The sequence below is a fragment of the Gordionus sp. m RMFG-2023 genome, chromosome 2, assembly GCF_954871325.1.
Source record: "Gordionus sp. m RMFG-2023 chromosome 2, tfGorSpeb1-WG-v2, whole genome shotgun sequence".
In the NCBI taxonomy this organism is placed as follows: Eukaryota; Metazoa; Nematomorpha; class Gordioida; order Chordodea; family Parachordodidae; genus Gordionus; species Gordionus sp. m RMFG-2023.
The window spans coordinates 24,504,296-24,648,474 of NC_088776.1; the positions used below are offsets into that span (position 1 = coordinate 24,504,296).

The 144,179-nt window shown below is 26.7% G+C and overlaps 6 protein-coding genes across 8 annotated transcripts; 3 read left to right on the forward strand and 3 right to left on the reverse strand.

Moving 5' to 3' along the window:
* The first annotated feature begins 14,742 nt into the window (after nucleotides 1–14,742).
* LOC135925396 (tyrosine-protein phosphatase corkscrew-like) lies at nucleotides 14,743–34,358 on the forward strand. Of its 3 annotated transcripts, none has more exons than XM_065460689.1 (13): nucleotides 14,743–14,842; nucleotides 14,887–15,009; nucleotides 15,050–15,259; nucleotides 23,581–23,755; nucleotides 27,196–27,312; nucleotides 27,735–27,914; nucleotides 28,787–28,883; nucleotides 28,969–29,084; nucleotides 29,245–29,421; nucleotides 31,333–31,524; nucleotides 31,702–31,949; nucleotides 33,182–33,249; nucleotides 33,749–34,358. In XM_065460689.1, exons 1-13 carry the CDS (start codon nucleotides 14,829–14,831, stop codon nucleotides 33,886–33,888), a joined length of 1,857 nt encoding a protein of 618 aa, XP_065316761.1. In that variant the 5' UTR covers nucleotides 14,743–14,828; the 3' UTR covers nucleotides 33,889–34,358. The 3 variants fall into 3 exon arrangements, with proteins under 3 accessions (XP_065316761.1, XP_065316762.1, XP_065316763.1); XM_065460690.1 differs by having other exon boundaries at nucleotides 14,798–14,825; nucleotides 14,869–15,009; nucleotides 33,749–34,355; XM_065460691.1 differs by having other exon boundaries at nucleotides 14,828–14,846; nucleotides 14,916–15,009; nucleotides 33,749–34,355.
* Nucleotides 34,359–37,903: 3,545 nt separating this feature from the next.
* LOC135924205 (putative uncharacterized protein DDB_G0288959) lies at nucleotides 37,904–39,155 on the reverse strand. The gene is made up of 2 exons (XM_065459253.1): nucleotides 39,127–39,155; nucleotides 37,904–38,516 (listed from the first exon to the last, which is right to left on the reverse strand). The coding sequence occupies exons 1-2, from the start codon at nucleotides 39,153–39,155 to the stop codon at nucleotides 37,904–37,906; spliced, it is 642 nt and encodes a 213-aa protein (XP_065315325.1).
* A 10,686-nt stretch (nucleotides 39,156–49,841) lies between these two features.
* LOC135925538 (serine/threonine-protein kinase BRSK2-like) lies at nucleotides 49,842–80,075 on the forward strand. Its single transcript, XM_065460927.1, has 19 exons — nucleotides 49,842–50,104; nucleotides 65,786–65,880; nucleotides 66,133–66,218; nucleotides 69,107–69,247; nucleotides 71,687–71,803; nucleotides 71,908–71,941; nucleotides 72,190–72,258; nucleotides 72,567–72,713; nucleotides 72,793–72,827; nucleotides 75,465–75,623; nucleotides 75,716–75,831; nucleotides 75,894–75,948; nucleotides 75,996–76,085; nucleotides 76,140–76,652; nucleotides 76,761–77,035; nucleotides 78,229–78,313; nucleotides 79,097–79,217; nucleotides 79,292–79,685; nucleotides 79,902–80,075. Exons 1-19 carry the CDS (start codon nucleotides 49,990–49,992, stop codon nucleotides 79,988–79,990), a joined length of 2,736 nt encoding a protein of 911 aa, XP_065316999.1. The 5' UTR covers nucleotides 49,842–49,989; the 3' UTR covers nucleotides 79,991–80,075.
* An 8,078-nt stretch (nucleotides 80,076–88,153) lies between these two features.
* LOC135924206 (uncharacterized) lies at nucleotides 88,154–90,444 on the reverse strand. Its single transcript, XM_065459254.1, has 4 exons — nucleotides 90,042–90,444; nucleotides 89,946–89,977; nucleotides 89,181–89,877; nucleotides 88,154–88,944 (listed from the first exon to the last, which is right to left on the reverse strand). Exons 1-4 carry the CDS (start codon nucleotides 90,442–90,444, stop codon nucleotides 88,154–88,156), a joined length of 1,923 nt encoding a protein of 640 aa, XP_065315326.1.
* An 18,113-nt stretch (nucleotides 90,445–108,557) lies between these two features.
* On the forward strand, nucleotides 108,558–110,737 carry LOC135924207 (bone morphogenetic protein receptor type-1A-like). Its single transcript, XM_065459255.1, has 4 exons — nucleotides 108,558–108,681; nucleotides 109,170–109,937; nucleotides 110,005–110,129; nucleotides 110,615–110,737. Exons 1-4 carry the CDS (start codon nucleotides 108,558–108,560, stop codon nucleotides 110,735–110,737), a joined length of 1,140 nt encoding a protein of 379 aa, XP_065315327.1.
* Nucleotides 110,738–116,473: 5,736 nt separating this feature from the next.
* Nucleotides 116,474–119,864, reverse strand: LOC135925470 (frizzled-5-like). Its single transcript, XM_065460803.1, has one exon. It carries the CDS (start codon nucleotides 119,459–119,461, stop codon nucleotides 116,837–116,839), a length of 2,625 nt encoding a protein of 874 aa, XP_065316875.1. The 5' UTR covers nucleotides 119,462–119,864; the 3' UTR covers nucleotides 116,474–116,836.
* Between the last annotated feature and the right edge of the window lie 24,315 nt (nucleotides 119,865–144,179).

Below are 144,179 nucleotides of genomic sequence, written 5' to 3' on the forward strand. Positions count from 1 at the left end.
TTTTATTCAGTTTGACATTATATAATTAAATGATTAAGCAAAATTTTATTAGCCTTTATAAATAAAACACATAGTTTTTATTGAAATAAAATTATGAATATTCACATATTTAACAAATAATATCTTTATATTAGGATAATCTTTAAATATAGTGAAATCATGACACTCACTTTTAAAATATTTCAAAATTTGATGGGTGTTAAAATTTTTATCTTTATCTTGAAAGTGATAAAAATATAATATTTCAATCTTTTTTCCGCGAATAGTAAGATTTGAAAACTTATTAAATTAATCGACTATTCGTGTGTCAATTCTTTTTTATCTTTAAATTTACAGAATTTGAAGATCTAATCAAATTCCAAAAATTTGTTTATTGTTTATTATTTATCCGTATCACTAATATTAACGATCTATTTATAATATAACATATAAATATTATTATTTTCGTCCAATGTGTAAAATAAACCTTTTCTTGTATTGAAAAGAAAAAAAATAGGAGAGATAGATATTTAAAAGTGAATGTGATTAAATTTTAATATAATAAATTAAATTGTATCAAAATGCATCTATAAATATTAGAGTTACAGCTAACATTTACTCAAAGCACAATTTCTATAAATTTCTGTCCAAAAATCCACCGGGAAAGTGGTCAAAAATTATGACTCCCATTACCACTCACAGGAGTCTATTGGACCATATGCTAAAATATATATTATTTAAATATTTTAGCAATTTATGTTGATCAGAATAACATTTTTTTTTAATTTTTTTATAACACCAATATTTTTCTCTAACATTTTGCATTCTGCTTTGTAATTGAATATATAATTTTTTTAGTATAATGTTTTTAAATTAAAATACGCTATAGGTCAATAGAAATTATTCTCTTTTTCTAAATTTATTTTATCTACAAAAATTATGCAATAAATATTTATTTGATAATTTTTTACTTAAACCTCAGCAATATCAATGAAATTATTCAGGAAGATAGCAGTTCTGAATTTTGCCTTGATTAAAAATATAAAAATGAGCCAGATTAGGTTTTCTGACGATTTCTAGACATATCTGAGATAATAACCAAGAATACAGATAAAATCAAATTTCTTATATCCGAAGATGGAAATGAAAAAATATTATTCAAACCCATTTTCAGTAGTGTTAAAATGAAATTTAAAAAATATAATTAGTAAATATTCAAGTCTAAGTATGTCCTGCTCACATTTCTGTTATTTCATCGATTGCCATTACTAGAATATATATGCAGATGGTGGAATAAAGGAGAGAAAAAAATTCTTCTAAAGGTGTGTAATAAATATTAATGAATTAAAAAATGTCATTTGGACAACCAATAGGTAGTATAAATGTCTCTAGAATCTAAAATATATCTATTAAGTTTGCTGTACAATATCCCCTTCAATAAAAAACAAATATTTAAGCGGATGAATTAATGAAACATTCAAATATATTTTGCCCTATAATTAGAGATTAACAAAGCCATACCCAGTCGGTTAAGAATTTTTTAAGTTTCCCGGTTCAGCTCGTTAATTATTTTGCCCGGCATGTTAAAACTTTACAAAAAGTCAGGCAGACGCCCATTAAAATTTACGAAAATTACTCCACGGTCCTTTAAATATTTTTTTTGCTAATGGCATCATATTTTTAATATTTATATCTAATTCCAATGCCATTTATGGCTCTTATCTATCCTCTATGACCATTGGCGTACGCAGCGGGGGGGGGGGAGGACAGGGGGACAAATCCCCCCCCCCCAAAGCCAAAAAATGCAGATGCCGGATTATATTTTTCAAAAATATTATTGTTAATATTAATTTATATTTGTTAATATTTATTCCTATCTCATATATACATTATATATATATATATATATATTTAATATTAATTTATATTTGTTAATATTTATTCCTATCTCATATATACATTATATATATATATATATATATATATTTAATTACATTTATTTATCACATTCATCTACTAAGTTATTTTATCAATCAATTTCGATTTCAAGTTTTCCTTGGCGTAATTTACCTAATATTTTCAAATTTTAGTGGCGTAATATTTATCTAAATTTCTAGTAAAATAATCATTATCTCTGAAACTCCTTGTCCAAAGGGAGAAAGAAATTGCAAGCTTGTCCAACGAGATCGAGTCTCCGCCACAGTAACAGCTATTTTGGAGTTAGAAGAGCCGATTATTAATGCTATTACTGAAATATCACAATGGCTTGAAAGAAATATTTCCTCAGAAGTAAGAAAATTATTGGATTCAATTTTTCTCATTAGAATGTATTATTTAATTATACAACTATTTTATGTAATACTTTTCAAAAACATAACATTGACTTGATTAAGAAGATGAGAATAGCGGAGAGCATTTTATTAGAACTCAAGGAAATAGAGCTAGTGTTGTTGAAGAATTTCATATTTTATATGTTATTGTTGAGTCAAAAACAGAGCTATACGTGTTAAATATTTGTCCCCCTCGACAGCAAGCAAGCTCATCATCAAAACATTAATATAGGATCAGTAGAAGAGTATTATAAAACAAATGTCTACTCTCCCAACCTTTTCCATATGGTGATAGAAAAAAAATATAAATATTTGTTATATTTTTATCATGAAGATGTTAAAATATCTTATGATGCCTTATTAGCTGAATAACTATGATTAAAAGATTAACTATGGTTGATACAGTCCCAAAAAAATTCTATGGATGCTTTTTATTTCAAACACATTTTAGATTATACTCCCAATTATTAAAATGGTTATATATATATTATCAGCTCTTTAGTAAACTAATGAGAGAACATTCATTAAGAAGAATAACAGAGCCTTGCAGAGGTACCATTTGCAGGACCAGGCCCAGATTTTTTTTTAAAATTTTTTCCGGCCCGGGTTTTTTTTAAAAAAATTTTCAGGCCCGGCTCGGCTGGCCCAGCCCGAATCTTTTAAAATAAATTATATTTATTTTTGATATTTATAGCTAATAATGGCGATTTCAAATATTTGGTTTTAAAATATACAACTCGGCCCGGATATTTTTTCTTAAAAAATTTTCAGGCCCAGTCCGGGTGTTTTTTTAAAAAAAATTACGGGCCCAGCCCGGGTATATTTAAAAAAATTAAAATACGGTCCTGCTCGGGGGCCGGGCCTGCAAGTCTGTGAAAAACATACCTATGAAATACAACATCTGAAAGTAGATTGAATGATTTGGATTTTTTGAATATTCATAGACATTTAACGCCAAGCAAGGATTGATAATTGAAAAATTAGCTCAAAACATACAAAATACAATTATTCCTAAGAAACTTTTTGTGTATTAATTTATATTTACAACATTTAAATTTTTTATACTTTATATATTTTAAAAGCTCAAAAATTCAAATTTCAATTTTGGGTCATTTAAGTGATTCATATCGTGGGTTATATTCACTTTATATTTTATAATTCACATTTAAATGCCGGTTTATATATAGAATTTTTTTAATTCACATTAGTTTAAAATTGTGTATTAGAAAAGTTATTAATCCTAATAAATTTATGCTTAGTATTTTTAATTAAAAATATTATTTCTTAAAATTTATTATCCCCCCCCCCCAGACCAAATTCCTGCGTACGCGCCTGTCTATGACTATCTATTTCTTTCTACAACAATAGTTTTATAAATCAATAGTTAATGGTATTTGTATTGTGTATTTGTAATTGGATAATATCATGAATAATTTGTTATATGCTTTGTGAATTTATTATATCATTTATAGATTTAGTATTTTAGTTAGACCACTCTTAAATACAAAAAAATAAGCATATTTTAATTTATTTTCAGATAGAATTAAAAAATTCAAAAAAATATATCAAAACTTTAATGCCCGGGCTGGCCTTTTAAAGTTTTACGAAAAATCAGAGATTAGAGTTGCCCTGCCTGATTTTTTATGTACAAATTGCCCAGTACGAAAATTTTTTATGTTGAAATTGCCCGACCTTTTATAACCTTTTTACCAGACCTCTATTAAGAATAATGTTAATGTAAAATATGGTATAAAGTCTATTATTATATATAAAGGGTCCATTAGACCTGTATGGTATGTGATATTATATTTTTTGTTTGGCAAGCTAAGAGTTAAAATTGATAATTTAATAACTCTAAGGATTGGACAAATCATTTAAATGTATAAATATATAAAATGTAATAAATAGTATGTTTAAAAATTATCACACTATGCAGCTACCCTATTGAAAATTGGTAAGCCCAGCAGCCAGTTCAATTTAATCAGTAGTTATTTTGGCAAAATTTTTTATGGCCACGTCGTGAGCCGATGGAGCACAGATCTAAGTAAAAAATTTTATCTGTATACAATTTCAACTAATTAAATATTATTAATTTGGGCTACAGCGAATCATTTTTACATATGAACTATTTCGATATGGATCATATCTGACCAGATACCCATGTATACTTATTTTTTTAGCTAAATTTAAATCTTATCTTATTCATTTAGCATGGATTTGGTCAATGAATAATAAAAATCATTCTGATACTTATATTAATTCTATATCAGAATCCCCCAAATAGTATGATTTAGATAATACAGGCTAGATTTAATAATATTTAAACCCGATGCAATTTTTATTAAGATTTATAATATATACAATTTAAGTGTAAAATCAAATAAAGGATCATTTAACATTTCTCATAATTTTAGTTTCCCTTTTGAAAATCATTAAAAATAACAACCAAATTTATATAAATTATATTTTTAACAAAAATCAGTACAATCCGGGCTTTAAATAAAATGGAAATTTAAGAAGTCGAGCTTAAAAATATGGCCTCTGTTGTAGAGATCAGCATAACACGTGGCGAAGATATATTCTAATTTGGTTGTCTGGGCTGTCCCAAAAATATATGCCCGGTCCAGTCTGAAATTATTTTTTATGAAAGAATATCATAAATTTGTATTATATAAGGTTTTAAAATATTTCAAAAACTCATTGGGCAAATTGCAGGTAGAAAATATTTTGCAAAGATTTCCCGATCCGACCAAAATTTTTCTATAAGTCTCTCTCCTTATACAAAAAATTAAATGTGTAAAAAACTTTAAAACTGAAATTGTGTAAATTACTGTTTAAAAAAAAATTCAAGTATGAATTTGTTTTATGAATATAACCGACCCAATGTTTTTAAAAAAAAATCAGTATCGGTTTCAATCTTGTATCGATATTAATATCATAGCTTGAGGTGAAAACCTTTTATACGAAGGTTATTATAATTAAACATCATCATCAGGCCATAAATAATTTTTTTTACCTGACAAAAAATTACTAGAAATTGTGCCACTTGTTCTCGAACGACGGATGTGCTACACATAACATAGTAGTGATTACATTTAATTTTTTATCATTCTTACATTCTTTTCATATTCATACTATATATATTATAAAGTGTTTTATTTTCCCTTTTTAAACATTTAGAACATACATGATGGCGAGTGTAGGAACCATTTCTCATATATCTTTCAGGTAGTAGGCTCTTACAGGGGCCGGGGTGGGGGGGGGGGTAAAGAATAAAAAAATATTTTGGGATAGGAGATAAATCTAGATATGCTTCCAATTTTTGTTCTCTCATAAAGATGATGATTTATTAATATACCCTTTGATTGGGTAAGGGCACTAATGTTAATTTAATATTCATTATCACCTATCTTTTATTCATTTATTTCGCGATTAAATTAATTTAATAAAAATGCGATGTTTTTCATAAGAATAATTGTTAAATTTGATCAGTAAAATCTTGCTAGATTTTTTTAAATTAGGTTTGCTTATAAATGATGTCCTAAATCCTACATTATACATTTATTTGATTTGATATATTTAATATGAATTTCATTTTACAAATCATTTTTTTATTTGTATGTGATTTCATAATTATTTTGATTTCTTTTTTCCTATCATTTTTATATTTTCAAAGATAATTTTGAACTTAATATCTCTTAGAAAATTGTTCATATTTAATTAATTTACTATTATGAGCATCCAGAATACTTGAAAGAAAGTTCCAAAACATCCAAGCAAAGATATTATACATAGCACTAGTCCTACACCTATGAGTCCGCTATACATTTTAACGAATATATGCAAATTTTGAGTGTTTTTTAGACTATCCTCGGCATCTTTAATTAGTAGACCAATAGCGATAAAGCATATGCCAGCTGCCTAAATTAAATATACATGATATATTAATTAACTAATTTAACAAATCTTTACCAATAAAAAACAATTGCAGGTAAATAAGAACCCTTTGAAGAATTGTGGGTTACAAGTCATTTATTTATTTCTCTTCATCTGTTTTCGTATCCTAGCCTATTTATTAAGGCAAAATCAGTAAAGTTGTATCATAAAAATTAAGTTTTATTTTAAATTTTAAAAAAATATTACACACAAAATTTACATTTTAGAAAGGTGGGGGAAAAAATCCTCTAATTTTGATAATTTTAGTTATAAGTTAAGAGTATAAAATCATTCATAACTCTTATAGAAATTCAATTATACATAGAAAACAAAAAAAAACGTATTTTTAAATATTGGTTCTTTAAGGCAAACAGTTATACTATTAATGGTTTATTTTTTTTTGTCAACAAAAAATTTCAAAAAAACTATATATTTTTTATTTACATTATTATAGAACGTAGTTTTTCTTTGGTAAACATTTAACATGCATATAAAATTTAAAAAAATGGACATAACAATCAATGTGATAATCTTTTATTGCGCATATTTTTATGGATAAGATATTGAGATAGCCGTTTCTATAAATCGGCTCAAATCAAGCCGTTTAATATTCGCACTGAAAGCTTTATATTGGGACTTAGAGAAATTAGGGTAAATGTAGATAATAAATTTTATAAATTAAATGTTATTGTTGAGTAAAAAGCAGAGCTCAATGAATTTATTGTTGCTCTCCTCAACTCTCATCATGGTAAGCACATCATTTCAATATTAATGCAGTGTCATTCGAAAATTACTATAAAATAAATCACTTAATCGCCCTCGTAGATACTTTTGCAAATATTTTTGATTCATCTCACAACTTCTAGAATTGTACAAAAAAAAATTTAAGTCCCCCCCCCCTAACAATTTCCTGCATTCGCCCCTGTGTATCTTTGGGGACCGGGTACATTGAGTACAGGAGAATATTAGGTTACTTCAATTATAATTTGAGATTATTTTATAAGACTAGAAATTGTAACCTAACATAGATAATTACGTCATACATGATAGGCTAAAAAGGATTTGAAGGATATTTAGTATTTAGTTTTTATAGAAGAAAATGTGCTTTAACTTACCAAAAGTAAAAAAAATAATTGCAAACTTTATCGTTTATATTTATAAATAAAACTTTTAAAATATTAAATAAATATGTGTTAGGAAATTCAAAACCCTTATTTTTTAATCTGACTTCAGAATCAATAACAGGAATAAATATGATTCTGAGTGATATTTGTAAAGTTAGTCAGAGATCATGGTTGGTTATAGGTGGGACACGCCATCTTAGATCATTTTTTACCATTTACTAGCTATGCAAAATTACAATAAAAAGGATAGGAATATTTTCTAAACAGAAGATTATGGGAAATCATTAAATTTATATCCGAAAATCTCAGTCATAAATTTATCATTACATACAGGTAAAATTATTTATATAATTATATATATTTTTTTAGACACTCCAAAGTCGATTGTTATGTATTATAATATTATCAATAAAATCAAATGTGTCATAGTCTCTAGTCTTGCAGGAATATCAATTTTTAATTTATTTATTTAGCCCAGTCTTGTTAAGGAGCGGCGCTCCGGAGTGCCGCTACATTTTTTCAAAAAAAGCGGAGCGGGAGCCGGAGTAGCTCTTTAAATTTAATATATAAATTATATTATTTTTTAAATATTAATAATATTTGTTAATTAAAATTTAATGAAAATAAAATTTTATTTTATTTAAATTTATTCATTATTAAATGTTGAGCCGAGTTTTATATTGATTTTTCATCTAATCATTTGAAACATTAAACATCAGTTTTTCCTTTTTATATTGAAAATTTTTTGAAAAATCTTGTAAGTCATATTAATATTCATTTTATAGATATATAAATTGGGAATGGATAAAAGATCCAAAAAATATGGAACTAAAAGCCAGATTAATTAATTTTTTAAGGAAACAAATACCCGACGGAAAAATAGCTACAACTAGTTCACGGGAACCTTGTAATGTGGATGATTTCTTTGGATTCCATGAAATCGATTACCATGAAAATAATATATTGGATAGATATTTTTTAAATAATGATAGAAAATTACTATTTTTGAACATTTCCATAAATTAAAAAATATTTATATTAAATACAATACCCCGCTTCCCTCTAGTGCTCCTGTGGAGCGCCTATTTAGTATCGCAAAACAGGTCTTAGGGGAGAAGCGTGGGTGTTTGTTAGATTCTAATTTAGAAAATTTATTACTTTTAAAAGCTAATAAAAGATTATAAATATTTTGATATATCATATAATATAAATAAAATGTTTTGATAAAAAAATATGATTTTGTTTCGTGTACCTTCTAAAAAAATGAAAATCAAAGGAGCGGTTATGGAGCGGCACTCCATTAGTTGGAGCGGGAGCGCTCCTTTTAATATGTAGTAGCGGGAGCGGGAGTTCGCTTCTTTTGAGAAGGTAGGAGCGGGAGCGGGAGTCGCTACTTTTAAAAAGGAGCGTTAACAAGACTGATTTAGCCCTTTACAGGGTTTCCCATTCAAAAAAGGAAAAGTCCCAATCAAAAAAGGAAAAGTTTCAATCATATAGGGAAAGGTCCGATCAAAAAAGGAAGAGGGTCAATCATAAAAGGAAAAGGTCCAAGCAAAAAAGGAAAAGTGTCAATTAAAAAAGGAAAATTCTCAAAAAGAAAGGAAAAAGTCCGATCAAAAAAGGAAAAGTGTAAAACAAAAAAGGAAAATTATCATTAAAAAAAGGAAAATCGTAATTTTTTTAAATTTTTTGTCAATTTTTCTTAAATTTTTATTTATTTTTGTTATTCCTTCTTAATTTATTTCTAAATTTTTGTAATTTCTTTACTATTTTTTCTTACTGTATCTTTTCTCAATTTATTCCTAGCTTTTTGCGATTTTCTTTACTTTTAATTTTTCTAAAAATAAATTGAGAGAAGATATAGTAAGAAAAATAAAAGTAAAGAAAATCGCAAAAACTTATAAAATCTCAAAAATTTAGAAATAAATTAAGAAGGAATAACAAAAATAAATAAAAATTAAAGAAAAATTGACAAAAAATTACGATTTTCCTTTTTTAAATGGGAATTTTCCTTTCCTTTGGGAATTTTCCTTTTTCAATTGACACTTTTCCTTTTTTGATAAGACCTTTTCCTTTTTTGTTTGACACTTTTCCTTTTTTGATTGAACCTTTCCTTTTTTGTTTGACACTTTTCTTTTTTTGATCGGACTTTTTCCTTTCTTTTTGGGAATTTTCCTTTCTTGATTGACACTTTTTCTTTTTTTGTGATTGAACCTTTTCCTTTTATGAATGACTCTTTTCCTTTTATAATTGAAACTTTTCCTTTTTTGATAATGACTTTTCCTTTTTTGAATGGGAAACCCTGTATTTTATGAGTGGACCAAAATAATATTTTCCAAATTCTAAGAAATATCGTTTATAAAAAATATATACTAATTGTTTCAAATAACATATAGTTTTAAGATACAGAAGATGTTTTACTTATTCAGATTAGTCTAATATTTTTAAAAATATTCAGGTTTGAACGAAATGTCTCAGCTATCCCTCGTCTTTTACGAGTTTCATTTAGGCTTTAAAAGTTTCCTCCATTTTGAAAAAATTAAGTGTTATAATAAGAATAGAGTTATAAAATTTGTTCAAAATATAGTAATAAAAACTAGATTATAAATTGCCAAAAAATTATATTAGATCAAAAGATATTTACAAGAAAATGATTTAAACCTAGTTAAGGAAATTATAAAATTTTGATTCATTCAAATTAAGATTGGTAAAGGTTATATTACGGTTCAATAAATTAAAGTTAAATTTTATAACTTAAAATTAATTTTTACAAAAAATGCCCAAATTGTTTTGGCTTTTTAGAAATTGTTTATTTTTGGGTGCCCCCTTATAGAGAAATATAGTGTCTTTGCCACAAATTTTAGGACTACAACACTGGCCAAGATATTACAAAAGGTGAATTTCCATCTGATTACCGTTTATTTTACAATGTATGGTCATTAAATCACCGTTATGTTTTGGAATTTCTATCGTTTCTCGCTATTTGCCCATTAAGCTAACATCTCTCTCTTTTTCAAATCGTATTTGTGATCTTGCATGCTTTCTCAATGATTTTAGAAACGGGAGAGATTTTAATACATTATATAAATTAATTAAATGCTTTAATTTCTAATTATTTATACTTTCACAAAATTTAGAAATTATTTATGGTTAAAAATTTAGTGTTTATAATTATTATTTCATTATTTCAATTAACTTGAGACACGGTATGCATTTATATAATTTTAATTTTAATGAAACTTTTTTTTCGTAAGTAACCAAATTATCTGTTAGATTTCTAATTACCCTGATTTAACCTTTGTAGTTCTAATGCCATTGTTTAAAACACTAGAAACAAACTGGTTAATTATGAAACAAAATATAATTATAAATACTAAAAATAAAAACACAAGAATTAACCGGGAAAGATCAAAATAAATGAACTTATGATCATTGTCTTATAAATGACCAGAATCAAACAGTTTAATTATGAATATAAAAAATAATTAAAAATGTTGAAAACAAATTGATTATTAAAAATATTATGTTAAATTTTAAACAAAATTCCGCTTAGCAAATATAATTAATCTGCTAATTGGCCCTTTTTAACAAATATTAGTTATCCAATTATAAAATTTTTTTTTAACAACTGACTAGTTAGCATAGGTCATAAATTTTTCTAACAACTGTCTCACCGAAATCGTAATTTTTTAAATCCAGTTTGAAAATTGATAAATTTTAAAACCGGCTTGATAAAGCCGTTGCAAGCAAGCCCCAGCTCAGCCCTGGCTACGTTTAACATTAAATTATTTTAAAAAATTTAATTTGTTTTAAAAAACTTCACCTCTCTTTATTCTACTCCTACACCAATAAAACTTTGAGTGGTAACGGTAGTAACTTTTGTTAATATTATTTTTGTATTACTCTATTTTAGGTTGTCAAAAACCTTGAATTATCGAGTTTTTAAAAAATATCTAAATCAAATTTTTAGCCAAATCGAGATACTTTTTATGTAGAATGGCCCTTCAATCCTATTTTTACTTTTATATAAAATACATATTTTAAATAGAATATTTTTTAAAGAAAGTTTTAAAGAATTAGATTATTTAAAATAAAAAATATATATCTCCATCATATTTGTCATATACCAGAATTAATATTAATTCTTCGCTCATACTTTTGATTTTTAATCAAGATAAAATTTTACTTGTAGCTGATATACACATGCTTTTTAAATATTGAATAGATAAAATAAATTATTCTTGGGTGAATACCTAATGAAATTAAAAATGCAGATCTAAAAGAAATTACAACTATTGAAAGAACAGAGGAAGAAAATCCGAGAAATATTATTGCAGCAATGATTGATCCATAGATTCAAGCTTAACTGGCCCTATATTAAAAGTCAAGATTATTACTCATTTGAAAAACTAACTTGATATACCATATCAAAACTCAAACCCCAATGATATATAGATGATTTGGGGGAAATATTTATGGCAAAAGGCTAATTCACTTAATATCCTTTTTAAATAAAATGATAAATTAGTTAATATTTTTCATAATTCTGTAAATTATAAAGCACTTTTATAAAATATAATACATGCATTATATTCAACCGGTTCTGCTTAGTCCTTTTTTAGCCCTAAACACATTCCTAATTAATGATGTTGGTGTTTAAATGACATTAATTTAGATTTTATTATAATTAAAGACTAATTTAGATTATATTTTATTATTTAAAATAGAATTATTGTATATAATTAAAATTGTGGTTGTTAAACCCATGTTGATAATAATCCAATTCTAACTCCAGGAATCGGCAAACTCATTGAAATTATTTAATTTGATGAAATATATTTAAAAAGTTAAACAAGTATGTAGGATTAAAGATTAAAGATATATTGATTTGAGTTTATTAAAGTTTGAAAGCTATTGGCTATAAGATATATTAAAAATGAATTTTTAATAAAATTTAATTTTATAAATCTGACAGGTCTTGTGATTAAAAGGAATTTCCTTGAGTTGTACTATAATCATACTATATAATTTGACTTAATTTCATATTGCTTTATGTGGTGTTTATCAAATAGTATTTATTTTTGTATATTATATGTATCAAATGAGAAAAAATATATATCCTTATATCAGGCGCGTACGCAGAAATTTGGTCTAGGGGGGGGGGGGAGGGGAATAATAAAATTTTTTAAGAAATATTATTGTTTTTTAAAAATATCAAGCATAAATTTATTAGGACTAATAACTATTTCTAATACACAATTTTAAATTTATGTGAATTATAAAAAAATTATATGTAAAGAATCACTTAAATGACCCAAAATAGAAATTTTATTTTTTTGGGCCTTTACACAAAAAATTTCTTAGGAATAATTGCATTTTGTATGTTATATATTTACAATGTAAAATCCAATCTTCGTTGTGATTGAGCTAATTTTTCTATTATCTCATCCTTGCTTGTCGTCAAATGCTTATGAATATTCAAAAGATCCAAACCTTTCCATCTACTTTCAGATGTTGTACTTCTTGGTATGTTTTTCAGAGACCTGTAAACCCAGCCCCCGGGCTAGACAGTATTTTAATTTTTTAAATATACCCTGGCCGGACCCGAAATTTTTTTTAAAAAAACACCCAACCCGGGCCTGAATTATTTTAAAAAAACACCCAATTCGGGCTGTATTTTTTAAAACAGCCTATATTTGAAATCGTTATTATTAGCTATAAAAATAAAAAATAAATAAAATTTATTTTTAAAAAATCCGAGCCGGGCCTGAAAATTTTATTTAAAAAAAGCTGGGCTGGGCCTGAAAATTTTTTAAAAAAAGCCGGGCCGGGCCTGAAAATTTTAAAAAAAAACCCAGGCCAGTCCGTAAAAAATCTTTAAAAAAATTCCGGGCAGTACCCTGCAAATGGTACTTCTGCAGGCCTCCTTAAAAAAGAGAATGTTCTCTCATTAGTTTACTAATGGGAAGAGTTTTTAAACCCTTTTAATACATTGGGAATTTAATCTAAAATGTGTTTGAAATAATCAGAACATCCATAGCATTTTGGGACTATATCAACCATAGTTAATCTTATGAACATAGTTATTAACATCTTCATAATAAAAATCTAACTAATATTTTTTTTCTATCACCATCTGAAAAAGGTTGGGAAGTCTTTTGTGGAAGTAATATTTGCAGATTAGTAAGCTCTGCATGATGAATTAAAAATTCATTTATTTGGGTTATAAATGTAAGATATACTCTTCTACTGATCCTATATTTATGTTTTAACGATGAGCTTGCCTTGCAATAAGTCGAGGAAGACAAATATTAAACACGTATAGCTCTGCTTTTGACTCAACAATAAAATATGAAATTCTTCATCAACTTAACCCTAATTTCCTTGAGTTCTGTTAAAATGCTCTTCGCTATATTCATCTTCTTAATCAAGTCAATGTCATGTTTTTGAAAAGTAACACTTAAAATAGTTTTATAATTTTCTAATGAGAAATAAAATTTGGAATAAGCATTGAATAATTTTCTTGCTTCTGAGGAAATATTTCTTTCAGGTCATTGTGATATTTCAGTAATAGAATTAATAATCGGCTCTTCTAACTCCATAAAAGCTGTTACTGCTTGATGGAGGATGCCCTATCTCGTTGGACAAGGTTGCAATTTCTTTCTCCCTGTTGGACAATTTCAGATAATTATTATTTGACTAGAAATTTAGATAAATAATACGTCACTAAAATTTGAAAATAATAGGTAAATTACACCAAGGAGAACTTGAAATCGAAATTAATTGATAAAATAACTTAGTAGATGAATGTGATAAATAAATGTAATTAAATATATGTATGAGATAGGAATAAATATTAACAAATATAAATTAATATAAACAATAATATTTTTGAAAAATATATCCAGCATCTGCATTTTTTGGCATTGGGGGGGGGGGGGGTTCCCCCTGCCCCCACCCCCGCTGCATACGCCAAAGTCGTATATTCTTTTACAAAATCGTTTGTCTATTACAATAAATTGTAGCTTAAAGCCACAAGATACAATTTATAATAAAAGTTAATACACTACACTTTATTTAGTTTGCATTCGACTTTAAGATTTTATACAGCATATTGAAAAAATGTTTCACTGTAAACATGTGTGTTATGCCAATTTTAAAGTGAGATCTTAGTTAAAATACTATTACGCAAAAAACCTCGTGTTTTTATTAATAGATGTCAAAACTTTTTTGCTCTCCTAAAAAATCTCCGGTTTAGCATAATATCTAAAATATTTGATTAGTCGTTTTTGATCGAGCCTTTTAACAAAATTATTATCATGTTTTTTAGACATTTAAGAATATGATCATATGGTTAAAGCTGACAACTTTATAAAAAGTGTCCATCGCTTTCGATTCTGAGTTTGAAAGTTTCAAATATCTAGTATCTAATTAATGATTGTTATAATGTATCTGAGTAATGAAACTTAATAAGTAGGTATATATTTATATTTTATTAGATTAAAAATATATGTCAGCTTTTTTCACCCCAATTTAACTGGTATAGAAGCTGTAAAACTATTGCTGGAAAAAGGTTCTTCTGGCGATTTTCTTATAAGACCAAGTGAAAAGGCACCTGACAGTTTTACATTGTCTGTTAGGTATTATAATATTTTTTTCAAGTATTATATTGAATTAAAGGCAAGGAATGCAAGTTGTACATATTAATATTATAAATAATGGAGAATATTATAGTATTGGTTCAGATACTAAAGAAGGCTTTGCCACATTAACCGAACTTCTTCAGTTTTTTAGCAAGTCAGATCCTTGTACTCCTAAAATCAAAGAAAGACATGGCAATATTATTTATCTAGACAGAGTGTTTCCTTGCAACGATTTATGCTATCAAAGGTAAATGCTTATTTATTGTATTTGATATAATTTTATTGAACTTTTTTAAAGATATCTTTGATATTTACTTCATCTACCTTAGATATTTTACATTTGTTATAAACTCCATATTTATTAAAAAAATTGTTTAGTCAAACGATTAATAATTTGATCAATTATAAGGTGAAACACCTTAACCCTATAGAAGTTAATTTGGTCTTGTAGGCATTCATCTTTCCATTCATTGCTATGCAACCTCCTTGTTCATTATTCTATTTTTTGGCACTCAGATTTTATTTTTAATCAAAAATGTTTTCATTTAAATTTGTAGACACTTTTATATTTTTATTATGAATAAATATAGAGGTTAAAAGATATAGATGACTTGGTATCTTAATCTTTTCCCACACTAATAAAATTTCTCTCTTTTTAAAAATAATTTATATAAAAAAAGGTATGAATTCATTAAGAAATGGATTTTTTGGAAAAGCCAGATATTAAAATACAAATTAATATCTCTAGATTTAAAATGTCATAAAATACATTAATAAAAATATAAACTTATATTTTTTTCTGATTGACCTCTTTTTTGTTGCGTTCTTCTGTTAGTTTTTTTTTCTTGTAGCTGACTCATATATTAATATATTCTTCCAGCCTCATAAGCAAAATACCCACCTAAACTTATGGCCAGTCAGTCATTAATTGTTAAGATGCATGATATTTGGAAAAGGATTGATATTGATTCTCAACATTTTATGAATTGGCTAATTTTCCATAAACCTGGATTATAATTCATATCATAGCCCTCTAATATAGGTATACAATAAAGTGTCAGTTGAAATATTAAGGTGTGGGGAGTGTAGCCATATTGTCATGCCAGTATTTATTTTATGATAAAACCATCTTAGTCTTATGTAGGGGTGTACCGATACCACTTTTTAGAGGCCGATCATATCTAATTTTGTATTCTGTGAATATACCAATGGTTTTAATTTTTAATATACTTTTTATTAGTATAACATCTATATGTCATTTAAATATATTATAATGATCAGTTATATTTTATTTCAATTCAAATGCAATTCTAAAAGTATATAAAATATTTTTATTGTTAAATCACTTTTATATAACATTAATCTATATACATAATAAGTAATAAACAAATATATGAAATTTGTAATAAATATTTAAAATAATATTTCATAATATATAAAGATTTCTTTTAGGAATACAAAAATTTCCAATTTATCAGAGTTCAGACTGTGGCAATAGTAACTGTCAAAATCACCAGCTTCATTAAAAAAAACAGATTCTGAAAAGATTATCACACGCCTGTGGTGATAGTAACTGTCAATATCACCAGCTTCATTAAAAAAACAGATTCTGAAGAGATTATCACACAAAACAGAATGCGTAAAAAAAAATAATATTGCAGAATGTTTATTAATTAATTATTATTAAAAAAATATACATAAATATTGATTTCGATTTTATTTATAAAAATAAATGATTTTAGATATAACTTTTGTGGTGTGTGTTCATTAGTTTTGCCAAGTTTATTACTGTCACAATTTTAGATGTTAATGTAATTATAGTAATGTATCATTGTCTTAAATTTAATTGTTAATTTATTTATTTTTAAAATTTGTTTATTATAACGATTTGATTATTAATTTATTTATTTTTTTAACTAAAATGTTTTAACCAGGAATCGGTAGTTCCTAAATAGAGAAAAATGGAAATTGGTTACTTCCTTTATTTTGGGGTTCACTTTATTTTTTTAATGAAATTGTTTTTTTTTACTTGATTTTCCTCTTGAAAAATATCCCAACACAAAACTAAACTTTTACAAACACAAAAAGAAACTAACTTTTATTTTTTTGAATTCTTCAATTTATAATAATCAAAAAAAAATATTAATAATAATTTTTAAAAATTTTATTACGCATAAAAAAAATTATAATAAAACAAATTTTTTTAAAAAAATAAATAAATCAATAATCAAATCATTATAATAAACAAATTTTAAAAATAAATAAATTAATAATCAAATCATTATAATAAACAAATTTTAAAAATAAATAAATTAACAATTAAATCTACGACAAAATGATACATTACTATAACTAATTACATTAAGATCTAAAATTGCTACAATAATAAACTTGGCAAAAAAATGACCACATACCACACCTCCCTCAAAAAAACTAGACTCCTCTCTCTCCTCATCCGACGACATGTATTTTAGAAGGTGGTCTAGTTCAAGAAATGTTCAAAGGCAAGAGAGGCAGACTTAAGTAGGCCTATTCAATAATAATTCGATTCGAATCTAATCGAATAATTACGAATACGAATAATAAATTATTTGTTTTATCTGAATACGAATAATCATTTATTCGATTCGAATAAAACGAATTATTCGTAATATATAATAAATTGTTTAATAAATCTAACATTTGTCATTTCTATTTGTTGACCTGCCAATCGGACAGGTGATGTGTTTGTGTTTATAAAAATTCTAGCACAAATTTAAAAATTTCTGAAGTGAAAATTTAAATTTTTATTTGCCACATTTTTTGAATCTCACGAAAAGTTTATTTTTTGAATCTCATAATAAATTATATTAAAAATTACACAAACCAGAGGTACATAAAAATATATTACATTTCTACAATAATTATTGTTAGCTAGCCTAATTATGTTAGAGGAGAATGCTTCTGATGAAATTATGCTTGATGTTGAAGATGAGAAAATTTCCTCACAAAAGAGAGCAATCATATGGGATCAATATCAAATCCTTAAAGATAGTGAAAAGGCTGCTTGCAATCATTGCAAGAGTATTATAAAATGTAAAGGCAAAACAACATCTCCTTTTATTAATCATTATAATAGGTTTCATTCAGACCTTAGTAAAAAAAATAATAAAATTGACATTTTTTTAAAGTCTACACCAAATTTTTCAAAAAAAATTAATTTTAAGGATAATTTATTAAAATTATTTATAAATCATAATATTCCTTTTAAAATTATTAATTCTAATGATTTTAAAAATTTTATAAGTGATCTTGATTGTTCTGTAAAATCAATATGCTCCAATACTCTTAAATTGCACATGTATAATACATTTGCAGAAAAAGAACAATTGGTAAAGGAAATAATATCTAAAAATAAAAGTCAGATTAATTTTTCATCTGACATTTGGACTAGCCCAACACAGGTTCCTTTTTTAGGGCTAACAGCCCATTTTATTGATGATAATTTTAAAATAAATAACATAATTTTGGATGTCAGTCCAATAAATGAAACACATTCAGGTGAAAATATATTTAAAGCCTTTGTCAAAATAATTAAAAATTATAATTTAGAGAATAAAAATTTTTATATAACTTTAGATAATGCAACTAATAATAAAATATTTATTGATACATTTTCTTTAAAATATCCCTTAATAAAAATAGGGCACATCCGATGCTTTGCCCATGTAATTAATTTAATATCCAAAGAAATTTTAAAAATTTTAGACCCTTCAATTCTAAAACTAAGAAACATTATTAGAATGATTCGTAATTCCCCTCAAAAATTAAATTTATTAAAAAATATATGTAGTTCCCTACATCCTCCCCTAAATTTTTAAAACCAAAATTGGATTGTGAAATAAGGTAGAATAGCACCTATCAATTGAAAGGGGCTTATTGTTAAAGCCTGCTATAACAAAATTAGTTAATGAAGTAATAACTAACATTAAAATTCTTCAAGAAAAACAAATATCAGAGGTAAACTAAAATTTATAATTAGGTAATAATATTACTTTGATAACATATAGGAAGAATGGGAGGATCTTATAAAAATTAAAGCTATACTATTGCCTTTAGATGAAACTAAAAATATGGTATGTGGGGAGAATTATCCTACTTATAATTTGGTTATACCTTATTATATTTTAATTCTTGAACATCTAAAAAATGAAAAACCTGATTTCCATAAATCCTTTAACAATAGTTTCAAAGTAGCATGTGATAAATTGTTGGGCTATTATAATTTAAATGCCGATGATGCAATAATAACCACAATATTAGATCCCATACTTAAAGTAGAATATTTTAAATCAATATCTGTTGATTATGATATTGATATATCCAAGTTAATGGACAAATTTAAAGAGATTTACAATAGATATACAGGTATTTAATTTACCCCGATTTAAATATGATTTTATTTTATAAGCTCATAATTATAACTGTCAAACAAATAAGGATAAAATTCAACAAAACAGGCTAGACATTGTTTTTAAACAAAATAATATTTAACTGTGTGAAATAGATTTTTATCTGAGTGAACCAAGAGCAAAGAGTGATACTGACCCATTAATGTGGTGGAAGGTAAATGCATATCGGATCCCCATACTCTCGAAAATGGCAAGGGATTATCTATATATACAACGAACATCAACTGCTTGTGAAAGGCTTTTCTCAGTTGGAACTAATTTATTGTCAAAAAACCGCATGTCATATAAGGAAGAAAATATAAGAAAAACTCTTTGCCTTAAAAATTGGCTTAAATTATAAATTAAATTAATAATATATATTTTAATTTTGTTTATAACTTGATTATATATTATTTATTATCAGATTATTGATTACATATTATTATAATTTTTTCTGTTTAAAATCAAATTTGTAATAAAAAAATTTGTCAATATATTTGAGTATGATTTATTTTATTAAAAAAATTAATTCGAATTATTCGAATAATTCGAATCGAATACAAATAGTAGATTTTATTATTCGTACGAATTCAAATAGTAAATTATTCGATTCGTTTAAACTAATCGAATATGAATAATGCACTATTCGATTCAAATTCGTTTTTGAATAGGCCTAGACTGAAGTAATAGTATCGGAACCAACGGGAGTATATGAAACTTGGCCGAGGGAAGAGCCAGATGGAACTAAGGAAGGGTGGACCGAGTCATGGTCAGGGGAACAATAAGGATCGGATATGTGTGTAACCAGTAATGTAATCATCCCGGAGTCTTGGGAAGCAGAGGAAGGCCACGGTCAGGGCGATATAACGGGTGACGAGCAACGGGATCCCGATGAAACAGATGCTTGGGAAGAGTTAAGGAGACTAAGAGGAAACGAGGCAGGGCCAGATGGATGGACAGGAGGAGAAGAAGAAAACGGAGTCTCAAGTGTAGATTGGGAATTAGACCACCTTCTAGAATACATGTTGTCGGATGAGGAGAGAGAGGAGTCTAGTTTTTTTTGAGGGGAAGGTGTAGTATGTGGTCATTAGTTTTGCCAAGTTTAATACTGTCGCATTTTTGATGTTAATGTAATTAGTTATAGTAATGTATCATTGTCGTAGATTTAATTGTTAATTTATTTATTTTTAAAATTTGTTTATTATAACGATTTGATTATTAATATTTTAAAAAAATATTTGTTTTATTATAATTTTTTTTTATGGGTAATAAAATTTTATTTATTTTTTTTTGATTATTATAAATATTTAAGAATTCAAAAAAATAAAAGTTAGTTTCTTTTTGTGTTTGTGAAAAAGTTTTGTTTTGTGTTGAGATATTTTTCAAGAGAAAAAAAGAGGAAAATCAAGTTAAAAAAACATATGTATTTCGTTAGAAAAATAAAGTGAACCCCAAAATAAAGGAAGTAACCGATTTTCATTTTTCCTATTTAGTAACTACCGATTCCTGGTTAAAACATTAAAACTTTTTTTAAAAATTTTATAATTTTATTTTTGTTAAAGACGTCATTTTATATCGGATCGGATCGGAAAATTTTATAATAGTTGCCGATAACCGATATTTTAAAATAGGTGAAATATCCGCCCGATATGATCCGATATACATTACTAGTCTTGGGGAAGGAGTCTTAGTTAAGTTCTACAGGGCCATCTGGGGGGGGGGGGAGGATCATCAATAAAATTCAGAAAAATCAAGATTTTTTAAAGATCAAGATTCTTTTTATGATTTTATTATGAGATTTTTATGCATAAAAGTCATAAAAGATTTACTTATAAAATATTTTTTAAGATTTAAATGATCAAAAATTTTGTTTAGCTCCAAATAATTTAGAGAGGTTTTATTTTGTAGAACATCTCAGACTCTAATTTTTTCTGAACCCAAACCAAACATTAGATATTCTGAAAAAACAAAATATAACCACAGTAAAATCAAAAATGCCTAATCTGTATTTTCCATAGGTCTGATTTTTATGAAGGTTAGATAGATTGGGACTTGGGAATGAAGCCCTTGCAAAATTTCGACCCCCCCCCCCTTCATGGATAAATTTAATTGTAGTTTGATTTTTAATCACAGATAATAACTTGAAATTTTACCGGCTTAATCAATGTATCATATTAAGGCAAACTCATTCTTAATATACTTGCAGCTATTCTTAGGCAAGAATTTAGATTTGTTGAAAACACAATAAAAAATGTCCCTAATTTATTATAATCTCTATTTCATACATTGATTTTAATTTAAATTATCTATTTACTGTCCCTTTTTATAACCATGCTGACTTTAGGCAGTGTCTAACTAAAGTAAACTCTGGGTACAGCCCTATATTTAGATGAAATAGGTTCTACCAATAATCTTTCGAAAATTATAATCATTGATGTAACTATGGGTAGAGGAACTTTTCCTTCTATCACTTTTTATAAGTATCGTTTTAGCTAGAATACCATTTTGGCACTAATTATCCCAAAATTATATTTCTGAATTTGTCCAAAAACTATTTCAAAGCTGCCAATAATGTGGTCGGCACTGCATTTACCTAATATTCGTTATGTGGATCGATATCGCTATTTTTTGCCATTACATTAAATTCAGTCTTCTCTTCTAACTGACTAGACTAAAATTAAAATATAATTTTGATTGTTATATATATGTTTTATATATAGATTAATTGAATATCACTTACACTTGAATTCAGGTAAAGTTGGATTTAGCTCCCAATTATCTAATTTCTTAAATCTCAACTAAATTAATTTGATTTTACTCCACATTTATATTATTTTTTTTAAAAAAGATTATTATATTTGGGATAAGATCATAAACGGAAATCCTTAAATAAATGGGTGGCGTTGTATGAAAATTAATATGATCCTACTTTAAAAACCTGAGGAAATCATTTTCAAATATTTTATATTTGGGGAAAATCAAAAAGAGTTAGGGATGATGTTTAAACAGAATTTATAAATAAAATGAGCGTAAAAGAGTTTTGGTAATCATTAACACATAAAATTCCAACATTTGCATTTTTTTTTCACATCGCGACTTATCTTTCCAAACAGACCCTTTTAATACGACACCGAAACAAATTCTTATAAATTATTTTTGCAGGATACAAATCCAGGAATGTCTGAATAGGCAGGCAGGGTATCCTTGCCTTAAGATATTTTTTAGAATATTTATATATTTTTTATCCTGCATCGTCCTGTGTGATATTAATAATTTATTTATATTTCTTAAAAAATATCGTTAAGTCTTCGACAAGCTTGCAGAATAGAAATTACTATCAAAAATTATGAAGAGAATTGTCCACCTGTGTCATATATTTTTTTATTGTTTCAATTACTTTCTATAGAAAAAATTATGCAATCTTTGCGCATAAATAAAATTCATTTAATTAATATCGGAAAATGATATTTTTTCACACAAAATTTTTTAAAGAAAAATTTGAAAATAATCAATGCTGATACAAGTACGATGATGTGGTTAAAATATTATAAATCATAATGGATATCCTAAAGATACGAATATGCTTTTTACTTGTGCATTTCTTTCAGGGCTTGTCCTTCGGAAAATTTATATCCTTGTTAAACGATCCTTTATGAATCAAATCTTGATCCCGATATTTAAAAAAACTGAATAGCAAATTTGGATGATTAGAACTTTTAAAAATTTAATATATAAAAACACAGATATTTTCAATGAGACAGTTTATTTCGCCGAATCGCCGTAAATTTGATTTTTTTAAAAATTAGATTTCAAGTGCAATAAATTAAATTTTAAAGAAATACCGGAAATTATAATTTGAAAATTCCGGTTGCTATCTTCATTTTTTTAAAGAACGACCATTTAGGCAGTTTGCCAAAATCATCAGAAGAAATTGGGTTGCTTGAAATTGAGGGGTTTATACTAACAATTATAATAATTGATCGCTTTTATAAGGTCTTGTTTTAAACTCCAAGATATTCTATATCAAAGATAGTAAAAAGAATATTATATAATTGGAATTTTATTTGTTATTTCAAAACTAAATAATCTTGTTTCACCCAAAACTTCAAGTATAAAAAATTATAATTATTTCACACAGATATTTTCATGGTGATATCAGTGGTTCTGAAGCTGAAAAATTGTTGACTGATTTCGGTAAGCCCGGGAGCTATTTGGTACGTCATAGTCAGACTACCCCGGGCAAGTTAGTCTTGAGTGTTTTGCGCTCAGATATTGCCCAAGGTGCCGTAACTCACGTATATATACGCTTACAGGTTAACATTATTCAATATCTTGATTTTATATCTACAAAAATTCGAGTATACCTAACTTAGAACAAATCCTATTTTTATGACAAATAAATTTTTCGATTTAAATCCGATATAAGTGTGAAAATTTTATATTTATATTGAAATTTTTTTTTATAAAGTCAATATTTAATCAAACGCCCTCCGAATTTTTAAGAATTTTATTTAACTAAGATAGAAAATAAACTATATCGCTCATTTTTCAACTCCTCTTACTCCTGGAGATATTTTTTATTGATGCACATAATTTTAAACATCTCTGGAATTTTGTAATGAAAGTTTACTAGAATCCGGCGTTGAAAACTGGAAATAACTAGAAAAGGGTAGATTTTTTTTTTCAAATTTATTATTTAACCAGATTGCATTATTACAAAATCATTGACTAATTAGGGTACTGGCCTAAGGTGATGCTTTGACTAAAATTCATTAAATATTATCAAAATGTCATTTATATTTTAAGCGTGTAATTATACCAGGGCTTCCAATCGAATCCGATTGCGGGCTATTTTTATTAACCTTAACAATTGTTTAATTTATTGTCTTGGAAAACGTTTAGAAATTTACTAAGAAAAGACCAAGTTTTTTGAAACCATTTTTATATTGACATCATTTAACAGTAGAAAATCAAAATGTCACAGTTTTATAATTGTTTCACAGTTTAAATAAATTTGTTCAATTTTTAATTCATGTTTTTCAGAGTTTCAAATTAAATTATTTTTCAGTTTTTCTTTACCGAAATGTAGTTGGTTTCGCATCTAATAAAATTAGTATTTCTCCTCATATTAAACACTATCTCTTATCTTTATGGCATATCCCTAAGCTAACCACTAACACGGTCAGACCCTTAGTCTGAACCACGTAGTTCGGCAACATTAATAGAAACTTACTGGCTGCTTCTATCTGCTCCACAGCCCTAAGTATCCATTAGATTTTAACGAACAAGTGAGTTTGATGTTAGTAAAACAGCGGATTTAATAATAAAAAACGGTGAAAATAATAATAAAACTGAGGATTTATTTAGAAAATTGAAAATAATGTTAAAACTGATCGTATTTATTAGACTTTACATATAATTTGTTCCCTTTTTATATCAGAAACCAATATTTTATAAAAAATTTCAAGCCCCAATTTCGGATTCGAAATTTATTTTGGCTATACCCTTATTTTTATTTTATGAATTGATGGAATATAATATATCTTTATTAAACGCTTCATTTTATAATTTTTCAACTGATTAATTGATATAATTGTAAAAATAAATTTTAAAATCTCGATTTGATCGGTTTTTTAAAACCATTTAACTCAATATTTTATCCAGAAAAATATTACTCAAGCCTGAATATTTTGCTCATAGATGGCACAAAGGTTTGGACATTTATAAGCAAAATCACGAGCTTAGGTAATATTCTGGCTAAAATATTGAGTTAGTGTTTAAAATTGGGCTCAAATCGAGCCATTTTACAGCACTAATCCGTCCAGCCTGGATTCTTAAAGTTTTTAAGCTCGCTCGGATTTTTATCTTTTTAAAATTTTTAACCCCGGTCCGTGTTTTTATCTTATTTTTATTCGTTACAGGTTGTGCCTTCAGGTCTCTAATGTATAACACATATCTTTCTAACCTTTTAATCCCATAGCTTTTACTTTTGCAGAAGGTTAATTTCAGAAAAAAAGAGACCTGATTTCTTCTCCCGAAACTGCCACATAAAAAATTAATATATTTTTAAAATATTCCCTCTTTTCTCCTATTTTTTTAAACATTTTTAATTATTTATTTAAATTGGTTATTTTTGTTTAGTAAAATTATTTCCAGGACGTTTATCTTAAGTTTAATGAATTTTAGACATGAATTTTTAAAGGATTATAGCTCCTTAAACAGTCCTTCACCCAGTCTAAGATATCATACAAGTATAATACAGTTGAACGCCTACATATATAAAAATTTTAAGGATAAAAGATACCTTTTTTTACTATGACAATTTTTGGCTTTTGGTTATAAACTGAAATTTCCTCTAGCTGGGCTATACTTAAACGAATTATTCATTATTCGATTCGTAATTTACGAATAAGAAAAATATATTATCTGTCGATATTTTTTATCTATTCGAAATAATTCATAAATAATCAAAATTATTCTTGCGAAACTTAATATTTTTTTTACTTTTCCCACATCTAGAAATCACATTTTGAAATTTTAATAATCCATTTTTTCATTTTTAATAATATTTTTAAAGAATTTAATTTTCGAAACGAATCGACTAATATTCAACGAATCAAATCTAAAACTGTTATTCGAATCGTATGAATATAAATAATACAACTATACCACTTGATAATACGAATAATGCAGATATTCATTCGTATTTATGTAGGTATACACTGGACCCATATCTGGTCGAGTAATTATTTGGAAAGTAAAATTTTATTTATTATTTAGTTATAACAATAGGAGGGACAGGAGTCCATAAAAAATTGAAGTGCTATAAAAAATAGAGAAGCAAATTTTCCAAAATATTTAAACGTAGTTTTATTCTTTACATAATATCTACGATAGAAATTAATACAGAAAAAAATCTTTTCTTTTTTTAAAAAATATAAATAAAAAATGAAAATTTAAGAATTATGAAAAACATTTGGGTTACATTTTAGCCCATCGCGGTGCATTTTATAGCGTTTCTTTGTTAAAATTATGTATACAAAAATGTTCAGCCTAAGTAAATTAATGAAGATACATTATCAATTATGTTAAATGTAACCAGGTTCTTCCATATTATATTTAACACCTGGAAGAATTTGTCACTTAAAACTGCCATATAATTTACAAACAAGTTAACCGTCTTCCTATTGTCATACGTGACCCTGGACAAACTCATGGCCTCTGGTGTTCTCATAAATATAGTTTTTTATTGAGAATAAATCCCTGTTTAAAAATGGCTAATACTTACCCCTCCAAAACCTACCCCGAGTCTTCACTTTTATTAAAATTTAATTCTTGTACATCATAAAATTTTGATTACTATTTCATTTAGAATTGATATTTAGTTTATAGTAACTTTTATAAAAATTTTTATTAGAATAGATATAAAAAATTAAAAAGTTACATTTTATGTGTTTAAATTTAAATATGCATTTAAAACTTAACATGAGCATATTCTGCGAAATATTTTTATAACAATTAAGCATCTTGTTAAAATACATTTATGGGTTAAATCTCTAATATCAAGGTAATTTGTTTTAAAATTATTTGATAAGGAAATACCTGCCACAGAATAACACCATCCCCGGTCTCCCCTTCGATCATTATACTATAATATTTGTGAGGAGGGCTGAATCTTTAGCTGATTTATTATGGATTAGTATCAACATAATATTAAAAATAATAAATTTTTAATTAAATTATATATTTAAAGAACGGACAATATGACATAGGAGGAGGTCCAAAATTTACCGATTTGAATGAACTCATTTCCAATTACAAAAATTGTTCGATGGTGGAATCGAACGGCTCTGTTTTGAAATTGACAAACGTATAAAATTATATAATACAAATACAATCAGGGGTTCAAACCCGAATTCGGTTTTAACTTTATTTAGTTTCAATTTTAATAGACACAAACTTTATCGAAACCGATTTCTTATTGAGGTTCAACCCCACTTCGGTTTTAAAATAAACCGGATTAGTTGGGCCATTAATAAATCTGACCTTGTTTGGTCTGTGTTCTCAAAATGTCCGACTAAACCATTTTAAATGTCTCAACCCGAATATGGGTTCGAATTCTTGACTACATTATTCGATTTTTTAAAATATTTATCATTATACAAAGGCATCGAACATTCTTTTAGCGGTCCGGTAAATTAGCATTGAATACAGGACTCTACTTATTGATGCTAAACTACTATAAATTATTATTGTTTATAAAATTGATTTAAATTATTTCTTTTCCTATAGCCAATTAACGTAACGAGCATGAAAGCATTGGCCTTCCCTAAATACGTACGGACTATGCTTAATTTAGGCGATTCCCTTTCAACCGATTCAATCCATCCCTTCATCCATAATCAAACAACATCACCGGAACCTGACGTTAGATGTTGTCAACTTAAAAATGGATTCAGCGATGAATATGAAGTTTTATTAACAGCATTTTGTTGTACCTAACGTATTATTATCTTGTTTTCCTCAATACTTTATTCTAATAATACACTTTGCCGATTTTTGCTTCCATTTTTAACTAGAAAGTGATATCCATAGTTAATAAGTTTTTTTAAAATAATATTTCTAACTTTGTATGGCGTTTTATATCACACACACTAGATAATAGCAAATTCGATGATTCGAATTGATTATATCAAAATATAATTTTTTGATTTATTTTTTCGAAATTATTTTACTGAACATTTTTGATATTTAATTATGCAACTTTTACTTTATAGTTTTACCTTGAAAGATATTTTACTTTTATATAATTTTAAAGGAGTTATTTTTATGTGAAAGTGTTTTGTATTTATCAGAGACCTACGGGCAGGGCCGTATTTAAATTTTTTTAAATACCAGGGTCGGGCCTAAGATTTTAAAACCGAATATTTTAAATCGTCATTATTAGTTAGGTATAAAAATTAGGAATAAATGTTTATTTTAAAAAATCCGGGCCGGACCTGAAAATATAAAATCCGGGCTGGGTCAAAAAAATTATGGGCCAGGCCTTTCAAATGTTACCTCTCTGCAGGTCTCGTGTATTTATTAAAAACTTAATTTTACCTAAATATAAATTAACAAAATGAAATTTTATCCCAAATTAACAAGAAAAAAATTCATATCTAAAATATACAATTTTATGAAATTTTATTTAAAATTAACTAGAAAAGAACATTCATATAAAAAATATAAATTCACAAAAATTTTGGGTTAGCTTTCCATATTTTTTGTAAAATTTCAAATGTAAAAAGCATTATCTAAATAGTATTTCGGTATAATATTATTATTTAAAATATTACAAAAAGTGCTTGCGTAAATTAACCTCCAAAGATTCTAGTTCCAGAAACGAAGGCGAAAAAAGTATTAATAGCCACAAAAACAGATACCGAAACATTTTACCATGTAAGCATAGGGTTACATTATCAATATACTATTTCAGAAGATCAAAATCTATTACAATTTTTGTTTAAATAAACTTTTTGTAAAGTTGATCATACAAGAGTTATCCTTCGGCCATTCAATAATCATTGCCCTAATAAACCTTATACCATGGGCGATATTGAGAATACTAATGGCGATTATATCAATGCTAATTATATAGCTGTAAGGTATATTTATTCATATCATGTTTTTATTCGTTATTATCAAAAGGTGATGATCTAAATCACGAGAACCATAAATATTTCCAAAAATGATTACATTTTTTTAATAAATAATAAGTGGCAATATGAATATGCATTTTATTTTATTCATATTTTGTTAGCCGGATAAATATCAAATTCCAGATAATTTATGTGCTGCCAATGCTAGTCCTGGACCTGACTGGTATATCGCCACTCAAGGACCCCTAAAAAATACCGTAAGCCACTTTTGGAAGATGGTGTGGCAAGAAAATACGCGAATCATAGTCATGGTTACTAAGGAAATTGAAGGCTCAACGGTTATAATAAAATATTATATCGAGATTTTGGAGTTTTCTAATATTGTTTCCAAGAGTGTTTATGTTTTGTGCTTTAAAAAGCGGGTTTTTTAAATATTTATATTAATAAATTTAGGCTGTTAAAATATTAATTTTTATACCTTAGAAAAGATAAATATTACGTTTTAGGGGAAAAAATGCAAAATTTCTTTTTACAGGAATATAATATATATAAATATGTTTTAACGCCAAATCAATTCCATAATTACTAGGATAATAAGAATAGCCTTATATTCTTTCTTTGATACATGAGATATATCAAAAAAATACTTTTAAAAAGCAGATAGATACAGAGATAGATTGTTCAATATGCTTTTTAATTAATTGATGCTATAAAAAGGATGTCATAAATAGTTGTCAAAAAAAATGGGATAAAAAATGTATAGAGATAATTAAGAGTCCATATAAAATATAAATATACATACATAATTTACAGGATATTACTGAATAAAACATATAAGTTTTAAATGTAAACAAAATATAAAAATATCAACAATAGCAAAATATTTATTATAATAAATAATGTATAATAATATAAGGGGGAAAAGGGAGTTTTGCCATGTATGTTAAAGGAACTAAGAGAGATAAAGAAGTATTTCAAAGAAACACTTGTAAGGATTTCAATGTGAGTTTTTTGTTTGGGAAAAGGGACTCGTTTTTAACCCCCGTCCTTATTGAAATTTTCTTACACAATTGATCTAAAAATTTAAGGGAATTGGGGACCGGGATTCCCCAAAACACTAAACATTAGAGGCAGAAAAATAAAAGAATTTAAGAGGGACCTATAATTATTGCACATTTTAATTTCTTGGAATTCCAAGATATTAGAGTTTCTATTGGTGGGAAATAAGGTAACACATGACACATCCCACACAAGTCTTTTGCTGCATAGGACATGCCATCGGAACGCTCCATCCTCATTAAAAAGGCCTAAAGGCTCCAAACTATTGGGGAAACCGGCGGAAATCAAAGATTTGCAGATCAACCTATATAGATTTTTAAGCAGCAAAAAGCGGTCGCTGACTTTAAGGCAAAAGAAACAATGACTAGAAAAACTTGCTTATTGCAGGCATCGCAAGTCTCAACAGACTGGATAAGACAACTTAGCCCATGACCAATGTCAATTTGAAATTTATCGTTTGTGAGTAACATTTCCATTTTCTTACTCGGGAGCTATTTATTCATGGCCGTTGGAATTTTTTTTCATTTCTGAGTAGTTGAAGGTTAGTTAGATCGAGGCACGCAAAGTTTATAAATACACATTGAAACTAGGAAGCTTTTAAATGGCTGGAAACGGAATGATCGGACCCTTGGAGAACTAGAGTAAGCCAAGATTAGTTGGTCGAAGCTAGTAGTATCGTTCAACTCAATAATCGAGAAAATAGAATCATTAAAAGATATCCATGAAGAAAGAAAACGAGTAATTGCATTAAATTAGGGGGTGGAAATCCAAGTTCTCCTTGGTAAGCCGGTAAAGAGGCAAATGACCAATTAAATCGGAAAACTTTAGGACTAACCGGGATTCGATAAAATGTTTAAATTTTAATTCGAAGGGGGTATCTTTTTTTTGGTATATTTAATTTTTTAAGTAACGAGTAACCCGTTACTTTGAATAGCTAGTAACGAGCGTTCTTATTTTTATAAGGTAACGAGTAACCGTAACGCGTTTCTTTTTTCAATTAAGGTTTATAGCACTATAAATTATATGTACCTCACAACCTATACTGAGTTAAAAACTTAAAAAAATTGTTAGTTATTTATGGCATGTTATATACTACCAATACACAAAATTTTAAAGTATTTTAAGGGGACCCGGTTGAATCTTTGATATGAAATTAACCTACCGATAATTTATCTTCATTATTTTATTAGGTTAAATGCGCAAAATATTGGCCCAACCCTGGAACAGTTGACACTCAAGGAGAATTACTCATACAAAATATTACAGAATATTCTATAGATTCTTTAGTGATACTCAAACATGATATAATGAATTCTGATTCCAATATAGATATTAGTGACGATGATATAGTTCGCGAATTGTATATTTACCCCCTAAATAAAGTTATTATTTTAAATAATTCAATTTTAAAATTTAATTTAGATAAATAAGTTATAAGATAAGTTGTGCGAAAAAGTTTAACACTACAATTTAGAAATAAAATAAAGTAATTAAAAGTAAGCTACTACATTAGATGTTTAATTAATACACAAATTTCCTATAAAATATTATCTATTAAGCCAGAGGAGGGGCGAAAAATATATCATTTTCATTGTCGTTCCTGGCCCGATCACAAAATCCCAAAGAACCCTTCTAAAGTTTTGGCTTTTTTGAAAGCGGTCAACGCAAAAAAAATTGAAATCCTCGTTGGTATAAACTACAAAAATAAAAAAGTTGATAACGATTTAAATATAATTCACATTAGTAATAATGGTCTAAATGAATATCGTTCCAATTTCGAGTTGGGCCCTATGGTAGTTCATTGCAGGTATAGTTTGAAAACTAATATTATACTTTGTTTTAATTAATATTTAATTTTATATTACTTTTAAACACCAATGGATTGATTATAATGATGATGAGATGCCATTTTGAGAATGTATTGGGTTGCGAATATAATCTGAAATATTTTTTCGCAATAAAATCTTAGTCAGTAGGAATTATAAATCTTTCGTGCCGGGCTCGAGCCTTCAGGCTGGGTCGGGTCGGGCCTTGGAAATTTTTTTAAATATATTTAGATTTATCAATTTTATATTGAATTTTTTATGTAAAATAAAATATTTGATTTTATTTATAAAACTAGACGCCATAACATATGTCTTTTATTTTGAGTAATTATAAAAATTAATTTCTAAAATTAAATACAATCGGGCCCGGAAAAAAATTTTTAAGAAAATTTCTGGTTCAAGCTTGAAAAATTAGGCCCGATGCAGATCACTAATAGTAAAGCTTAAATAACCACTCAATCCACCGAATTTTTAAAAAATGAAGTCAAATTAAATTTTATTAAACCAGAACTCTCTTCTTTGGCAATTAGTGTTTTAATTTGCATTTTTTATAGGTTATATTTATTAATTTTACCTAATATAGATGTTGTTACTATTAGCTCTTTATTTTTGATTTTTCAAAATACTCAGAACTTTGAAGTTTATTCTTCTTTAAATGGCATTATAGTAACTTTCTCAATCATTTATTTAATTAATTCGATCATTCTTATTTTTTAAACCTTGTTAATACTGACTAGCTTTATATTCCATCCTGTGAATTTAATATTTTATTTATAAATTTAGTATTTTAGTTATCATAAAATACAATGAAATACGCATATTGTAATATATTTCCAAATATTATTGAACAAAATACTAACTTGAAAATCAAATATAGATATAAAAATTTTAATATCCAGACTGGCATATTTAAATTTTATGAAAAATCTGAGATTTGTGAAGCCTTACCTGATATTTTATATATAAATTGTTCGGCCCGATAATTTTTTTGCACCAATCGATCTGTCCGTTAAATTTTTTGCCCGACCCAGCCCATTATAATTTTTATAAAAAAATTCCGGCCTATGGAATGGGCTTTCGTACGGGTCGGGCTTGCAGATCTCTAATAGGGATTCTTAAATTCAAAATGACACTTTACAAAATATGAAACATTTTAGATAATATCTTTTATTAAATAAAAAAAAATTTATATGTTATTAATTTATTTTTTAAGCGCCGGGATAGGAAGAGCTGGTTCTTATATTGCCTTAGATATGATATTTCACAACCTTCAAAAACACGGTTATTTATTGAACCCAAATTAATTCAGTCCTAAAATAAAATAAATTTACAACGTTATTTCAGGTGCTAGAGATTTTTTTATAAGAAAAAAAGTTTCATAATTGTAATACGTGTCTTAGAAACTATCGAGATTCGGAATATTTTAATTTTAACATTTACTGAGAGTGATTTAAATTTGAATTCTCCCTAAATGCATTCCAGAATGTAAGTATCTACACGAAATTTAACAATAATTTTGTCTTGAACTTTTGAATTACTCTTAATTTATATTAATTTTTATATGCTAGATTTCATATGAATTCAAAGATGCGATAAATTTTATGGCATAAATTGTCTGAAATTTATAGGGTAGGCACTCTACATATTTTGGAATACATTTATAATAAGACTAGATTTAAATTTAAAAATCGCCCTCAGAAATCCCCAGGGATTTCATATCCAATAAAACATGACATACATAGTAATGAAGTTTATTTTTATACGAAAATTAATAATTTAGGCCTTGATACTGATATAGATATCCAAAACACAGTGTATTGGATGAGACTACAGCGGTCTGGAATGGTTCAAACTTTGCAACAATATACTTTTATTTATACTGCTTTGAAGAGTTACATCGAAGAAACATACTTGAAATAATCTATAATCTTATTCAATATTGTTATAATTTATAAACAGAAAATTATTTGTAAAAATATAATTGTTTGGTAGGTTATTATTTAGAAATTTAATATTGCTTAATGTATTGACTTGTTTATAAATATTCGCGTCTCACAAATCTAGGGAAAGTGGCGTTTCAATGTTTTATTTCCAAGAGACATAACAAAAGCATTTTTATGTTTCTGTTTCTTTCTCGTTCCTGCTAAAAATTATGTTCCATTCTCGTTCAACATTCCAAAACGCGTTCTTTGAATTTTTTTATTTTATTTATGTTTATTTTTAATTCATTAATCCTTATATTTATTACCTCTGATTACTCCTCTCAACACTAATCTGCTAACAAATTTATCTATTTGAATTTAAAATTTTTATTATATAATATTAATTTTATAAATAGTTAAATCAGATTTTGAAATGCTTTTCAAAATAAAAAATCCTTAAAGATTTTTGATCTCTGAAGATGTTTTTAAGAATATGCAGGTTTTTTCATCAAATTTTATCTAAAATTCCAAATTAAATAAATTAAGATTTTTATGCATCAAAAATCTTTCATGTTAAAATCACAAATTCTTTAAAATAAATTTTGTTATCTTCAAGGATTTTCTTTGGGCAAAAAAAAATTTAGAAATTTTTTTTTCAAACTGGTTACAATTATTTTGAATTTGATTTAAAAAATGTTTTTATAAACATAAATCATGAAGTAATTATTTTGTTATGTGAAGCAAATTGAAATTAAAGAAAGAAAAATGAATATTTATAAATTAGCCATTTTATAGTCAAAACATTTGGCATCTTTATTTTAAATTCTTTTTTATATATAGTATTTTATAATTATGTAATTTAACTTCTAATATTATGCAATTAGATTTATCTCAATAATATAATATTAAATGTAGGAAAGTTATAATATTGTATGACGAATATAATATTCAAATAACGTTGAATATAACCTTTTAAAATATAGCATCTTATTTCCCACCAAGTTCATTTATAAATCTTTTTGTTGGCCTTCGTTCCCTCGTTGGATATCGGGGTTGAATTCCTTCTTGACTTGGTTTTATTTTATCTTCTAACTTTACTTTATATTGTCATCTATTTTTATTGATTCGGTTTCAACTGGTTCTTTCCTTGTTCGTAGTTGGTCGGCGTGTTTTCCTACGATTTTTTCTTTTTCTTCCCTTTTCCAGGGTTGTGATGGCAGTTCCCCTGGTATAAGGCAACACCTAGTATATCTCTGCATTGTTTTTGATATCTTCCACAGCTGTTAACTAGTTTTCGACATCTTTATCTAATTGTTCCCACTAGTGTTGTTAAACAGCTCGTTTTGAGCCGATTATTAAAAACGGCTAACTCAATATTTCATTCAGAAAAATATTGCGCAAGCCTGAAGATTTTGCTCAGAGAAGGAACAAAGGTTTAGACATATACTCTCGAGGCCTAGGCAATATTTTCCTGGCTAAAATATTACTAGTTCCCACCATATATAATGTCTCGTAATGTATTCCATTAATGTAATACCTGGATGCCCCGTATGCAATATATGTAAAACTCTTTTTGGAGTACGGAATGATTAATTTACCATTCCAAAATAAAATACCGTTATCATTTTCTATTTCATCTATTCCTCTTCTAAAAGCTTGTAATTCTGGTGCTTGATTTTGTATATTTGTACCATTTATTAATATTTTTACTATTAAAATTGGGTCCTTCGAGGTTTCATCAAGTTCTTTTCTTGATAGAGTTAATGTGTCATAAGAAAGATTTCTTATATACACACTTTTATTTTCGCTCGTTATTCTATCATATTTCTCTATTGGATTTCGCGATAAAGCATCTGCAATTATATTATTAGCGCCATTCTTTTACATTATATCATATGAAGATGATTTATAAGCCCAACGTAAAAATCTTTGGTTTGTTAATGAGCTTAAATCTCTGTGATTACCATATATCTTTATTAAAGGTTTGTGGTCCTTTCATATTTTAAACTTTCATCCATATAAATAGGAAATTTTTCTACGCCGTTTATTATTGCTTTAGCTTCTTTGTCTATTGTGGAATAACTTTTCCGCGTCTTGTAAAGATCTCGAGGTGTAAGCTATTGGAAATTCGTTTTCATTATCATATTTTTGCAGTACAGCTCCAAATTCTTAGTAAGAGGCATCTGTTTTTAATATTAACTCTACAGTTTATAAAATTGTATAGTATTTTATTCTGTTACTATTCCTTTTGCTCTTTCATATAATGTATCATCTTTTTTTGTCCAATACCATTTGACATTTTTACTAGTTTTATTATGTAATTCGGCTATAATTCCATGTAAGTTTGATATAAACCATGTATGATAGTTTAATATACCTAAATGATTTTATGTCATGCCTATCTTTTGGAGTTGGATATTTTTGTATTGCTATTATTTTCATTTTATCTGGGTGTATTTTATTCTGATATATTATGTATCCTAAATATGAAACTTTTTTCTCATAAAATTTATTTTGCTTGTTTTGACTTTTAATCCCTTATTTTGTAATTTTTTGAGGACTTGTTTTATATTCTCTATATGTTCTGTATCATTTTTCCCTGTGATTATAACATCATCTAAATAAACTGCTGTATCTTTATAGTTAGCAGTATATCGTTGAAATATTACTGGTGCTATAGCTACACCAAAAGGTAAACGTCATTTGGTGTTACCATGTAAATAATTCTTGCGATTCTTCGTCAATACTCATTTGTAGACATGCGTCTTTGAGATCTAATGTATATTTATTCCATTAGCGATCTTTGCAATTAATTCTTCAAACCTTGGTAGAATGTAATAGTCTTTTAGTAGAAATTTATTTAATGTTACTTTGAAATCTCCACATAATCGTAGTTCCTCTGAAGTTTTACATACCACTAACATAGGAGTACTCCAGGTTTTGTTGAAGGATCTATTTTCTTTATGTTATTTTCTTCCAAACATTTCAGTTTATTTTGAATACTGGTTCGACATTTTTTATTAATCCTAATTTATAATCAAACACCGTAGCAAATTCTTTATATAGTTTGTCAATATTCATGTTACCATTATTATTATATTTATTGTTGATCATATTGATTTTTACATTTGTTGGTAACGATAGATCAGATTCTATAGTCCATGGAAATACAAATAGTGCTGCATCATTTGATTTTGTAACTAATGACGGAAACCATTTTGTTTTATCATCTAGAACTTTTACATAAGCTTCTCCCATAATTTTTATTGTATTATTTCCATATGTTGGAGCTCTAACTATTCTAAGTTTTGGCCTCCCTATTTTAATCCATATTGTTGCATTAATGATGGTTACCACTAAACATTTCTCTAGTTTTACAATATTTGTTGCACGTTTTTCCGTATGCTGGACAATTTCGAATAGCATGAAAACGATTACAAAAATAGCACGGTTTTCTTGTATTATTATTATTTGTGTGGTAGTTATTATAACCTTATACCGGTTCTCTTTTTACGTATGTTTTATTAAGTAATAGGAAAAAAAAACAAACCCCTGGAAAAAAAACCCCCGGAAAAAAAACCCCGAAGAAAAAAAAGAAATCGTTTTTCTAATCTGGTTGGGAATAAACACTCATCAATCTGGGTATTGATTAAAAAATATGAAATGCGAGGTGGCTGCCGATGAAACCAAACTTGAACGATGGCGTGTAGGTAGTTGGGACTGAAAACAAGATCGCAGTGCTTAAACAAGAAAAAATGCTGATATTCAAATTGGTACTGGGAAAAAAATATCCCAGTAAAATAACCCATGTATTACTTATTTTCGTAAAAATTTTTGCTATAGTAATAAATACAATATCCATCCTTAATTACTATATTAAGTAGACTAAATTTGACAAAATTTGCAATAAGATCTGTTTATTTTATTGATAAATCATTAATTTTTTTCTAAAATACTAATTTGTCTACACCTTATATAAATCCAAATAAAAATATACCGATATTATTAGACCTTTAGTAAATTCGAAAAAAAATTTCGAGGTTTTTTTCAAGAGGGTTTTTTTTTTCCTGGTGGTTTTTTTCCAGTGGGTTTTTTTTCCTGGGGGTTTTTTCCAGGGGTTTTTTTCCAGGGGTTTTTTCCGAAGGTTTTTTTCCGGGATTCGTTTTATTATCATTATCATTATACTCTCGATTATTATTATCATTTTGATTTAATCGTTTATTATTGTCATTATGTTTAGTCGTCCCTTTGATTTTATAAACAATTTCCATAGTATTATTTATTTCTAAATCTGCCCATTCCATCGCTAAAGCCATTTCTATAACTTTGTTTAAGCTTAACGATTGGTCTTCGTCTCTAGTATTTAGGTATCTTAGTAGTTTTTTATCTAGTTGTGACATCTTTAGTCCGGCGATTAATTGATCGTGAATTCTTAGTTCTACATTATCTTCAAATTCGCATCTTCGGGTTAGCTCCTTTATAGTTTTTAAATAACTCAGTACGGATTCTGTAGGTCCGCTACTTAATCTAATGAAATTAATTCTAGATGCCAGAACAGTTCTTTCGTCTTTATAAAGTTGTTTTGCAATTTTGTATAGATCTGCCCATACTACATCATCAATATTTCTTGGAAATAGTAATTTTTATATCAGTTATAATATTTATTCCTCCATGCTATGAATAATTTTTTCAAAGTGGCGTCAGTTTGAGGAATATTTTTAACATTCAGCATATATTTGATGTACATAGTCGTCAAGAATACATTCATCTTTTTTGAATTCCTTTAATGTAATTTTATCCATAATTTCTAAACAAATCTATTATTTATTTTTTTTAAACAAAAAAAGTATGCAATTCAATTTAATATTTAACTAGACCAAAGACCGCATCTTTTTTTTACCTCGTCGCCAATATTTTATAGTCAAAACAATTGGTATCTTTATTTATAAATTTTTTTCTATATATAGTATTTTATAATTATGTAGTTATTTAATTTCTAATACTATGCAATTAGATTGAGCACAATAATATAATATTAAATGTAGGAAAGTTATAATATTGTATGACAAATATAATATTCAAATAGCGTTAAATATAACATTTTAAAATATATAAGATATTAAAATATAATAAGCCATATCATATTTATATTCTTATCAGATATGCTGTCCCCAAACCAATTAGGGCTTGATATTAAAAGAGGGTGAGAAACATCTAGCCACGCGGCAAGAATTACTTTGGATAATCTTGCTTCAGAACACGCATTTATTAGACTTGATCAAAAATTCCTTCAATATTTCAAATCTTAATTTTTAAATCCAATCTTTTTAAAAGTTTAACCAGATTATTTTAGCCAGTACTCCTATCGTAATACGATATGGTAAAAAAAACTGTTCAAGGAATACAGCAAGGTGGTACACTCAGTTTGCTTTTATTCTGCCTACCCATATACAGCATAATCAAAATATAAATTCTAATTTTAATCTCAACCTCTATGTGTGGGTATTAGACATGCCATATTATCACAGGTTCTATCAGTGAAATAATTGAAGCTGTGAATATTTTAAATTTTTAACAACTAAATTTATTCTTGAATTATATAAAATATACTCAACTACTAATTTTTTGCACCAATTATTGATCTTTTTACCCCTGTGATTAAAGATGAAATCTTCGTTCTCAAGTCACCAATAGGAGGATCTACATGAATTCAAACATTCTTACAAAAATATGAATAATATATATAGTCAAGAGTAAAATATTCTCAAGCATTTACCTACTAATGCAAAATCGTCACCTGAGCCTATTTTTTAAAATGACTATTTCAATATTTTCTCTGAAAAATATTGCCGAAGCCTCAAGATTTGGCTAATAGATGTCCAAACTTTAGTACCATATATGAGCGAAATCTTCAGACTTGCGTAATATTTTCCTGGATAAAATATTGAGTTAGTCATTTCAAAAATCGGCTCAAATGGAATGATTTTGCATCATTACATTTACCCCCATCAGACGTTTTATTTAATTTTAATATTCTAAAAATTCAGTTTTGCTCAGATCATCAGGCGCTTATTTATTTTCTTCTATACTTCAAATATATTAAAGAATATAGTCAACCTAAAATTTGACCTACATAGTTCTGGCGGACTTGCTTACGATCATCATTACCCTTGTCAATAGTTTCTTTTATTTCCTCTATTAAAAAACAAAAATCTCATTCTTAAATTAAATCTTTTGAGGGTTGCTTTGTTAAACTAATCTGCTACCATCTTTTGGCTCAATTGGTCAACTCTAATTTACAAAAGGATTGGGATTCTGTTGTCATGTCGCTCTCCATCAATTATCTACTTTTGAGCAATGATACAGAGAAATATTAAGCTTCGTTCATTGATAATGAATATATCAGGCCACGAATGGTTAGAAAACTTATCCAATTATATTAAATAAATATCTTGACAAATAAGGTATTTCGATATGCTTCTATCGGCATAGGCTTTAACATATCTCTACCTTATAAATGTATAAAATGTTGGGTTATGGTCGATTTTAAAGCGAGACATCCATTCCATTGTCTCGTTAACAGATATAAATATGTAAGGTACGATAGAATGAATGAAATATCTACTATTCAAAGATGATGTCACTTCACATCTCGAACCACGAGATATACTTCCATCATTATTTGGCCGTCACCAGAGGAAGCTTACTATTTTTAACTTCTTTTTTTTTAAATATTTTTAATATGGATTTTAAATTTTATTTCTATATATGTTATTTTATGCATATTTTACATGCTATTTGTAATTACATTATATAATATAATTATTAAATTAATAAAACACTAATATATTAAGTAATAAAAATTAAATTGTGATTTTTATATTATTTTTTGTAACGTTACCGGAATAAGGGCTCCCGTTCCTTTTGGATTTCATAATTTTGCACCCGTTCTATGGCCCTAATTCTTTTTATTTCATTCTTCTTAATTTCTAATAATGTTACTTTTTCAGTATCAAATTTCACTCGATTATCATCAACCCAGACAAACATTTAAATAAGTTGGATAATCTGTAAATCCTAACGGGCCAGGCTTTGCACGATGATCACAATATAAAGAAAGAGGATGGCTCCAATCTCATTTTTGGTTTGAATATCAACTGTAAAACAAAATATCAATATTATAAAATTGAAAATTTATATTCTTTTGCAAATAATAAATACTTTTTTTTAAATTTTTGTGCGAATTTAGTATTTGTATTATATATTTGTTCAACAAATACTTTTTTTGAAGTGTATTTGTATTTATATTCGAATACACATTTCTTGATATTTGCCCAGTTCTGATTATAGATTGTTGTTCCATGACTATTACCATTCACATCATTTTCCTTTTTATAATATTTATTTTAAAAAATTATTTTCAAAGAAGGGTGAAATGCACAACTTGAGGAAATTGAATACTATACCAAGCGCGTAACCAATGGGGGGGGGGGGAATCCTCCCGCCTCCCCCATCACAAATTCATTTTAAGCTAATGCATGTTTGCCTATTACAAAATGTACGAATGAAAGGATTTTTTCCAACTTGTGAAGATTGAAAACTATTTACGAAGTACTGAATCTCGGCTAAATGGGTTAGCTCTGTTAAATATCCACAGAGATTTGGTTCCAACGACAAACAAAATTCTTGATGAATTGGCAACATTCCCACGAAAATTATAAATCACATTATAATTATAGAAAATATTTTGTATAATATTGTATTTGATAAGAAGTTAGAAAAAACTTGTTAATTTAATTATTTTCTAGTCAATATTTTATACACACTACTATCAGTATTTTCAATAAAAAAATTATATTCTACTTATATTGTATGAAAATTTAAGCTGAGGCTAGTTTTAAAAGCAAATTTTATAAAAAAAATGACATTACACTTTATTTCAACTTTACATTTAAAAAAACTTTATTAAATATAATATACCTAACTTGAAATAATAAAAAATAGGCTTGTAATATCCATAAGCAAGAATTAGTAAATAATAGTTAAAAATAGAAATATAATTATTATTAAATTATGAATAATTTAATAGAATAGCTATAAGACCCAGCCGAAGGCCGGGGGAAAGCTGTAAAAGGGGTTTAAGGGCGAAGCCACCCCCAAAAAATTCCCCACCCCCTATAAGTAAATTCTGGATACGCCACTGTACTATACCAAGCTAATTTGCACTCATTTTCGGGATGTCAGCATAATAAGCTATCCAAGCAAGAGTTATAAATAAGGTAAGAAAAATAAAGCTAACTTAATGATTTGAAACACGATATCCATGCAATATTTAGTGCTTAATTATTCTATAAATTGTGAACCATTCACATGATATCTCTCCTCTTGTGGCTACTTATCCATAATCCCGTTTTTTTTATAAATATTTTTTTTAAATTAAATTATGCATTTTCCTTTTTGCCTTATAACATTTCCATTTCTTAACACGAAATTTTTTTTAAAATTTGAGAATTAAGACTCTAAATTGATTTAAATATGTATTTTATATATCTTTTGGAAAATTTCCTGGTTCTTTTCCAAAAATCCGATTTTTTATCCAAAATTTATAAAAAAGAAAAAACCTCTATTTTACCATGTTCCTTAAAGTCTTCTGAAATAAAATTCATTTGAAGTTCATAAACACGCAATAATGATTTACATAATATCACTTTGGGGTTCAGCTTTTATGGGCAAAACGATGAAAATGTTCAGTTTAATTAAAACTGCTAAAAGATAATTTTTAAATATTAATGTCTAAAACATAAAAAGATATTTCTGAGCAAAGGGTAACATTAATCAATACTTTGTGTTATATGGAATAAAAATTATAGTCGCAAAGGTGGTTGAAATGTATGATGTGCCTAAAATGGGCACTCTCAAAATGTGTTATTTTGTTTTGATAAATTCTTTAGATTCTATTATTGTATTTATTACTTTATAATTTTTTGATAATTTCGTTACATTTTAATATTTTATTTATTACTTTATAATTAAAAGTAAGAAATAAATGTCTAATTTGCTATATTTTGTTCAATAAAACAATGAAATTCTATTCTAATTAATTTTAACCACTTTACCCTGGTACTTAGCCATTTTACCCTGGGTACGGGATAAAATAACATGTCTCACATAATTAATTATAGCTTCTAAAATATTATAGGTAGAGAGTTACACTTTTATTTTATAGGTTAGGAATTAAGCTAGATATAAATTTATAATTTGTTCTGCTTAGCCTGCTTTTTAAATTTTTATGGTAAAAATGCAAAATACCGATCGTTTTCCCCAGTCTTCTCTACATTTTAATTAATATTAAAATTTAAGCATTGTGATCGAAAAAGTTTGATTATTTCCTCTAACATAATGAATAAGCCTTTTTAAAAAAACTTTCTATATTCACTGACGTTGTTAGGAATTAAGAAGATCTCAACCCCTTGGATGGTGGGCTATTTACTCCAAAATTTATGATTCTTTTTTATCTTTTCATAATATATTATAAATTTTTAAAAGAGTCTCCTCTTTCCACAAGATGATCAACACCACTTATATTATAATGCATATACATTCATTACTGTTTTTCTTGGTTATATCATTCCATGTCTGCCAAGATTTTTTATTTTTATGGGAGAATCTATTTTTTTTTTATTTTTAACGAATAGATTATAAATTTTATGACCTTGAGAAACATCTTGATTGACCAAAACAATTCCAAGTAATGATGTTAACAAACAAAGATTAATATAAATAACCCTGGTCTATTTTAAAAAATATTTTAAAACATGATAAAGATTTATGGGAGAGTGTTTAAATAGTTTTGTTTTTCAAAACGTACAATAAAATCGATATTATTTAGGTCCTCAGAAGAAGAAAAAAATCGAAAAAAATCTTGCTATGTTTTGGATATTTATGGTAACTAAATGATTAATATTTTAATGTCATATACAACAAAACAAAACATAAATAGTATTGATTTTTTTGGTTACATATAAATTTGCTTTTGAATTTTTTTTCCTACATATATATAAAGTGATAAGAGACATTTTTCTAGTAATTATTTAATTCCATAATATCTTTAATTCAATTTAATTAAACACTATCTATTGGAATTTTCTATTCATTGAAGATTTCCATAAAAAAATGATAACCAACATTAATCATTAGCAATTTTTTTTATAAGGAAAAATGATAGCATGGCAATACTAGCTCTAGTCATTCATGCGTGCAAAAAAAAACAATGTTTTTTATACCGGGGTCTCAAAAAAGGTTGAAAAATGTTTTAGAAGCGCTAATTATATTTGAGCATTCTGAGTAGAAACTTAAAAGTGAATTGTTTTTAAACCTAACCCGATCCTAAGAAGAAAAATTTCTCGACCCAAAACAATAAATTTAAAATAAACAATTTCCCACCCAACCCCGAGCATAAAACTAATTCCGTTTCCAATGAGTCTGGTTTATACTAAAAGAATGTTTAACATACATATAATTAAGATCCTAATTTAAAAAGAAAAAAAATGTTTGAGTCTGGTGATAAAGCTGTTGCTAATATTAATTAAATTAGTGTCTAATTTAGGTTTTTTAATATTTAAATAAAGGAATACTAGGTTAGCTCCTTATACATAATATCCCATATTGTGATAATTTATAAAATTCTTAAATAAGACATTATAAACAGATATCACTTTTCCCCCAATAATAATTAATCCAAATAAATGTATTTAAAAAATAAATTTTATTTTGATTATTAATTTATATCAGAGACATGCAGGCCTGGCCCTATGCCAGACCCGGATACATCAGCCGGGCCGTATTTTAATTTTTTTAAATATACCCGGGCAGGGCTTGAAAATTTTTTTAAAAAGATTTAAAACCAAATATTTTAAATCATCATTATTAACTATAAAAATTAAATATAAACATAATTTAAAATAATCAGGCCAGGCCCTGCAAAGGCCTGTAAATGGTACCTTTTCAGGTCTCTGATTTATATCTTTATTAGAGTTTGAATTTGAAATATTGATTTTAGGAAAAAATATCCAATAAAATTAAGAAAAGGCGGGTAATATTTTAAAAGGTTTAAAAATGGTGCAGGGAAACTACGAAATTAAGTATATATATTCTATATTGTTTAATATAAATTTGAAAATAATTATATTTAACAATTTTTATATAATTTTTTTAAAATGATTAATTTTAATAAAAAAAACAAATTATCGAACAATCAAATTATTCAAATTATTTGTTTTTTTTTTAAATAATGCGAATTATTCATTATATTCTAATTAAATAAATATTTATTCGTATTCAAACAGATAATTTAATATTGGTATATTCGTATCGACAAATTATTCGATTCGTTTTTGAATAGGCCTAAATTAAACCATTACTTATTGATATTAATAAATTTTTAATGCTCCAAAAAAAAATTATCCCCTCCCCCTCCTTCCATGGAAAGTTTCTGGAAACGCGAGTATGGAATAATTATATAATAAGCGTGAGTTTGCTTTATATATGGGATTTGGTATTAAAATTTAAAATATGGGTCTCTTTATACGCATTCTAAGTTTGAACGCGGAAAGGTTCAAACCGGTTTTAAGGGTTCAAACTGAACCGTATTGTTATTATTATTTACAAATCAAACCTGAATCCTAACCTGATATCTTTATATGAACCTGAAGGGTAGCGGTGAGAATTAATTCGGAACCATGGATATCAGTTATTAAATTTAAAATTGTAAAAAAAATATTTCCACACCCGAACCTACCGATGGACATAATTTCTCTACCCGAATCATCCAAAAACTAGATTTAATCACACCCGACCTAACCTGCCGATTCGGTTTAAACCTTGAAAAACTGGTTCTAACTATAGTTGGATAATGGATAAATATTGGCTAATTCGGCTCAATCTTCAGGTGCTTGCCAGAGAAAATTCGTTAATATCAAAGCTTTTTATTTATATTAATCTATGCCAAATTTGAGCTGCTATCATTTTTAAAAAGAACCAGAGGCCAAAGTGATAATTATCGGTAACTTGGTTTAGTAGATTTGGAAAATTGGCTTAAACGACTAAAAATATAATAATTGCTCAATTCTTTCATCTACAAACTTATTACTAAATCCCATACATAATGCAACTAAGCCAACGTGTCGTGGGGATAGGTCTTGGCTTTGCAGATCTACCTAAGTCTGTTTCTGTCTCTCCCTAATAGCGACTTAAAATTTTATAATACATTACATTATTGGAGACCGTCAGAGATATCCATTACAATTTTTTCTTATAATCCTATTCTTGTTTCAAAATAATAATAGGTCAGGTTTTTTTCCGGCCTGAAGATCTCACATATATATTATTCGCCGAGATCTACTATTATTATATATCCAGTAGTTCATAAAAAACTCTTCGTTTTGAAATCTTTACAATTCTTAAGTGCATTATTCGTTTATTTTTGAAATTCATATTTTGGGGTTAGATAGGCTTATTATGTTAGATTATAGGAGGACGTAAGCTTTTTTCCAAATATTTCCTAAGTATTAAATTATAACATAAAATATTTAGGTTATTAAACAAATCGGATTATTAAACGCCTTTGAAAATTATAGATACATCAAAAGAAGATCTTATATTGATAAAATTATGCTATGAGGATAGAAATTGAAATTACAAAGTTTGATTCCTGAATTATTTATAGTGTAAGATTCGTGCAGTTCATCGAACTTTAAAGCGACTTTGATATATGCGATTTATATTCCTAAAACAAGACCCCGAGTCTACATTCACTGTATTAAGCAATTGTAGAGCAAATCGAAGAGGACTTTAGTTCTTAAGAATAGACATATAAACTTATTATTAGTGTAAATTTTTAATAAGGCGAACATTTGTAGTCCAACATACTCTAGCCCATTTTTGGAAAAAAATATTATGGGTCTTGCTTAAGTTATTGTCAAGGACAATTAAATTCTTAAAAAATTTGAGGATGTAATGTTAAATTTTTTAAAAATATTAAATTTAAACAGTTATGCCTTTTAAAGTTGTAAAGATTTTAAAATGAAATGTTTTTTTTGAGCCACCCAAATTTTATTTAAATAACAATTTGTATTATCTATTATTAATTTCTTTCCCACGAATTACGTCTTTAAGTTCAGTTACAAAATTAAAGTAGATTCCTATTGCTAGTATTACATATATAGTACTTAAAATATATTAAATATAATACAATACATAATAATATGTTGTACTATTAAATATAAATTAATATTTAATGCTTAGGTTATGACCTTAACATATTATGCTTACACTTAAGATTATGGATTTTACATTCTTTAATTAGATTTATAAACAATTTAGAAGCATAAAATATATTGTCAACACTTTTAATTTTTTTAATCCTTAGAATCTTATAAAATTATTTGACACATTATATTAAATATTATAATCAGGGAAGTGAACCCGAACCCGGACCCTGAACCCTCCTGAACTCTCGCATTCTGGCTGTACCCGAACTTAAACCCGGACTCTTTTTAAAAGTGGAGGGTCTAAGGATTCTAGGTGTCATAAAAAATAATTTAAAAATAGAAATATTTTTTTAATTTTAACTTTTTTTCGGAATCATTTATTTTATCTTCGCGTTTTTCTTTCAATTTTTTTTCTGGACTTCCTTTATTTATAGATTGATATCATAAAATATTTTTTAGTGTAGGTAATAATATTTTATATGTAAATTTATTAATAGATTTCCCCACAGATATATATTACATTAGATGTGCAGACCACACTCTATAATTGGCATTGCCTAAAAAATAATCACTTTAAAACTATCATTGATAAAGCAAGGGATGTTGATAAATATTTAAGAACTCCCACAATTGTAAGAATATTAAAATCAATGAAAAGGTCAATGGCATTATAAGATTGCACAACACGTTGGTCCTCAATTTGTATGAAGCTAGAACAATTATTAAGTTCGAAAGATTTCTGTAATTATTTTATTATATGAGATTGTGAAATCATTTTTTCGGAAGAGGATTGGTGCCAAAAGGACCTTACTATTGTATTAGTTCCTTTAAAAATAACAACATTAAGATTTAATCAGAACAATTATATTTAACTGATTTTTATGACATATGGATTAGATGCCGATTGATTTAGAGAGATTTACTCATCCTTTTCAGAAATATTATAAAATATGTAAAATCGAGAGCAACAATATTTACAAAATAGTGTCGTATAAGCTTCTATATATTTAGACCCTCGATATCAAGTTTTATTGAGTATTGAGCAAAAACAAATGGCTAAAGACCATCTCAAGGATTTATGGCATATGAAAAACTCCATTATTTACAATATATTGGAGGCTACGACAATAATACCTACTGGTTGATAATAATGATAGTAACATTGGTGATCTAGAAATTTTACTCTAGATAGAGAAAAAAAATCAAATTATCATCAGATAGAACGGAGAATCAAAAAAATGCCAATTACATCTTTAATAGAAAAGTTTTTAGAAGTTAAGAGAATAATTAAGGATACAAATATTTTAAAATTCTGGGAAGAAAATTCTTCAATATATCCAGAATTATATATTTTGTCTAGAATCGTCATGGTGAACCGGTGACACACGTACAATAATTTATGTATTATAAAGATAACTATCTATTTTAAGTAAGCGTAGAACATGGATTTTCATCTTTGAAATATATATTGTCTAATTTACGTAGAAGTCTCAAGGATGATATTTTATAAGATATTATAATTGTGCGATTGAATAAAACATTTAAAATATAAATTATTTCATTTTTAAATTTTTTATTTGTAAATTATGAATGTGTATATATTAAAGTATACTAATAAATGAATAAAAAAAAGTCTTATTTTGAGTCATTTTTTTTATTCTCTGAACCCGGACCCTTTATAAATTTTATTACTGTACCCGAACTCGGACCTGGACCCTTTTTTTGTAGAAGGATTTACATCCCTCATTATAATTTATAATTTATTAATAGAGAATACGGTGTTTGTTATGCTAATATTAACGAAGACTGTAATTGCGAAAGGTAACTTTCCAAAGTTAAACTCAAAGCTAACATACATGATCCTCTTAAATGAGATTAAATCATTTAGATATAAGCATTTAATATATATACACCCAAACTATAATTTTGCCACAACTTCTAAACATGAAGGAAATAAATGTAAAATATATTTTAATAATCATGTAATCTATTTATATTCACTATACAATCATTTTGTATATATTTTCAATAATTTTTTAATTTATGCTATAAAGTTCTATTTGTACGTAAGTAAGTGTCTTTTATTTGAATATATGTATACTAGATATAGAAAGGTTTAATTATGTTAGGGGCCCAAAAATCTACTGGGAATTACTCTCAGGTTACGATTCTGGTGCTTGTCCTTTACATCTCCCAAAGAGCACCAAATTTTATAATAAAAAATATATAGAAGGGAGGGTTTTAGAGTGCTCAAAATTATTGCTCGAATAGAAAATAATTATGATTTATGTTAAAATATATTGTTGTCGCTAATAAATTTGAAAATTAAAAATCATGCATTATAAATTTATAAAATCCAAGAAAATGGATATGTTTTCAAAAAAATAGGAATACGAATTAATAAAAAATATACCTTATATGGGGTTTATCTTAAATTTACCATGTATAATTATAAAAATTTCTAAAATATTATAATATTGATTTACTGTATAATAAATATCGATAAATTTATTTATACTTTATCTACACGAATATATTGTAGTATTATAGATTAAAAAATAATTCGAGTTAATGATGTATAAGAATATTATATTATAAGCTATAAAAAATGATAAAAATTATTGATTTTCGGCATTATATAAATAAATCAGTTTTTTAAACATTATATATATATATTATTTCCACATATTTCATATTTTTGAAATGTAAGGTATATCTAAAAATGATGAACAGACCATTCGCCAATATAGTTTAAAACAAGATACATAAAATACTAGCCAATTAGGTCCTCATATTGAAGTTATATTCATAAGGATATTCTTGAGGAGTGGATGTCTGCACCACAAGAAAAGAAATTTAGAAACTATTCTTCTCTGCAACAAAATATACTAGTGCAACATGTGGGGCCATTTAAATTGGAAAAAACTCTCGGGAAAGGCCAAACAGGTATATAAGTGTTAAATAATAATATTATGTGATATTTATTTGTAGTTACGTAACGTCTAAGTTTTTTTAATAATTCGTACTTCATGATCAAATGAGACTATATTATTTCATGCTTGCCACAAACTTGATATATCATCATTTCTTTATGTTACGTTAAAAATTAAGTTAGAAAAAATAACTTCGATTGTTATATAAGGAAAGAATTTTATAAAATCAATGACTATATAATATAAATAATTATAAAAATCTCCATGATCAGGTCCCTAAAAACTGGCCACGGTCTTCCATAAAATAAAAATAATAAAGCATGTTGTTAAAACCTGAGACCGAGAAGAAGTGAATTTTTGCGTTCCTATTCTGATTTTTTATTTAAGCATTATTATTAATAATTTATTACATCGATAAGATTTAGATATCTTAATAAATAATCTTAAGCTTTCCTGCAATATTGGTTTCAACATGGCGACATTTGAATGAGTGCGGAGGAGTTATTTTTATTTTTATATTTTGGCACGTTTATCAAAAACACGTTTTATGCTGCATTTTTTTTATAATTTAAATTTATTAAATAAATATATATTTTTTAAACTATATACTCTTAAATATTATATTTATCATTCTGATATTTATTTTTATTTTTACATAATTTTATTTTCCATATTAATATGGTATATTGTATTACCACTGCCACTTTTCAATATCTAAAATTCTTATTTTTTATCATTTTTAAATTAGCTTATTTATTTTTCAGCCAAAATTTTAGATTTTTTGAAAATATTAATGAATATGTCGATATGCCATATTAAGGATCTTCGCTTGAATCCTTATCAAGTTAAGTTGAATTAAAAATTAATACATTACATCCAACCGATATCTATAACAATTATATAATCGAATTATTTATCGATATTCTTTAATTCAATGCTAATTGGAATAAATAAGCCCATAAATCCTAGCGAATCAGGAGGTATTTAACTCTCCATGTGTATGTGAAAAATGGCCAATTACAAAGATTATTTAAACTCTAAGCTTGCTTTCCATATTAATTATGACCTAGAGATGCTTCCTGAGTAATATACATGCATAGGATAATATATTCTGGTATTGGAAAGTTAAATCCCAGAAGAACAAGGTGGTAGTGTAAATCATATAACGTACCACTTATTTAGATAAAAATAGAAACTGCTTATAAAGTTTCCATAATGTGTCAATATTGAAACCACCAGAGAGAGTTTTAAATTTATTATCTTTATCTTATATTTACTATAGATGAATCAATAAAAAATTTAATAAATACTAGTGTTATTAAACAGCTCGATTTGAGTGGTTTAAAAACTGTTAACTCAATATTTTATCCAAAAAAATATTATACAAGCTTGAAGATTATTGTCATGGATGGTACAAAGATTAAGACAATTATCAGCAAAATCTCGAGGCTTAGGCATTTTTCTGGCCAAAATATTGAATTAGCCATTTTAAAAAATAGACTCGAATCGAATCGTTTTGCCGTGTTGCTTCATGTTAATTTTATGAGGGAACTAATTGGGTTAAAAAAAAATTATTTTCAAAGATAAAATTACTATTATAGAGAAAAAGGTGGTTAAATAAAATTGTTTAAAAGATAAAATATTCATAAAACAAAATTAAATATATTATTATTAATCATTTTATTTGAAAATTTGCGTGGCATATCATATTCTATTCATGGTCTAAATTTTTTCTTAACTACTTTAATTTTTTAATACTTGTTTGCTAGTATTGTTTGTTATTTTATGTGATAAAAAAATTAATTCTTTGGCCTCTAATGCTTGGATTCGTGTTTTATGGGCCTAAGTTGTTTTTTTTAAAGAAAAGTGTTCGGGAAAAATTGTCCACTGGTGGATATAGGAATTAGGGTATAAACAAAGTTATCTAATGTTTTATATTGATTTATCTTTTTTGCTTCGACTTACGTGTTTTAATATTGATATTTATGGGAAGTATAATAAGAACACAGGTATAATCCCAGATGAAAGATTTTGACTATGAGATAGTTGTGAGGCCATCACATCTAAGCATTGTTTGATAAAAGTTTACGAGATTGAAATTGAGGATTCGAATCTTTTTAGGAATAAACCGAGAAATTAATTTATTTATGAATGACGGTGTTGACGACCTTGCCCTTTAATGCAATTTGATCCATATCTGCCCTTAATATTAACTGATATGAAATTCAGACAACTATACGGTTGGATTATGTCACAGCCTAGTCTATCACCTAGGGTAACTCTTAGCTGTCATTAGTTAAGAGGTTCCATAAGTTTTTACCAGGCAGGTTTGAAATATTTAAATATATGCTTTAGGGATTTAATTATGTTTTTAATTGCGCCCCCCCCCGTTTAAGCATTTTATATTTTATTTAACGTTTTTTTATATATGAATAGTTTATATTTGTTATTAATACTACTTGAAAATAAATTCCAATATACATTTTTACGTGATTAATGATTATTAATATTAATTAATAAGAAAATATAAATATTAGAATTTTTTTCTCTCTTAATTTAAATTATTAATTGGTTTGTCTCACGAATAAATTCGTCTAGCGACACTTTATCACGACGACACTTTGTCAATCAGATCTGATAACGTGTCACTTTTATAATGCGATTTTAGAGATGGATGTTAGTCTTAGTAATCCGAAATATTTTTTAAATTTGATTTTAAAAAAGGAGCGTTTATAAAAGTATTTTGGTGTTTGCATGGTGAATAGAATAAATTTAATATAATAATATAGTAATATAACATCATTTTACTGAAAAATTATTATAAAAGAACTATTATGGTTCTTCAATTTAAATATTTTACAATATTCGATTTTAATAAGATAAAATTTCGTTGCAAGCTAACGTCAATATTATTAAATATAGCATTCATCAGTGGCGTATCCAGGATTTTCTTAAGGAGGGGGGGGGGGAATTTTGGGGGCTTCGCTCCCAAACCCTTTTACCTGGCCTTCGGCCAGCTTTCCCCCAGCCTTCGGCCGGGTCTTATGTTTTAGCATAATTTAATAATAATTATATTTATATTTTTAACTATTATTTACTAATTCTTGCTTATGAATATTACAAGCCTATTTTTTATTATTTCAAGTTAGGTATATTATATTTAATAAAGTTTTTTTAAATGTAAAGTTGAAATAAAGTGTTATGTCATTTTTTTATAAAATTTGCTTTAAAAACTAGCCTCAGCTTAAATTCTCATACAATATAAATAGAATATAATTTTTTTATTGAAAATACTTATAGTAGTGTGTATAAAATATTGACTAGAAAATAATTAAATTAACAAGTTTTTTTTAATTTCTTATCAAATACAATATTATACAAAATATTTTCTATAATTATAATGTGATTTTATATTTTCGTGGGAATGTTGCCAATTCATCAAGAATTTCGTTTGTCGTTGGAACCAAATCTCTGTGGATATTTAACAGAGCTAACCCATTTAGCCGAGATTCAGTACTTCGTAAATATGTTTTCAACTTTCTCAAGTTGGAAAAAGTCCTTTCATTCGTACATGTTATAATATGCAAACATGCAAGAATATAAAACAACTTCAAAATATTAGGAAATTGAGCCAAGGTTTCTTTACACCAATTGAGAGCATCAATATTTATACCACAATTCGAATTCACTGATTAAATTTATTTCAGTATCAATCTCATAGGAATAAAATTTTGCTAAATATTTAATTTTACCAATAGTGGCATTAGAAAACGAAGAAGGATCTTTGGGTAATAAAACTTGAAGATTGCTAAAGACTTGTTTTTTTATCTAAAACCGTACTTTTATTTGCGATAAAAAAGTATCTAAGAATGGGATGAAAATGGATATTTTATAATATTCTTCAGTTGAGCCAATATTTATTTTATATCTCAATAATGGCCTAGGTGCTAGACGAAGTTTAATTAGTGTTATATCATAAAATTTAGCCTTCGATCCAAAGTCTAGATAAATATTATGAAAATAATTATCTGCATTCATTTTTATTGTATCTACCTGTTCATATATATTTTCCGCCAAATCAATAACCTGAACCAAATCTAAATTTGGTTTTTGTAAATTTCTACAAAGTAGTGAGCTAAAAATAATTTATTGATGCAACTAGCAGCAATGATAAACTCTGATTGATCAATTGAATTCAATAATGATATCGCTTCTGACGACACTTTACTTTTTTTCATGCTCAGCCTTATTTAACTTTTGTATTTCTATTTCTTCTGTTCTACAAATGGAAGTAAAAATGAAAAATATTTAAAAAGTTATAGATATTTATTAATAATTAAAATTAATAACAATACTTATTAATTCTAACTCTCTAATAATTTTGAATTTAATAGAATAAATATATATAATAATAAAATAAATTATCATTTGGTTTCAATTTCTTTGACTAAATATTTTTCCATTTTATTAATATTTTTGAATAATATGTTGGAAAATTGATATTCAAATATTTGTAAAATTTTGATTGGGAGGGGGGGGGTACAATTTTTATTAGCTTAAAATGATAATTATGAAAACTGTCAAATTTGCGATGGGAGGGAGATTTCCCCCTTTCCCCCCCATTGGTTACGCGCCTGGCCTTCATTGTTTAAAACACTTAAATATTGATCGTTGTAATTAAAAAAGAGAAGAATATAATATTATGCAAAACCATTATATACAATTTATGGTCATTTACTTAATGAAAATCGAAAATTTTTCAAAATAGAAATTTATAAAATAATTTTTATTTATATATAAGTCGTTCATTTTATACCATATTATTTTAGTTATTTTTCCATAGCTTATTAATATTTTTGTTGTATATGTCGTAATATATCTTTTTAAAGCGTTCATGAGGGAATTATAAACAATTAATTATATAATATCTTACAATGAATTGTGCTAATCAAAAGATAAAATTTTTTTATTTATGATGTAAATGTAACAAAACAAATTATCTTTGATAAAAAAAATTTATTCTCTTTAGCAAATTTTTATAGGGAAGAGGAAGGTACATAAAAGCTTTATATCTATTATATCCCTGATTATTTCTGTTAAATTTCTACTTTTGATATGTGATATCAGATAAGTTACCCCTGTTACTCAGATGACCACCTTTATTTTTATTTTAGTAGATTTTTTTAAAACTTTTATATTGTTTAAATTTCGAATATATATTCGGATTTCAGAACAAATCATTTTTAAATAAACCATTTCTAGTTAAATTTTATGCCCTAAACCTATATTAAAAAGCCAGAATTGAGTATTATTAAAATTAATTTCCCGGGAATCTTTTTCATTTTTTAAAATACTTTTACAAACCTTTTTTTTACTGAGATTGTAAAGTTACAATTTAAAATGCTATAAGGATCAGTCAAATAATTTTAACATATTTTGAATACGAATTTTATATACCAGAAATAACAACACATCTTAATGACAGCCATCATTCAATCAAAGGATAATATTGAGGGTCATATGAGTCGTGGGGATGGTTGCAAAGTCAAAATTTTTAAATGGCGGGAGAAATTTAATTTTTAAAATTGGGAGAGGTATTTCAAAATTTGTCCCGCAGAGTGCCTGTCTTGACCGAGTATGGCTTATTTAACCCCCCCCCCTTTTCTCTCATAATTATTACTTTATCGTATAAACCAGTATCATTATATTAAATTTTTCAAAATTGGCAATATCTCATTTTTTGTTTTAATTTATACCTCTTCGTAGTCTAGATAAGCTTTATTTATTATATAAAAGCAAATTCTTTGATCTATTAGCGAGACCAAATTTCATCTTATAAATATATAAAAATATATTAATTTCAAAAATAATAGATCTTTATTTTTCAATGTAAAAAATAGATTTCAAATAATAAATAGTTTGTATTTATAATGATATTTCTTTTATTATAACTTGTGTCCTTGAATGTAGTGACTTTATTACTGACCCTTGGGTAGGTCTCCTACTTCCTCTTCCTTTCCTTCTTTATTTGTCTTTCAAGAATTACAATCATGGTTGGTTATTTCTGAGTGTTCAAGATTTGTTGGTATCCTTGATAAAAAAAAAAACTCCGGCATAATTATACAGAGGATGGGCCTCTGTGTAATTGACATGCGCTCACTTTTGGGCAGAACCTCGATCAGCGCGATAAAATAAATTATATTTCATTGAGATTTAAATTTTGAAATTAAAAATTTACCGTAGTTATTGAGAAATTTATAAAATTTTTGAGAAGACATGTTATGATTTAACCATTAGTTCAGATAATGTTGTCAGAGCAAGCCTATTTTTCTCCTTCCTAAAAGCAGTCCTCATCATGCTAAAAATTTGCTCTAGTGAGTTATTCGAATGAAGGTAAATACATAATCGCATATTTTTTTAAGCTCAGGCATTTATTGTTATTGCAAAAAAATTCAACCCATTTCTTATCTGCTTTAGAGAAATTTATTTTTAAGTATTTCGATGAATCATAATAGAAAGTATTACAATCTCTCCAAACATTTTAACATATTTATTAAATTAAAAAACCTAAAATTGGATTAGTAAAATCATATTTTGATTGTTAATTTGTAAAATTGTTAGACATCTTCTTTGTTTAAAAATCCATCAATTAAGGTTAAATTTACATATTAGAAATAGCGTTTTTAGTAATATAGTGATAAAATTTATTTAAGCTATATAAGGTTAAACAGGATTGTGCCCTTATTTGGTCACATGTAGTTAATTCCCTACATATCAAAAAATTATTTTTAGAAAATATTTTTTTAGAAAAAGATAAAATTTTGAAATTCTATTATTCTATAGTGTTAGTGATAACTCCCTAATAGGGACACCATTCCAGATTAACCACTCGGCTAAAATTTTTAATTTAATCACTATGACTTCATTAAAACATTTCATAGCAATTATTTCAACATCAAAAGATAATTTATCATTAAACATATAATATTTCTAAAGATTATTATAATTTAAAAAAAAATAAAATAGTAAAAAATTGAATGAGGTAGAAATGTTAAAATTGCGAGAGATTTAAATGTTACGGTAAGGAGGTCTACACGTATTGAGGAAAACATTGCGGGAAACTCCCGCTAATTGGGGGAGACCTGGCAACCTTGGGAAACCCCCTCAGAAATTTGCTGGTTTTTTTATTTTATACTGATAAAAATTTCTTCCAAACAAATATGTCAATATAAACAATAAATTAAAAGAAAAATAAGAAAATTTAGTATTTTTTATAAATAATTAAACAATCAAAATTTTTGGAAAATATTTTAATGTTAAAAAGAGTGAAAAATCAAAATTATTGTTTTTTTAATATAACCCGCCCAATGTCCTCCAAATTTATAAGGGGAAAATCTACTTAATAATGTAAAATCTTGGCTAAGCCTATGTTGAGGATGATTAATTAATATCTGATCTATTGTTTATATATCACTCAAAAAATAGCCATGTATTTGTTATGAAATATTCAGTTATTTATCATTACCATTTTAAGATTAGTTTTTTTGGTATTTTAGGCTATTTTTCCCATTATTTTATTTATTTTTTATAAACTTAAAATTTTGAATTATTTTTAATCCGTGACATTGATTATGATATTAATAAGGATTAAAAGATTTTTATTTCATACATAATGACATTTTCCCATTAATATATAAGTAGCAAATATATAAAAATAATTTTTTTTTATAATAATGGGTTGTGCTTAATTTTATTATGCTATAGAGTCTAATAAATGATCCAAAGTCGGGGCTTTAATTTGAGGTTCTTATCCTTGGGGAATGAAGCCCCCATCCCCGCCACACCCTAGTGATGTGATAATATAAGCGCAACATTATTTTGATATATACACATAGCGAAGTAACAGCGACGTTTCGCCCGAATTATATTAATGATAACAATTATGTTTTGAGCCCTCAATAGCTTTTACAAAGATATGCAATTTGTGTGCAAATGTATTTTAGAAAACACATAAAGAAATTATATTAATGAGATTTGAGTAGTCTTGCCGTAAAGTTCTTGGATATAATTTTATATGCTGGACATCTTAATATCCTAGATATATTTAGGCTTAAGTGTCTTTAGACAATTATACAGACTACGACAATAAAAAGTACGAGTGTTTAAGCTGTTTTCTAGCAACCTTTAGAGATCTGATACCCTATCCATAACGCTCAAAAAAAATAAAAACCTGATACTTAATAATACTCTATAAGAATCAGAAACATGGGTAATAAATCCACTTATCTTAATAATTGACGCTTCTCATACACATTGGAGATAGATTTACGAGTACAAATGAATAAACAAAATTTTAAATTAACACATATTTACCCAAATTTCGATGAATATCTTTTTAGAAAGACGGATCCCCAGATTTCTTGGTCACATTAGAAAGAAGGAACTAGGCATCTGCAAGAAACAATTTATCCGATCCAACACGACCCGTAAGAAAAAAAAAATTTTTTGACCGAAATCGAAATTGGATAAAATTTTAAACCCAACCCCAACATAACATTGATTAATTCAATTAAACTATGATTTAAAATTCAAAAATATAAAATAAATATTTTCAAACCAAACCTAACCTGCCCCCCTTCCCAATTTAATTTCCTGATCCGAACTAATCGAACCCGATATACAGTCATATCTGACCCATGGGTAAGATCTGTGGGTTGAACTTTCAAATTATATTGGGTTGTGCAGACCTCCAGAAGAAGAACTTTTAAAAAAAAATGCTATAGAAGATATTATGCTCTGTATTATTTTCTGATATTATATATAAAAAGGGAATAAAATTAAAATATTATAATTGAAAATTATCTATATAATTACAAAAAATTTTAAATATACTAAATAAAATTATTAAATTAATATATATTTTCTAACTATTTTAATTTAATTTTAACACTAATTGCTTTTCAAAATTTTGAGTAGGTAAACCGTTTAGCACTTAACTTCATTTTGTATATTCCTCAGCCTATATGATTATGAAAATTATATGTAAAATAATATTTTAATGCTTTTAGAGAATGATCAATTATTCCCAATGACATTGAGCTAAATTGGCTGCCAATTTATTTAATATTCCTAACGGATATTTAAAAAAAATAATACAAATCTATCTGTCAATGATTTAAAAATTGATTTTATTTTTTTAATAAGTTTTTGCATAAAAATATTGATATACTCAAATATTAATGAAATTAGGTAGTGACTAGTTAGAGCGATTAAATTTTACATAAATGGTTCCAGTTAGAACCCAGTTTAACTCGTAACTGATTTAAAACGAGATAAATTATATTTGTTATTTAAAAAAATTGGTAGTAAATTTATTAAATCTTAGATTCTACCTAGTGGCAGTGGCCCCTACATGGGGGAGGGGGGAGGGGGGGGGGAGTCCGAAACAACTGCTTCTAAAAATTTGTGGGGTTCTTTTATTTTTTACTACACCCATTCATAGCCAAGTGATTTCTGGTTTATGATATAGGACTCGAACTCGTAATTCCGTTAATACATATTTAATTAAATACTTATTGGGGAATTTTATTCTTACATTTTAAAAAATTTTGGTCGATGTTTAGCAAATTAGGTTGTTATCCGAGATTTCTTATCAAAAAATTATTTTTTCAATTTCAAAATAGGCCAAAATATATTAACCAAAAGAAATACAAATGCTTAATTAATAATTGCACATGGCATGAGATGATAAATGGACAGACCACATTAGAAAAAGACATGGTGAGCTTAATTTTAACGATATCAAGAAAAGCAAATAGTAGCTTTTAAGAATATTTCTCAAAATTGGACAATAAGCAAAGTAATTTTTCCAGAGTTGTTAATGCTCCTTTTTTAAAAGTACTGCTCCCGCTCCCGCATTCTCAAAAGGAGCTAGCTCCTACTCCCACTACTAAATTTTAAAAGGAACTAGCTCCCCCTCCAAGTGGAGTGCCATTCCATAGCCCCTCCTTTGATTTTCATTTTTTTTAGAAAGTACACGAAACAAAATCATATATATTTTTTATCAAAAAAGTTTATTTATAATAAATGATATATATCAAAATATTTATAATCTTTTATTAGCTTTTAAAAGTAATAAATTTTCTAAATTTGAATCTAACAAACATCCACGCCTCTCTCCTAGAACCTGTTTAGAAATATTAAACAGGAGCACTAGAGGGAAGTGGGGGGGGGGGGGGATTTTGTATTTTATAAAAATATTTTTTAATTCAGGAAATTTATTAAAAATAGTAATTTTGTTATCATTATTTAAAAAATATTTGTCCAATAATTATTTCCTGATAATCAATTTCATGGAATCCAAAAAAATCTTCCGAATCATTGCAGGGTTCTCGTGAACTAGTAGATATTTTTGCATCAGAAATTTGTTTTCTTAAAAAAATTAATTAATTTGTATTTTAGTTCCATATTTTGTGCATTTTTTATCCATTCCTAATTTAATTTGATCGCAAGATATATAATAGCCGCAATGATATTTTCATTATTATAAACAATTAAAAATCTGCAATGACTATAAGGTAAGATAAACGAATAATTTTCCCAGTTTGAATCATAAGTCTCAGAAAAGATAAATATAAACTATTAAATATAATAAAAAATTCAGAGTTGTTAAGGAGCGGCGCTACACTTTTTCAGAAACACCTGGAGAGCCCCCTTTTGAAAATCAGGAGCGGGAGCTAGCTCCTTTTAGGGTTGGAGAGGAGGAGCGCCGCTCCACCACTCTTTTAAATTTATAAATTAAATTATTTTTTAAATATTAATAATCTATTTATTAGTTAATAAAAATTCAAAAAATGAAATTTTATTTTATTTAAATTTATCCAATATTAAATGTTGAGCCGAGTCTTATATTAGTTTTTCATATAATGAGTTAAAATATTAAAAATCAAGTTTTTCTTTCTTTATATTAAAAATTTCTTGGAAAATCTTGTAAGTCATATTAATATTCATTTTATAGATATATCATAAAAAATAGTTTTCGATATTAAGAATCCAGACATCATAGAAGAAGAAATCGAAATAAAAAATAAATTATCTATTTAAATAACTTTATTGCAGATTTTTAATTGTTTATAATAATGAAAATATCATTGCGGCTATTATATATCTTGCGATCAAATTAAATTAGAGTTATTTAAATAGATAATTTATTTTTTATTTCGATTTCTTCTTCTATGATGTCTGGATTCTTAATATCGAAAACTATTTTTTATGATATATCTATAAAATGAATATTAATATGACTTACAAGATTTTCCAAGAAATTTTTAATATAAAGAAAGAAAAACTTGATTTTTAATATTTTAACTCATTATATGAAAAACTAATATAAGACTCGGCTCAACATTTAATATTGGATAAATTTAAATAAAATAAAATTTCATTTTTTGAATTTTTATTAACTAATAAATAGATTATTAATATTTAAAAAATAATTTAATTTATAAATTTAAAACCTAAAAGGAGCTAGCTCCCGCTCCTGATTTTCAAAAGGGGGCTCTCCAGGTGTTTCTGAAAAAGTGTAGCGCCGCTCCTTAACAACTCTGAATTTTTTATTATATTTAATAGTTTATATTTATCTTTTCTGAGACTTATGATTCAAACTGGGAAAATTATTCGTTTATCTTACCTTATAGTCTACTTTTAAATTTTTCTGTTTTCCCTAATTTAACAATTTTATACATATTAACCATTCCTACTACCTCATGTACTGCCGAAAGGGCCATGAGTAAAATTAAATTAATTAAAACAAGACTTCATAGTATTATGTTAACTATTTTATCAATGGAAATTTTTTTTATTTTAACAATTAAATATTGATGAAATTATTAATTCTTTCGCTTTCTCTTCCCCTAATTTGTCTAAATTATTAATTTAAAAATAATATTTTTATTATATATTAAAGATTGATGCAATAAAAATTATTTTTGAAATTTATGGGTGTCAAAAATTAATTAATAATATTTTCGGAGGAAGGGGGGGGGGGTGTATTTTGCTTCCATCATTCAGAAAGTGTAGACACTTACTGGTAAAGAAATTCATCCGGGGGATAGGGGGTATTTATTATTAAAATTACTGTTAGGGTGATATTTAAATTAATAAATGCTCGTAGATTCTGAATAGATTGTTTCTAATTGGTATAACTTCGCTTGATATTTGAATTTGAACTGCTCTACTCAATATTTACTAAAAATTGACATCAGTTTAAAAAGGAATAGTTATTATCTATGTTTAAACAAATTTTTAAATAAAAATATTAAGTTTTGACAGAGCATATTAATTAATTTTTATCTAGATAAATTATAACATTTTACATTTGGTATAACTTAATCATTATTATAAGATAGGACAGGATATATAAAATGCCTAGAAGTTATAATAAACTAATAAAAAAATATTAAGCATTTCTCTCAATAATAATATTTTTACTTATTTTATATATTTTTTTGTGAATATTATTCATTGAAATATACTAATAAAATTCTGTTAAACTGTTTTATCGTTAAATAATTTTATTAATTTGTAGTGCTGTAAAGTAACAGCAATGAAAGTAACTCATTACTAACCCAGTTACCCTTTTAAAGAAGACTTGCCAAAAGGTAACGAGTCTTTTTTTGTGTTAAGAATTACATAAAACTTACGCTTTATTTAAAAATTTTTCTAAAAAAAGATGGTAAAAAAATTTTTATTTTATTTTATTATATATTATATTTTTTTTTATAAATGGACCAAGTTTTAGATTCAGATCAACCATCAAAGTTGTTCATTTTTATTTTATTTATTTTTATTTTTATTGGTGAATTTTATTCGATTTCAAATATTTGGTTTTAAAATATATAGCCCGGCCATGATATTTTTTTTAAAAAAATTTTCAGGCCCAGCATAGGTGTTTTTTTTTAAAAAAATTTTGGGCCCAGCTCAGGTATATTTAAAATACGGTGGCCTGCAAGTCTCTGAAAAACATACCTATGAAGTAAAACTTCTGAAAGTAGATTGAATGGTTTGGATCTTGAATATTCATAGGCATTTAACGCCAAGCAAGGATGAGATAATTGAAAAATTAGCTCATAACATACAAAGTACAATTATTCCTAAGAAACATTTTGTGTATTAATTTATATTTCCAACATTTAAATTTTTTATACTTTATATATTTTAAAAGCTCAAAAAATTTAAATTTCCATTTTGGGTCATTTAAGTGATTCATATCGTTGGGTATTATTAGATCTAATGGGGAGGGAGTTGAATTTCACTTTCTCCTTTCAATGCCGGTTTATATATATAATTTTTTTAATTCACATTAGTTTAAAATTGTGTATTAGAAAAGTTATTAATCCTAATAAATTTATGCTTAGTATTTTTAATTAACAATAATATTTCTTAAAAAAATTTATTATCCCCTCCCCCTTCCAGACCAAATTCCTGCGTACGCGCCTGCTATCGCATTATATATATTAGAGGTCTAGATAGGGTCTAGTTTAAAATTTTTTAAGAGAGGGCAAGAGGACGGGCGGGTTAAATAAATATTTTAAACTAGGGGCGGGCGGGCGGGTAAAGAAAATTAAACAATGAGAGGGTTGGTTAAAAAAATTTAAAATCATTTGTGTAAATATTAATAAAAAATTGTTCCTATGTACTTTTTTGGATATTAAAAATTAAAATCCTTTTGGTATCATAAAAAAATTTTCTTAAAATAAATATACATTTTTGTATATTTAAAACTCTTTTGGTAGAAACGGCAAGAAAGAGATTTGCCAAAGCTATCAAGGTTAGCAAGAAAAATATTGACAATTCCTCCAATTAGTGCTTCTTCTGAACGAAGATTTAGTATTGCTGGAAGGTTTTTAGAACAAAGAAGAACGTGTTTGAATCAAGAAAATGTCGATTCATTATTATTTTTGCATCATTAATTAAATATAATATCAATTTTTTATTTATATTACTTTCATAAATATTTTATTTGATCAAATAAATTATCCATAATTTAAATTATTTTATACTTAATATTGTAATTTCCTAAAAAAAAATTGCAGAGGTGTAATTCTGAAATATTTTTTATTAGATGCTTAAAAAATTGAAAGAATGGGGCGGGTAAGTAATTTTAGACTAATGGGCGGGCCAGTGTGTATATTTTTTTTGAAGACTATGGGCGGGCTGGGCGGGCGGGATTAAATTTTGTTAAAACATTGGGTGGGGGGGGGGGGGTTATGGTTCAAAAACCCGCCCAATGTAGACCTCTAAAATATATATCAAAAAAACTTGAATGTAAATCAAATTGATTTAAAACTTTTGTAGCTTAATAATTTTTTTAGATGGGACCGGACCGACCGGACTGAACCGATGGTCCAACGGTTCGGTCTTACTTAACTTAAAGGTCCATCGATCTGGTCGCATTAATGAAAAAAGGGACCGGACCGGACGGGATGGATTGTTGCAAACACTATTTACAGCAATATTAATTTGTAATTAATGTAAATTTTTTCTTAGAATGCATAACATTTCAAACTTACTTGGTTTATCATTATTCTTTGCTTTATTTGCATTTAGATGTGATGTAAAAATGGATATAATCTAGTTATTTTGCCCCCCCCCAGTAATAGAATTTATTTTATTGCTAAACACCACTATTTCTTCTGGTCTCGATTGCTAATTACAAAAATAATGATTTAAATCTTCAAGCTCGATTTTCTCATTTTCAATAAAAAAGGTGAGTAGAGCGAGCCTTCCAATTATCAAGCTTCGATATTGTAACAAATTATAAGTGTTTTATATATATCGATTTTATGTTTTAAAATTATCATGTATCCCACTATATATGCAATTAGAAACAAAACATACTCTATCAATGCTTATTTTCAATTATGGTTTAGTCTTATTAATTGACAGAGGCTTATCACATAAATTTGTGGGTGATTCCCTCGATGAGAATAAAAATTCTTAAGAGGCCTGAAAATATCTTGGAAACTTTTTAGAGGCTTGGAAAATATTTAAGGATTAAAAATATATTGGGAAATAATTATAATTTGCAACGAAATTCTGTATTAATATTTAAATGTTGATGACAACCATTTTATTCCATACTTAGTTCAAAGCAGAGACCTGCAAAAATATCATTAGCATGACCCGACCCGGATTTTAAAAAATTTTTTTGCCCTGCCCGGGTTTTATATTTTCAGGTCCAGCCCGGATTAAGAAATTTTTTTGGCCCGGCCAGGATTTTTTAAAAATATATTACATTTATTTTTAAGTTTTATAGCTATTAATGGCAATTTTAAATATTCGGGTTTAAAATATACGACTCGACCCGGGTATTTTCCAAAAAATTTTTTAGGCCTATTTAAAAATTAAAATGCGCAATGTTCAAAGTAAGAACTTATCGTAAGTTTGCAAAAAATAAATCCTTTTATATTTAGCAATTTTTTTTATTAGCATATTTTATACAATTCCAGGATAAAATTTAGACTTATTTTAAGCTAAAAATCAAATAATAACCTTTCTTTATCATATGAATTAAATTACTGATTTTCTTAGAATAAACTTACATTATTTGCACACCTTCAGATATATAGTATACGAACGATGCATTTTATATTCCAGAGTATTTTAATGAATGATAACTATATAATTTTGGCAGGTTTAGTCAAATTGGGCCTTCACTATAAAACTGGAAAAAAGGTTGCGATAAAGATAGTAAATCGGGAAAAACTAAGTCCAAGCGTTTTACAAAAGGTTATATTACAATATAAATTTGTATAAATAATTTCTATTATAGTAATATGAATAATTTATTAAGAAGTTTTACTTAGTGAAACCATATAATATAAAAATCAAGAATAATATTTTCTTTTATCAAAATTTAAAGAGACATCAAATAATGATGGATCTGAAATATCTTGTTAATAATATTATAATACTTATAAGGGTTAGAAAATTTAGATGCATATTCTATATGTAAAATTAGTTTATATTAATAATTTGTAGGTTGAACGTGAAATATCTATAATGAAATTGATCGAGCATCCCAACATTTTGACACTATATGACGTTTTCGAAAATAAAAGATATTTGTATATGAACGATACCTTTATCATATTAAATTTAAAAAATAGGAAATTTAAAATATTTGATTTGAGTGATGGATAATTGGAACGCTGTATAAGGCGCATTTTTTAAATTTTAATGTTTATGTTTATATATGGTATAGCAGCGCTATGCAAACTTTACTAATTATTTAACTAATTTACAAATTAGTTGGCTAAATTAAATTATTAGCTGGCTAGTTTACAAACTATCTATATGCTTAGCTAGAGTTAAATGCTTAATCAGTTTATAAATTAGGTAGCTAATATACAAACTGTCTAGTATGCAAACTAGAGAGTTGATATACAAATTATCTAGCAATATTTTGTTTTATATATCAATTTTCCAGATTTTGAAGTATTTTATGATTTATTTTTGAATTTTAATTCTTCCTTCTAATACATATACTTTTTTATATTTTATTTACCTCATTTTTAGTATTTTAGTTTTTTTATAGAAATTTAATCTATTCAGAAAATAATTTCCCTTGCTAATGTATTTTTTATCAAATTTGTTATTACATTTTTTAAAATTGTTACCTGATTTTTCTTCATTTTCAATTATTTATTATTAATTCTATATAATTTTTTTAAATTTCATTTTTCAATAGTTTTCATAATTTTGCCCACCCATTTTTCGATATTTTATAAATTTTTAATCTGATTATCTTCATTCATTTTATAAGATATTGTATTTCCAATTATTTAGTTGTTTTAATTATTTTCTTTATTTTTTTCCCCCTTTATGTTTATTTTTATGCCCCTTCCCCCATGATTATTTAATTTATATTTATGTAACATTGCTTAAGCAACTAAACTCATTTGAATTTTTTAGCGATATGCTTTTTTTGGTTTAGATTCAAATTCAATAACATTAATTTGTTTATTGTAAACACATTTTTAAAGAGACTATGCGTCCCAATAATAAAATTCAACTTTTCATAATAGTTCCAACACATTTCATAGTAATTTTGAGACCAACCCGTAGATTAAAGCTATCTTAGTTTATACGAATATTTTCACGCTTGTTTTGGCATCTTAACTTCGCACTCTTTTTAACTTCAACTATTTAGATATATTATCAGAGTAACCTATTGAAGCAACTTCGGGATTCTAAAAAATAAAACGAAGTCGCAAAATAGTTAGAAAAGGGGGTATTCATACGTTGATTCAATAGGAGACTTTAATGGCATATCGTTATGCAATATGTATCTATAAGTAGTTCAATTTCAAAAGGAATTCAGAGTAGAGAATCTAAAATAAATCTTTTCCTTTTATTTAGAATGATGATTTTCAATTAATAATTTTTGTTTTATATAGTTTTAATATTTTTGTTTATCCTGAAAAATTTAAACTAAATTCTTAAAAAACATTGAAGATATTTTATTTATTAGCTTATAGAATTGTATTTTTGACCAAGAAATTCACAATACTTTTTAAATTATTTTGCAAAAGAATTCCCCCCCCCTCCTACTCCAAGAAAACTTACGGGTGACACTGCTAAACCCACTGTTAATAGTTAATATTCCTTAATTTACATTTGAATATTTTATTTTTAAGGACTAAAATAAAATAGGAAAAAAATTGAACATGAAAATTCGACTTGGTTAGAGGCATTCAAACATCCTTAATTTTAAAGAGTTTCGCGTGGCAATATCGCGGCCTCCTCTAATTATATATTTAAAATCGTTAATCCCACTTCAAATCTAGCAAAAAATTGCATTTTCAATTCGATTCATTAAATTTTCATTAATATTTTTTATATTGCGTTTCTTAAAATTAAAGTATCGAAAATTATATCTCTCCAGTCTAAATTTGTAAATTACGTACAAATTTAAATGTTTTAGAGAATAAAAGCAAAAAAGATATGCTAGTAGTAGATAATTCATAAAAATATGCTTTTAGATTATTTTTCATTACTTTTTTGCCTTCTCGAAATCGAAATTTAACATTTTCTAAAAAGACAAAATTCTTAAATCAATAAATATTTTTGATTTTTGGAAATAGTGAATATTAATGGAACCTTACGGTGTTAGGCCTGCTACGTTCTATCTCTAATTTGCCATAGGCTTTTAGGCGCTATCTTTTCCAAACACCTCTATCTTATTCTAGACTCAATGAGAAATTATAAGCAATCCTCCCAAATAATTACTATATTTTAAATAAAGAAATTATAAAAAAAAATTTAACAAAAAAGTTTAATGAATATTTTTTTATAAATAAAATCAATTTCTGGTTTTTAATATAATTATTTTCTGGAATGAAAATAAAAACAAATGAACCTAAAAATATTTATTTATCAAAGGAATAATTTAAGGGATATATGAAGGTATATTTTATATATCTATTGATTTTTTAAATATTTGAATTTGTGTTATTGATTTTCATAAGTTCAGGTAGTGTTCTTAAACGGCTCGTTTTGAGCCGATTTTTAAAAACGGCTAACTCAATATTTTAGCCAGATAAATATTGCCTAAGCCTCAAGATTTTGACAATATATGTCTGGATCTTTGTTCCTTCTATGAGCAAAATCTTCAGGCTTGGGTAATATTTGTCTGGATGAAGTATTGAGTTAGCCGTTTTTAAAAATCGGCTCAAAACGAGCCTTTTAACAAAACTAAGTTCAGGTCACTATAGCGTCTACATAGGAGCTACATTTTGGATTTTTAGAATCTAATATAAAAGTAAAATTCAAGAGGGTGGAATTAAATCTTAATTGATAAGACGCAAATTTTACCATAATATTCTATATTAATATTTAAAATTCGATTATATATAAAAGTATGATGGATACTAATATTTGACTTTTAAAAAATAATCACTATTATAAAACTAATATACAATCATCAATAATTAATTAATATTTACGAATTTAGATACTTGGTGTTAGAATACGTTCCAAATGGCGAATTATTCGATTATCTAGTTAAAAAGGGTAGACTAACGCCTAAAGAAGCCAAAAAAATATTTAGAGAGATAATATCAGCATTGAATTATTGTCATAGTCATTCAATTTGGTAAACATTTCTATGCTATTTACAGAGTTGGGCAGTAGCGCGAATACTTGTATCTATGTTCTAAATACAAGTTCCATATACTTTGCATTTTTTGAAATTTTTAATAAGACACCTACACCTGTATCTAAGATAGTTTATTTTACATTTCATTGGTAAAAGATATAGATACTTTATTTTTTTATTAAAAAGATTAGATATTCATTTTTTTAAATCTCCTTTTTTCTTAGGTTCTATTTTCATATATCAGCACAAGCTTATTAAACAAATCGATTAACAAATTATTCCATTAGATTCTTTTGAGTTACCAATCGAATATGAATGGTATATTTTGCTATTCATACGAATGTGATAGTAAATTATTATATTCGTTCAAAAAGAATTGATTATTTGATTTCGTATTCGCCTTTGAATACGTTTTTGTACGTTTTCTAAAAATTCGTCATATCAAATTTACTTTTATCTCCATAAAAAGTAATAATGTATTTTGTAAATGATACCATGAATAGGGTAATATTAATATTGAAATGTATCTTCTGCTAATATTGATAATTTGTGATATTTTATCAATTGTCATTTAAATACCAATCATTCTTATTATATTTCAAATAATCATTCTTCTTTTTATTCAAATAATCATGACCTTATTTTATAACTATGTGAGGGGAAATATGAAGGATGGGGGGGGGGGGGGTGTAAAGATATATTACTTCGATGTCCATCATTTTGGATTGCCCTTTCGGCACAATAGTATAATAGACATATAAATAGTAATTTTGAGTGATTTCAATTTGTTCATTGTTTGAAAAATTTTTTTTTATATAATGATGGTTTTGTGGTTATTAATTATAATTATATAAATGATATCGTAAAATTTTATTTGAATAAATTTTGGGATATTTCTCCAGTAAGATCAAACCACAGCATAGAGGTATCCAGGCTAAGGTGGGAGAGAGCATTAATAGGTGGGGGTTTTCATAAAGTTTATTAGAGATCTTTAGGTCCTCTTATAGTAGTCCTTTGGCTATATTAGATGTTTATAAAAATAATTTAGGCTTTTTACCTTTTTATATCAAAATGCTTATTTCTAAAAATTTTGAATTATAGTTATTTTAAAAAGTTATCAACTTTTACTAATTTTTCTTCAAATTCTTCCTTATAGTGATATTTTGTATACATTTTTAGGAGAGAGGAAATTTGAAAGGGAAGGGGGTGGGAATTTTATTAGCTTAAGATGTTATTTAAGAGAACAGGCAAATCTGCGATGGGGGAGGGGGGAATTCCTTTATCTTGGTTACACGCCTTAACCAGTTCTACGGTCATTTATTTTCTAGCTCATCGAAACAATCAACACACTTATGTTTCAAAATAAATTTTATAAAAAAAATTTTTGGTAATCCTTTTAATTATTTTAATTTAATTTATTTGTGCTAATTTAGTGTCCACTATTTGATGTAATATATTTTTTTGTTTAATTTTTCCCCAGATACTGTGACCAACTTTGAACCCTTAATAAATATAAAATAAAACTTTATAGAATTTGAACATCACATTTATTAAGATTCTTCCTCTGGGATAATGCCGTACTGGGTTAAATTTTTTAATTATTCATTCATTTTTTTAAAAAAAACAATATTATTGTTTATATTAATTAAATTAGCATTGAGACATAAAAGGACATTCATCTATAATAACATCCTCTCAATTTAAAGATTCATTAATAATTCAAAAAAATATAAAAATTATCAATCCTTTTTATATGTAAAAGTTTGTAAGCTTTTATTTTTATATTGAAGTTCATTAAAAGTTTATTATATAATTAGTTTAAAATTATTTTTTATTAAAATCATGCCAATAAACATTAGGAATATTCACCGGGTTGTGTCCGGGATTACCCTGGATATGGGATGATTCCGGACAAAAAACAGTTCACGTTATTTTGGAAAAAATACTTGAGCCAAAAATTATGTGGAAGATTTAACTCATATAATGATTTTTTCGAAAAGTTATATTTTCAAATTTCATGGCACTTTAAATTAAGAATGTCCGAACTTCGGTCTTCTCTGCTAATATCTGTATTCAATATCAAGGAGATAAATCTCTTATATATTTATGTTCTACAGAAAAACACCATAAAATTTATATCTTTTATTATTCCTTTAATAAATAACGATCAGCTAGAAAGAATTATAAAAAACATCTTGTTTCTAAGATATTCTTATTTAGCAAAATATAAGTATATTATATCTTGTATCTGAAATTTAAAAAAATATCTGAATCTATATTTATTTTATAAATAATCTGTATCTGTATATAGAATCATTTTATAAAGGACGTGCCCAACTCTGGTTATTTATTACTAATATATCATTATTAATTAAAAATTATTTGCATTTGCTTAATTATAACTAAAATTATTTTATTTATACACCCTCCCTCAAGCCATAGAGATTTAAAACCAGAGAATCTATTGCTAGATGAAAATAATAGCATTCGAATAGCTGATTTCGGTATGGCATCCCTCCAGATGGATGGACTATTATTGGAGACTAGTTGTGGGTAAATTATATTACTATTATCCCTTTGAAGAAATGGATTTAAAAAATACTCTTCTGATATAATACATGTAAATAAAAATTGTTAATATTATATTTATTATACAGATCTCCACATTACGCATGTCCCGAAGTTATACGAGTATAGTAAAAGTTGATTTTAAAATATAATAGTAAAACCTCTCTAATATAGCAAATCTCAAATAAAAACGAGTATCCTCAGCGAATCTTCTTTTTGATATATTGATTGGCCCATTAGTTTTCATATTAGATAAGGATTTACTGTATAACAATTTTAAAAAAATATTTCATAAAAAATTAAATTAATAATTTACTAATAAGTGATAACATGAAACCAATCAATTCCTTTAATATTTTTATATAAATTAGGGAGAAAAGTATGATGGTCGTAAGGCGGATATATGGAGCTGTGGCGTCATCTTGTATGCTTTATTAGTGGTTAGATTATTTTTATTCAAAAATCTTACTGCGAACAAAAAAGTTGAATTTAAAAAATAAAATAAAGTTTTGTTTATAACTTTCAAAACAACACTAAAAATTTAAAAAACATAAATTTTTCTTTTTTTTTTGGTTATTCAAAACAAACCTAATCAAAATTGTATTTTGTTTTAAATGACCTTATTATTTTTTAAACACATGATAAATAAATTGCAATATTATAAGAGTTATAGTGATCTTGATTTAGAAATATAATTAAATTAAGAATTGAAAGTAAATATTGCATTATCGTCATTGTTTTACTATAGGGAGCTTTACCATTTGACGATGAAAATTTACGACATTTGCTAGAAAAGGTTAAACGTGGCTATTTTCACACCCCTTCATTCGTTAGCCCGGAATGCCAAGAGTTGATTAAGGGAATGATCGAAAAAGATCCAGACAAAAGGATGACCGTATGCATAAACATTATTTAATTTTAAATAAATATAGAATATAATTTATTATTATGATTATTATATTTTCGATAATAAGCTTGCCCAAGTGCTAAATCATTCGTGGGTCGCCAAGTAAATACTTATATGTATATCATAATATTTATTTTTTGGAAGAAATTATTTGTTACTATTATCGTATCATAGGCGTATACAGGGCAGAGATTAGAGGGTCATAATCTCCCTATAGCTAAAAATGTTTATTTAGTTTTTATATTTATATAATACAAATTTTTAAAAAAACCTTACTTTTGTGATTTTTGAAAAAATTATTTAAAACAATTTGAATTATTACTATTGACCACTTTATGGCTATAGCATTCGATCAGCTACTAAATCGCTAATATGTATTTGACGTTTATTATTAAGATTTAGATATTAGATGGAATTATTTTATAAATTCATATTTTCCTCACGATACTATCGAAATCACCTAATCTATCTATAACATTGGGTAGCCGATTATTTATTAATAAAAAATAACATAAATTTGCTACAAAAAATCAAACTAGAAATCAGATTTAACAACACTACAGGCAAGAAATAGTTCCATTTTAATTAAATTTTTAAATACGAATTTTTTTCAAATGGTTGGGTGTTATTAGTCGTCATGATTAATCAATCTACTTTGAAAGAAATAACAAATTGGGATATTTTTTTATCAGGTTATTCTTTGTCCTTTTGACATTGAACCATTTTTTTTATTGATTGACTGATATTTAAAAATAATTAAATCATTAAAATATTCATAATGAAAAATTAAAAAATTTCTTAACTGTGTGAATATTTATCCTGTAGCACTGCCGAGTGTGAAGGGGATTTTCATCTTATGAATTTGATCATGGTAAGTGATCGAGCTATTTAAAGAGTGACTACATTAATATAATGTTCAAAAATATTAATGGATCTTCGATATCGGAGTTTCAGATCCATATATCAAAATAAGAAGAATTAACTATCATGGGCGAATGAAATCTTCAAAAAAAAATAGAACCCAAAGGAAACGAAGAAATAAATTTTTTAATTCATACTTATATATTTTTTAACTTGTACAGATATTGGTAATATTAAATTTGTGAGATTATTTTGAAAATATAATATAAATAAAGAATTTATTCATGTACGCAATAAAAAAAAATCGATTTTACATAAACATATTTTTTAATATATTAAAAAAATATAGCCCCCTTCCCCTCCCCCAGCTAAATTTTTGACAGAGTTGTTAAAGTAGCGCGTAGCTATAGCTAATAGCGGCTACTTTTTTTGTAACTATTTATTTTTTTAGCGCATGACTTAGCTACTTTTGAAAAATATAATGAAGGTAAGTATAAACATGAAAATTTAAATATAATAATTAATTATAATTTATAATTTAATTTTGAAATTGAAATATATTTTCAATTTGTAATTTATATTTTCATTTGGTATTATAAACCTAAATCACGTGTTAATAATTTAAAATGTAATCGCCTATGGATATCCAAATCGTTGGAAGTGATAGACAATGATATTAATGAAATGGAAGATACTAGTGAAGAAAGTGTTCTTAATAGCTATAATGCAAATTTCCTGTTCCCTAGATTTGTAAATTTTTTAAAATAAAAATAAAAACCAAAACTGGCTTCAAATTTATTTGTTTAAAATATAAAAAAAATATTTCCTCAAATCAATCCAGTAGCTTTAACCTCAAGAAACACCTAAAGGTAAATTGTCATTTAACATTCTAATAGTATTTATTTTATAAGACTGTTCATGCCATAGTTTTAAGAAAATGTAGAAACATCTAAATAATTTTGATGAAGGCGATTCTACCTCCAAAGGACTAATTCAATTCAAACCAAATTAATTAATAATACAAATGCCATTATTTCTCAGAAATTGGCTGATTTGTTGATTTTATAGTTATACTTTCTGATCATCGCTCTAGACTTGGAGATGATAATATTGAAATGATTTTATTATTAAAATGCATTACCATAAATATTTATTTTTATTATATAAATTTTTTTATAATCAAAACTAACTATTTTTTAATATTTATAAATGTTGATTTTTATATATTTACTATACAATAAAATTATAAGCAAAAAATAAAACAAATTTGTTTCTAATTTTTTTTTTATAAAAAGTAGCTTAAAAAGTAGCTAAAGCTACTTTTAAAAAATAGTAGCTAATAGCGCACTACTTTTTTTGACAATAGCGATAGCGGTAGTGTGCTACTTTTAAAAGTAGCGTTTAGCAACTCTGATTTTTAAGCAATACACCGTTAATTAGGTTGTTACTTAAAAAAATAATGTTAATTAATGTCAATAATAATAATTACCGAAGTTAAATTTATATAAAATAATAAATATAGAAATAGTATTATTCTCATATATTTCCGTAACAATATAACTTTAAAAATATTTTGAATATTTTATTTATAAACTATTCATGATATTAGGGATAATATGCCTATGTAGCAAAAAATGCTGAAAAAGAAACAAATTATTTATTAAGAATGTTTAATAAATTTAAACTTTCTAATTTTAGTAAAATAAGGGCAACTTCATCTCTAACATTAATTAATTAAAACAATCACCATGTCTTGAGCATAAAGTAATCTTAATATAAATCAGACAGTTGTATTAATTTTATGGTCCGCTGTAGTAGCGGTTTAGATTAAGTGTTATATTATTCTAAAAAAAATTAAATTATTTTAAATTTGAAAAGCAAAAACGAAATTATTATAGAGCCGCCTATATCTCAGATAGTTCAAACGCATATAATTACATCTAAGGACGAAATTGATGTAGATATACTATCTTGTATGCTAGCATTGGCCTGTTTTAAAAGCGAAGATACATTGATAGAGCAACTTCTTAATCCAAAGTCATTATTACATATATACATTTATTTTTTTATTTAAAATAGTTTAAATTTTTATATATCAAAAATATATTTTTTTGAATAATCCTTTATAGACACACAATGGAAAAGGTTATATATTTTTACCTACTAGACCGTAAAACTAGAAATCCAAATTACTCAGATGAAACAGTCCCGAAATTAATAAAGACCAACAAGCTTCTAGAAGAAGGTATATTATCTTAGATTTATTATCATAAAATAAAATAAATTTTTATACGCAACTTATCTCAGATCCCCCAAGAAAAAGATTAGATAAATGCATTATAAATTACAAATCTTTGAGCAGGTATATTATAAAAAATAAAATGATTATCATTTATATGCAAATTATAGGTATAGTTTGGACACTCTAAGCGATGGTTCCCCTTATGTTTCTCAATATTCGCCTAGTGAATATAGATTTTATTTGGGAAAATGGAATGGGTATAATTTAAAAAAATTCAAAATATTTATAATTCAAAATACAATTTGATAAAGTTCTAGAAGTTTTTATAACAATCCCTTGCCATCACCATCTGCTAGTCCTAGATTTAGTTCGGATCGTCGTGGTCAAAAGTTTTTATCCAACAACTCTCTTCAGCAAAACAACTGTGACAATCACCATGAAAATGGTGCCTTTATTGAAGATCATAATCAAAACGATTTACAAGGAAAGCCCTTTGCCTTTAATTTTAACTTTTATGGCACGGGTAAGTATAAGAGAAGGTCCGAAAATTCTAATCAAACAGATAAAACGCACGTAATTAATAACAAAACATCTAAATTAACAGAACGTCATTCCACACAAAACAAACATTCTCTCGATTCAAAAGGCATATATATTCCTCATTATCGATGCTTAAACGCTTTAGTTCAAACTAATTCTAGCGATAATGCAAAACATTTCACCAATGAAAAAATTCAACACGATATATCCATTAAACATGAAACTAAAGTAGAAACCGAATCCCTTTCCCACTTCAACAAATATCCCTCAAATATCAAATCCAGGTATATATATATAACTATATAATAAGAGTGTGTTCAATACAGCACCCAATAATTTAATTTTTTTACTAATAGTATATATTATACATTTTAATTTAAACAAAATTTAAGGTTAAATGTGCTTAAAAATTTGAACCTGATCAATGGGTCACAACCATTAACGGTCGATATAACCAACGTCGAAAAACTTAAAAAACCAAGTTTAAAGCATGCGCAAAAATTAAATCATATAAAGAATTTAAATGATAAACAAAGAGGAGATCGAATGACTATATACAGTAGATTTCATCATTTATCGTGTCACTCGAATGTGTCCAACACTTCTTGCGAAAATAATCATAACAACCTTACCGATAAAACAATGTTACTTACTTCCAACTATTATAGTAATTTATTAATATAATACCAGCTGATTGTAACTAATTGTTTAATCACGCCATTAATCATATATTTTTGATTGGGGGTGGCATCTGGAGCGGTAGCGGAATTATTTTTTTATATTTTGTCTATACTATGATAAAATCATATCAATTTCAGAATATGAACTAAGGACACTGTACTTATATATACTATATGTAATGAGTTAAAACAGTTATATTTGGATAGAGAAATAAATGATTAATTTATGTAAGCATTTTTTACACAAAATTAAGAGCACTACGTCTACACTTTGTAAGTGTAGATTGGGCCTTAATTCAAATATTTTAACCTTAATGTCAAGCAGTTCAAATCTAAAATATGAATTCAGATTAATTCCGATAAAGATAAAAAAATTGATGAGAATCTGAAATGAAGATTCCTATGTAGATGATCTGATAAGTTTTTTTGAAAATAAAGATCATTCTTTAAATATTTTTTAATAAATTCCCCTAATTAAAATTTTTATTTATTAAATATTATACAACCCTCCCAACCTCTGTTCTGGTTGAACGTATGTTAACGTATCGAAGCTATATTGCTTAAGCGCTCTTGTTTATCTGATCAAAATTTTGAAAATCAATTTATATTAAAAATAAATAAAAAATTATTACAAGAACTTATCTTGTAATGCAATATACTATTTTTGTATAAGTTTATTTTTATTATCTATAGGAAAACTATAAATAAAAAGATAATTTATGCATAATATTTAGTTTTTGAATAGCGAGTTACACGTTCTCCATATCAGGATAACGGTAACGCATTCCTTTTTTCAAAAGTGACGAGTGACGTGTAACGCGTTTCTTTTTTGAAGTAGTTTACAGTATAATAATTTATTGGGAGGATTCGGATCCCAACCTCTCCTCTTTAGTAACCCGGTGTTTAATTATCACCAAACAAGGCTCATTGTCTAATAAAGCAATTTTATCAAGGCATGTTTAATAACGAAAATAAATTCTATAAATTTCAAACTTTTGTAGAAAATCTTTTAGATAATATTAATTGATAATTTTATCGGATTTAATTTATTAATGAGTATATATTACATTAAAAAGCCCGATCAAATGGTGCAACGGCTTATGTTATTAACTGATTTAAACTTTAAAATTTTTATAATTTTAAGAATTAAAATTATATTTTTTATATATAATATTTTTAGCTCCCAATACCTCGACTGAAAGTATTTACCAAAGCCTCGAGCATAACAACGATAATAAATTATCTCAATTTCGATATAATAACGAGTGAGTTTAATTTATTTTTTATTATAGCCCTTATAAAAGAACACTTTTGTTTGGCGTTTCTGCCCATTATGTCTAACAGAGACCTTTAGGCCTATTTAATGGAGGCTTTTATCTATATGTTAAATTTTTTAAAAATTTAGCTTTTCACCTTTTTTTAAAAAATGATTTTTTTGAAATTTTTTTAATTATAGTCATTATGGAAATCATTAACTTATTACTAATTTTATTTTAAAATATTGATTGACTCGTATACATTTCTGAATAGAAGTGGGTAGGAGATTTAAGGAGGATAATTTTTAATAGTGAAATTTCTGAAGGGGAAAATCTAACTCCCATTTGGCTTCGGCCATGATACTATATAAACAAAATATCATGTATTATTATTATTATAACACCTATTTCTTCGTCATCAAATTATTTTATTTAAAATTAAAACAAAAATTATGACTTCTTATTTATTAGAATGTTGCTATTAATTTATGAATAGTAATAAATACCCTCGATTCTCTTGATTCCTTTTCTGTCTCATGTCATCTCCAATTAAAATCTTAACATTGCCTTTCCTTGCTTCATTAAATCAACATTTTTTTATCTTTGTTTCTCACTTTCCATCTGCCACCACTATTTTTAACTCTAAATACAGCCATACAGGAGCAGATCCGGCCAAAAATTTGCTTCTCGGATATAAATTTTTAATTGGAAGAATTCTACGAACCAAAAAAGGGCATTAATCCAAATCAATTTTTATATTATTTATAACTTGTATCATAAATTTTATTCAAGGTCAAAAAAATCGTGGTTCAATTCTTTGCTTAACCTCGATAATTCCGAGACTCGTGTTATCACCATTCGCCATACAACAATCAACCTCGTTAAATCTCGCCTTGTTAATATTTTTTTTCACGTAAGATACCAATAAATGAATTCCACTGATTTAATTTATCAAAATATGTATAATATTATTTATGTATTATATAGATACCAGATTTGACTCATACAATAATAGGGGTCAGTTCGTTTAAAATAGATTACAAACGTAACTCCAACTCTGGCATGTTTCAACGAACGATTAAATTTCAAGTCGATATCATCACATCAAAAGAAAACTCTGTTATTTGTATAAACGAAAAGGATAATCTAAGTAGCCACAAAAGTGCTGTAAATAAATGTGAAAAAGATTCCGATAAAATATCCCCAATTAGTGAAAAAATGCTTTACGTCGATTCCTCTCAAATTAGTTTACTCGAAGTTCAAGATACTGCCACATCATTAAATAAACAAAATAATTCCCCTATTTATAGTTCCACATCAGATGGCGGGGCATTCAATTCCAAATTATCCACATTCCATATAACTTTCACCCTACTATCAGGTTCGGCATATAATGCAAATTTATTTTAAATAATTTAATATCTAGTCATATATAATCGTTTTTTCCCCTATTTAGTAAAAATATTTCTTTTGTTTTTATGCTGTAGTATAAATATAATTGTAGAATGCTTTTTACTTAAAATCGATGCGTATAAAATAATGAGGAATTTATTTAAAAAGTAAGAATGATTATATTCAAAAATTAATTAATTATTAGGACCCGTCAAAAGATTCAACAGATTATGTGATTATATCCAAAATTTAATGTCTTCCCCTCAAGGAACGATCGCTTCAAAATATTTTTAACATTTTGATATATATTGAAATAAAAATAGCAATAAAATTTAAGATATAGCTATTATTATATAATTTTTATTTTATAATATCAAACATTAAGTGAACATTTTGTAAATTAAATAATAATAAAAAGGGAAATTTCCCCAATTAGCGCTACATATCAATGACACAATATATTTATTAAACAGATTATTTTTCTCAGTGGCATTTCTTCTTGAGATTGAATATATAAAGATTCTTTTATTTGAAACTACTAGTTCTTCTGATAGGAATTATTTTCATCAACATAAGGGGATCCTTCTTAGAAATTTTCTACACGAAGATTCTCAGTGAGAGCCTGAAGAGTTTCCAAATTACGCCCATCCAGCTAAGAATTTTAATTTTTTATTATTTAGCCCTTTATATTCGAAATTTTAAAATAAATTCTGTCTAACCGTCCTAAAAAGTTTTGACCCCCGTTTTCAAAAATATAATTTAAAACGCTGTCGGATATGGGCCTGCACATCTGTGTTCTCTGATAGACAATTCATTCTGCTAAAAAGTTCTAGTTTGAGCTCAACAAATGATTTGAAGACAAAATTCATATCGTTTAGATAATAAGAAATAAAACTACATTATAAGCAAATTTATCAATCTTATCAAAACCCATTGTAATTATAAAATCGGTTAAAAAGGAAAATGGCCTAAAAGAGAAAAAATTAAAAATTAAAGTCTATTTTTTCTTTCGTAGTGCTAAATTTTATCATTAAAATTTCAGAAAAAATTGTAGTTCATTCAAGCAAAATCTTTAAATTAGTTGTAACAATGTTTTATTAAAATGCAAGACCCATTATTATAATGTATCGATTCATCAATCAAGGTCTCTGGCATCCGAGCCACACGCGTTATTCGAAATACTAAAAAAAATTGTATACAAGTATAACGAAATTATCCAATATTTTCATAAAAAGACATTTAAAAAATCAATAACGTCTACCATTATACACATTACCAAACATCTTTTTTTGTTAGGTAATAAAAAACATAATAACAATTAAATTGATTCTAAATTTAATATATTTTTAGATTTCTTATAAAAATTTATCAACGATTTTTTTGAAAAGTTCATTTCTGTGACAATAGTAGTTAACGATTCTCATATTTATTATTAATTTTTTTTAATTCAAAAATATAAATTCCTGAAACATTTTTTTTGTCCTAACTTAATAAAAAAAATATATGAAATTCTTTTCCGGTGAAAGAGAAAGAGTTAAAAAAAAATTCGAATGATTAAATCATCAAAAAATACAATAAGGCGAAGTTATTAAACATGTTTTTAAAAAATTTTAATACCAATATTTTTTATATGTGTATCTAAATACAAACCTAGCATTAAAAGATTTTTTTATACCCACTTTTGAGGTTATGTGTTAATATCAAACCACAAGACGCAATGCAAGACCTATAGAATGAATGAAGGATTGAAACAAATATGAGCCTGAGATTGAAAAGGAAATTAAATATATTAATTAGTCTTATACGTATAAATGCATATTTGACGTTTTTTAAAACAAGGTGATATAACTTCGATGCTCGCTTAGCTTTGTTCAATCGCTTAAACTAATATAATATTTTAGGTGCTTTTAGAGTCCCTTATTTGCATTATTTTAACAATTATATCGTGATTTTGCATAATAAAATAGAAAGAAAATATATATAAAGGAAAGTTCAAAGACCTGTAGGAACTAGGAAGTTATCATTATGATTTTTGAGCAGTAAGTCATTTTAAAAAGTAGATCTTGAGCGGAAAACGGGATTTTAAATTTTATAGGAATGGGTCTTGATTTTTGTAAAAAAATTTACCACTTTTTTTTTCTTGATTCACCAATTTATTTTTCGTGATTTTTTATAATTTGCGATTGTTATACTTGCAATTTATAATAGAGTTGTTGAAGTAGCGCGCTACTTAGCGCGCTATCTTTTTTGGTAGCTATAGCTAATAGCGGCTACTTTTTTTAAAATGATTTAATTTTTTAGCGCGCTACTTTTTTTAAAAGTAGTTAAAAAATATAATGAATGTAAGTATAAGCACGAAAATTTAAATATAATACCATAATTAATTATAATTTTTATGATTTATTATTTAATTTTGAAATTGAAATATATTTTCAATTTGTAATTTATATTTTCAATTTGTATTATAAACCTAAATCACCTGTTAATAATTTAAAATGGCATCGCATATGGATATCCAAATCGTTGAAAGTGATTCAGAGTCAGATAATGATATTGATGAACTGGAAGATACGAGGGAAAAAATTTTTATTCATAGCAATACTTTCCCATTCCCTAGATTTTAAAAATTTTTCAAGATAAATATTAAAACAAAAACTGGCTTCAAATTTATATGTTTAAAATGTAAAAAAAATATTTCCTCAAATCAATCCAGTAGCTATAACCTCAAGAAACACCTAAAGGTAAATTATCATTTTTACATAAAATAATAATATTTATTTTAAAAGACTTTTCATGCTAATAGTTTTAAGGAAATTGAACAACATTTAAATAACTTTGGCATAGGTGAATCTACATCCAAAAAGACTAATTCCATTTAGAGAAAATTAATTAATAATACAAATGCCAATATTTCTCAGAAATTAACTGATAAAGTTATTGTGGATTTTATAATTGATACAGTTCAGTCAATATCCTTGGTTAATAATCCATCATTTACTATGATGATTAAAACTTTATCACCTGGTACAATATTTTATGTCGCCAGACACTTGTGAATAAAATAGCAAATAAGTTTAAAGTGATGAAAGATGCTTTAATAGTAGAATTATCAGAGATATCTCATATATGTACCACGGCTGATAGTTGGACACAACATAGTATATAGGATTAAATAATCCCTTGTCCTCAAGTGCTAGTGTCGAGAGATTATTTAGTAAGGCAAAACTGATACTTTCTGATCGTCGCTCTAGACTTGGGGATGATAATATTGAAATGATTTTATTATTAAAATTCAACAAATTACCATAAATATTTAAAATTTATTACATAAATTTTTTTATAATCAAAATTAACTATATTTTAGTATTTATAAATGTTGATTTTTATTATGTGCAAAATAAAAAAAAAATTGTTTCTAAATTTTTTTTTATAAAAAGTAGCTAAAGCTACTTTTTAAAAATAGTAGCTAATAGCGAGCTACTTTTTTTGACAAATAGCGATAGCGGTAGCGCGCTACTTTTAAAAGTAGCGATTAAAAACTCTGATAATTTGAATGGTTTTTAGTAAATTTCAAAAAATAAATATTAAATTTAAAATTTCTTTAAATTTTGTTTTTCTTTTGGTAATCACAGTTCATAATTTATAAGTTGAAAATCATAATAAAACAGTTTTTTTTAAATATTTTTTTCAAAATTTAAGTAGTTTCGTTTCTACAGAAAGGCCATCTTTTTTTGTCAATATTATCAGGAATATATCAATTGGTTTAACAATATAAATAATCCACTTAATGTCTTATCAGTTATCAATTATTTAATGAAAATTTATTTTATTAAAAGCATACGATTACACATTTTATAATTTCCGTAACTAAATAATATATTCCAGCAAAATTAAAATTATCAAAGGAATATTTTATTTTATTCCTTTTTTCTAATGATTTGTGTGAAGACATTGCATTTTTAGCAAGCCCCTTTATAAACCTATGATAGTAGTTGACGATACCAAGAAATGTCTTCCCCTTCTTTTTATTATTCTATGGACGCATCTTTATAAAGCTTTTTATGTTATTCTTCAATTCTACTTTATCTCCCTTTATTCTTGACCCATATGATTTATCTCCATTAACCCAAACTAGTTATGCAAGCATGGGGTAAATATCCTGGAATTTGCCCGGGAAAATGATTTATTTACCTGGGAATATTCTTTATTTAGCTTTTATAAAAAAAATTCTTGTTTTTTTTTATCGATTAACATTTTTATCTTCAGCCAATTTTTAAATAACTTTTTTCTAGTGGAATACTATCTGGTTTGTGATCAAACGTTATCTCTCATTCTCATTACATCAAATTACTTACCAACCTAATGTTACTATACACTATTTTCAGTGTTATATAAATTGTAAGTTCGTATTGTAAAATATGATAATATTTTTATCAGTTTTTGCCATTTTCCGATTGTTATATTATAAATATAGATTCAGAGATAAATATAAGAAATTGAAAAAATTGAAATCAACATTTTTTAATGTTCCTTTTTTGTTTATTATGGCTTAAATATGCTAGTTTTATTTCTTATATTTGTGGATATGTTTACCTATAATTAATGAGACTTCTATCGCTATTTCAAATTTGGAATGAGGGAAGAAACTTTTATTCATTATTCTGAGCTATATCTTTGTAGATTCTATATTTCCTAAACCAGATTATAATTATGTTCCTCAAAGTTTATCAGGAATATAGAGATTTATCAGAAATATTCGTCTAAATTTATTTGTAATAGTATTAAATTAATAATTAAATTATAATAGTTCATAAAACTCAAAAACTTTTAACTACCTTTGCCATTCTACCTAGGTTAATCAAACGTTTATACCTAAATTTAGACACAGTAATGATAATTCTAGCTGTCAAAGAAGATTTTTGGAAATATCGTGCTATATAGCAAGGTTTTGCAAATATTTTACCATAAATCTAGTGGAAGATTTGTACAAATCCGACACTCTGTCTATTAGCCGCAAAATCATTTTCAATCTTCTCATCTAGTGCAGCCTCAGAAAGAATATGGTCTGCTTTTGGAAAAACACAATCAAATATAAAAAATCGATTACTTTATGAAAGAGTGCGAAAATTGGTTTCCATCAACATCTACATGACGAAATTCTTCCAGAATCTAATAATTGGAACAACTAAGGAAGAGATACATATATCTTCTAGTGAATGTTGTTCTGATTCTGGCCATGATTTAAACCATTTTATCTTATATTACTACATAAATAATATAGGTTCATTCTATTTTGGCTTATATTGTTTATATTAATTGTAATATATTTGTAGTTTTTAACTTCTTAGGTTACCTTATTTTCCAGCCTATTTTCCCATTTTCCGCTATTTTTTGGGATTCTACAAGACTCGAACTCCCTTGAATCTTAAATCACTACCCCAAACACCTCTTCTTAATAACAGCTTTCAAACTTTTTCCCATATGCGATTTTCAAACTATTCTACCGGTTACCAACATATTCTTCAGGTAGTAGAAGAAAGCCCCTAGGCCTTAACTCTTTATTTATCGTCGCGATATTAATGGGAGCAGACGGATTCGGCAAATTTATGTATTGAATTTTCTTTTAATCTTAGTAAATCAAAATTACTTAAAAACAAACACCCCAGATCCTGCGTAAAAATATCCCCACATCTTTATATTTATTGTCTGGCATGCATATTCATCTCCAAAGAGTTTCTCTTCTGTGGTCCTTACCTTACTAGCTTCCTACTCAAATGCCCTTTTCTCGCAATATATTAGGGCCAACTTGAAACCTCAATCCTTCAGTCTTTTGCCCAGTTCTTCAGCTTACTTTGACTAGCCATTTAGCTTCTCTTCTAGTCTTCTTCCTCCATTTTTACTGTACGTTTGATTTCCCATCTTTTACGGAACCGCCTCTCAAATATCTCTTGAACCGATTCTCCATTGCATTCCTTGGGATTTTTGGAGCACCTTTTCATTTTCCAATCCTATTGGGATATACTATTTCCACCCTTTCTGGACATTCTAGTTGTGGTTAGCCCTTATTTTTATGTACTTATCATCCCTTCTCTACCCTGTTTCCTATGATACCCTAATCTCTTCTCCTGTTATGGTATCTACTTCCCAGTCTCCTGTTTTATTCAAAGTGAGCAGGACTTTATTTAAACTTCCGTCGTATGATTTCTTTGGGAAGGTCTTTCAAATTTCCCACCCTTAAGCCATGGTCTACATCCTTGGTGGCTTCGCTCTAATCTCATAGTATCCCGGTATTCTGTTTTCGCTATCCAAAGTTAGCAAGACGATAGCCAAACCTCGGCCAGGGTAAGATTTGTTCTGAATGTCAAACAAGGATGAGCTCATAACAATTTGGATAAATTTGCAAACTTATTTACACTTTATTTTTCTATTAAATTCTATGCTTCTAAACTAAATAATTCACTAGTGTCGTGTCCTTTTGAAAATTTTAAAATATTTAAAAATTGGGCCTTAAATTTTTAACCAGATATTTTAAATCACCAAAAATTAAAAACAAATATAATATATTTTAAAAAAATTCTGGGCCGGGCCTAAAAATATTTTTTAAAAAATGCGGGTTGGGGCGATAAATCCGGGCCGGACCGAAAATTTTTCTAAAAAAAATCAGGGCCGGGCCGTGCAAATGGTACCTCTACAGGTCTCTGCTTATAGCTAGGGAAAAATAAAATGCCCTAAATACGCCCAAAAATACATATCAAAATTATATTTTGATATATGCAATACACAAAAAACCTATGCTATGTGTATAAATTTTAAAAGTAAAGTAAAAACTATAACCAGAGACTCAAAAAAAATATATTTTCGTCTTCCGGTTTCGATCAAGTGAAATGTCTAGTTCCACTTTCGGAGTCTCAAAAAATTATTTCATTTCTATTCTAAATATATACACATTTAATTTATTGATTTATATTAGATCAATTATCATCACAGCATTTATAGACATTATCTAAAATTGGCATTTATATGTATATGATGATGTTTATATTAGTGATCTGAATAGGGCCTAATTTATCAAGCCCGGCCCGATCCTGAACAAATTTTTTATATTTTTCCCGAAAAACCCGACATTAAAAGTAAAAATTATTTGTTCGCCTGGCCCGAATTTATTTAAATATGGAAAAATTAATTATTATTTTGATGTAAAAAAATATCCTACAAATAAATTATATTCGCGCCTTGTTTCTTATAAGAATTTTAAGGTATATAAATTTATTTGACAAAATGTAATATCATATTTAAATATTTAGATATTTATACACGGCCCGGTCCGAAATTTTTAAAAAAAATATTAGACCCACCCAGTCCGAACTCATATTATTTTTTAAAAGTAGATCCGGCCGAAACCCGTTTGGGCCAACAGATCTCTAATTTATATAAATGTGAGTGTCGAAAAGTACCTAAAATTACTCTTTGATTTAAAGCTTTTAAATTGTTATGTTAAGCAAACTAGAATTCTTAAAAAACGAATATTTATACCAGACATATTAAGGCAATATTTACTAAGCCCTACTTAATGTGGAATAGGTTTCAGAATTAATGTTACAAAAGCTCCCTTCAATTCACGCTAAAAGCGTAGTTTTAGTTTTCATTTTGTTTATAACTCGGTTTCATTTTTGTGGTTCGCAAAACTGATTAGGGAATTTATATCAAATATTAGGGCAAAAAAGATATTTTTTTTAGTTCTTCTATGTTTTCCATTCTGGTATGATGCCAATTTTAGCAATGATTTCTTTTTTTACTAATAACAAATTTTTTTCTCTTTATACTGACTACCAAACTTTAAAATAACATGCAATTAAGCACGAAGTATTGATTAAATTTTAGAATAAATGCTTTCAGTCCCTTTTTAATTTCAAGATTGATAAAATTTGTGTTGCTAAAAATTAGTCTCTTTATGCTAACTACTATGCTAGTTAAGGTCCTCACAAGCACTAAAAAACATGAAATATTGGCTTATATTTTAGAATTAGGCTTCCAATTGCAAAATAAAAAAAATATCTACAGGAAAATAAAAAATACTTCAATCAGATTCTTTTAGAGGTTACCCGACTGACAGTCAAATTTTGGCTACGCCACTCATTCTAAGGGAGAGGCTAATAACTGTTAAGATATTTATAATTATTAAAATAATATCTAATGATAATATATACAAATGGAAATAAATGACCTAATCTTAAGAATAAATATGTCTATTAGCTGAGGTTTTTAAAGAATTATGTAAAATTAACAATTTTTCATTTTATTACAAAGAATATTATTATTTATGTAATACTTTAATAAAAAAAACATTTCTATTTTATATTCCCTAAATAATTTGTCTGATGATTTTAATAAAGCAAATGAAAAAATATTACATCCTAAGCTAAAATATACACTGTATTTTGAGTTAATGACTATCCTTTAAGGAGATTCTGTGGGAGAAAATTCGTCATCAATATATTTTTTTTCTATTTCATATTTAATCGTTTTCTTGTTAATCTGACTCGAATTGAAACTCGGTTCTGCTATTCTTTTATCGTAAACCTTTTCTTCCAAATTAGATTGATCTTTCTTTGAACGTATTTTATTGTCAAAAACGTTATCTATTTTAGCCTCAGAATCGGCCCAATCTGAGGTATCGGAATTTGAAAAGGTTGATTTATCGCTGGCAATTTGTTTGGTATGTTCAGGTAAATCTATTCTGGCCGTCATCATTCTTTTTTCCGATACAACTTCATTAGGTCTAAGCATGCTTTTTGGTAGTATATCTTTGTATTGATTCTCTCGTCCCGGTCTCGAATTTCCATTATTCACTCCAAAATCTGAACGAGGTGGATAGGCTTCTTTTAAGATGTCATAATCATCTACATTTTTGGAGCTATATTGCTGGTTACCTCTCTGCTGTTTTCTATATTCCTTCTCCAACGATAACGTATCGGGGAAATCTTTTTTAAAAGTTTCAATAGCCGCATCCTTTTTATCGTCAAATTTTTTGAACACTTGACCAATTTCCTCTTTCCAACTTTTCACGATAGTTTGCTTCAATTTATTCCAATCAGTCATAGCTTCCCTCTCCAGTTTGTCGGCTTTGTCTCTGCCGTTTTCTTCCAAAACTTCTCTCTTGCTGAGCTCCCAATCGGATATAGCTTTGGTCTTGGCTTCCTCCCATTCCTCTTTTCTCTTTTCTTCCATTGCTTCATATCTTTCTTTTTCTTAAAATAACAATATACTTAGTAAAGACTTGTTGCGATATTCCTTTACACGCCTATCCAGTTGGTGATTTTTTAAAATAGATTTCGGCCTGGGTTTAAATACTTTTGCCCCCCCCCCTTTAGGCCAAATTTCAAAAATTAATTCAAATGGATATTGAACTGGCCTAAAGCAGACAGGCATGCAGGTTTTTATCATTTGATGATAATCAAGTTAAATATGAATAAATTATATAAACCTGCGTTTTCTCTCAGAATTTTTTCTTTTTCCCATTCTTTCAATGCCTTCTCAAGAGATTTTTCGAAATCCATCATAATATTTTTTTTAAATATTTTCCAGTGTTCTTCCATACACCGAGTTCGTTCTTCCCTCATGTAATTCCATATCTTTAAAGCATCAATTTTTTGGCCCTCCCAATCTTTCATAATCTTTATTCTATCTTGTGTCCATCTCACGAAAAGTTCTTCTTGCTTAGCCTTGACCCTTGTTTCATCAAAAGCAATAAAATCAGACTTCATACTTTCCCATTCTCGTTTTAATCGGTCCCTTTCTCCGTCTAAGGAATCATTATGTCTTTTGAGTTCTATCTTCCATAGGCTTTGCAACTTATCCATAAATGTTTTACTTTTAAATTCCTTCCAGTCTCTCAACATATCCCTTCTACTAGACTTCCATTCATTGAGAGCCCTAACTCTCTTTCGTTTCCATTGATGAATTTCTTCTAACATTTTTTGATATTCTTCATCGTCTTCTTGATCCCCGTAAAATCCTAACAATTCTTTTGACTCAATTTTTGGTCCCTCTTCAAAAATTTTAGTTTCTTTTTTAGAAATTTCATTTAAATCTCTATTCGTTGGACGGGAACTTAATTTAGGCTTCTCGCCTTTTGCATGATCCTCTTGCAGAATTCGATCATCATTTCTTATTTTTGATCCCTATAAAATAATAATAAATATTTATTATATTTGATTTTATCACAGCTTAGCAAACGTATTTATTATACCTTGGGTATCATTTCTTCCTGCCGATCCCGAGCTAAAATAATACAAATATATATTAATATTTGTTTGTATACAACATTAAATATTATATTTATTACATTTTATAAATTCTATTTGAGGTGCATCTACTATATCTTTATCTCTATCTTCTGTTTGACGTCTGGCAGAGGGTTGATGTAGATTAGCCAATAAATCCAAACTTTGTTTTTTACTAACGTTTCTTTCTGATCTACTAGGAACCTCTCTTTCTTGTCGATTCGATCTCTGAGAGCTTTGGGAAGATGTGGAAGATTTTTTGGTCACAGAGCTCTTTAAATCTTTGTCACTCGAAGTCGTCGAAAAATGTTTTTCATTGTCGGGAAAATCTAAATTTGAACTACTCATTATCGACGAAGATTTTTTTTTAGACGTTGTCCGAGGAGAGCTATCCTGATTATTAAAATCCGAATCCAAAGCAGCTTGTAGCTTTTTTTCGGATCTCTCGAAATCGATTTGGCTCATTCTGTTTCTAATATATTAAAATATCGTATATATTTATAGCATATTTTCAATATAATTAACCTGCGCCTAGAATTTTATTAGAAAGAATTGTTTAACATTAAGCATTATTACAAATATATAATATATTATATTTATTTGATGATTTCACATGCTCTATTATGATGATTTCACATACTCTATTGTATTTATATGATGATTTCATAATATATTTTATGATGATTTTATAATCTATATAAATGATGATATAATTATATGCACATTTATTTGTTAAATATTTTATATAGGTAATTTGTTCATGGAATCAATTTGATATCAAATTAATCTAGACATATAGGAGAAAAAGGTTGTTTCTTGTTCTTTTACGATAGAATTTTTCCTTATATTAGATTATAAAAATCATATAATCTCGCTTATTTCATATCATAGTATAGACTCAAAAAATTATTCGTTATTAGAAGTACGAATAATAATAAGGAAAATTGATGAATAATAAATAAACAGGATTATTACAATTATCATCTTACAATTCTGATATAAAAATGTTTAAAAGTTTATCACCTATGGATTTTTGAAAGGTTCCAATTAAACTCATCATATCTGCTATTCTCACGTTAAAATTTAATCGAATCAAATTTAAGGACAATAAAAAATTGAAGATAATGAATGAAATCTTAGATATTACTTTATACAGCCAAATCACCAGGGATTTTAAAAACAAATCTAACTATTTATGGATAAATGAAAAACAAAGGATTGAATATTAATCGATATATAAATAGATTTGACCAATTACTTAGACTTTATTAGATGGAAGGAAGTCATTTCTCAGGAAATTTTGACTTAATTTTAACGAGATCACATTCATAAGAATGGTAAGAAGTTTCAAAATTAATTAATTTAATTATTAATGAACAAAATAATTCAAAATATTTTTATTATGTGAAAGAATTTAAATAAAAGTTGCAAAATTCGAACTTCAAGGTGTCTTTTAATTATTTAAATGCGTTACAAAATTAGAATTTTGTAATTATTTTAAGCGCTTTTTTTGCTTTACCTAAAAATATTATTGGGTAATAATCATTACCTTGTCTTCCCTTGGAGTTTACGCATAAATTATATTTGACACAAGCATATGGCTTAACAGTGTCACAACCTGACTGGAAGCCAATTGTGTTTTTCAATTATTAAATAATTTTATTAAAGAAATAATAATGTTGAATATAAATAAAATAAAAAATTTGGAATAATAAAAATATAAAAATTTTAAAAATTTTAGAAAAATTAGGAAAGAAGAAAGGAGTGTAGGGGGGAAGAAAGCAATGTAAGTGGTTAGGATTAAGGAAATTATTCGATCGAAGAGATAGATTTAAGATAGTAATTGCTGGAACAATGTCGTAAAAAAAGGAGATGAGTTTCTTTTTACGCGTCTCATTAATTCTTTGAAAAAAAATTTGCTTTTCCTTATTGTAGAGGTTAGAGTAGAGTAAGCATTAAGAATAAGTAAAATAAATCGATAACTATTTGTATCTTGCGAGATTAGGTAGGTGCATGGACATCTTAAGATTGAATGGAGCAGTTGATTTAATTTAGGGGAACTCCTAACTCAGGAGATAAACCCTTACAAAGAAATTGAGGACATACTGCCTGGAAGTCCTATTGATTTCAAATATGTAAAAAAAAATTTGAGTATAAATGGGATACCCAACGATTTAAGTACACTAGAGATAACATCGTTACATTTGGTGTGCTGTGGAAAACGGTCTTGGAAAAAGTAAAAATATGGTTTTCTTTGTGGTTATTTCTTTCGATTTTTACATAAATGCCTCTTTTTGCCTTATGTATGCTTCCGATTAACCAACAATATCGTTGTTAAAGGTCAATCTATTCGCTCAAACAAAAGCTCATATGAGTGGAAAAAATATAAAATATAAGGAATTTGTTTTTAATTAAAAATATTACTATATAAATCTCGAATTTTTGAAATTTTATATTTTAAGTTTATTATATCAATTCTTTAGTTATTAGAAGCAATTCAGAATTTTTGACACCTTATATCTTATCTGCATTGTTAGCAATTACTTCATCAAAATTTTAAACAATAATTTATTTGCTGCATCAAGGAATTTTCTATAAATAAATAATTTATCTAAACTTAAAGCATAATCATTTGTAAAGAAAATGCATAGTGTGATAACCCTTCTTTGCGGTCTTTGTGTTGTATGTATATTCCGGCGAATATACAAAATAAGCACTTATTCTTGATATTATGAGTAAACTATATGAATGTGTATATACAGCGTATCCAGTAATCGAGATTTTTATAATTATTGATTTTGAAAATGAAAATGAATTTGTAAATAAAATAAATCCTTGAATACATTTATTTGGTTCTTTCTCAATGTTTCTTTTAAACTTTTGATTTACAATTTTATGGATCAGCTAACATATTTAATCTTTTTTAGAAATATAAAATATATAAATTCGGAGAAAAGGAGAGGGGGGGGGGGGTTAAAAAAATTTGAACAATGGATGGGTGGGTTAAAAAAATTTAACTTTTATTTGTTATTTAAAATCATTTAAGTAAATATTTTAAGAAAATATGCTTCATAAAATTTCAACATTTACCAAAATTCCGACAACTGAGATATTGTCGTCGGAAGAAGTTAATAAAGGTTAAAAATATGAAAACATGAAAACATGTTGGATTTGATTTGCATGGAAAGGTGAGAGGATGAGATATTGACAATAATATAACTCAGAAGGTGACATAAAACGATAATCATGACTGATATAACTTATTTCTACCTATTCACTTAAAGATCGAAAAAGTTAAAAGTGACTATTATGACAATTATCTTAGTTACTTTTATATTATGCTTAGCAGGCGCGTACGCAGGAATTTGGTCTGGGGGGGGGGGGGGGGATAATAAAATTTTTTAAGAAATATTATTGTTTTTTAAAAATATCAAGCATAAATTTATTAGGACTAATAACTATTTCTAATACACAATTTTAAATTAATGTGAATTATAAAAAAATTATATGTAAAGAATCACTTAAATGACCCAAAATAGAAATTTGAATTTTTTGAGCCTTTATACAAAAAGTTTCTTAGGAATAATTGCATTTTGTATGTTATATATTTACAATGTAAAATTCAATCTTCGTTGTGATTGAGCTAATTTTTCAATTATCTCATCCTTGCTTGTCGTCGAATGCCTATGAATATTCACATCCAAACCTTTCAATCTACTTTCAGATGTTGTACTTCTTGGTATGTTTTTCAGAGACTTGCAGGCCCGGCCCCCAAGCCGTACAGTATTTTAATTTTTTTACATATACCCGGGCCCGGCCCAAAATTTTTTTAAAAAAACACCCAAGCCGGCTTGAATTATTTTTAAAAAACACCCAATCCGGGCTGTATTTTTTAAAAGAGCTTATATTTGAAATCGTTATTATTAGCTATAAAAATCAAAAATAAGTATAATTTATTTTTAAAAAATCAAGGCCGGGCCTGAAAATTTTATTTTAAAAAAAGCCGAGTCGGGCCTAAAAATTTTTTTAAAAAAAGCCGGGCCGGGCCTGAAAATTTTTAAAAAAAACCCAGGCCGTGCCGTAAAAAATCTTTTAAAAAAATCCGGGCCGTGCCCTGCAAATGGTACTTCTGCAGGCCTCTGTTATTCTTCTTAAAAAAAGAGAATGTTCTCTCCTTAGTTTACTAATGGGAAGAGTTTATAAACCTTTTAAATACATTGGGAATTTAATCTAAAATATGTTTGAAATAATGCAGAGCATCCATAGCTGGGACTATATCAACCATAGTTAATCTTATAAACATAGTTATTCAGCTAGTAAGGCATCATAAGATACTTTAACATCTTCATAATAAAAATCTAACAAATATTTTTTTTTCTATCACCATCTGAAAAAGATTGGGAAGGCTTTTGTGGAAGTAATATTTGCAGATTAGTAAGTGCTGCAGGATGAATTAAAAATTCATTTATTTGGGTTATAAATGTATCTGTATTTAAGATATACTCTTCTACTGATCCTATATTAATGTTTTAACGATGAGCCTGCCTTGTTACAAGTCGAGGGAGACAAATATTAAATAAAATATGAAATTCTTCATCAACATTAGCCCTAATTTCCTTGAGTTCTGATAAAATGCTCTCCGCTATTCTCATCTTCTTAATCAAGTCAATGTCATGTTTTTGAAAAGTAATACTTAAAATAATTGTATAATTAAATAATACATTCTAATGAGAAATAAAATTTGGAATAAGCATTGAATCCAATAATTTTCTCCCTTCTGAGGAAATATTTCTTTCAGGCCATTGTGATATTTCAGTAATAGCAAATAATTGGCTCTTCTAACTCCTTAAAAGCTGTTACTGCTTGATGGCAGAGACTCTATCTCGTTGGACAAGATTGCAATTTCTTTTTCCCTGATGGACAAGAAGTTTCATAAATAATTATTATTTGACTATAAATTTGAAAATGGTAGATAAATGTTACGCCACTAAAATTTGAAAATAATAAGTAAATATTACGCCGGAAAACTTAAAATCGAAATTAATTGATAAAATAACTTAGTAGATAAATGTGATAATAAATGTAATTTAATATTTAATATGAGATAGGAATAAATATTAACAAATATAATTAATATAAACAATAATATTAAATATATCCGGCATCTGCATTTTTTGGCTTTGGGGGGGGGGGGGGATTTGTCCCCCTGCTCCTCCCCGCTGCGTACGCGCCTGATGCTTAGTATTATAAAAATGTGTAAAATATCCATTTATGTACAAAAATTTAATAATTTAAAAATGAAAATAAAGACAATCATTTTTAAGTGGCTTGCATTCTTTAATTTAAAGAAATTTTGATAAAAAAAATATGAACAAGAGCGGAGGGGGTTTAATAATGAGAAAAATGATGAAAAGTAATGAAAAACAAAAAATATATAATTAGTTTCAAACTATATTCCTATGTTAAATGAAATTATAAAATTATTCTTAATATTCAAAAATGTATAAAAATTAATAAACCGAATAATTATTTCCTTTTTTTATAAGGAAATTTTCCTCTAATGATTGAATTGTTTTCGTGTTGAATTTCCTCTTCTTCCTTCTTATTTTATTAAACCTTATCTTTTTTCGATTAAAGCTTTTCTTTTTTTCGATTAAAACTTATTTTTTTGAATAAAACTTTTTTCAATTAAAACATTTTCCTTTATTAATTTTAACTTTAAGTGATCTCTTTTCTTTTTTGTAATCTTCCCCTTCCCTTTTTTTATTATCTTATTCCTAAATTTATCCAAATATTTTTTTCTTCCTCCTATTTACTGCTAAGCTAATATTGTTATTAAAACTAACTTGATATAATTCATATTCAAGGTTATATTATATATATTTTTTTTTAAATATATTAGATATATTAATAATGGGATGAATGCACCAAAAACATGTTTTATGAATCATCATATTCATTTGACCAATGTAGTATACTTGTATGGAATTCATTAAACACGTTTTTGTATAAAATAATTTCAGAACATCATACAAGGGGGGAGGGAGTGGATCTAAGGCCCAGCTCTTCCAAAAACATTTCTGACATCTTCCTCTAACAGAAATTATTTGAATTTTAAAATTTGTATGCAAAAAAAAGTTATTTGTAATTAAAAATTCGCGAATAACAAAAAATTATCATTTATAACAACTTATTCATCTAAATTTTTATAGAAAAATTTATATTAAACTAGTATGATTATCATCCTTAAACAGTTTATACAAGTAATTATGGCCCTAATATGAGTCTTTTTAAATTCCTCCTCCATCTCGCTTAAATTCTTGTTTACCGGGCCTTATTTTATATAATATTTATTTCAGTTTGACCTAAAGAAAATCTAAGTTTAAAGACCTGGCATTATTTTAAGAATGGCGCGCCACAAACGGCTAGTAAAAAAAAAAAATTGGCACGAACTTAATATGCAAATTAAATATATTTTTACTATTATCTTTTGTATTATAATAAATATTTTACAAATTAAATTGTAATTTTTTTACAAAAATTCTAAACGTAAATCTTTCGCGTAATTATACTTAATATCTAAAATAATAAAATCTTAATATATTCTAACTATGGTAAATAATTTGGTAACTAATTTTTGTTAAAATTATATATTTACAAAGATTAATTATGAATTAAGTTATTAAGAAGTAGGTACGAACTTATTGATAAATTGACTTTTAGATTTTTACCCATTTTTTGAATGATATATGGGGGTTGACGCCCTTGTTGGGGTTTGTATTCTTGTGATTTATTTAATATCATATATTCGGACTATTTAATTATAATTTATGTAAGTACACTTGAATTATGGATATTCATCGTTAGTAATTATTGGTATTAAATAAGGAATCAATTTCAATACCTAAATTTATTGATATCAGCCTTCATGTAAAATATTTAATAGATAGGGGAGAATTAGCAAAAGCTATTATCTTATATTATACTTATATTACACTTATATTTAAAGATATATAATTATACATTTTTGGGCCGATCTAAGATTTTATATATAACAATTACGTTTGAAGTAATATTAATTAGGCTAAAAAAAATCAAAATAAATAACTAGATAAATTTATGATTAGTTAAATTTTATTTTATATTTAAAAAACGATGCTAGAGAAAGAAGAAAAAATCTTTTATAATTTTTGTAATTGAAATATTTTGAATAACTTATTCCATATTTCATATTTAGCGATTAAGGTTAGACAATTTTTTATCAAAAATTAGTTGATGAAATATTTTATTGAAAGGTTTTAATGATAAAATGTTTTATTGATATAAACAATTTGAATATTGTTAATTATTATATTAAATTTTTTCATTATAATATAATGTCAAAATAAAAATATTGATTTTTGTTCCTTTAAATTTATAAAAAAGAAATAATTTTCTTGAAAAAGGAATAGGTAACATAAAAACACGAGCTTGGCTTCAAACTTTTATTTGCGCGATATCGAGGAAACTTATTATCCAAAATCTTCCCTTTCCTACTAACTTTTTTTTATTTTTACCCATTTGGGCTTCTTAATTTCCAAAATTTGAACATTAATTTTTTCCTTCCCATAAAATTTTAAATTTATTTGCTCGCTAGATGTTCAAATTTTTTTAACTAGCTTATCTATGCCCCCAATAACTGTTCCGAGATTTACATCAATCTCTTGGGTATCACTAGGAATAACGTCATCAAAAATGGTCATCTCCAAAAGAATCATTTCAAATATAATCGGTAAAAATATCAAGGTTTAATAGGTAGATTCCGTAAGCAGAAAACCTCTTATAATATATTGTATGGTGTTGCCCTAGAAAAATTTTGCTTCACAAATTTCCCATTTTACTCCTTGCCATATAGTCCCAGGGATAGTGAGTTAGCTTAAATTACTCTAGCATTTTTTTTTCTATATAAGCTAGAATATCCTATAAATTTATTAAAATTTGAATTATTAATTTTACCTCAAAACAAAAAAATAATAAATAAAAAAGTTAAGGAAAATGGCTAAAAAATTGTTTTTGATCAATCACAATTCGCCCTAATGATAAAAATTTGTAAACTTATACCTTTTTATCCCACCTGCTATACATCCCCAGCGTCCTCCAATTCCAATTTACATATCTCACTCATAGATTAAAATATGTTTTACCGACATGGTCCCAGATTAAACTATATACCAATACAGGCAAAATCGTCACTAATATAATCAATCTTTATTACAGAACCACCAATATTTAAATTCTCATTCTTGTGAATTAATTTTGAATTAGTACATCATCTTTTTGTCTATGGATCTAATTTCAACTTTTTTAAAACTAAATTTATATTCAAAGTAATCAAAAAATTTAATTCCCTATTTTAAAAAATCTCCCAGTTTTCCATTTTTTTAAAATAAGCTTAGTGTTAAACAAAATTGTCACATGATTCAATTAAACTTTGATTTGAAAATATTTATGACGTGTATAGAAAATTATGTGTCTGAAAACTACTTCTGATTGCAAAATCATTTCAAAAAATAATTAGGGAGATGTAAATGTGGAGTTTCTAAATTTTGTCTTATGACAAATTTACTCTGGGGTGTACATGGTTTTCCTTTAATGAAGATTCTTCCGACTTAGGCTTTCCGTTGAAGACCTCTCTACTCCAATAACACATACTATTTAATCTAAGCAGGTTAGGAGGTAATTTTTTAAGTAAAACTTGCTAGGATTACTTTGGAAATTTAATTTAACTTAGCGACAATATATTAGGCAAAGATATAATATAAAGGGGGATTTTTATTTCTTTTTTTCTACTTTGGATATCCTATTTTGCTAATTTTGATTTCGATTTCATTTTGTATGCGAATTATGATTTTGAATATAATTTTTTGTTTATGTGGTAATTATATCTTAATTTGGCTGAAGGGGGGGGGGGGTAACTGCAAAAGTGCCTGCTAATATAAAATATATTTGTTGAGTGAATCAAACCTGCTATGTTGACGGGCTTTGGAATATTAAAGGGGGTGAAATATATTTTCGGGGTGATCAAGATGTAGGTATTACCTCCTGTTATTCAATCATTTCTTATAATTTTAGTATATAAACTATTAATACTCAAAAGTTTATGATCGAATTTTTAAAATTTATAGGATAAGTAAAAAAAATATTTTTGCTTACTTATTTATTTTTAGTACTGGGATATATTTTCAGGAAAATCAGATCTTCAAATTTAAAAACGCGTTTAGCAAATTATTTCACTAAACTTAAAATCATTTATTTGGCACATTTTTAAATTTGAATATATATGTAAAAGTATTTCACCCTGTGTAAAATATACTCTATAAATTTCAGACATTCCTATAAGATATTACATATATTACCTGATTATGCACATTGACAGTGGTAGCATATATTAGGTGTGTCAAAAATAATAACACGTTTCGTAATCTTTATATTAAAAGGTGGTAATTGATTTTTTTTATGAACTTACGGAGTTTATAAAATGGTGTATGAAACTTAATATTCTTAATTTTCTTAATTTAGTCAAGTTATTTTTTAGAAAACTGTGATCAAATATACTAATATTTGACAATAAATAACTCAAGACTCTAAAAAATATTTAACGAGCTGATTTTTAAAAGAAATATGAGGGTATTGTGTTATTTTTTGTTAAATTTTAGCACTTTTGATCTCAATTTTATAAAAAACAGTTCCATAAAATTTTAATATTAAGTTCCAAACATTCTTTAATAAAATACGAAACTTCATTTTAAAAATCGAGTGGCGCGTTTTAGGGTTATAAAAATGCGAAATTTTTTGAACCACTCGATACTCAAAATCTTTCATCAGACGCCGTGAAAATTTTCCCGAATTTGACATTACTTGATCACAAATTTAGTGTGTATATAATTCCTTTTGAGAAAGGTACACAGGGAGGTCTTTTAAGTTTTCTCAGTATAATTATATGCTGTAATATAGTAAATTTTCTCAAAACTCTTTTTAATTTGGATATAATTCTAGAAATAAAAACCATTTTTACGGGAAAAAACAAACGTTCTTTTTAAAAAAGAAATTTTACTACTAAAATCCTTATTATTTTAGCAACAAAATACAAGAAACTAAATTCTCGAAAGATAGGCATTTTTAAAAATGAATCTTGGAAGGCGTTTTTAAATTAGAATCTTCTCAAATTTTTGGGGTTTAAGATCATTAAAGAAAACAAATCCTTTCATAAACACATTTATTAATTAGTTTTACCTTAAATTGATTATATGCCGATTGGCACAAAAAATTATGCTTTTTAAAAAGATTGCTAAAAGGGAATGACTTAAGCAATTTCAGTTAAAAAAATAGAAAATATTTAGGTTAATTTACAAGAAATCGTGATATAGGTTAGGAAATTGGGCAGTTAAATATTTTTTAAATGAATGTTTGGAATAGATACTGGATCTTTTTATTTTCCTGAATAAACGCTAAATATATTTTTTGCACGTAACATGAAGGCACTTATAAAAAAAATCTTTTTCTTATTGAAAAAGCGTCTATATCATATTTTTATGAATTTTATATAAAACTTGAAATCGTTCAAACCTTTTACTATCTCAAACATCCGGGGGTGTCTGAGTTTTCAAGCCTTTGAAGGATTTTACAACTTTATCCTTCATAATTCTTTAAATATTTATATACGAAATTCTTACAAGTCTCCCCACAACTCTTTGCAATTTATGGGTAAGGTTTGCTTTCATGTAATGCTGTAAACATTTCTAAAAAAATCGAAATCGAACGCGTATACGTTCAAGTTCATGTTCAAAAAAAAGGAACGCGTTCACGTTCATAAAACCGTTCAAAATTTTATGATAAATTTTTTTTAAATTTAATTTAATATAAATAAACTTACATTTTTTAATGCAATATATTTTGGCCATGTTAAAAAATAATATAGATACCATGACAAAATTTTTATCATAATATTATTATCAGTTGTGTCACTAGGAGAAGGGGGGATAGCGAATAAAAAGATATTTTTATTTATAAAAAAATTTTCTTATTAAATTTTGATAACAAGTGCTTTCAAAATATTATCTGATAGACAGGAACACTTAGCAGTTAATACGGCATTAGCCTAAAAACGCGCTCTAGAGGGGTACATAAGAGGATTGCGGTATTATACTTAATAGACAGCTCGTTTAACGTGGAGAATTAATTAAAAACATATTGTTTTGTTATTTGCAAAAAATTGAGATAAGTTATCCTCCTCCAATCCATTCTCTACTCTCGACAAAAAAAAGATATCTCGAAATTAACAGTTCTCTAGGGTTTTCAAAGCATTTTTTTCAATAACGCTATGAGTTTATTTTTAATAGGTTCGTTCTGTGGAAGTTTTATCTATGGCCATTGAAGTTTAAATGCTGGATGTGCAGAAAGAACATATTGATCCTTATATATATGTTCAAATCTTTAAAAAAATAAAATATATGTAATTAATTGAGAGTGATAGGTTTAATACCTTTTATTAATCCCATTCAATACGGCGTCTATCAATGGTTGACCATATTTAAGGCCACTAATTTTTTTAATTTTAAAATAACTATCGTTATTGTTGGGGTCAAATATCCCAAATGCATTATTTCTTCAAATTTAATGATTTAACTTAGTTATATCATAAAATTAAATAATTAATATTAAAATCAAATGTCGTTTTAAATTGGAACCTGAAGATTTTGACAATATAATACTCTTTGACCACATTTTACACTTGGTAAGTATTGGATTAGTTCCTTCAATATAGGATGTCAATGTAAAACATTTATCATATTTGGATATAGTAATGATAATTCATCTGATTTTGGATTTTCAGAATCAGGTGATGAGGATTAAATAATAATATCCATGCTTATGCTAATCTATTAAATTAAAATATAAACAATAATATTCAAGTTAATAAACTATGTGTTAAAAAATTTGAAATGTGAAAAGGAAATACACAGCTGATTAAAAAATATAAATAATACATTTTTTAAAAAAATTCGGAAATAATAAATTTTTCAAATGAATAAAAATAAAAAGTATTTTTAAAATTGAACGAACATTAAATTCGAACGCGTTCATCATAAAAAAGTAACGCGTTCACTTTCAAAGTTCGTCAAAAATAAAAGGAACGCCGTTCATCATTTTTTTCAAAAAAACGAACTTCGTTCACCAACGCGGTTATTTTGAACGAACTTCGTTCACGAACACGTTCATTTTGAACGCATTCGTTTACAACACTACTTTCATGAGATATAGAGTGCTTTTTAAAAGCTGCAATATTTTCTTCGGTTCTAGCTGTCCTGAAAATTCCACCCCTAGACTTTTGAATAGTAACTAAACTAAATTCCAATTTTTATAAAGAAATTTATCAATTAGCGTTGCAGGTATCTATGGTTTTCCTCAAAACAAGTCTTATAATAATTCCGCCCGGTTTACATATATTACTATATACATTTTGAACATTTAATATTAAATAAAATTTATGAATTTTTTTAAAAAGTTTAGAAAATAAAGTATATAATTATCACCTGGGTGGCCTAGTGGGTTATGATGTAGGCTTGGAAACAGAAGGTCCCAGGTTCGATCCTGGTAAGGAAAGTAAAAATTTCCGGGTTTTTCTTCGATGACTGATGTGTAAAGACATATGGTAAGATGAATTTCGGAGCTTAGAGATGACACCCCGGTCACCGACAGGCTTGGACAGCCGGGTGCTAAGGATACTTGTCCAATAAACAAAAATGAAGGACACAAATGAAAATATAAATGTGAAAGCTAGGGCGTTCCCTCCAAGCGACGCGCAGGGTGTAGACCTCCATCCTGCGAAAAGTAAAATAAAGGTCAAAGCAAAGAAAACAAGGTTAGCAAGTTTGAATGGTACACTTAAAGGTAAGACGAGAGAATTGGCATCAATGTTGAACAAGAGAAAAGTTGATATAGCGTGTATACAAGAGACGAAATGGAAAGGTCAGAAGACTTTAATGATTGGAGATGGGTATAAATTGTACTATAATAAAATTGTTAGCAATAGAAACGGTGTCGGCATCATCCTCAGTCAAGATCTAACCACCTCAGTAATAGATGTCAGCAGGATCTCTGATAGACTAATGAAGATAAAAGTCTGCATTTGTCAATCAATACTACACATCCTTTCTGCAAGGAAGAAGAGAAAGATGACTTTAGAGTTATCCTTGATAAAGCTGTAATAGAAATCTCTAAGGATAACCTAGTGATAATAGGTGGAGACTTGAATGCGCATGTGGGAAAAACAAGAGACAGCTACAAAAGGCATCATGGTGGTTTTGGATATTGAGAAAGAAATGATGAAGGAGACTTAAATTTGCGCAAGCCTTCGACCTAGCTTTAACCAACACCTACTATAGGAAAAAAAAGTCATTTAATAACATATGAAAGTGGTACAAGGAAAACACAGATAGATGCATGCTAATCTCTTGAGGAAGATTAAAAGTTGTAATAGACTGCAAAGTCATCCTAGGAAAAGATATCGCCGCGCAATACAAGCTACTAGTCATGGATTTACAGATCTCAAATAAATCCACTCAAAATAAGATAAAACTTGAACCATGCATCAAATGGGGTAAATTAAGAACAATGACAGATGCATTTGCAATCAATGCAAACATTGAAACAATAGATTCCTCACAAGTCTGAAAAAATGTGGACAGACCTTTCATCCAGATCCAAATTGACACTAGGCTTGACAAGGGGAGGCAACAAATCATACAAAGAACTATGGTGGTGGAATGAAGAGGTACAAACCACTATACAGGAGCCAAAAACCCAGATGACAAGACAAATTACAAAAAATCCAAGAAAATAGCTACAAAGGCGGTGGCTAAGACCAAAGCTATGGCATACGATAACATGTATGAAGAACTACATACCAAAGAAGGGAAAATAAAATATACAGATTAGCCAAACAGCGAGAAAAGAATTCTAGATTCTAATAGAAAGCCTTAAAGCACTAGGAGATGATGGAATACATACAATAAAATACTGGGAAATGAGAATGGAGGCAGAGCTATCTAGTTCCAATCTTCAAAAATAAAGGGGATCCACACAATTGTCATAATTACAGGGGCATAAAACTAATGTCACACTGTCTTAAACTCTACGAAAAAATAATAGAAAAAAGGTTAAGAGACATTTTCGAAATAGGAGAGACTCAGTTTGGCTTTATGCCTGGAAGATCAACAATTAGGCAAATGAGCGAAAAATACAGGGAAAAGAACAAAAAGTTTCACATGGTCTTTCTCAATCTAGAAAAGGCCTTCGATAGAATCCCAAGAAAACTTATCTGGTGGGCGCTACGCTACAAAAAAATTCCCGAAAAATATATAAGAGTAATACAGGATATGTATATGGGCCATACAACAATGGTCCGTAGCACAACTGGTACTTCAACAGGCTTCACAATAGCCAAGGGAGTTCATTAAGGGTCGGCTCTCAGCTCACTTCTCTTCATAACAGTAATAGATGTATTAGCACAGTCTATACCACAAACAATCCCGTGGAATATGATATTTGCAGATCATATTTTGATACTTGTCGAACAAGGATGAAATGAAAGAAAGATTAGTGAGCTGGATAAATATCCTAGAAAAGCACGGACTAAAAGTAAATAGAAAAAAGACGGAGTATATGGTGATAGGAGGAGATGAAACAGAGAGCATTGATATAAATGAATGGCAGATATCGGCAATTGAAAGCTGCAAATATTTGGGCCCCACTATACAAACAAACGTAAAATTAGTCAAGGGTGGTTAAAGTGGAGATCTTTATTTGGAGTGCTCTTTGACAAAAGAATCCCACACAAATTGAAAAGAAAAATTCAACTATTCTATATAGTTCGGAAACATGGCAAACCAAAGAATCAGACGAGAGAAGCCTACAAACTATGGAGATGAGAATGGCGAGAATGATTGCTGGGGTAACAAGAAAAGATAAGGTGCGAAGTGCCCATTAAGACTAAGATAATGGTAAACAGACTAGGTGGTATGGGCATACAATGAGAAGGCCTATGAACTACATAGGAAATAAGGTTGAGAGTTTGGAAGTAAGGGGCAAACGTAAAAGAGGAAGGCCAAAACTTCAATGGGGCCATGAAGTTAGAGCCAATATGAAGAAGTATAAATTAGATAAAAGAGATAGTATGAATAACATAAAGTGGAGAGATATATTGAAAGAGCTTACCAGCAGAAAAGGTGAAAGCTAAAGATAAAAGAGAAAAAAAGAAAGAAAAAAAGAAGAAAAAAATAAAAAAATAAAGTACGTAATGTGGGATTCGGAATCCCAAAGTGGGGATTCGAAAATATTTTAAAAAAAAATATTCAAAAAATATTCCCGAATCCCCATGAAAAAAAAATTCCGAATCCTTATGAAAAAAAATAAAATAATATAATTACTTTTTCTTCCCTTTTTTGCTGCTGGCACCATATAATTAAAAGGTCAAAAAAAATTTTAAAAAAAATATTTAAGGGGATTCGGAATCTTTTTTTTAGAAACAATTAAATTATATTTTTTTGCCGCCTGCCTGGCTGGCACCAGAAAATTTATTTTTTAGAGGTATTTAATTTGTATTACTTTTATGCTTTAAATCATTAAATACTCGAAAAAATGGTTTTTAATATAAATTAAATGTTAAAAAATAAATATTATTTTTAAATTAATAATTTTTAGAGGAAGAGAAAGCGAAAAAATTTATAAATCATCATTATTTAATTGTTTAGATAAAATGGTTAAATTATTAAGAAATGAATCTTTCATGGTAATAAGAAGTCTTGGCAGTATATGAGGTAGTAAGAATTTATCATCTCTTATATTATGCCATGTGCAATTATTAAGTAAGCATTTGTATTTTTTTTGGTTAATATTTTTAGGCATATTTTGAAATTGGAAAAATACTTTTATGACAAGAAATCAACCTAATTTGTTAAACATCAACCAAAATTTATTAAAATGTAATAAGACCCCCCATTTATTATTTTATTTAATATGTATATGGAATCACGAGGTCGAGTCCGATATCATAAACCAGAAAGAAATCACTTGGTTATGGATGGGCATAGTAAAACATTAAAAGAATTAAATAAATTTAAAAAATTACCCCCATTCAAATTTTTAGAAGCAGTTGCTTCGGACCCCCACCGTTATTATATTTATTAACAGGGAAGACCAGGGCCAGCCAGCTCAAGGTGCTTGCGGATTTTATTTTAAAAGCTGTAACGATTACAAATCAAAATTTTGATCTAAAATGGAATTCTATAATCCATATTTGGGGACGAAAATAATTTATAACATTTAGCTAATTTAAATTTTTATTTGTTATGATATGTTTTTGACGTGAAAATTACAATATTTTCACTTGCCATTATTAGGTTGTATTAAAAAATTAAAGGTTTAAACATGACAAAATGGACAGTATATAAAAGTTAAAAATCTATTTTAATATTTGGGAAAGTTTCAGATTGATATGCAATGCCTATATATATGTTAAAATCTTATTAGTAATATTTCACTATTGGGGTTAGTAGAATCATGGCTTGTCGGCCCAATCAATCAATTTTTATAATATTATTATAGTATGCAAATATATACCCAGATTCCCAATAGAAAAAATTTTGTATGAAAAGGATATGTCATCTAGAAAGGTTTCATTAATTACAGGAAATAAATATTTATAAATTTAATATATAAAATGATAATTATTATGGAAATTTATTATGTAATTTTTCATAATACATTATTTTAATATAATATCAGACTAAATAAATATCTTGCAAACTAAAATCTTCATTAATACATATTATATTATATATATTATAATATATATTTGTGATAATTAAGTATATATTGAGATATATATAATTGACATTTTGATTAAATTATAATTATATTGAAAATTTGATATGAACATTTTATTTACCATATATAAATATTAGCCTGATAATGAGATATATTATTTAAAATGAATTATATCTATCTAGCAAACAAATATTTCTTTTCGTTTATATCTAATGTAATCGACAATATTATATGATACAAATTATTACATTTTATTAGATATGAACATTTTAGTAGGATATTTTGGACTGATAAAAAGATTGTATGATATTATATATTTAAATAAAGAATTAGATAAATTTTGAGTGAATTTATTATTTATTATTACAAATTTTTTAAGACATTATAAAAAAATATATAATAGCTGGCACTATGCCCATGATAAGTCAAGAAAAGTATTTGATGATAAGGAGGAAAATAATATATAATAGCTGGCACTATGCCCATGATAAGTCAAGAAAAGTATTTGATGATAAGGAGGAAAATAAAATGGTCATGTATTGAGATTTTTTATGGTTTATCTGTTAAACAGGTGTCGCTGGGGTGGCCCAGTGGTGTATGATATATGCTTGGAAACCGAAGGTTACAGGTTCAATTTTCGGGTTTTTCTTCGATGACGGATGTGTATAGACATATGATATGAACAATTTCTGAGTGAGAAATACCCCGGTCACCTAAGGCTTGGACAGCCGGGTGCTAGGAAACTTGTCCAATAAACCAAATAAGACTGCCAGCTGATCTCGTGGGTCATTAAAGGATGATAACGATTTCTTGGCCAGCGCTAGGATAATGATGATCTCGGGGCAGTTCAAGCTCAATGTCTCCCAAGCTACAATGGACTTGATAACAATACTCCGGTGGGAGATCCATCGGGATTGATACTCCGGTGGGAGATCCATTGGGATTGATACTCCGGTGGGATATCTGTCGATTTGATACTTCGGTGTGAGGAATACTCCGGTGGGATATCTGTCGATATTGATACTTCAGTGTGAGTTCAAGATACTTTGCCTTAATAGCGATACTCCGGTGGGAGATCCAAATGAAAGAGATCAGAAAAATAGATAGCATGAGTAAAGGTGGAGAGATATATTGAAGGAGCATATCACCAGAAAAGGTGAAAGCTAAAAATAAAAAAAATTTGTTAAAAAGGTATTAAAAGATTGCTATTTTATTTGATAGAATATTATTTTGTCTCATATGAAGCCTAATAAACCACTTGATTCTGCTAGCCTCATATATGCTCCGACTAATCAGTTAGGGGCTACTAGGTTCAAAATGACTTTTACTAAAACATTTTTGGAAAAGAATTTATTAAATATTTAGAAAATACAATAGTGTATAATTATAGGCAAGTGTTTAAGGTATAATTGGTGTTTTGCAAATTATTATACGATCATTATTTTTGGAAATATAATTATTTTGAGAAAAATTGCGCCGACTAGCCCTGGTCTCACTTGTTATGATAAACATTAAATTAACTTATATATATTTTGTCTAATTTTTTCACAAGAACTCCTCTAGAATTAAATGCTTTTGTGAACCGTGTAAAATGCAATATTGTGTGACAGATAATTTAGTTAGTTCATTTTATAAAGAATGATATAAATTTTAACTAGTGTTTTACAAGCTTATTTGGCTCCCGAGTTCAAAGAGGATGTCTTAAATCTGGTATGGTCGAAGGTTGTTCATATTCCTTCAAAGAGGTAAAGACTGTATGCTGTGACTCTAACTTTTGCAATCAAATTGATTCCATTTTAACTGATATAACATCTATAGACAATTTTACGATTATTAGTAATTTTAATTATTTCCTTCCCGCATATTCTTTCAATATTAAATTTAATTTATTCACAATTATAGCCGATCCTTCAATGGCAACATTTGAAAATCATTCCACCATAAATGACAAATTTTCAAAAACATTTTCAATATATCCCCACATTATTTATATATTAATTTTGGTCATCCCTTTGATTATTTTTTTGACCTATTGGGCTATATACAAATGCATAGAAAAAGTTAATAGCTTAGTTAATATGAATCAACTTCCCAAATGTAAACTGTTTCGGCAGTCTAAAAAAACAAAATTAGACATTGAGAGCCATGAACATGAGGTGTAAAATTTTATAAAAGACTATATTTGAAACTAATTTTAATAGGAAAATTTTCCCTCTAACTATTCATACTACTATCAACAAAAGACATTGGTAAACGAGTTAACGTTTGAAAGTTTGATTGGTATAATTTATCATGTTTAAATCAATAATTTTTAATTAAAACAGAAAAAAATCCACAAACAGAGCTTTGGAAAGGAAAATATCAAAATGACAACGTCGCCATAAAATGCTATATGCCAGGCGCCTCATCCTCCTGGGAGAGAGAACTTAAAATATATAAGTCAGCTTCGTCAAGAAATAACAATATATTGAGATATATAGGCGCGGATATTAGTCGATACTACTATTGTATAGTATTCGATTACTATGATAATCAATCTTTATATGATTTTTTAAGATGTCCAAAAAATAGTATGTTCGGTTTGAGCTTAAATCAAATTTACATGATAGCTTATACTGCAAGTAAGGGCTTGTCCTACCTACACTCTAATATCTTTGGTGCTGATCCAAAACCAACAATATGCCATAGAGATATTAAAAGCAAAAATATTTTAATAAAAAGTATTTGCGGTAACCTTAATGCAACTATAAATTTAACACCAATACCTCGTAATAAGTACCAGAGTGACCATTGTATTAACTATACTAAGGATTCAAATTTAAATAAATCCAATAATAATGATAAGACATATTGTTCTATTAACTGTTGTATTTCCGATTTAGGCTTAGCTATCACAGATGATGAAGATTATTCCAGCATTAAATTAAAAGTTGGAACTCACAGATATATGTCACCTGAAATTTTAAGTGAAACTCTGGATAGATTAAACTTTGAATCCTTCAAAATGTCCGATGTCTATTCTTTTGCTTTAGTTTTATGGGAAATAATATCTTGTTATAATCCTTTTTACCCTAATCCACCATTTAAATTAAGTAATTTCTAAAGCAATAATAAATAACTATTTTTTGTATTTACAACTAAAATTATTTATTTTTTAAGATTGCTTTCATGAGTTGCCGTATCATGAATTCGTTTCCCAAAACCCTTCGTTGGACGATATGAAAACAATAGTGGTTGATAAAAATCTTAGACCATCATTACAATTTAATTGGTATAAGAGTGAAGTAAAAAATTAATACTCTGATTTATATAAAGAGCAAAAAATTTAAAGATGATTGCCTCCATTCTATTACACTTATATAACTTAAAATTGATTTTTAAACCAATTATTTAATTCTTAAATAGACAACTTTAAAGTGATCATTTTTGAAGATTTTGCTTAGGGTTACCTTCATGTAATAATATATCACTAATTAGCATCTAATATTGCTTAAACCCTTTCTTCATATGAACTTAATGATCATTTTCATTGATTTAAACTCGCGGTTAACAGTAATTTTATTTTATATTTAATTTTACGATTTCCTATTATTTATTATTAAATATTTTAAAAAATTAGTATTATATTGAAGAATGTAATTTCTATTTTTAAGTTCCAAATTCTTAAACTATTATTTATTATAGTTTCATCTTTAAAGCCCCATCTAATATAATTTATTTCTTATAATATTACTAAATACTAATATTAATATTTACATTTTATTTATAGAAAATATTACCGTTTTTAGAAATTATTAAAGAATCTTGGAGTTCAAACCCTAAATCAAGATTATCTGCTATTCGGATAAAATTAACTCTGCAAAAATCGTGTTCTGGAATGTCCATTATTTAATATGATAGAATGACTCATTTTCATTTTTTATCGATTTCGATATTTATTGACTTTTATTGTCATGATTTAATTTTATTCTTTGGGATAACAATTTTTTGCGTTGTTTAATAAATTTAAAAATATGATATAAAATCAAAAACCTAAACTCCACAAACTTTAGCGAACTATTATATTTTGTCATTTTTTGGAACAATATCTTAATGATAAAAAAATTGTAAAAATAATATCCTTTTCATATATCGCGGATAATCAATCATTACGTGTGTATACATTTTTTCTTATATTTATATTGATTTTACATAATATAATATTCATACTTTTAATGCAACCTTAAAAAATTATATAATTATATAAAAAAAAATCCCAGTTAAAATTTTATTTAAATTAAAAGAAATTGATTAATCTAGGACTAACCTGACTCCCTTTTTTTGTTTTTTAATTTCTTTTTCGAAAAATAATCATATTTTTTAAATTTATTTGTAAAATATACTTTATATAAATAAATATTGAATATCAATCATTATTTAATTTTTTACAAATGTAGGGCCATATTATGATTTTTGTTGGACCAAGGGTAATTATTTCAGAAGATCTTAAACCACCCCCCCCCCTCCCCACTTTATCTAAGCTTTAAAAAATTCCTGAAATAAAACTAGGATCATCATTTTAAAAATAAGATTTGTGAATAAACAGCTTAAAATATGATATATTAAGGTAAAATATAAGTAAATTGTAAGAAATGACTGAAAGTATAATTTATTTATTATACTTTTTTTAATTACAATTCACTTTTAAATGCATAAGAAACAAAATTTGGCTCTCCTTATTAGAGGTCTGCATTGGGCGGGGTTTCGGCCCGCCCGCCCATCTAAGTGGGCAGGCGGATGGGCGGGGAAAAATTTTTTCGAGAATGGGCATGCGGGCGGGCGGGTTAAAAAATTTGGAAATAATTTTAAAAAATAATTTGGAGTAAAAATAAAAAAATATGTTGATCTTTAAATAATTTTAGATTTTTAGCATCCTGGAGCTTAGGCAAATTGAAATGTTTAATGGTATCTGGTGGTTTATTATTCGGCATGCTGTTCATCATGTAGCATTTCGTACCTATCTTTAATTATATTTATAAATCTTTCAGGGACTTGTTTTCCTTGAAAATTTTATCGAAGGCTTTTTCTAGATCAAAAAAGCATTTATAAAATTATTTTTATTATGTTCGCTTTCTCGAGGATAGAATCAATAGTCGACTTATTAAAATCCTAAATTAATTATGATCATTTTTAACAATTTTTCTTAGTTATGAAATTTTCTTTCATACTTTTAATGAGTGGCCCATCTAATTCGCCTATAAATTTTACATATTTGAATATCTCTAAATAATATAGGAATAATCTTTTTGTCATTCGTCTCGTCTTTTACGGTACTAATATTTTGTTAGGACGAATATATCTTCTTGTCCATGAATTTAATTTCCTCAATATATTGTCACCCACCCTAGTTTTATAATTCTTCATTTTTTTGAAAGCAGGAATCACTCCCTGTCTTTAATGCCTTTAAATATTTAGAGAACATGATTCAAACTTCAGTTCCTTTGTAATTTCCTGATCTTTATTTAGTAATTCATTATAGTCATTTTGCATGAACTATCTATACAATCCTACGAACTCAGCCAACATTGAAAAATTTACAAAATGCATTAATCTCAAAACGATTCATATATGTATACTTAGTATAAGAAGTGCATATAAATAAAAATTACATTATAAAAAATGGGGTAAAATATGAATGATCTTTAAATAATAATGGGGGGGGGGGGTATATTTATGGCATGAAGCCAAAGATGGAGATAAAATTGGATCCGCATATCTTGAGATATTCTTTGTCTAAGGTATAAATTATTTGGTTACATGTCAATACCGCGAAAATTTTAGCGCCAAATGTATTATAGCGAATGCATTACCTAAAATGTCGATTACCGCGAAATAATATTATAGCGAATATATTACCACGAATGCATAATCGCGAATATAATATCGTGAATGCATTACCGTGAATGCATTATAGCGAATATAATACAGCGAAAATATTATAGCGAATGTATTAGCGCTGTAATACCGTGAAAGTGTTATAGAATGTATTATAGCGAATACATTACAGCAAATGAATTATCGCGAATACATTATCGTGAAAATATCAATGCGAATATATTATAGCGAATGCATTATGGCAAATGTATTTGCGCGAATGCATTATAGTGAATGTATTACGCAAATGTATGATTGCGAATGCATTGTCGGGAATGGATAATAGCAAATGCATTGTCGCGAATGCATTATCTGAAATGAATTACATCAGTTGAATATCGGGAATGGAGTTTAATGAAAGTTACAACTTTATTTTATCAGTCTTTAGACAGACTTATTAGAACCTGCAAATTTAGTTAAAGTTGTACTTGGATCTAAAACATTTTTTTTAAAATAGGGCTAAGGTATTTGATTTTTTTGATTCACAATATATAAAAAAGATTCTAAGCAAGATTAGGGTAAAGGAATTAAATTTTTATATTAATTGATTGTAAAATAGGCATTTAGTTATATTTTTCAATTAAATTTGGGACAGGACTGGCTGAGGCCTAAAATTTAAAATAATGGCTAGGGTCGGGCCTATAAATAAATAAAGATTTTGGATGGAGTTTTAGCTGAAATAAATTAAATTTGCAAGGTGCTAAGAAAAGTCTTATTTAAATCATTGAGCCAAATAGATAATTAGTCCTCGGAAATCATTTATATTATTTTTTGACAAAATATGTTTTAATTAGTGAGGGATTTAGTATTGACTTGATAAGCATTTTTTGATAATAAATTTGTATGAAGTTTTCTTATTGCTTAATCAAAAAGACAAACAAGACATGAAAATCAACATCATAGGTAGATTGTAGAATTGAATGGCTACACATCTCAGAACTTAATTCATGTAATCTTGATGATGAACTTGCGACTATAATAGTTCAGGAATTGGGAGAAACAATATAAAAATGATTTCTTTAGTTAATTCTTGTTAGGTCTTTATTCCTGACGGCTATGCGATTAAAGACAAAATGTATAAAAATAGATATAGAAACATATTAAATATAAGTGTAGCTAAAATTGAATGAATAGAACATGCCTCATATATTAATAAAAATAACAGCTATTTTTAAAACAAATTATAGTATATTTCCATTTCAGTTCAGTGCTATATTTTAATAATCTGGCGAATGTCAAAAATTTTATTAGTGGTGATAATAGTGATTGTGCATTGCTATCATCGGTTTTACTTTGTGAGTGCAATTTTTATTCTCGCAAAACAAGTTGTTTACTTCAAGGAGTAGATGTACAACCCTAAAAACCTGAAAGGCGGAAAATATCTCTTTTTTGCATTTTCCATGCCTTCATATTTTTTTAAATGTGCATTCTTCCAGACTAAAAAAGGTTTTATAGAAAGATTTAAAACAAAAGTTTTAAAAGCAAGAATAGACTGATATAAAAATGAATTAAACAAGCGGAAGCGAACTTATTATTTATGATTCCTCTTTCTACAATAGAAAGCAAGGCCATATAAAAAATATAATAGCAAAATAAGATATCTTTCTCAGGAAGCGTAGGCCATGAAAATCCTTATGTTATATTTAATCATAAAATTTTTTTTATTAAGAAGCACACTCACCCCCCCCCTTTTCCTCCCCAAGCAAAGCTTAAATAAATAACTAGCCCTAATAATATGAAGAAATTAAAATATTAATGATAATTATACTTGCTTATAACCAGATTTATAGACCGACTTTTGGAATTAGCGAAATCTTGAGGCTTAGGCATATTTTTCGGGTTAAAATATTGAATTATTTTGACAAAAACGCTGACTAGCCCCAACCCCTACTATTGGAAGAAAGTTGTTAATGAGATCAAAAATTTAGATTATTTACCGGGTGGCTAAAAACGTCGCGTTTTGAAATCTTTATTACTCTGAAATACGTCATTCGTTTTGTTTATGAAATTTCCTATTTTATTGTGTCTTAATATACTCAAAATATTTAAATTTTATAAAGTCGGTTTTTAGAAAATAAATATAAAAAATTTAGTCGGACACTCATCTTTTTAAAAATTTCTCCTAAATCATAAACTATATAACACAATATCTTTCGGATTATCAAACAGATCTCATTATTAAATGCCACTACAATATAAACATACGATAATTTTGCGAAATTAAGTATATTTTATCAAGAGAAGATCTGATAATGATAAAATTATGCCATAAGAAGAAAAATTTGAATGAAGTTTAATTCCTGAATTCTCTAGGAAAAAGTGGAATATTTGTCCAGTTCAAAAAACTTTAACGAGACCTCAAAATACGGTTTCCATAGCGAAAAATTATCTATAGGCTACAACCTTTTGAATCTTACAAATTTGAAAGAGAAATTGGTAAAATATGGGTCTTAATTTCGCAAGAAATAATCAAATTGGCTTTTATTGTTAGGTCATACAAGAAAAAAAAGGATTGATTAATTACATTAATTATTTTAATAATTTTATAGATCTCAGGCTGTATATCAATATAATGGCAACACGTCTAGCCCATTTTTAAATAAATATAATAAATGAGGGTCTTAAGTTATTTTTTGTCAAATATTAGCATTTAAAATTTTCTAAAAAACTACTTAATCTAATTATTAAAAAGAGAATACTAAATTCCTTATATTTTTTAATTAAATATATATTTTCATAAATAGCAAGTGACGTGTTTTAGAATTATAAAAATTTTAAAACGCTACTTTAAATATATATAGAAACGTTAATTATGCTGATTTTCTGAAAAAGGTCTGAACTTGCTAAAGAGTTACAATATAATTAGAGAGTCTAAAGAATTTTCTTAAAGAAAAAGAGATCCGGTGGAAAAATATTATCGACCAGGTAACAAATTTATGGTTTCAAATATATTTAAAAAATAAAACATATTAATGGTGAACTCCTTTTATAAAGCAAGTGGATAAGTAGCAAAGAATTTTAATATTTAACGCATTCGCTATATTGCATTCGCGATAATAATTTCGCGGTAATGCATTCGCTATAATAATTTCGCGGTAATGTATTCGCTTTAATGCATTCGCGGTAATGGCCACGCATTAATATATTCGCTATGATGCATTCGCGATAATACATTTGGAGCTAAAATTTTCGCGGTATTGACGTGATACGCATATCCACACGATCGCATATTTATTATTAAATATAAAAAAATATTAAAAAAACAAATAAAAAAATTATATAAAAAATTCCCCGATTGATGACCTAAGAAAGCTAATAGTTTAGGAAGCCCCATTGGGTGGTTTGACAAATCCCATTATTGGAACTTGTACAAAAAAAAATCAATAATGATTAATTTACAAACACCTTTATGGTGTAGAGTTATCGGTTCACATATTGCTCTATCCAAATTCTAAAAAAATACAGGAGTTATTTTGTAAAAATCGATTCGACAAGCCTCGCTCCCTTACTATATATTTTATCGTCATTACTGATTCCCGAGTCGATTTAGTTACTACATGTAATATTTCTTAACAGTATTTTGAGGTATTAGTTTATATCTTCCATTTGAGTTATTCTTAAATAAAATTATGAATTTAAATAATCATTAATTCTTATAAAATTTTAATTGTTCAAAATAATTAACAGTATATTTTTAAAATCAATAATTTTTCAGACTACATAATAGAAATTGACAATTATAATTTAGGCATTAGTTTCAATAAATTTATAAAATTTTAAATATTAAAAAGAACATTCCAAGATTTTTACGAAGAAAAAAGAATTAATTATTGTTCTTCCCCAAAGCTGATTTACGGGTACTGACCTGTTATCATTGCATTCTAATTTTATTACTGTGTATTATATAAAGCTCATATATATATATTAAAATAATCTTTAAAAAAGAATTAAATTCATATTTATTAAACTAACATTGCAAAAAATTAAAATATATTATATTGGTAAAATTAAAATATTGCCCTGATACCGCAATAAAACGAATTAATAAATCATCTTGACGGAGAAATGAAATAAAACATTATATAATGTGAGGAATGTGATTTGACGGAGATTTAATTGAACAGGTATTTAGGCGACTACTATCCAATGTTATATTTAAAGTTGTAGACTTGGTTTGTAATGATTCGCTAGGAGAGGAAGAAAAATCGAGTTTAGACGTACGGAATAAATAAGTGCCTTTGATATTTGTAGCGGCATAAGGTAGTTGCTCATATTTTGTTTTAAGTACTTTATTCGTAATATTGGAGTGAATTGGCGAGTGAACATTTTCGCTGGAAGATTTGGAAATTAGTAAGGGGAGATTACAATTACCAGAATTTCCATTTGAGTTGTTTAAATAAAAAGTATCGTCTGCTTGCATAGAAAGAGAGAGATTATGTTGACCACAATTTATAAGATTTTTAATAGGCTTTACATCCGTCATGGTGTCTGATATCTTTGGTAATTTATGCAAACCATTCATTGAAAATTTTATACTGCTGAAAAATTGATTCCAAGTTGCAAGAGTCTTTCTTGAAAATATCCATATTCCCGCAGTAAAGGTTCCTACTGCTAACGACATAAAGTATTTTACAGAAAATACCCAAAATAGTGGATAAAGCTTATCGATATTGATTTTGTGTAAATTAACCGTTTTATTTTGACTAAATTTTGAATGAGATTCATATAAAAGGTTCATTTTATATGTTAGATTTATATTAGGCAATAATTTTGATGGAATTTCGATACCTCTACACCCGGTTGGGCAGGATGTATGAGATCTATCCCAAGCTTCTTTATTCATATTTTCATATATGTAACAGATAAGAACTGTTATGGTGGGGATTATATAACTTATAGAATATATGCCGATTCTCCATATTAATATATTAAATTTATTTGTTTCTTTCCATTCCGAATAACTGTATTTAATTTTTAGCATGGAGCTAAAGCCAATTGCGATAAATAGGCTTCCGATAACCAAATAAAAGGCTAACGGATAAATGATAAATAATTTTAAGTTGTTTGAATTTGTGTGGCCTATAAAACATATACCGTATAAGGGGTCACCGTCAATTGATTTGGTCAGAAACGAAACGAAAATTTGAAAAGCAGGGAGTATCCATGCTATGCATTGGAAATAAAAGGATATATTCGATAATGCCTTATCCCCCCACTCAAAACGAGCTGATAGTAGCCAGGTTAACGCTAAGATTATCCACCAAATGTAATTGGCCATACTAAAATAGTATATAAGAAAAAATTCGATGTAACATATTATATAATTATGGTCATTAGAATTTAATAGATTTTTGATTGAATGCTTAGAATGAGAATCGAATCCATTAATTGTAGATAATTGCACTATGGGTGAAGATGGAGATCTTAATATATTTTGAAAACAGGCTACATTATTTTCGCCGCATATGAATCTCAACAGGTATCCAAATGAAATGAACAAATAACATAATGAAATGTAAATTATTGGCCTCTGTGGATAAACGAATCGTGATTTATCCAAGAAAAATGTCAAAAGGGTAAAAGTGCAAGCTGTGAAGCAAACAAAACTCCATATTCCTATCCAAAAGTAAGCAGTGGTTCTCTCTTGATCATTAAAATATATACTTCCTTTACAACTATGGTAACATCTATTGACACCACCTATTTCACCATCATGAATTATATATGTGGCGTTGTAATTTACGTTGATTAAATTTGAGACATCTGAATCGCTATTTAGTGAAATTAATGGGTGCGGGCATCTACAATTATGGCAATCTTCGTTATCAATATTATCCAAAAAATTAGACTTTTGGTGTTTATAATCAAAGTTTAATAATTTATTTCGATCAACATTACCATAATAGTCATCCAAATTTATCTCCAAGTTAGGCTCGAATACCTTTTTATTCAGAGTAGTTTTATCCTTAAAAGATGATGTATGATCGGACAAAGTAATATCTTCTCCATAAGAGTGACCAGTAATAGGACTTTGCACATCCTCTTGATCCAATCTATTCAAATCTAAACAGAACTCTTCCCCTGTATTAAAATTGGGAAGTTTTTCGCAGTTCATTCTTTCGGGCCATTCGAAACCATACTTTCTCATCAAGGGAATGCAACCAGCTTTAGATCTTTCGCAAACGGAACGACAAACGGATATAGGTTTGTGATAATCTTCCATGCATATCGGTGCATACATGCTACATAAAAAAAATTTAAGATCCCTAGAACATTGAATTTCAACGAGAGGCCAAAATTGATGGACCTCCATTCCAGCTTCGTTCTGAGTCTCGTGATTAAATGGATTTGGAAAAAGTGTCATATTGTACCCTAAATTTTTACACATAGGAATTGTAAGAACTTGGCACTTTGGATTTATATCTACCATTTCATCAGCATTCTCTTGCACTTTTTTAGATTCTTTGTTTCTGACTGGTACAAAATTAATGCCGGAGAAACTATCATAGTTATTTATGATATTGCTGCTATCTTTTTTGATAAATCTGTTTGCGACGAATTGAACCTCTTCTGCAAAGTTAATACGAGGATTAAGAATATCATGATTTTCGTAACTTTTAAAACTAAGTAAAGCTATCGTTAAATATAATATATAAGCTGGTATGGAGGATATATTGAAGATAAATAAGATATGGGCTTTCATTGGTTTTAATGTAATTTTACGAATAATTTTTCGCGCATGTTTATTTGGAGTGATAACGAAAAACTAGGAATTATATAAAAGTTTAGAAATTTGATATAATGCAACATATATTTTAAATTTAGCGATAAAAAAAAGGTATATGCTGTGTACGTTAATAATCATATTTCACTATCTTTTTTAAGCAATTATTTTTATCATTGTATCATTTTATAATAATGAGTTCAAAATTGTATAAAAAAATAATGTAAAAAAAATAATTATTAGTGCCATGGAAATAATGAAAATTATTATTTATAAATTTTTTATTTTATCATTAATAATAGTCTTGCAAAAGATAGATTATATTCACTTTTTATTTTATATTATAATAGTGATTTTAGTTCTCATCATGCGAAGAAAGATGAGTGTAAAATTATATAATATTTTTATTATTAAACACTTAAGGTAAATCTTTATTAATATTATATATTTCCAAATTTTTTCAAAATATAATCTTCCTTCCTTATTGTATATATATAACTATTAAGTAAATAAATAAAATAATTCTTAGCAATTTTTAATTTTATAAAAACTTAAAAAATTTCTTGTATGCGTATTTTTTGGAAGTAAAATGGTGCGTGATTATATTCATTTTCACAATTTCTAGCTCCATAATCTTTTGACCATTAATTAATTAAAATTTTGGTCTTAAATAAGGCATAGAGCTGTTAAAGTTAAAGTCTTTAACAATTTTTATTTGGAGGTCATCTTAAATTACTAGATTTTGAATTAAATAGATAATCTTGTGACTCAAAATATTTTTAAATCCTTTTCCTGCTGCAAAGAAAATAAAAAAAATTTTCTCTTTCTTAAAATAATTAGATTCTTAAAAATAAATTGAATTTTTTGTTCCTTTTATTCATTATGTAATAAAAAATATTATATAATTTTATATTCAGAAAATAACCAAAAAAAATGATAATATGAGATCAGTTTTAAAAAAATATTGGTTATATCCAATTTAAAAAAATATAATTAGGTATCGGTCCGATCCTATATTTAATATCGGCACAGTTCCAGTTGTCACCAACTCAAATTAGGCAATTTTACTCATTAACATTATTAATAGTATAAGACTTATTATTTTTATTAAAAAAATTTTAAATTACATTGATAAGGGGCTAAAAGCTTCTTTTTTTAAAGCTCAAAATAATAAGCAGATTAATTGAGGTTAAGTGTCTATTAAATATTTTTTAAATTATTGTATATTTTTTTTCTAAACTACAAACCCTGCAATCTATAAATGTTATTCATGCACTATAATTATATAATAATAAAAAATAGACAGCAGAAGAGATAATGTTTTTATAACCATGACGTGAACATGATTCAATTTTATTATATAAAAATATTATATATATAATTGTTCAGTTTTATATATCATTGGTAATTTGATGAATATAATTAGTTTTTGCTTGTGCATTGTTGGTCCACGCAAACCTTTTTCTTTTGTTTAAAATAAAAGGGAAGATAGGAAAGTATTATTATATAAATAGTAAAACTAAACAAAATTTATCATTTTTTGTAATCAAAAATATTAGGGTGTTATAAATAATAGTTTAAAGTATTTTGCAAAATCTCATCACATTTTGATAATATTTTATCCACAGTGTATCAACCATTGATAAAATTGGCTTTGCCACAGAGCCTCAAAGACAGGAAAGGCACACGCATAAATAAAACAATTTAACTTTTTAGATACCAAACCAAAATTTGCAAAAATAAAATCAAAACGAACCCTTTCCATTTTTATTCAAATGACGATAGCATCTTCATAACTGCACATCCCCTCCAATTAAATGATGATCTGCTAGAAGACCATGGATACTTCTGTTTAATAATATTTTTTTTGTAAAATATCTTTTAACGAAATTGATCTTAGCCCTTATAATATTTTAACTTATGCGACAAAATTAAGATTTGGCTGATAATGTACTTTATTATTATTTACAATTGTTAACATTTGATAGGCAATAATAACAAGGAATATATGTGATTCTCTCTTTTTTTAAAATAAATATAACAACGATTTATCGCAAATGAATTTTCGGTTTCATATGAATATATAATATAAAGAAATTGAACAAATTTGATACATCATGAGTACAGAGTTGCCATGTTTACCATATTGACATGTAGATACCATAAAAAGTCGAAATCCAATGCACCTAATTCAGCTACCACAATTCTCCCATATTTTTTGAAAGTTCCAAGATATATCAAAATTCGATCATAAAAGATCCCAATAAATTTTTCTTCAAATCATAATTTTATATAAAAAATTAAATCATTCTTGGGGTCTTTGTCTTATTTATAGAGTAGCTTAAGACATCGGATCTTGATAATTAGTATTATAAAATATGGTTTGGTTTTATTTCTAATATCGCATGTGTTTGATTGATGCAAGCGAGATCTTGAAGTTGAAATTTTAGAATAAATTTTAGTATCCACAAAAAATTCTCATGTGATTAACTTGAGATTTGATCGATGTTAATAATCGCAACATGCCTAAGAGGCAATAAATTTTAAATTCTACTTGATATCCTGAGAAATAATCTTTTACCATCTCGTTTGAGAAAATATTTGTGTAATACCTCTAATTGATAGATGATTTATTAAAAAATGCAGTAAAGCATATTATAAGTTCTGATTGTGTATCCACGAATCTGACCAATGTGAGCTAGTTTCTTTCTTTGCAGGTTTTTTTGAATATTTCCCACTTTTATTAGCTATATTATTTCTTTTAAATATAAAATTGTTTGCTGAGAATGAGATATATTTAAAGTTTACAGAAAACTATATACTCCTATTTTTGTTTTTTTATTGTTAAAAATGATTTATCACACTTAATCCTAATTCTCTGTTTCTATAATGAGCCAAATAAAATTTACTTAAAAATTTATGCTAATATAATATAATCAAATTATATTTTATTTATTCTCGACGTTAAGGATTTTTTTTGAGCATTTCTGTTTTAATTCCAAGGGATTAAATAGGACAATCTTTAAATATGTGACTTTATAAATCGGGTGATAGCTTTGAGACACTTTATAATTTAGAAGTGATAACTTAAAAAAGTATAGATTTATGACATTTTGGAAAGAAACATGATAGATTTTATGGGAATAAAAGAAAATTATGGACGAGGTTTTACAATTAAAATTGAAAAAAAGCAAATTTTTTCCTAGAAAGGGGGAGGGTTATTTCCATAATCCACTTTTCATCTAGATATAGATATCAATAAATGTATGAAAATAGGTCATCTTACCATATTATATTTGTTATGAGAGGGGGGGGGGTAATCCCAACCCACCCTTCTACGCCACTTGTAACTAAATTCTAATATTTTTTTCGAAAATTTTAAATAATTAAATAAAACTAGTTACCTTGTCAAAATTCGTCATAAATTTTGCTCTAAATCATTATAATTACAGAAAAAATTAAACAACCTATTTTTGCTCGCCAACAGTGTTAAAGTAGTGCATTATAATCTAATAGTGGTTGGCGTTACTTTTTAAGTTTCATATTTAATATTAAAATTCCAATTAAAATACTGAATAAAACGTTTGAAATGTCTGATTCAGTATGGATGAAGATAATAGAATCCCAAGCAGAAATGTCATGGAGAAAAAGTATCCCAAAAATATTTTTGACAATATGTAATTAAATATTAAAATAGCTCCAACATTTGAAATTTTTAATTTAGACAAGATTATTTTCTTAAAGAGTTGGCCTATGTTGTTGAAAGGTTCTGCTTCCTATATTTTGTTCAAAAATTTAATTAAAAGTTACTAACAGTTTGTTACTTTTATAAAAAAAATGTTTTAAAAATAGAAAATAAAGTTATTATTTAATCTTTGTATTTTGATAAGGATTAAAGGGGTATATAACATTTAAAATGAATATTAGATTATTCGTTCGGTACGTTTATATCAGTCTGAATCCAGGACTTAAATAATAAAATGAAATTTTTTTATATATTGATTTTAGAATTGTAACTAATTAAAAATTTTCAAAAACCTATTGATCCCAAATCACTGGTTAACAAGGGCTTGTTTTAAAAATGGTTGAGACCTTAGCCCCAAAACTATCTTTCAAATAATTAAACGCTACCATAAAAATTATTATTAATTCTAAAAAAAGATTCGTTTTATAAATATTATAATTTTAAATATATTTAATTCATTTACATTATCGAAAATATAGCGAACAAATTTTCGTCAATTTTTTGTTCAATTATAGACATAGGAAACACAGGAATCTTAAAATAGAAACTAATTTTATTTGATATTGAAGAAAATTCCAACCCCGGAAATGATATTACATATTCTCATATTGCATTAGTTAGTCGTTAAAGTTTGTTCTTTGATATTATTTTTATTTATAGTGTTAAAAGAAAAGTTATAATCATGGATAAATAAATTTATTTGGGTGGTATATAATTTGTAATTTTGAATTCTAACGATTTTAATTTTGTTATTTTATTACTTTTTATAAAATTTACTTTTACCATTTTAAATTAGTTATAACATTCACTAAAAACGGGTAGACATCATGTATGGGATCTATATTGGTTAAAATACATGATGCACGCTTCAACTCTTGGTGGGTGAGAATGAGTAATGAAATATTATTGAGATAATTTTAATAAATTAATTTTTTTATGATTATTCTTCCGTTAAATAAACCCGCTGAAATTTTTCATAAAGACTATTCCTTACAATGATTATAAAACTACGAATAATATGTAAATTATATAATGCTGAAAAATGCCCAGTTATTTTGAAATATTACAAAGAAAATGACTATTCATTGGAAAATAATCCTATGCATATCCAGGGTTGCCAGGTCAAAATCTTCAAGTTGCAGGAGAAATTTGGTATAATTTTTATTTTGGGGAGAACTGTGAAAATTTTTTTTGGATTTGTGAAATGGTTTAGTTAACCCACCCCCCCCCCCTTAACACATTAAATTTGTCTAGATAGATATTAACAAAGTGAGAAACGTTTTGTAATATTTCTTAAAATAGAGAGAATACATGCTCGCATATTTTTTCCAAGCGTAGGGATTTTTCGTTATTACAAAAAATTACCAATTTCTCCAATGCTTTAGAACATTTATCTGGTGTATTCTGGAGAATAAAAAAATAGAGTGCATAACAATCTCCTCAAGCAAGATATCAATATAACTGTATTTTTAATATATATTTATCAAATTACAAAATCCATCGTTTTTTGTTTCAAGGTCATCATAACATTTACATTTGTAGAATTATTGAAATCAAATTTTGATTGTTAATTGTTAATACTCTGAAATTGTTTTAGTAAAAATATCTGCTTCATTTAAAGCCATTAATTATGGCTAAATTTAAACAAAGAAAATGACATTTTTAACAATATAAAGCATTAAAATTTATTATCAATTTTTAGCTGTAAATATTAGCATAGCTGTAACATAATCTCTTGAATTATTAACAAAGATTCTTCTGATTGTAATTGCATATTAACATCATGTAGATTTTCCTGAAACGATGCCTAAATATGCTTCCATCATATTTTCGAAATATTATTTAATATGGACAACTTTTATAATTTCCATTTACAAAATATCTATTTTAAAGGTTCGTTTTAAAATTTTATCGATGGCGGGTATTCTGATAATTACCTGATAGGGATATTTCGTACACACCATTTCATATCCTACGTCGGGCATGTGTGCTTGACATTTGTAGAAAAAAATTAATTAATGAGTGTTTCTTCATAATTTGAAAATATGGCTATAATGAAAATGAATTGCTCTTGCTCAAAGTGAACTATAATAAATAAAATAATTATCTTATAGAAATAAGTCTGATATAATTATTATCATGTTATGTATAATGATAATTTAATAAGAGAGAAGAGATTCAACCTAGTGGTAAATATAATGCAGTCCGGATAAAATGTTCCTATCCTAATTCCACTTTATTAGGAAAAAGGAAATTAACAAATAAGATATGCTTTTTGAAAAAAAACTTAAAATTATTTAAAAGATATAAAAATAGCCAAATACTATTTCTCAGAATGTGGATTTATAAATTAAAAACGTTAGCTAAAAATTGCATGAAGGAGAATTTTAAAATTGATTTTGCGGGAGGGAGATGTCTTCCTGTAAACTAAAAAATTGCGAGAGTATCCTGCTAGATGGAGATCTGGCATCCTGGTTCATATCCACCCTATGAATTTTATATATATCTTTTTCAACCAAAAATAAAAATTAATATCGACAAAATCACATAATTAATCTTTTTTGTTGTGCATATCAGTGTTGTCAAAATAGCGCGCTACTATTTTCAGTTACTGTAGTTTTAACGCGCTATTTAAAAAAAAATAGCGATAACTGTAGCTCACTACTAATTTAGAAAGTAGCGAAGATAATAAATACATAAAAATTGTTAAAAAGTTATATTTTTCTAAAATCATAATCTTTTAATTTAATTTTGAAATTTATATTTAAAAAAATCTGCATTATAAATCTAGTTTAAAAATAATTTTAAATGTCGTAGATAGAAATTGATATTGTAAATAATTTTAATACAGATCATTTTGACAAAGTAATTTCCCTGGAAAATGACGATAATATGGAATTTCCTTTTCCTGAATTCACAAAATATTATTATCTCATAAATTTCGTTGTAAGATGCCGAAGGTTATATTATCAAACAAGACTAGCTTCAACGAGGAACCATTTAAAAATAATATATCAATCAAATTTAATATCAATGTGTACCCCAATCCTTAATCTTTAATATTAAATTTGAATCAAAGTTGTATCTATAATAGTTTTTTAGCTAGATGAGTTTATGTGAAAGTTGATTTTCTAGCCCAGTCCAAACATTGTCTGTTTCAACTGGCCATAAGATATTATTTAAGAATTATATTATAAATTAAAAATTACAATAAATAATTAATTAAACATTTCATTTTATTATCAGACTCATCTATTTAATGTTAATATCTTATAAATTTTATCTGGATGTTAAACATGCAAAATTAACAATCATCTATTTATATATTTTTAAATTTTATCATAACATGCTAAAAAATTACTTATTTCATCCTTACACAATTTAACCAATTTTGAGAGGTTCAAAGATAAAAATTTAAAGGGTGGTGGCTTGGCCAGTTGGCAAACATGACCATCCACTTATTCCCTACTTTTTATTTTAAATATTAGAGGAAACTGGGGTTTGGTAAACCCCAGGCTTGGCAAACCTCTTAAATATTAAATAGACTAGAAGGTTTAAATTTTGTCTTAAATATAACTTTCATTGTATGCATCTATAGGCAAAAAATTAATTAATTATTATTTCCTTCTTTTATATTTTATAAAATTTTATGAGTATTTATTTTGTCTAGATATTATTTCAATCATGATTAGTCAATTTAGAGCTAGTGAGGATAAAGTTTTTAGACCATGGAAAAAAAATTTCATGGCTGATTGGTATTTTGGATTTATGCTAAAAAATCATAATCTCTCCTTGATCCTTATTTTTATATGTCCAAAATGTTTATTCATTTAACCAAAATTAAGTTTCAATTTTTGTATATATATATTTAGCTTCAATTTAAAAGTATTATGATATTTTGTAAAATAAATAAAAAAATTATTCTATACGTATCATATTAATAAATAAAAATGCATTTCAATTCATTATGGTTTAGGAAGCCTCTTGCAGTGATTTGCCTAAACCTGCTATTGGGGCTTGTTAGGCAAAATTTTAACCTTTATAAAAAGTAAAGTTTCAATAACATAATAATATATAAAAAAATATTTATAAGGCACCTTTATAGAGTATAGTTATAGGTATCGATTCATATATTGTTCTTTATAATATCTTTAATAAAACTTAGTAGTTATAGCCGATTTCGCAAAAATCGGTTCCACTAACCCTAATCTCCACTACTATTATAATCTCACTAGTCATATAACGCCACCTACTATGTATGATTTTTTTTTAAATAAATAATAATATACTATTGAAAATCTTTTAGACGCATTTTTTTAAAATTTAAATATTCAATTGGATATTTTTGATGATTTTCTTTAATACTGCATTGCGGGCTAGTGTTGAAGGATTATTTAGTCATAGCTTATACTTTCTGATCATTGCTCTAGACTTGGGATGAGAGTATGGAAATGTTATTATTAATGAGATGCAATAAAAAAAAATATATATATTTGAAATTTTAGTCATATTTATTTGTGAAAATAAATATGGAAAAATATTATTTAAAAAATTCCAATAGCGCGCTACTTTTTTTATAAAATAGAGTAGCGATAAGCGCCATATTTTTAAAAGTAGCTTTTAACAACATGTTTGTTATATTTTCAATTTGGGGATTTTTTTTTCTGGGAATTATTTTCTGTGGGTATTTTTTAATTATATTACTTATTTTCCTGGGATTTTTTTCCCAGGAACTGGGATTTTTTTCCCAGGAAATTTCTTACCTGGGATTTTTTTCCCAGGAAATTTCTTTCCTGAGAATTAATTTCCTGGCAATTTATTTTAGGGGAATTTTTTTCTAGGGATTTTTTTTCAGGAAATTATTTTTATAGATTTTAAATTATCTTTATGATTGACAATCAAATGATAAAATTCATAAATGAATCTAGTACTTAATATTCGGTTTTTGAAAATTTTATAAATATTTTATTAGTTTAAGAATCAGTAACACCCACATTTAATCTGGAAATTCTGCATAGATAAAGTAATATAATATATTAATAAAAGCTAATTTAATTAATAAATATAAATTTGTACTTAAAAAGTAATCATATTTTATATCAATTATGTTACATTTTAATAATTAATTATGATATTTGATATTATATAAAACATGTGTAAGTTTAATGTTAAAAAATGCTAAATTAATATTATAAGGGCAAAAAAAATTTTTATCTTATTTAATAACAATAATAATCAAGAGCAAATACTGCCCAGAATATATAATATATGTAATGCTAACCAATTTACATTCACTCCTCGTCCTCTAATTAAAAAATTTTAAAAAATTAGTATGCCAGGTAATTAAATACCAAAAAACTTAACATTATATAATTGTAATAATAAAACAGAAGAAAGCACCTGTATTATAAACATGAAACATGATTTATATAATTGAGAATTTTTCTAGCCACTTGAAAAATAATTAAATTTGCCTAGCCTGGCACAATATAGAAAAAAAATATTATTTTCATAATAATATGTGTCACTTATCAAGGTTGTGAATAATTATAAAATTCGTGAGTGTTAAATGATAATAATAATATAATAATAATAAATATTTAAATATTATTAAAGCAAATAGAAATGTAAATGTCTCCTCCTCTAGTTTAACACAATGACTTTATATGTATGTAATATTAAACTTGGGCTTTCTATTTAAAAAAAATTAATTATATTGTTAAAAATAATTAATTATGGTACTTAACACTTAGTGGACACATTTCACCATATAAATATTTACATCACTATTTTCATGTATCAAATTTCTTACTGTTACTAGTACTATATTTCCATTTCATTGAAAATTATATAGAGATAATTATATTTTTATATTAATTAAAATTACAGGAGGTAGTATTTAACACGACATTTGTTTCATAAAAAATAACATTTTTAGGTAAATAGAGCCTTGCATCAGATCTAAATTATCATCGATCCGAGACAAAAAATATAAAAAAAATTTCCGACCAATCTCAATTCCAGATTATTTTTTCAAAGAAAAAATTCGATATTTTATTTTAAAAACAGGTCCTATCCGAATTTTTTTTTATTGAATAGTTTAAAAAATATAATATTTCAACGAAAACAGAAAAATTTTAAGCACTGGAAGATAATGAGAAATTTTGGCCTCATTATTGAAATAATTAAGTTCGATCCGAAATAAATTTAAAATTAAAGTTTGACCCAAATTCGATAGGATCGGACTCGTAGTTGTTTGTTCAGGGCTTTTAGTAAAAAAATACTCATACATTACTAGCGGTGCTACCTTTTTTGATGGAAAGGAATGCCATTCGTTTTTGTGTCAAAAGGTAACTATAAATGTTAGTTTTTTTCAGAGTAACAGTAACGCAAAACGTTACTCCTTAATTTAAATTTCTTTTTAAAAAAAATTATAAAAAATATTTTCTATTTCCTTTTAAATTCAGATCAATCACCAAAATTCTTCATTTTCATTTTATTTGTTATGTCAATTTTATACCGTTAATCTAATTAATATTAAATCAATTAAGGTACCGAGTTCTCCACTTGACATTTTTGAGTTAGGAGTGGATTTTAATTGATTAATTTCCTCTAAATATATAAATAAAAACGAAATTTAAAAATATTAATTTTTGACCACGTTAGACCATTGTCAATTTTGGGTAATTATTGCTATATATGCACTATCTATGATATTATCATATTTTATAATCACCCGTTGTGTACCTTTTTCAAATTTTATAAAAAAATTACTACAAAATAGAAAATGTCAATTAAAATATTGGCTCGATTTTTATTCAGCTAAATTATTATTACGAATAAAATAATATTAAATAAAGATTGTATGTATATTATATTATTTGACGATTTATAGTAGTGACCTCTGTTTATTTTACTTTTATTTAATAAATTCATAAATAAAATTTAAACTGAGTATTTTGTACAAAAATTAATTCATAAAATACTAATTTTGTTCCACTTACATTTTGATTTTATCAAATAGTTAATTATCATTTGAAAATATTTTTACAAATTGCATCGCAATTTTTTACTTATAGGTTTTTTTTATTTGAATCTAAATTTAAATATTTTTTCCCAGTTTTATCAATTTTGTAAAGAGCACTCCACTTCATCGACGTTAATTTATATTCTCTAATATTATAATTTATTTTATAAAGAAGTAATCTTTTTTAATATTGAATTTGGATACATATCAATAAACGTTTTGAATATATTTTACATAAATAAAGATAATAAGTGCAAGTCTACACTATGAAGTGTAGATTGCGCCCTAATTCAAATATTTCAACCCTTATGTCTAGCAGCCCAAGTCTAAAAAACATATGAAGGTAAAAATATGAATTCAGATTAAATTCTGATAAAGATTTTAAAAAATTTGATGAGAACCTGAAATGAAGATTCTTGTGAAGATGATCTAATAAGTTTTTTTGAAAATTAAGATCATACACTAAATAATTTTGCCAATTAAAATTTTTATTTATTAAATATAATACATCCCATCCTCTGCGCCGATTGAACGTGTGCTTAGCACAGCAGTCAGTTTTTTGAAATAAGAACCAAGAAAATATTTCATTTAATGGTTAAAATATATTTATATACCAGATCTTGTCAGGAAAACACAATCAAAATTAGGAATTCCGTAGTAAATTTTCTGTCAATCCGTGCCGAACCAGAAGTTTTTTATAAAATAAATTTAGTTGATTTTTATTAATTTGATTTTTTGCGGGAAAAAAAACAATCATAGCATATTTATTTCCTATACTTCATGTGATTTTTAATATTAATGTAAGATTATTAATATTACCTAAAATATATGTTCTTTCTATCATATCAACATACAATCTATGATCCCCAACATTGGGATTTATAATCATATTTATTCAAAGTTTTATATTTTAACATTCATTGACTCCAACGGACCAAACATTGATTTTTAGAAATCGATCCAGCTTTGACCAATTTTAAACCATGTTAAGCCAAGAAGCGGACTTGAAAACCATTTTTGATTAATCAATCTGATTTAAATCGGATCGATGATCATAACATACCCATTCAATATCATGTAAAGATGCAATTATATCGGATCCACATATAAAAAATCTCAAACCATACCGGACCGAACAATTTATATAGAAAAACGGGGATTAAAATGTTGATATATATTTTTGAATTTTAAACTAATATTATGTTTAATAGTATTTGAAAATAATTTACAATGTGCTTATTTCTTTGTATTTTTCGAGCTGTCTAACTAAAATACTAAATCTATAAATATAGTAAATTCCAGAAATCTGCAGCCCGGACTAAAGTCTGGTAAAAAAAAATTTAAATAAACCGGGACTGGACTTAAAAAAAATTCTTTCAACAAACCAGGACGGGCCGAAATTTTTTTATATAAACCCTGGCCAAATATTTTAAAGCTCGACTATTATCATATATAATAAAAAAATATCATATAGTTAAAAATTTCTCATATTTATGATTTTAATTTCAAAACTAATTATATTTCTCGTAAATTAAATTAGGAGACTATTTTATAATTTTTATTTTTTAAAAAAAAGTTACTTTTTAAACAATTACAATGTAATAACCAAATCCAATTAATATTACAGCTAATTTTTTATATAGATTAATTAAATTTTATAAATGATTAGAAAATTACTTACAATTTAACCAACCACAACATTTTAATATGTCCTTATATATTTTATGTATACTAGTTTTAAATAAATTCGTTATTAATTTAGAGGCTAATTATTACAATTTTTATTTTTAGTTAATCAAACATACGGCATTTCTAAAGAAAATAAATTTCTTTGGTATCAAATGAAAATAAAGAATATAATTATAACAGTATTAGATATTAAATGATTTCATATTAACTGAAAAACAACCGTAAAATGCTGAATTGGCATTTTTTGAAGCACACGCCGTAAAAAAAATTATACATCCTGGCAGGACCGATTTAAAAATAAAAAATACAGGCCGAGCTGTGCAATTAGTACCTCAGCAGGTCCCTAAATTCAGAAATCTCAGCAAGTTATTTAAGATATATGAGAGATATATGAACCTTAATTGGCACATTAAAAAAAAATAAAAAATGTGATGGCCAGAAAATTCGTACAAAAAAATTTAACGAATCGGGTCTGACTATTTGTAAAGTTTTAATGGGCCGGGAAATTTAAAAAAAATAAATTTTAATAGGCCCAGCAGCGAAACTCGTAAAAAAAAATTCTAGGTCGAAACGCACCAGGCTTTGCAAGTCACTGAGTTATATAAAATTCAAAAACAAAATGGAAAACGTGCATGAATTTCATTTAAATTTACTTCTATATTTTTATATCTATACATTTGCACAATGATGTCATATCGTATCATCCTCTTTTTTTGCTATATATTTTAAAATAAAACTTGTATATTCTTAGATTTATGGAGTATTTATAATAAAAAAGTTTTACAAAAAGAAAGATAATTTTAATAATTAACATGTTTTACTAATAAATGGACCCTTCAGTATATTTTCCTGAAAAAATATTCAAACGCTCTTGTGAGTTTGAGTCTGACAGATCAAAATTTTAAATTGATATATTTCCATATCTATATTCATTATTATTCTTTTTTATTTTGACTTATTTTATATCAAACCCTAACTTTATAAAAAAAAATTATTTTAATTTATTATACTTATATAAAAAATGGGTGTGAATAATTAAAACTAGAACCGTTTAGTTGGCCCCGCGATTTTGAATATATGATGATTTTTCTATTAAATGGATTTATACCTTTTTCAGTTGGATTTGTAACATCACCGTTTTTGAGATTTTTAAAGAATAAAAATTCGGCCAATTTGGCAGCCCCGCAATATTTGAATTTACAAATAAAAATTACATAAGTCAATAGAGAATAATTTGTACCTTTTTCAGGTCGATTTGTACAATTACCCTTTTTCAGATATTGACAATTAAAATTTTGGTGTAAAACGATAATGGTACAAATCCTCCTAATAGATAAACCATTATAAATCCAAAAGTGGTGGCTAACTTCTCTCTATATTTTTCAAATTCTAATGAAGTTACAAATAGTTTTAAAGCTTTAAGAAGAAAAGAAGGTCCTCAATCACTTTTTATTAAAAAAAAGTGAAAACCCGATTTTATAATTATTTTATTTTTGGCTCCAAAATTTTAACGGTCAATATCTATAAAACGGTAATAGTATAAATCGAACTGTATATAAATTATTTCCTATCATCCTATACCTCTTTATTTTTTAAATTTAAATAATGCGGGACTGACGTTGGCCCCTCACTTCTAATTTTTGAATATCTCAAAAATGGTGGGGATATAAATCGAACTGAAAACGGTATAAATTGGGTAAATCTTTGGAATAGATAAATTATCAAAAATCTAAAATTGCGGGGCTAAGTTAACTGATCTATCAAAACTTATGCAAACATTTTTTAAATAAAGTGTGAATTTTTTTAAACTCTAAAAATTAAGTTAAAGAAAATTATTGGATATTTAAACCAAATACATCCCGAAGTCAATATTAATCTTCAAAATAAAAGTGAATTTTAAAAAAAGTCTCTTATATAAATTAAGGTATAAAAAAATTACGAAAACATTCTTGTGGCTTGGCAGACCCAAGTCCTTCAGAAATGGCCTATATTTTAAAAACCAATGAACCAAAATTAATTAAATTTTTAATATACCTTTTTAAATGAGCTAGGAGATCATAATAAATAACCATTTTCATATAATATTAATTTTAACATGCTTGGGTTGTAGATCCCTCGAGTGATTAATGGTAATAAGGGTCTATTTTTATATAATAACATTTTTTAACTATTAGGTTATTATAGTTTAATCTAATATGGAGGTGGGAGAGTCCTTTTATTTAAAATATACAAATATTTGTAAATATCATTAATGAAATAAAAATCATCCTCCTATACTTCTGCCCACCTCTTTCCAAAAATGAATATATGTCATTATAAACAATAATTTTGTTTAAAAAGAATGACTATATAATTTTTTTTTTAAGTATATAAAGCCCTCCAATAAAATTTAAAGAGAAAAGCTACGAACCCCCCCCCCTCCCATCCCCATAGGAAATATTGGATAAGATTAACATCTTAATCAAACATTTCGAATATATTAGCATCCTAATAAGATATGCCTCTATTTTAAAACCAATAACAAAATCTTGAATTATAAAACACTTTATCAAAATATAAAGGAAAAGAACAATAAGTATGATAATTTTTAAAAAATTTTATAAAAAGCCCTGGTTTTACAAAATTAGATGATCGGCTAATATCTTATATAAAATAATATTTATTGGTTTAAGAAATTTATATAAAAAATTTATAGTAAGAGAACTGCATAAATATCAATTGCACGGCGGGCCCGGGTTTATAAAAAATATATGGCATATCCCAACCCTAATTATATTTAAAAAAATATTTTTCAGCCCAGTTCAGATTTTATATATTCAGGTCCTGTTCGGCTCGTAATAATAAAAATATAATTTCACAGCCCAGTTTTTAAAAATAATTTTACGGCTTGTTGTTTAAAAAAATTAAGGGTGAAGGTTTTAAAAAAAATTTCGGTCTGAGTTTTAAAAAATAATTTAGGCACGGGTTTTAAAAAAATATACCAGAGATTTATGTTTCGTTTTTCAGCTAACATGAAATCATTTATTATCTAATAACTTTTACAATTATCTTTATCTAAATAGAAAAAGTACATTTTTCATTTTTGGCAATGTATTTTATATTTTAATATTGTATGTTCATTTGAAAAAATAAAAATTATTATAATTAGTCTTTAATATATCTATATTATTTACCAAGAATTAAGAAGATTATGGTTGGTTATGATTATTTCGAAATTTTTTTTACAAAAGTTTTGCTGGCCCTGCCCGAACCCAAAATTTTTTTAAAAAGATTTGCCCCCGGCCCGAACCCGAATTTTTTTAAAAAGATTTGCCCCCGGCTCGAACCCGAATTTTTTTAAATATAGAAATTAATTTTTATAATTACTCAAAATAAAAGACATATGTTATATGGCGTTTAGTTTCAATAAATAAAATTGATAAATTTAGATATATTTATAAAAATTTCCAAGGTCCGACCCGGCCCAAATTTTTTTAAAAATATTAGGCCCGGCCCGAACCCGATTCTTTTAAATAGAATTAGACCTGAGTCCAGCCCTCCGGGCCTAACTTTGCAGATCTCTAATGATTACATTGTAAATTATTTTCTAATAATTCATAAAATTTAATAATCTAAATACTATTTTATTTAGAATAAATCATAAACTTATTTTATTAGCATCTCCTTGTCTATCCCCTCTATCTAGTAACTATTTAAATAAAAAAAAGGATAATAGTCTAGTTTAAAATATTTAGCCCTGCCTGGGTTTTATAATTTTTGGCCGGGCTCTATTTTATAGAAGAATAATGTTGTTTTCGGCTCTTCCAGGGTTGATGAAAAAATTAATGGTTTATTTAAGAAAATATCTATACAGCCAAGCCAGCCAAGCCTGTATAACAAGGCTGGGCTATGGGGACCTGGAGGTCTCTGCTTTAAATAATAAATTCATTAATAAGTTATTATTTTCATCTTAAAGACTTCTATTTCTAGTATTTTTGTATGGGTATTTTCCCCCGATATTACCATTAGGCTCAGTTGTCTATTTATATGTGCAAATAATGAACTTTGGTCATTATTAAAAATGCATTATTATATCTAATTAAAGATATAAATTTATATGTAAATTAGTAATCATTTTATGAAATATATCATCGCATTTTGTTAAATTTTATGAACTAAACTCGAAATAGTTAAAAATTAGATTTGTTTTTCCCTATAGGGGTTATATTAAAAATCTTATATAATTTGATGTCATATTTTAATTATTTGTTTATTCACGCATTAATGAATACACGTAGCACTATTTTTAATTATATTAGTGAATTTATTCCATAACATATTGAAAATGACTTCTTCTGTATATATTATATGTTTTTTCTATAAATGTAACGATACAGTAATTAATATTTTATAATAGGATATATTTTTTATAAAATCAATAATAAATATAAATTAAATGGCATCATTATTTATATTCATATATTACTAAAATTCAATTCATTGTTTAATTAAATTATTACGTATGATAGTACAGATACTTTCAAAATAATATGCTCTATATTCCTTTTGTAGTTGAAATTTTCTTATGAAGTTAAATATCCTTGTTTAATTTTTGAATCTTTTTACGGTTTACCTAATAAAATTAATAATAAAATGCCGTTATATATAGCATCGTTAAAAACATCAAACAAATTTTTTCTTTAAATTTAAAAATATTTGGTGCACATTATTCTTAAAAATACATATATTGATGAAGGTTACATAAAGCTACAAAGAAAATATTTAATTTCTAACTTTAATAAAACGTTGATGTTTTACACTTTATTCTAATAGACCGAAATTAGACCTGAAAACGATTTTTAAATTATTTGATTGCTTTTTAAAAAATAATCATGTATTATTTTATTAATACGTGACTAGTATGAATGATATTGTCGTAATTTTTAAAGGGATCATGACTATCCGGGATCTTCACGGGATTTAAAGGGATCCCTTTAAAATTTCAATTTTTTAAAGGATAAAGAACTATACGGTATCATCACTGGGGCAGAGATTGACCTCCAGTTGAATAAATCTTTTGATTAGCTATCGAATGATACCCTATACTAGACATATCTTATATCATAAGTCCAAAAAAAACAAAATTGAAAATTAAAAACGCAACGAAACTCGTGGAAAACGCTTTTAAAATAAGATTCCTCTTTATCACGATTAAAACGTGATAATCCCGTATTATCATTCCTTAATTATCAACCCTAATTTTTTAGTTATCCCTTTAAATCCCGTGAAGATCCCGGATAGTCATGATCCCTTTAAAAATTACGACAATATCATTCGATTTTGAATTATTCAAATTTTATTTATTTAATAAAATACTTACATACACTTTTTTTCAACAAACAATGAATTTTCCCTTTCAAAATTGAGTTGGAATTTTAAACTCATTAGTAACCAAGATTTCTACAATACATAGACTGATCAAAGTAAAAAAGGATTCCATTTGAAGCCATTTTAATTAATCTTTATATACATGCAATTAGTGTTGTTAAACGGCTCGATTTGAGCCGATTTTTAAAAACAACTAACTCAACATATGAGGCAGGAAAATAATGCCTAAGAGTCGAGATTTCGCCAATAGATGTTCAATCCTATATGCCATCTATGAGCAAATTCTTTAGGCTTGCATAATATTTTTCTGAATAAAATATTACGCAAGCCTGAAGATTTTGCTTATAGAAGGAACAAAGGTTTAGACATATATTATCGAAATTTCAAGATTTAGGCAATATTTTTCTGGCTAAAATATTGAGTTAGCCACTTTGAAAAATGGGCTCAAAACGAGCTGTTTAACAACACTACATGCAATTGTAATATAGAATATAGTGTTTAACATAATATAGTATTATTATATCACAAAATATATTTAATTTCGTCAAAGCAAATACTAGTTAAATTTTTAAGAACTCTAATTCGTTACATTTTTCCAAATGTAACTTTTAGCCCTTGTATAGAATAATTTTGGTTTTCCATTTTTTTATAAAAATTTTGAATCATAGTCATTATTTAAAAAAATTATTTTTTACTTATCTTTCAAATTATTGTTTATAGTGATTACTGTATACATATTTGGAGAAGAGGGTAGTGGGGCTGTGCAGAAGGGCAAATTTTATTAACTTAAAACAATATTTACGAGAACAGGCAAATTTTCGAAGGAGGAAGGAGATTTCCTATTGTTCTATTTTCTGGTTAATCCTTTGATAATGCACAGATAACTTAATTGTTCATTAGAATCGTATAAGATAATTGACAATATTCATATATCAAAAAATACATTTATTTAAAACCATAGGGCCGTGTCTAGTTCTATTTTTAAAACATATATCTGTTTGAGAATATGAACTGGAACATTCTTTTTGGTTTGTTTTAAGTGTGTATTAGTTAGTCTGTATTTTTTAAAAAAATAGTAATTCATTTTTTGATTCGTCATAGTTGTACTTAATGTTTGTAAATCTAAAGAGTAAAAATTGAGCAATAAATATAATATTTTTAAAGAATCAAGGTTTATTCTATTTAAAATAAAGAAATAGGTATATTTCATATATATTTTTTTTCTAATAAAGTTAATTGCTAAGCATAGCGTTTAACATGACAGGATATTCACTGGAAGTAAACCTCTCTCAAAAACCTACACCTAACCAGGGTTTCCATGTCAAAATTTTCAAATTTTGGGAGTGAAATGTGAAGATTGCGGTAGAAAAAAATTTGTTGAAAAAAAATTTTTACGGCCCGAAAGGCCCTCAAACTCCCTATCAATTCTTATAATTACTTTATATAAATATTAACAAAGTCGGTAATGTTTATAATTTTAAAATAGGTAACACACATGAAAATGATAAAATATGAATGAATGATGTTGATTTATTATTAGATAAAAATAAAACATGATTAAGGTAAGGATAGAAAGGAAAGAAAATTACAAACTGACATGCTTTTTGAATAATATTTAAAATTTATTTTAAAATTACAAAAATAATCAATTACTGTTCCACAAAATTATTATTTATATATTAAAAACGTTAAAATGTTTAAAAAAAATTGTGCGGGAGAAATTTAAAATTTGCGATAGATTTTTGCGGTAGATTTCTAATTGCAGTAGTTTTGTGGGAGTAAGATGTCTGCTTGTAAACTAAGAAATTGTGGGAATCTCCCGCTGATGGGGAGAGACCTGGGCAACCCTCTACCTACCCCCCTAAAAAATTATTGCCGCCTTCCGCGACGATATTTTTACACTATGATATGTGTTGTGTTTTGTACTTTTACAATTACGCATATATATAATTTTAGATACGAGATGTCAGTTAACTTCTACATTATATGTAGTCATACATATATATATATATATATATTTATATATAGGAGATGTCAGTTATTTTCAACGTTATTTGTATTCATACATATATTTATAATATTATATATGAAATGTTTATACGTATATTGCTCGTGGAGCAATTATTAATTATCATTGTCTTGGATTTTCTTTTGTTTTGTATTCGGTAAAATCATCTGGTAATATTCAGAAAATAAAGTAGTGCAAATCAAATATTCTTTTCCGGAAGGTTTGAAAGTAAGTAAGATAAGGAGGTGGAGAGGTAAGGGAATGTTTTTTTAAGTGGGTGCCGTGACCAGGATCCGAGGGTATGGGTTAATGCGGGGTAAACAGGTAAATAAATAATATTTTGATATCTTAATATTTTATGTTTAATCGTATATACGCAATGTACTATGGATTTTATGGAAGAAAAATGGTATGTTAATTGTGGAAGTATATGAGTATACGGGGCAAAGTGTTTGAGGTTTATGTATTTTCATTTTTGAATGAGTATTTAAATAATTTTAATTCATACATTATAGGGGAGCTATAGTTGTTCATTTTAATATTTGTATTAAAATTTTTAATTTATATCTTTATATTGGGGAACTGTAGATGTAAATTTTTATGAATTTAGAAGTAGGGGAGATTAAGTGTTAAGTAAATAATAATAAGATTGAAAGTATGTAAGGGTACTAGGTGGCAGGATTGCATTTAATTAAAATAAGTTACACCAACATAAGACCTAGGGGGGGGGGGGGGTAACAGATATTGTTATCTTGTGTCAGCTAACTCTTTATTGTGTCAGTTTTTGTGTCAGCTACCATTAGATATGGTCAAATACCTATTACCTGACAATTTGGTGTCAGGTATTTTGGGAATAGGTTTTATTGGTGATTATTTTAAGCCTTAAGACTCTTTGAATGGAGGTAAAGGTCTTCCGTCAGAGGAAAATTCAGGACCTAATGATATGCAGGACAGAAAAGATTACTTAATATTTGAATTTTGGGGATTTTAATTAGCAGGAATAAATTTGGGTCTTGCAATGTAAATAAAGAAAAATAAGATACATATATATATATCTATACATAAATAATTACTTTTATATGGGTGATTTTTGTTTAAAAAAGAAGCAAATGTTGTTACATAAATTGGTAGAGTCAGAGTTTTTGTAACAATATGTTTTGGATGATTATTGGAAATTTAATGTGAGGAAATAATTTGTAAATGGTGTACAAATTATGTGAAAAAGAAAATAGGTTTCAGTTGGATACTGGACATGTTTTTTTTTTAATTTTATTTTATAAAATATACTTTCATAGTTTTATAACACATCACATTTTATTATATTTATTCAATATATCAATAAGAGATTTTTGTTTGGTCTCACATTTTTTTAAATATATTTTTTCACATTGTAAATATTAAATGTATATGAAGGAAGTTTTATGATTAGGTTATTGAGTTGAATGAAGTTTATGGAATAATGTGGATGGACAATGGGTAAATGTGAGAAGGGATCCATTTACAGGTTGCATTGTTTTTGAACATTATTGGTGATGATATTAGCATGATTAATAGATTTTTTTTTATATTTTATTTTCACAATAAATATGTAACAATTTTTGATACTTATTTTATTTGTTTCAAAATTTAAATTTTAGATTGTAATAAATATTTTCATTATGTTTATGTCAGACAATCATATATTTTAATATTTCAACCAATGTTAATAATTGAGTGAAATATTTTGCACTTTATTTTTAAAATCCAAGAGTTTATTGAGATACACCATCACATTAATAACATATATATTAATCTTCAATGAAATGATATGTTGATATTGTTGTTTTCCTTGCATTATTCAAAAATATTTTTGTAAGTTGGGTAAGAATTATTCTGAGCCCATTTTGATATGTAGCTTTTTAATTCTTGTATTACCATATTCCTGTGGTATCCTAATTGGGGTTAAAATTTATTAAGTAACAATAACATATTTGTAGATCTGTTATTGTTTGTACAATGAAATTTATTGTATCATACATTTTTTTTTTTAAATTTCAGTGGTACGTTCAAATAAAATATTACCATTCATATATTTTTTTGAAAAGATTCAATGTTTTGATTGTTATTTTGAGAAAGTAATATACATAATATATGTCTCATTTGACCCCTGATGTGTTGGAGGATACAGATAGTGGAAGTGTGGCAGCAATAATGATCAAGAGCTATGACTCAGACGAAAATTATTATCAAGAGCTATGACTCGAACGTAATGATGGAACGATGTGAGCATGATCAAATAAACGATGAGAGATGAAGCAAAGGGGCAAAATTACATGAAAATGAATCGAACGTATACAATAAATTTAAAAAAAAAAATAATAATAATACTTTTGGGATAATGTAACACCGGGTTTTTTGAAGGGCGGGCATGTTGTGTTTTGTACTTTTACAATTACGCATATATATAATTTTAGATACGAGATGTCAGTTAACTTCTACATTATATGTAGTCATACATATATATATATATATATATTTATATATAGGAGATGTCAGTTATTTTCAACGTTATTTGTATTCATACATATATTTATAATATTATATATGAAATGTTTATACGTATATTGCTCGTGGAGCAATTATTAATTATCATTGTCTTGGATTTTCTTTTGTTTTGTATTCGGTAAAATCATCTGGTAATATTCAGAAAATAAAGTAGTGCAAATCAAATATTCTTTTCCGGAAGGTTTGAAAGTAAGTAAGATAAGGAGGTGGAGAGGTAAGGGAATGTTTTTTTTAATATGAATTACACGTTTTTAATTTTATTGGTACTCCCTTTATATACATTTAAAATTATCAATATTCTATTACCTTTATTTTAAAAAAATGAATGTAAAAGAGCAATTATTTAGAATAATTTTAAATCCCTCCATTTACAATTATGCATTATTATAGCGTATTGATTGTCATTGGCATGACCTTTTAAATTACATTTAAAAAGATAGCAAAAAAAAAATTATCCAGTAATAAGTTTTATTTAAAAAATTAATTTAGACGATGTTTAGCAATATCGTTGTATTATTATAATAGGTCTATAACAAGACTATTAACCCCCTTAAAGAATTGAAAGCAAAAATCTACCCCCCCCCCTCTACCACGTGCTCATGTAGACGCTGGTTATATACTAATATTCGTAATTGTGTTTTTATATGTAAAAGTGTCAATATCGTACCCTTGTATGGTAAAATCATAGTGAACAGAATATATATTATTCAAAATTATATTAGAACAACAAAAATATTTAAATTGTTGTTGAACACCGGAAATACAATTTCACAAAAAAAATAGTATAACTAATTTTATTATTTTACAATAGAATTAATAAGATAAATGTTTATTTAATTTAATCCAAAGGGATAGTAAACCAATTTGTATCAAGCAACCAAAAAAAAGTAATATTAATTAATATACGATCCTTTTAATCAATTCTCTTCATTTATAACTAATACGTAATAATCAACAAACATTAATATTACCACCCCTCTCTATGCGAATATATTATAGATTTCCACACTATAAAATAAATTCGTCATTATAACGTAGCTACATAGAGTGGTTTTGAAGCTCTTTTTATTTGTAAGCCAGTCTTTAATCTATTATCTTGATGGGCTTTAAGTATCCGATCTCTGTTAGTGGTATTTCCTTTTTACCTGTCATCCTCTTAGTTATTCTGCATGTTTGTTTTTCGCAATTTCATCGAATTCAACCTCATACAAAATATCATTTCTACGTTGAACCACCTACTTTCATACCATTACAGGTCCTTTCGTTATTAGACTAAATCGTTTGATGTCTTTCAAATTTCCGTATTCTAACGTTCTGGTTTGTAATATTTTTGCCTTCATAATAAATTTTTAGTCCTTTCTCTTGCGGATAATGTTATTCTAAGCGGCAAGCTAATTATCTCCGCGAGATTTCTCAGTGGCTGCATTTAGAGTGTTATGGTGAGTTATCAACACTCTAATGGAATTGAGAAGGTCTGAAAATCTGCTTCTCTTCGCGAAAACGTGTCTTGGTAGTTCGAATGTACAGTCATTCGTAAGACTTCAGACTGTATGGGGCCCAGCATCTACATGACAGAATTTTTACTCGATGCAACCCTTCCTACCCTTAAAAACCTACATTTACCTCCCACCTAAAAAATTTTGCCCCCTTCATCGGCGATATTCCCATATTGTTAGTTACATCTTTTTAATCATAATGGCACTCCTTTCATAAATTTTTAAGAATAACTTAATATATTAATTCTCCACTACCAACTATCAAAATATTGTGAATCTAAAAGAGCCACTTTTTAGTACTTGAATTCAATTAATAATCCCCTAATTTACAATGAATGCATTATTATAGTATATTGTTTGGCATGAATATGAATTTACTGATAGAATGCCTCCCCCTTTGAAATTACATTTTAAAGGATAGCATAAAATTATCCAGAAATAATTTATTTTGGAAAATAATGTCTATGATTGCGTGTGTATATAGATTTGGTCGATTATTAGTAATACCTTTGTATTAAAATACTTCTATAATAAAAGTATTAATTTATACAGCAATACATATGCCTTATTTTATCTAAAAATTTAATAGATAATCCCCTAATAAATTTATCTTACTTCCTTCAAATATCTACCCCCTACCCTCCTCAAAAAAATAGGATTCAAACTGTTCATACTCTCCCCCCCCCCGTTTATGAAGGCGCTGATGCCGACCTAAAATGTTTGATTGTTTCTGAAAAGAAAATTTTGAATTCAGATCCGATAAATTGAGTAATGTTATCTAAGCCAATATAGCGAGGTAGTCCAAATCTAGCAAAATACAT

Coding starts and splice junctions, on each gene's coding strand:
- LOC135925396 (XM_065460689.1), top strand. Junction 15,010..15,049: donor AGTTTTACATTGTCTGTTAG/GTATTATAATAT, acceptor ATTGAATTAAAG/GCAAGGAATGCAAGTTGTAC. Junction 29,422..31,332: donor AGGAAATTGAAGGCTCAACG/GTTATAATAAAA, acceptor TTATTTTATTAG/GTTAAATGCGCAAAATATTG.
- LOC135924205 (XM_065459253.1), bottom strand. CDS start 39,155: ATGCGTGTTCTGAAGCAAGATTATCCAAA. Junction 38,517..39,126: donor CTGAAGCAAGATTATCCAAA/GTAATTCTTGCC, acceptor ACTATTTCCAAG/AAATATTGATGATGTAGTAT.
- LOC135925538 (XM_065460927.1), top strand. CDS start 49,990: ATGTCTGCACCACAAGAAAAGAAATTTAGAAACTATTCTTCTCTGCAA. Junction 75,832..75,893: donor CAACAAGCTTCTAGAAGAAG/GTATATTATCTT, acceptor AACTTATCTCAG/ATCCCCCAAGAAAAAGATTA. Junction 79,686..79,901: donor AACTTTCACCCTACTATCAG/GTTCGGCATATA, acceptor ATTAATTATTAG/GACCCGTCAAAAGATTCAAC.
- LOC135924206 (XM_065459254.1), bottom strand. CDS start 90,444: ATGAGCCAAATCGATTTCGAGAGATCCGAAAAAAAGCTACAAGCTGCT. Junction 89,978..90,041: donor TCAAATAGAATTTATAAAAT/GTAATAAATATA, acceptor GTATTATTTTAG/CTCGGGATCGGCAGGAAGAA. Junction 89,878..89,945: donor AGGAAGAAATGATACCCAAG/GTATAATAAATA, acceptor ATTATTTTATAG/GGATCAAAAATAAGAAATGA.
- LOC135924207 (XM_065459255.1), top strand. CDS start 108,558: ATGGTCGAAGGTTGTTCATATTCCTTCAAAGAGGTAAAGACTGTATGC. Junction 108,682..109,169: donor AGACAATTTTACGATTATTA/GTAATTTTAATT, acceptor TAATTAAAACAG/AAAAAAATCCACAAACAGAG. Junction 110,130..110,614: donor TTAATTGGTATAAGAGTGAA/GTAAAAAATTAA, acceptor TTTTATTTATAG/AAAATATTACCGTTTTTAGA.
- LOC135925470 (XM_065460803.1), bottom strand. CDS start 119,461: ATGAAAGCCCATATCTTATTTATCTTCAATATATCCTCCATACCAGCT.